This window comes from Marmota monax, unplaced genomic scaffold (genome assembly GCF_021218885.2).
Source record: "Marmota monax isolate L192 unplaced genomic scaffold, Marmota_monax_Labrador192_F-V1.1 WCK01_AAM20220418_F8-fsc00031, whole genome shotgun sequence".
Classification (NCBI taxonomy): domain Eukaryota; kingdom Metazoa; phylum Chordata; class Mammalia; order Rodentia; family Sciuridae; genus Marmota; species Marmota monax.
Window position 1 is genome coordinate 17,645,320 of NW_026695197.1, and position 144,179 is coordinate 17,789,498.

Genomic DNA, 144,179 nt, shown 5'->3' on the forward strand with positions numbered 1-144,179 from the left:
CTCCTGCCTCAGCCTCCTGAGCTGCTGGGATTACAGGCGTGCACCACCACGCCTGGCTATTTTAGACTTCTTACCAAAACACCAAGACCATCTTTGCAGAAAGTCACACACTGTGACAACCTAAAGCCAGGAAAAAATTCAGACATTACTGCCAGAGCCCTCCAAACCTCAGTCCCAGGCCTCAAAATTTTTATCCAAACATATTTGGCCTCTCGGCTCTGTCACAGTCAGGTAGGATGGCAATGCTGGCATCATGGGGCTCCCAGAAGCTCCCAGGTGGTCTGTTGATGGCAAGAGAGAGGAGAGTCACAGGTAGAGTCATAGAGACCCTTGCTCAGAACTTAAGGCTCTGTCCACCTTCCTGGGGCAAGGGGACATTAGTGGACACCAGGAAACAGACACTAGGTGGTACCTTTCACAGGTGCAGAAGTTCACTCATCTCCTCCTTAGTTCACATGTCCCTTCATCCGGTCACTCTACAGGTACATGCCAATTGCCTCTGGTGTCCAGTGTGTCGCCGGCAACAGAAGTTGTCAGTCACTGTCACATACTATTAGTGCTGTCTTTTACCCAATCTCTCATTCGATATTTGTTGGACACTCTGTCCAGGCCAAACACCATGCCAAGATGGGGATCCAAAGGCAAAGGAGACATGGCCCTGTTCTCGAAGTGCTCCTGTCGTGGGTTACTGATCTCCATCCTTTGAGTTTGAATGGATTGAGTTTGGCGAAATATTACAGGTTTTCTTGAATGAACAAGACACATCCATTCATTCGATACGTATTTCTGGAGAGCCAGCACTGTGGTAAGCACAGTGTATTAGTCGGCTTCTCCTTGCTGTGATGACATGCCCCAGGCAGGTCAACTTTATAATAAAGAAAGGAGCTTTATTTAGTTCACAGCTTGCGGGGAGGCCGGGGGGGGGGGGTGGTTCAAGGATGCAGGGTGGCATTGCCCAGCTCTGGGGAGGGCCCTCCTTGGCTGTATCACCTCAAGGGCAGGAACAGGTCTGCGAGAAAATGTTCACATCTCCAAACAGGAAGCCAGAGAGACAGGAGTCCCACAATCCCTGCTGAGGACACACCCCAATAACCTAAGGACCTCTTTCCAGGCCACTTCTCTTCAAGGTCCCCAGCACCTCCTGATACTGCCACCCAGGGGAATAACTCCCAACACATGACACTCTGGGGAGACATCAAACACCCAAACCATAGCATAGGGAAAGGCCCCTGACCTCTGGAAGTTTGTCCCCACAGCAGGGAGAGAGATGGCAAAAACAGGCTTGTCCCAGTAGGCTTATCTGCTACATGTGAGCGGATTTAAAGAGACAGAGACACAAAGAGAATTCCTTTTCATGGTGCTCACTAGAAAAATAAAAGCTGCTGGGAGGGACAGTCCCTGCTGGGTGCATGGTGACACCACCCATGAGGAGAGCCAGGTTGGGGCTAAAGCAAAGCAGGCGGGATTGCAGCAGGTGGGGCCTGGGACAGAGGAGTGTTCTGGAGTATTCTTGGAGTAAATGAAAGGGGTCTGAGGGGCTGGGCTGGGCTTGAGCCTCACCCCAGATGAAAGGTGGAATTACCTGATTCTAAGACACCCCCTAAGGAAGCACCTGGGTGATCCAAACTCAGGCTTTTTAGAGTGTCACTTTATGTGCACGGACACCTCTGCTGGCATCATGGGGATCCCAGAAGCTGGGCAAAGGCTGGGCCTCTCCTCTCTCCTCCTGCCCGCTGCTCCTGTGCCCACTCCTCTCCCGTGGCACAGGCAGGTGCTGCCCACCCTGGGCTGCCTGCACCATGCTGGGCTCCAGCGCAGATCCAGGGGGTGATGGGACATGTCCTTATCCACAAGTGGCAGGAGAGGCTGTCCCTGCGCTGCCAGTGACACCCGGCCTCAGCTCTGTCCCTCACGTCCCTCAGTCTCTGCTCCAACTCCCCCCTCTCCCCACACCCTGCTTGATGTTTCTTCTGCCCCATCTCCATTCGGCAGCGCCCTGAGTCCCTGTCTTGGCGGTTCCAGAAGGCGGAGGCCTCGTCCTGCCCACTGCAGAGTTCTCAGCTCCCTTACAGTGCTTGGCCTGAATGGTGCTGGGGACCTGGCATCGCAAGAGGGAAGGAAGGGAACGAAGGCTGGAGGCAGGCATCAGGCCAGGAGGCCAGGGCAGGGGGAGGGCCAGGGTGCTGCGGCCCACCAACCTGGGCAGACTTGAGAAGGGCTTCCTGGCCGAGGCTGCCTTAGGGCTGGTCCACTGGACTCCCTGGGTGGAGCAAATGGTTCCGATGAATGGAAGCTACAAGTCCGGGTGACTTGGGGCGGTCACAGTGCTGAGTAGGAGGCTTAGAGCAGAGACGCAGGAGGGGAGACCAGAGAGGCTGGTGGAGGCCATTTTTCGAGGGCCTTCAGGCCAGCACAGGTGTCAGGGCTTTGTCCTTGGCTGTGGGGAATTGTCAAGAGCAGTTGAGTGGGGAGATGGAGAAGGGGCTGCCGGGCAGGGGGCCATGTGATTTAGCAGGTTTCAGACAGTGCCAGCAGCACAGGGAGGCGAGGTGGGAGGCCAAGGGTCCCTGAGCACACGAGGGCAGCCCAGGGTGTGGCCTGAGAGGCTCTGTGGACAAGGTGACCCCTGTGCACTCACACAAGAAGGAGGGTGAGCTGGAGCTCAGGTGGGCCCTGGTGCTCTCCATCAGCAGGGGAGGGAGAGGTGACCAGCGGGCCAGCTCCTCCATCTACACCTCCCCACCCCATGGGGAAACTTGTGTTCAGACAGGGCCCCATCTCCCCCAGGTTACGACCAGAATGGCCTCCCAGCCACCCCGCCCCCATCAGCCTTGAGGGTTCTCCAACCCTCTGCCACTGCCTGGTACCATCCCAAGAACAGAGCATGCCCCAGACATGATCCAGTCCCGGCCCCCACCCAGGCTGGGCCCTGCTCCTGTTAATTGAGGAGCACCAGGTTTGCTCTCTGGCTTAGCAGGGCCTGGTGGAGAGGAGGGTGCAGGGGCTGGGCCTCCTCCCATCTTCTGCAGCCCTGCCCCCCAGGTGGCATGGCCTTCTCCATTCCACCCCACACAGGAGACTCACCCCAATACTGGGACCACCCGACCCATCTTTTAGGGGGTAGGAGAGGTACGTTATACCTCCACAGCGGTATAATGCTCTTTATAGCCCCAAAGTCACTTTTTGGTGCCAAAACCTAAAATATTTATGTAAGACTTGGTAGCACATTGGACATATTTAGATAATGTTTCAAAAAAGCAAATCAGCCAAACCTTTCCTCCAAATTTCCCAGTTGTTTTCTGTGCCTTCGCGGACCCCGCCCCGCTCTGGGGAGAGGCTGGGTGCGCTCTCCCGCCCGCCCCACTGTGGGATGTCAAATTGATTAACTTCATCATGGTCATGAGCTCCCTAATGTTTTTCTTTGAAATGTCTCGGCTCTAAACGATCGTGACCCAAGGCAATTTACAGTTACTTCCATTTTTTTTAATGAAGTCTGATTTAATAGTCGGAATGGTTAATGGCCTCGTCTGTCACACGTAATAAAACAGAGCCTAATTGTGTTTTAAAAAGGCCCTTTTGGTATGAACAGAGGCAACAACTTGATTGAATTGTGAGAGGGCTTTGGTGTGTGCTAAGATGGCTCCCCCAGGGTACCAGGCGCTCTCCCCCCAAGTCACCATCCTGCACCCCCTCACCCCCAGAGTCCTTTCTTCTAAAGAAATTTCATAACTCCCCGAGCCAGTTAAAGCCCATGATGCTGTGCCAGCTCCTGAGATGCCCCATCCACGGCTCCCAGGGCTCCACACGCCCTCCTGTAATTACAGGCCTCTCGGCCCTCCCACGGCCGCAGAAAGCCCAGATCCATTTCACATCTGGGAAAACTGAGGCTGGCCTGCCCCCAAGTCCCCAGGGCAGTGAGTCAGTGGCTCCGTAGACACTGTTGCCAGCTGACTCTTCCCACTCAGTCAGACGCCCTGCCACCCTCCTCCCTGGGACGGGAGGAGGCTCATGAACCAGGCCAGGCATCCGCGGGCTCCTGTCCTCTCAGAATCACTGTGGTCACTCACTGAATCCAAGTCCAGGGGGAGACTGAGGCACAGAGGAGCAACTCACTCAAGGTCCCAGAGCTCCTTCAGAGGGAACTGAGGTTCAGTCTGGGGTCATTGAGCAGATGCGACATTTGGCTTCCGTCAAATCTCAAAGCAGGTGCCCCCTGTAAGATAACCTGGGAAACCCCACAAAAGCTGAGCAGGGTCCCTGCCTGTCCCCATGGTCTGCTGACCCTGGCTTCCCAGCTCTCCCTGAGTAAGCCCAGCGTGGAGCCTTGGTGAGCTTTGCCGTAAGCCAGGGCGTGTGACACAGGTGAGGGCCTGAGGCTCTGCTGCAGCTTGGTGAGGTGGCCTGGCTGGCATCAGAGTGAAGGCCTACGTGGCTCTGCCTAGGAGTGAGACTCGGGGCTTGGTGTCACGAGGCCCCTGTATGGCCCCTTCCACCAGCCATGTGCCCTTGGTGGGCACTGCCATCTCCAGGGGCCAGCTCTCTGCTGTAAGCACATCCTGGCCTTTCCTGCCACACTGGGCCTTTGTGATGGTCACTTAGCTCAACACTGGAGGAGTCACATCATCGGATCATGGCGTCTCAGGGGATTGGCCCGCCCCTGCACACCCCCTGGCTGTGGTCACCTCATACATTTGGCTTCAGGAGTCTGACTGGGGGTGGTGGGGGGCGGGCAGGAAAAGCACAGAGCCGGCCTGCAGTGAATCAGGCTCCTGTGGAAGAGAGGCCCAGGACACGGTGGCTCAGGCCCGGCTGGACACCCACTCTGCATTTTGCAGTCTTGGGAACACGGGCCTATCTGGACTTCTCTAAGCACAAGTGCCCTAAGTGGCAAAGGATGAAGGGGCATGAGGGCTGCCATCCAGTGTCTTTGGTCAGAGGCAAGGGTGACTGGGAGAGGCACCACCCCTGAGCCTGGCTGCGCATGAGGCCCACAGGCCTGGCCAGAACCTGCAGATAGTCTCACGGGCAGGGCCCACAGCTGTGCAGGGCTGTCTGGCTTCTCTAATAAGGGGGATGGTCACGAGGAAGGGATCCTTCCAGCCCAGGCAGTAAGGTACATGGGAAGAATCAGACAGAGGTCCCGTAGTACGTGAACTGAACCCTGTCCCTGTGTGGGTGGACATGGAGGATATGGGCAGACCACACAGACCATCCATACCCAAGCAGGTGGGGGTTCTATAAGGAACAGAAATTCTGCCCCACATCTCTCTCCAAGATGCCTTGGCTGGGCTAGAGGCTTTCCTGATAAAGCAATTACATCATAGCCACGTGACCCACACCTGTAGTCCCAGCTTCTCAGGAGGCCCAGGCAGGAGGATTGTTTGAGCCCAGCCTGAGCAGCATAGAGGGATCCCATCTGAAAAACAAAAACAAGAAAAGTCCTTTTAAATAGAAACTTGGTAACTCTCTTTGTCACTAGAAGTTTCAACTGAACTCAGGAACACACTCTCCTCAGGGCTACAAGCAAGGAAATACTGCTCTTGATTGTCTCTGGCAGCCGTCTTACAACCATAAGGCAACTGAACCTCAGGATGAATCTAGTATTTCCTTCTTCTCTTCTCCCCTAGATCAGCCTCCAGTAAATATACTCCCAATTCCCACCCACCCCCGCCAACCCTGTCCTTCAAAACTCCAGAACTGGTTAAATCAAGAGTTCATCCTAATGGCCAAACTCCAAAACTCTTCATGCTATCTCAAAGTCCTCAACTTCCACTATTTCTTGGCTTAAATAATTCAGGATTTTTGTATCCATCGCCCACAGAAACTATCAATGATCTTCATATTGTTAACCTAATGGAACATCAGTTCTCATCTTTCCTACCCATCAATAGCACCTGACAGACCATCAGTCTGTCCTCCCTGAAACCAGTCTTAGAGACATCTCTCTCCCTTTGCTCTCTCATATTTCACTGCTCATTTCCACTCAGTCTCCTTACTAGTTTCAACTCATCTTTCCAATCCTCTCTTTGGAGAATCCAAGGCTTAGAGTTTAGATCTCTTTCTATCCAAACTCACTTCTCACTTGGTGCCTCAGTCATGGCATTGACCATTTCTTACCTGTTGATTCCAAACTTCTGTGTCTAACACCATTGTCTCCCTTGCACTTCCGATTTGTATATCTAATTGCTGAATCAACAGTTCCACTAAACACATTTAAAATCAAACTTGATTTTAACCCAAACCTACTAACATCCATTCTCTGTCCTCCACCCCCAGTCTCCTGACTCAGTTATTGAGTCCGAAGTTCAAGTCATTCAGGGCAAAAAACCTTGCATTTCCAATTTGTCGAATGCATCAGCAAGCCCCGTGTGTCCATCTTCAAAGTATATCCCAAATCCAACTACTTCTCACTACTTCACCCTGGTGCAAGATCCCCCTTATTCTTTACCTTCCATTATCATCAGCCTTCTAGGATTGCCAGAACCTTTCAACTGAGCTCCCTGCTTCTGTCCTTGCCCTCCCCAAGGATGGAGTGATTCTTTAAAATTCATGTTAAACCAAAGTACTCCTCTTCTCCAATGTCCTCCAAGGGCTGGCCATTGCCCAGTAAGATCTCATGTGCTCACGACAGCCCACAAGTCCATGTGATCTGGACCACGGCTGCTATTTCTATGAAAGAACACACCAGAATGCTAGTTCTTCTTCTCTGGACTCCTAAGAGCAGCACCCCGATCCCTGGCTCATTCTGTTCCAGGGATCAGGTCAATGTCAGCCTCCCTCTGGAGAAAAATGGGGAAAGAATAGTAACAGCCATTTCCAGAAGCCCAGCATTTTACCACTGAATCCCCATGTAGGAGAGTGGAGTTTATCTATTGTTCTTTTTTCCAATTTTGAACTTCTCTTATATTCATTCTGATTGGGCTTTCTCCCCCAGCCCTCCACCAGCTAAGGTTCTGTTGTGGTTAAGACCTCCATGTTGCTAAACCCAGTGATGACGTCTCAGTGGTCATCTAACATGACCTATCAGCATCAACGGTATTCAACAGGTTGAACATTTGTTTACCCAAAACACCACACTTGACTGGTCCTCCTACCTTGATGACAGTCAGTCTCCTTGACGGGTTCCTCCTCACCTTCCCAACCTTTTGCTACAGGGAGATCCCAAGGCTCAGGCCCGTACCACTTCTCTTTCTACCCATAAGCACTTCCTTGAAGACCTCATCCCTCCTGGGACTTTATGTTTACCCACTTACCAGTTCCAGTGTGTTCCCTATGGACCAGGTATTTCCTTTCAACCCGTGAAACTTCCCTGACCATCTTTTGTTGTGTGGGTCTGCAGGCAACAGGCTCTCAGCCAGATTTTGTGCATCTGAAAATGTCTTCACTTCACCTTCATTTTTGAAAGACATTTTTGCAGAATATGGAATTCTAAGTTGACAGAGTTTTTTTCTTTTTCTCTTCCTTTCTTTCAGCATTTCAAAGATCCATGTTCATCGTCTAGTAACTTTCATTGTTCTGATGAGGAGTTAGCTATCATTCTCACTGGCATGCCCCGCCCCTGCCCTACCCCCAATGTAACTTGCCCTTTTTTCCCTCTTGTTTTAAAGATTTTTTCCTTTATCTTTGGTGTAACAATTTGACTAGGTGTATAAGATTTTCTTTGCATTTATCCTGCCTAGGGTTCAGTTATCACTTTATATTTACCCACTTATCTTGGATCTGTGAGTTGCTATTTTTTGAGGTAAGTTGGAAATTTTTGACTATTCCTTCAAAGACTTTTTTCTGTCTGATTTACTCTCTCCTCTTTCTGTAATTCCAGTTACACATGGGTCATACTTCTTGGTGTAAGTCATCGAGGCTCTATTCATTTCTTTCAGTGTTTTTTCCTCTGTGTTCTTCATTTGGATGATGACTTCAAGTTCACTGATCCTTTCTTTGATTTGTATCCAACCTATGAATTTTTTAATGGAATATATTGCCTACTCCAATTCTAGAGTTCCCATTGGGTTCTTTTTTATAGTTTCCACATTTCTCCTGAAATTTTTTTATATTTTCATTCATTAATAGACCATTCCTATTGATTCTTCAAAATATTTATCAAATATGTTTTAAAACCTAAAATCAAGCCTTCTTGTCTGCTAATCCCAACATTTGCATTACTTCTGTGTCTGATTTTGTGGAGACTGATTTTTCTTTGGCAGTGGGTCACATATTCCCCGTAGTTTGCATTTCTTGTAATTCTAGATTGTACATTAGACATTCTGGAGGATCTGTTGTAAAGGCTCCAGATTCTGTTATCTACCTCTCAGGAGGATTATTGGAATAAGCTGTTAGATACTGGCAGACCATCTTGACCTTGAGATGGCTTGATTTTTGGTTCTATTATGATGATTATGATTATGATTATGTCTTTTTCAATTTGGTCCTTAATCCTGGGGGTGTGTTCTTACCTTCTCAAGTTTCAGTGGAAAGTCTGAAGTCCTTATTAAGTCCTTCTACCTTGGAACGGTTTCGACTGCGGAGGGAACTATATATAATCTCTGCTCAGCTTTTTCAGCCTATTCCAATTGTTGATTTACCATGGGCCACTTGGAGTTTGACCCCTGTGTGCACATTTTTATATTTTATTTTTTATATTTTTATATAATATAAGGGCCAGGCGGGGGATACAAGGAGAATTTAGGCAGATTTCATGACTCTATGTTCCTTTCTTCCTCAATTTCCAGCTTCTCCTGAGGACTCAGCACAATAGTGCTCCACTTTCTGCTTGAGTCACTGTATTGCAGGGGCTGTGAGAATGCCCTTGGGGAAAAGTCTGCATAAACCTGGATCTCACCCAGGGTGGCTCCTTCCTCTGAGGGGTTGAGCCTCCTCTTGGATGTCTGCTTGAGCCTCCAGAGTTTGCAATTATTAGCGGAAGAATTCGTCTGCTATACACTATGATTACCAGAAACTCGAGTTTAATCTTTTGGCTGTAGATACTATCTATAATCTCACAGCTCCCAAATGTATATCAGCCCCAATTTCCCTGACATCCAGACTTGTCTACTCAGCAATTCTGGGATTTCAAACAAGGATTTCAGACTAGGTATCAACAGAAATAATGTCTTAATTATTTCTCTTACAAAATTATTCCACTTAAAGTCTTTCCCATCCTCATGAATTATACCTCCACCCTTCACAGCAAATTTGGAGGACATCCTTGATTTCTTCCTTTCTTCCCATCCTACATTCAACCAGCAAATCCTTAAAGATATTTGCATAAAATAAAATGGCAGAAGAAAAAAGGCAGCCACAGAAATGAGACAAAACCAGCCCTGAGCTCACCGCTGTTGCCGCTGGATGATGACTACATGGCTACATGTGTGTTATTCTGTGCTCTCTGTTTTGATGTTTGAAATAAATTTCATGTATGTCACGTATCCCCACCCTAGTCCAAATCAACGCCATCTTACCTCTATTATTGCCATGGTCCTTCTTATTGGTCACATGACTTCTAACTTTGTTCCTCATAGGATGTTCTCAATCTGGGTGTCAGGTTAAAGCAGTCATTTAAAAAACTAAGTTCCCTGGTGTGATTCTCAGCTCAAAACCCATGAATGGCTTCCCTGCTTATTTACTTAAAAAAGACCTTGGTGGTGCAGCCCTGTAATCTCAGGGTCTCGGGAGACTGAGGCAGGAGGATTGTGAGTTCAGAGCCAACCTTGGCAATTTAGCAAGGCCCTAAACAACTTAGTGACACCCTGTCGCTATATAAAAAATATTTTTTAAAAAAGGGCTGAGGATGTGGCTCAGTGGTTAAGTGCCCCTGGGTTCAATCCCTGATACAACAACAACAACAATAAAAAAAATCCTATGATAATCTATAAGACTTCTTTCACATCTTTGCTTTTATCTTACTTATTATGTATTCCATTATTCATAATAATTCTGTAGTGTAGGATTTCCCAGAATTTGGGTGTTTCTGATGTTTTATCAGAATTGGATTGAGGTCACGCATTTTGGCGGAAAACTCACTGAAGTGATTGATATGTGCCGGGATTTCACTTCGGGAGGCACGTGATGTCTACTCATCTCATTGCTGGTGACATTAAATTTGATCACTTTGTGAGGAGGTTTTCAGTATGACTCTCTACTGTTAAAATCCCCTTTCTCTTCTTAGTCATTGATAAATAATCTGTGTGATATCTTGATCCCCGACTACTTTCACCCACTGCTTTTAGTACCTGGTGATGATTGTTGCCTGAGTTGGTTGTCACCATGGTGCTGCATAATGCTGATTTCCTCATATTTATTGGTTGGGATTGTCCATAAGGAAGTGTTCTTTTCTCTTCAGGTGGAAACTGTTCTGGGGATTGAGGTTAATGTAGGCTCCTATGAGGTCTGAGGTAAGGAGTTTGGGGCAGAGACTAAAGAAGATGATAGACAGAGGGACGGGCAGATACAAACCCCCAGAGATAGGACAAGACTGGTGTCTTCAAGGACAAACAAGAAGGTGAGGGAGAGTCGAGCACAGTGGACCCAAGGAGAAGAGTGGGAGGTAAAGTCAGAGATGGGGCTGGCCCACCTCTGATTTGCCTTTTTCAAAGGTTCAATTCTCTCACCATTCTTACCCTCTCAGATTAAATAGGTTGAACAAGTTTAGGAACAAAGAGGTACTTTTCCTAACTACGGGTAGTATACATTGACACAAACTTCATGGAAGGCAATTCTGTAAGAAGTGAAAATTGCAAACTTAATTAGGTTCAGCAATTCTACCCCTGAGAATTTGTCTCATCTGCCTATGTGCAAAATGACATAAGTCCAATATGACTCATTGCAACATTATTTATAGTAGTAAAATCCTAGCAGTAATACCAGAGCCTACCAGCAGGGGACTAATAGAATATGTTACAGCACATCCATACAGTGGAATAGTATATTGTTGGAAAAAGGAGAGTGTTCTTTACTTACTAACATAGAATAATTTTTAGCAAATAATAAATGAGAAAATTAAGTCATAGAACAATGGATTGAATACAGTACCATTTAAGGTGGGATAAATACACATAATTGCTTATATGGTCATGAACTATATCCTGGGAGGATATAAGGGAAACCAGTAATATCAATTTTCTCTGAAAAGAAAGACATATACTCTAATAGCCTATGTTTTGAACTTGAAAATTTTCAATTTTATACCAAATCAATTTATTTCCTATTCAAAAGTAGGATGAAAATGAAGAGACTTCTTGGCATCTATGTGGAAAGGGGGCTTTTGGGGGCACACACAGCTGGTGGTGGCAGAGGGAGAGGTGCTGTGTCCTCCAGGACTATCCAAGTCCTTTCCACCCTCGCCCCCCTCAGTGTTACCTTCTGAAGAAGAAACCATCTCGAGGAAATCGCTGGGCAGCCCAGAGGGAAGGTGTGGTGATGAGTGGGCAGGAGACCCAGGCTTCTGAGTCCCTACTTGATGCAGGCCTAGTGCTACCAAGTCCCCTCCACCTGCTGCCCCTCTTTCCAAGCTGCCTCTGTCCCCTCCTGTGAGTCCACAGGCAGCAGCTGCGGCACAGGGTCTGCAGCCTGGGTTCTTTCCTCTCTGCAGCCATCCTGCTGGCCCGCTCTGCCCAGGAACACAGAGATCCCATGTCTCCCAATCTGAGGTCTCTTCCACGCATGCCCACACACGCCTGGGCACACACAGCTAAGCTCTCTCAAGGATCTCCACCATAGTGTCTTGACCAACTGACCCCCAGAGGGACCCTTCAGACCCCAGCCTCTCTCTCATATAGCCACTAACATCCTGTCCCACAAATCAGGCTCAAAGCATGCCCACGCGCTACCTCCGTTCCCTGAGTCCTGTTGCCAACTGACACATTATTCACATCAGTCCTACCCTCCGGTCTGCAGCAGCCCACTGTGCCACCACTCTGGGGAGCAGCAGCGAGGCACGGACATCAGGGCACAGCATAGGTGTTCTACACTCCTGCCACCGCGGCCCTCCAGACATCAGAGCAGGGCCCAGGTCCTCTGTGCATGGGCTGGTCATGCTCCCCATTCTTTATTCATATCCAACATTCAAACTAAGAGATCAATGAGCTGCTCCTGCTCTGCCTACGGATATTTGTTTGTGACCCAGAGATTTTGCAGGCACTGAAGAGAACAACTAATTGTAGAAATGACTGTCCCTTGGCAGGTAGTCTGGAGCATTTTTTTTTTCCTCCTGGGACAGCTTTTGCCTAACTCCAAGGTTACTGAATTCAACCTCTCTCCACTCTGTGCCTGGAATGTTACAGGGCCAGAGAGTGGCTCCGGGGTTTGTACTCTGGGACTTCCTTAGGCTGGCTCATGCACTGACCCCAGGGACAGCACACACAATGGTGAAGAAGTCAAGTGGACAGGCTCAGCGTCAGCAAGGAAGAAACCACAGACCTCAAGCTGGAAACGACTCCCTGTGTGCTCACGGGGGTGGGCCAGGCCCAATGTTTAGTCCTTCATAGAGGAGGGCGGGCCATAAAGTAACATAGGCCAACACACGTGATAAATACTTTATTGATAACTCATCGTGTGTTAATGATATTCCATCATGTGCTTACTGTTTTGTTCTTCATCAGCAATGCATAGTTCAGTGTTCTGTGCCAAGAGGCACCAAACATGGCTCCCTCCCTAAGGGACCTTATCCACCCGTCCCTCACCACGCCTCTGGGATGCATTGCCTCAAATATCGTGCATTACTGTGCATTTCTGATTTTTACTGAATACACCTGTCCTACAGCATGTCACAGAGGACATACTCTCAAGGGGGCTCAATCTGAAAAAAATGAATGAATAAATAAACATTATCCACACTTTTAAACTTCAAGTCACTCTTGAGTGTGAGAAGTTCATTTGTAATCATTATCCATTGCTCCTCGTGTTCACCTCTTATCACCTACAGCCCAGGCAGAGAACCCAGGATTTACTACCAAGTGCCCTGAAGACATCAGGACAAACTAAGAACCATACAGACATTACTTCTTCCTCCTCTGTACAAAATCATGGCCAGCCGCTATCATCTCTCACCCGATTTCTTAAAAGGCCCACTAAACAACTCAGTGTTGGTTTGGTGATGTGGGTCCTTAGCATGAGTAATTCCACTTTGGTTTGGTCTACTGGGCCTAGAGTGGGAGCTCAGTCCAAAGCAATGGCCTCCCATCAATTTTATTTAACAGGTTTTAACATGGTACCTGGCACACTGGCTACACACTTAAGACTACCTACATAGCTTTCTGTGCTCAAAATATTGCTAGACTTCTTCATAAAGACTGATACCAGAGTTAATTTATGAATCATGTAAGAAAAACAATCTCATTGCTTCATTTCCACCTTTATTGCCAACATCAAATAGCACTGGATATGATAATTAATTGAATAAGGTTGTTTCTAACAATCTACTCACTGGTCAAGTAAGGGACCAAAGGTGCCCACCTTGGGGCTCCATTAACATTGTTGACAGCATCACCAGAGCAAGCCCAGTGCTCGGCGGGCATCTGTGTCAGGATGGAGGTCAACTGGGCTGTTATGGAAAGAGGCCGTCCCTGTACTTTGGGGTCAGACTGTCAGCCTCTAGTTTCTCCAGTTTGTTCCCCCTCCCCCACTCTTTAAGAAGTTCTTTACGTGGCAGACGGCAGGTGGAGGTAAAGAAATGTCAGTTGTCCAGGCCAGAAGCAGGCAGGGTGAGGCAGGAGGTGGGTGGTATTCTATGTCCCTCCATTCTGGAAAGGGAGCCAGATGGAGGTTAAGGAAACCCTCAAGGGGATTGGAAAGTGGACTGGCTGGTAAACATGTGCACACTCAGGAGGAATGGCCTCTCCACCCCCACCCCACCTTCTGCACGGCCACCTAAGGAGCACCCAGAACTGGAAAGAATGAAGCACTCTTGAGTTGGTGCCAGGTCTCCCAGACTCCTCTTCCCTCCAGGTCAGAGCCCAAGAACAGGGCAGTGACTCCAATCTTTTGAGAGCTTTGCTGGATGATAGCCAATGCTCAGCCTTATCTGTAATTCTCTTTCAGTCTTCCAAGGTTTCCCCATCCCTGAGCTCACCTGCCCTCTCCTTCCATGATGATTAAGCTTGTAGGAAGATGTCACTTTTTTCTTACCACATACCTGTTTCTTGGGTGGAGATCGCTTTTTAATTCTCCAAACAAAAAGAACAAACTACCCACTTCCTTGACTCACGGTCTGGGACACACTTGGATATGAAGTTGGGTGGACTTGCTAAGGAAACCTTCTAAAGAGAAGGTAGAGTATGATTTGAATGTATAATAAGTATCTACCCCATTTGAAAAGCCATCCCAAAGAGGGCTGATGTGATCTGTTTGCAAATGCTGATAATTATAGAGCGGAAACACATATTCTTTCAGACATGAAGTCAGAGGGTTCTGCCATCCTGCTGCCCAGACTGGCTGACCTGAGCATGATCACAGAAGAGCCCTGGAAAATACTCCAGCCCAGGTAAACAGAGTCTGTGAAATGGCGTCACATCCTGGAAAGAAATCTCCTGACTCAGGAATACTAAGAACCAAGACGATTCTAAACCGTACAAATGTGAAAATAGGTGTTCACCAACCAAGTCATTTTCCCATTCCAGAACCTTCTGGGCTTTTCTCTTGCCCCTCTGAACTCTTTCCTACTCTTAACTCTTCCTCCTCCTCCTCCTCCCTCCCCACTGTGCTCCTTCTGCTCAGGCTAAGCTCTCAAAGTCAAATGCTGCCCACCCTCCCTGCCCACTGCAACTGCTTCCCTTAGGAGACTGTTTTGAACCCTATAATTCCACATGGCCTTGTAATCTGCGTTGGTGGCACCCATGAAGCAAATCAAGATCCTCCCAGAGAGAAGGCCTTTCTCTTACAGCACACACAGTGCTCAACACTGCTTAAAAAGGCTGACAGACCGACTGCCATATTTGGTCTAGAAATGTAATCTTCGTGCATCAGCAAGTATAGCTAGGATCAAACACTCACTCTTGCTCCACCTCGGAACTCATCATCCTTCTCCTTCCACTGTGGGGTGCAAACCCTGCTCTCCTCAGACCCAAACACTTCTGTGTTTATCTTGATGTCTGAGGACAGTAATTATTGACCTACAGGTTTTTCTGTTGGAGTGAGCACTACCGTGTCCCAGGGGAGGAGCACCGTGGGGCATCCTCAGTACCACACTGTAGTGTCTACAGCTTCTACTGAGATGTTCAGACCTCCAGCCTCCAGCCCTGATGCGCAATGAAGGAGGCAAGAACTAGTTGCTGTCTACTTGGTTTCCAGGGACAGGGTGAGAGTCTCAGAGGTCATGGCCTCCCACATCGAAGGCCAATGCTGCCTTAAAGAAGCTGACTCTGAAATCCAGAACAGCACCTTCGGGCTCCTCAGCAACTGCTGGACATCTGCGCACTGGATTGGGTGGATTGGTTCCCAACCCCACCTACCCATCCCACCTCTGCTCCAAACACACACACACACATTTCTTTATTTAAAAAAAAATTTAAATTTTTAGATGGACACAATACCTTTATTTTATTTATTTATGTGGTGCTGAGGATGGAATCCAGCACGCCACGCATGGAAGGCAAGTGTTTTACCAATGAGCCACAACTCCAGCCCCACGTACACACATTGCAAAGTTCAAAGCTCATCAGAACCTTCAATCACAAAAGACAAAAGAGAAAAACGACAGCCATAGATCAAGATGGAATCTTGCAGAAAGGGAAAAAAAAAAAAAAGCAGAGTGAGGTCAGGGGAGAATGCTCTAAGTATTCCAAGCATTTTGAGATTCTGAGGAAAACAAATGAAAAATCAGTAACAAATGAAAAATAAATCCTTTCTCAGGAAAGGAAGGCATTCCAAGAGAATCAATCAATCAGGTCTTTAGAGCACCTGTCAATGGATCAAGAAGCATTTCCGGCATGCCTACTGTGTGTAGGGCCCTGGTGGAGATGGTTTGAAGGAGACCCAAAAATGTAAAAAGAAACGGGGTTGGGGGTGTAACTCAGTGGTAGAGCACATGCTTACCATGAATCAGGCCCCCAAAAAAGCTTGAGAAAAAATGATTTTAGTATCTGACCATCTGACCTTAAGGGGCTTGTTGCCGATGTGGTGCTACTCCAACCTAAAGCCCTCTCCTGAAGGTGCCACACTTAGGAAACCATGGTGCGGCAATGAACTCACTGCATCAAGCCTTCTTTCATGTGCCCATCACTTCTCCCAGAACGTCTTGCGCGTGTATCCCATGAATATCTGAGAGCTGCCCTCAGCCTTTGTTACAGAAAGAGGTGGCATTTTCAGCAGTTGACTACAGAAGGCTTCACAGAGATCAAATTTAAACTGGGACTTGAACGTGGGGGAATTTGAAATGCAGAGCAAAGAGCTTCCCAAGGCTTGAAGGAGCTCTGGATTTAGCAAGGGACTTACAGGTACAATATCCGATTATAATGTGATGGATGCTCTCACCAGCATGAGCAAGTGACGGTGCTGAGAAGGGGCAGGGAGTCTGGGCAGAATGGGAACAGTTCTTGACAAAGGGCATCACTGAACTGGGTTTTGGGGGGTGAAATTTTCTCTCAGGCCCTGAGAAAAAAGGACACTCAAGGTACTTAACAACCAGGAGAGGCAAAGGCCCTGGATCCAGCCCTTATTTGTATTTTATTTAGAGATAAGATCTCACTGAGTTGCTTAGGACTTCACTAGAAGTCTGGAACAAGGCTGTCTAGGTTGGGTCAGTACTTTGACAATATTGAAGATTTCATTTTCCTTGTATATGTTCCCACGAGAGCTTTCCAAAAAAAAAAAAAAAAAAAGAACCATACTATGAGTCTTCACAGGGAAGGATAGGAGTAATAACATTACTTCCCTGTGACCTTCAGAGACTTTTATTATTTTGTGCAATCAGCTTTTGGCATCTCTAGGAAAAATAGTAGTTTTGTTTTTGCCGGGTTGGCAGGCGTGCCAGGGCCTCAGGTGTGCTAGGCAAGCGTCCTACTGCTGAGCTACACCCCCAGCTCATAAGTAGTTTTTCAAGTCAGGCTTTGTTGAGAAGGAGAAAGGGATTTCTAAATTCTAAGAGCTCTATCACATGCCAAAAGCCAAGTTTGGGTGATTGAAAATGAGTTTTACTCTAAGCTATAGAGAGGAGAAGCTCAGGATGCGGTGTGAAAGGAGCCCCTTCATTAGGGAGATGGAGTGATCCCCAGTAATGAGAAGAGAGGCTCGGAGAAAAAGTCTAGGTTGTAAACAACTGCAGTGGTCAAGTCTCAATTATATGTGCACGTGTGTACACGGGGAGCCGGGTGGGAAGGAGGCAGAACTTGCAGGACAGGAATGTGAGTCTTAGCATCAGGGTTAGTGAACTTCTTGCCTACGTACAACCCAGGGAAGGCCACAAGATGCGCAGAGAGAGCCTGCTTCTGATTTAGAGGCATCCTGGATAGTTCAGTGCTAGTGAGGGGAGGTGTACCCTAGTCTGAGAAAGCACTGTTGGCTTCTCAAAGCTTGAGGAAGATGTTAAGGACATCGCAAAGTTCCAACATCCTTCTTGCCCCATCCCCAATGCCAAGCGTTTTCAAGGCCCTTATAGAATAACAGAGGCTGCTCAAGTTGGACCAAAGGCAGTGACAGAGTTGTGGACAATAGGGCATGCCGACATGTGAACAAGGGCCAGGGATCCACTTATATCCATGAGCAGATGCAGCAAGAACTGGGGTGCCCAATGGGATCAGCAGGAGGAACACCAGCTACAGAACTGCCAAGAACCGGATTACAGGCAACCTGCTTACCATGCCCCTCCCCCAAGGTGACCTCTACCTCCCTTCTCAAGCCACTAAATACCATCTCAGATAGGAAAATAAGAAGAGCCTTTTAAAAAGCTGAACGTTTATTCAAAGATGCAGTTTTGAAGCCTGAATCACAAACATGTTAGCGAGTTTAAAGCCACGCACCTCCTCCAACACAGAGATAGGGTTCATGAGGCATTTCAAATCATTAATATGAAAGCAAGATAACTAACATTCTTTGCATTGTCTGAGTTTTGATGGAGGAGAGGTGGCAAGAGGGAAGAACACTGGTGGGTGTGTCAGGGAGGCCCACGGAGAATATTGTCCTCAATAGTGGTTTAAGTTCTGGCTGGTCATCACCCTGGTTTCTGAAAATGCAGATCCCTGAGCTCCCATTCCAGGTCAGAGGGTCTGCATTTTAAAAGCTCTCCTTATGACTCCAATTAGACTTGGACATGACTTTCTCCAAGTTGGAGGAAAGGACAAGGGCAACAGTAGCAACCGGAGAGGTAACAGCAGTAAGGAGGGGTGGACAGAGCGTCCACATGGTTGGTATCAAGCAGTCTTAACATGCTTAGCTTGAACAGCGGCGATGGTCATAGTTATCTGAACTTTGCTGTTGTTCTTATAAAGGGGAATTAGTGAGCCCAGGGAGAAGGTTGGAAGATGCCTACAGAGGGAGGATGTAGTGACAGAATTGAAAATCTCTGTGAAACTGACGGAGTTCTAAAGCTTCGCTGAACTAGCTAGGGTTGGGAGCACATGACTGAATGGCAGGAGACTCTGTCACAAGGCTATGGTGACGGAGGGGCTGGAGGGTGGAGGTGTTTGCAGAGGAGTCACCTAAGGGAGAGTAAAGGCACACTGCACCACGGATTTCTTAGGGCCTGGAGAGCAGATCAGCTTTCCTTGAAAAATTTCAGGTCCCATTCCACATGTAGACAATACTACCAAAAGGCTTTCTTCAGGGAGAACAGTGGAAGGGGGCTGAGATGGAAGGAAAAAAAATTTTTTTAAACAACTGTTCTTATATATTGTTCAGAAGTTTTTTTTTTTTTTAAATGAGAGAATGCTGCTCTTATGTAATCATGTAGCTTTAAAAAATGTATAGTGACTTCTCTAAAAATACTTTTGGATATTTATAAATGGAAAATCTTAGAAGAGCCACATTATGGCCCAATAGCTGTCTAAACAATATATTGAAATATGAACAAGGACATGATCAAAAATGTTTTAATGTAATATCACTAATAGATTAACTTGAGATGTTGAAATATATACATATCCAAAGAATTTTCTGTTTATTACATCTGAACACTTATTGCTAGTTGATCAATAAAATTCTTTGGTTCATTGTACACTTTTATTTTGGGGTACTTGCAATAGACAAGATGTTTGGTCACATACATACTAATTAAAAATACTCAATTTAGGGCATCTAAAAAATCACACATGAAATTCTTATATTTAATTTCAAACACCAAATTTAAATAGATCAGCACAGATCTTTTGTGGTCTTCAACACAAATTAATTACATTTCCACATATCCATTATGGCCAACTGAATGGCCTACTGCATTTTGGATTTTTATTTGTAGTAACTTTTTTTTTATAAGATTGTGTATATGTCATGTAATTTTTTTAATGTATTTGTTTATTTTTATGTGGTGCTAAGAATGGAACCCAGTGCCTCACATGTGCAAGGAAAGCGCTCTATCTTTGAGCCACAACTCCAGCCCCGATTTGTAAAACTTTGTCTGATTGTGCTGGAAGGGAAGCCTCAAACATTTTCAATTGGATATACAGATATATTTAAAGTAAAGACTTTAAAAACAAACAGTGATTTTCTCTGGCTGTTGGAATCTAGGTGATTTTTTTTTTTTTTGGTGCTTTTACATTTCACAAAAATAATGGGTGTATTAGAAAGTTCGGAACCATAAAAAAAGTTTATAAAAAATGTCCCATCCAATGGCTGCTGGTGAAACACCACAGAATATTTTTGTGTATTTACAGGAATGTGATTATCAGAATTTGTACCTCCATGCAAGATGAGTAGGGGAGCAGGGAAGCCCATTTAAACCTACACCCAAGAATGGTGCTCAGTCCTCTGAAGTCTGCTAAAGGATGCGGGGTGATTCCACACCATAGCTCCACCAAGCGTCTGAAAAGTCTCACCAGAGTGAGTTCTTATATATCTGTACCTCCTCAGAAGCACTGCTTTGACTCTCTAGGCATTTTTGATACTGGTAACACAGAAACAGGATACAGATAATTGTGGACTTAAAAAAAAATTCAATGTCAGAGTCAGAATATATCTAGATCAGTCAAATTATTGGCCAAAACATTGTGGGTCGAGCTGCCTAAAGCACACCTCGCTTCTCAAAGGGGCTAGTGAAGTAAAGCAGGGAGACAGCATCTTGCATTTAAGAAATCCCAGAAAGGTTTTGGAAGGGGTAAAAATGTGTTTATCGTGAAGAAGTTTCTATGAATGACTCATTCTTCCTACCTTGGTTATGAGGCATAACCTAATTCTGTAGAGGCCAGGCTTAGAACTCAGAGGTCATCAACACCCATCGATAACATTACAGGGACCTTTCAACAGAAAACATACTGCTTTGGTTTTATCTCCTTTGCTGGATATGTTAAAATACGCATCTACTCAATGCTCTATGAGGTAAATACACTGAATCAAGTGGCCACTCTATATAGATCCAGCTTGCAATCTCTTGGGTCGCTCCCCATCTTCTTCTTTGCTGGTAAAGAGTTACCTCTCAACACAAAGCAAGGGCATGGCAGGTGGATTCACCCAAGGTGCCAACATTTCATCCTCCTGGTGTCCTCCCCATCTGCTTAACTCCGGGGCTCTCCACTGTGCCTAGCCATGTGGCTCTGCTTCTGGTGCATGCTGGTCAGCATGAAGCAAGCAGATTTGAAAGGAACTGTGGGACCAGGCATGGTTGTTGCTCGTTGCCACCTTCATGAAAATACTGGGTTAGTGTGATGCAGGGAAAAAAGTCCCTGGAAAAATGTTCTCTCTCCAGTGTAGGCCAACTCCCCAGAGAGCCAGGCAAGACTAGAACCGCCCTGGATACACCCAGCTGCAATCAGTGGTTGACCTTGGAAACTAAACATTATTGCTCAATAAACATTGTCCCTTTGTGTTTTTTGTGGTTTTTCTGCATTACTTTTGTGGCATTAGACAACTGCCCTATTAGGTCTTAATTTGACATCTCTGAGTTTGAAATCTATTTTGCAACTTTTCTGAGAGCATTTGTTAGTAAAGAAGGTGGTCATCTCCTATTATTTTGTAGACTGCAGCCATCTAATACTGAGCATCTCCTTTGTGCTGAAGGCTCTCAAGTACTCTGATTCTATCTTCTTAACCACCCTGAAAATTAATTTCCTCATTTTGGAGAATTTGAGAAAATGAGGCACTTTGAAGCTGACTGATGAAATGATTTATCCAAAGTCACACAAATGGGCATAATCAGGGTCCAAGCCCCTAGACCTCTGAGTCCAATTGTATTTTCCATTACATCAGAAATGATAACCAAAGCTTAAAGCTAGTAGGATGTTATTCTGTCCACATCACTGAATAGTGAAAAAAGTTTGTTTAAAGAAGGCAATTGAGTTACAGTGCTGTTTTAGTCAAGCTTTCTATCCTTATCACTCTTGGTTAAATAGCTTTTAAGGTATTTTTTCCTGTTGAGAAACACGTCACAAAACCAAGTCCTCCTCCACTTCCAAGTTTAAATGATTTTAAGTTCGAAACTCCTTCTAGCCAATCACAGATTATATATAAATTGTGAATCTAAAGACTATTCCTTGGTGGCAATACAGGTTAGAAAAGAAAGCATACTGTATAACAGATATAAAATGGAAGATGATGGATACATCATTCTTGTTTAAGAATAATCTTTAAAAAATGATGGGGCTGGGGATGTGGCTCAAGCGGTAGCACGCTCGCCTGGCATGCGTGCGGCCCGGGTTCGATCCTCAGCACCACATACAAAGATGTTGTGTCCGCCGATAACTAAAAAATAAATACTAAAATTCTTTCTCTCTCTTTAAAAAAAATAAAAAAATAAATAAAAAATGAAAGCAAGGGGCTGGGGCTGAGGTAGAGCACTCGCCTAGCATGTGTGAGGCACTGGGTTTGATCCTCAGAACCACACAAAAAAATAAAAGATCGTGTCCACCTATAACTAAAAAAATGAAAGCAAGGCAGATTCTTGGGTATTGAATTTCACTGCATAATCCAGGTTTTATGCCAAATTCACTTATTTATTTTGGGCAAAAAAGTGGGGTACTACTCATTATGTGAAGCTTTTATTTAAAAATGTGTTGATATTACTTAAAATCATTTATTACTTAACTGTCTTTGGTGCCATACTAGGATGCATGCTAGTGAATGGATGTTAATGCTGTGGCAAGGGTTATGTGGTGAAATACCGGCTCTCTTTGAAAGTTCAGTTCTTAAAAATATAGAAACAAATCAATTCAGTATCCTAAGATAAGGGAGTTTTCTAAAGGTTTAATTGCAGGAGGTTAGGAGTAGACTAGAAAACAGGGGAGAGACATAAGTTGACATTTTGGCAAATAAAAATTGTGCCATATCTTACAAAGAAACTGTTAGAAACTCTGAACAACAAAATCTGCCAAATCTAGCTATACTTTATTAAGTACATTTGATTTTAAGTATCTGATTATTGGAATAAAAATCAGGAAATTAATGCTTTAGTAAAAAGGTTAAACTTTTACAGTGTCACACTTACCTGGGGTTTTCATTTTAGAATTAAAAAAAAAAATGTCCCCTTTGCCTCTTACTTCCTTTATGCGTGTAGCTTTTTGCAGAAAATACTTCCTTTAACAACTTCAGGGCAGAGCAAGAAACCACAGTGCTTTGCAGGCCACTAATTCTGTTACAGATGAAAGCATTCAATTATCTCTATAAAATTCAGTTCCTTAGAAAATGTGTTTGTGATTGACTAAGTATGTTCTTAAAATGCGGGTATACCACATTATTCAAGATCTTAATTTAAAAGTTGGAATGAAGTAGTTTGTGGTTCTTGGGTAAAACAAAGACACTAATCTGCTTTTTTAATATAAAAGGGCAACCTAGACATTCCTATAAAATACTTTATTCCAGATGGTAAACGAGGCTTGTTTAAATCTACATTTGTACCACCGCAACCAAACAATATTTTAAAAATACAACCATTTAAAAGTGAGCAATCACTTATATTAAAATGTTATTTACATGGCACTGATGTGATCAAATACTGCCAATAACAAGAGTCAATATAGATCTCTCATGCAAAGAACCTTAAGATTTAAAATCAGAGTAAGTGAATTGCCAGTGTAGTTCAAGATGGGTGGTCTCAATACAGAATCCCTATTGGGCAGCTGCTGCAGCCTCTGAAGATTTGCTACTATCAGAATGACCACTCTGCTTAAAATTTCAGGAGGTTCTTTAGATGAACAAACTTCAGCTGTTATATAGAGTCCAGTATGCTGCAGGTCACACCTTCCCTACCCTCCCCGCCATCCTCGCCTAGGTCATGGCTGGCACTCTCACCATTGCTGCCAACTGAATGTTCAGGAGACCAATCTCACTGTAGATTGCAAAACCCAAGGTACAACAATCTACAGCATTTACCTCCCACTTTCTAGCTTTACTCTAAGTGGGTTTAACAGTAGCATCTGCTTGGCTTGTGGTAGTCAGTTTTCTGTTCACCATAGTTCAGTTATGTCTGTTTTTCATGCACCTTCATTCCTAAAATCAAGAGTTGCTCCAAAATCTTTTTGACCACTTCAGAAAGTCCTCTCCATACCTCCAAACTAAATGCATCCTTGTATACTTAACTTACTTTGTCCATGTTCTTCCTGGACTACATTGTTCAGAAGCACCTTCTCCTTCCTCTAATCACATCTCTTCCCTAAACTACTTAAATTTTACAGTAGTCTTATTACCACATAGCATTAAGAAAGGCAGAGACAGCCAATATTAACCACTGAAGACACATTGTAAAAACTGGCAAACAACTTTGTCAAATTCCATTTATGCTATAACCAGTAAGATAATGCAGCTTAACCCGGAGCAGAGTAAGAGTCTACTTTTGGGAAACTCTCCAAGAAGCACACTTGGCCCATTGCTGACTTCTCCTTGAACTTGTTCCTCTGATTCAGTGTTCTTGCCTTCTATTAATGTGGTTGATTTTATGAATAAAACTATCAGTTTAAACTGATTCTCCAAGTGTTTAAATACCTACTCATTGCAGCTGCAGAATTTTCATTGTGTGTGACATCTCCATTTTTATTCCGTGTCTTATACTGTTTCTAGTTTTTAGATCGGTCTCATTGGATATTGTGATGAAAAGGACAAGTAGCTCAAAAAGAAAAGTGAACAAGTATGTGGTGAAAACATGCTTTTGAATAGTAGATGAACAGTCTTTAGCTCCTGGACATACCTGGTGTTAAAATGATACTGGATTCCATCAATTTGAAATTATGCTTGCTTCCCACACCAAAGGCTTTCAAACTATTGGGAAGCAAATAGGGGGAAAAAGACATACCAAGTAGGGAAACTGCCGAAGAAAGACCTTAGTTGTCGTCCCCTACTCTTTAGCCACTTGATGAGCATGTGGGATGGTAAGACACCAGGGTCATTCGTCTCCCACTGCAGGTAACCAGTGTCCCCAAAGAAGGACACCTAGCAGACGCGCTTCCAGAATAAGGAAACAGTAAAGAAGGATCTCCAGTTGTCTGTTAACTGAAGGGATGTTGTAGCTCAATGTTGAAAAGTGCCTTTTTGGACTGTTAACAGTGACCTATTGCAGCAATTTTAGAACTCAGCCTGCTTAGGTTTTTTTTTTTTTTTTTTTGCAAATAAAAAACTGATGAAACTATGCTGATCTCTGGGCTGCTCAATGCCAAACAGGACAATGTGCTTTAGTTTTCTGAGGTCCCCTTTTCATTGTACCCTAAAGCAAGTTTTGTCTAAAATTATTTGAAGGAGCAGCCTGCTAACCGGAAAAACACTCATCTACTTACAACCTGAGCTCTTGTAAAGTACCGAGAGATTCTAGCTGATCTAAAAAGTTCCCTGAGTTTTTCAATTATCTTATTACTAGTTATGAGATTATGTCCACTATTTTTCAATGGGGCCTTTGAAAAACAGGATTTGCGCTTTTTTTCTTGTGCTGAGTGTATTTTGACAGTAAACTTAAAGTTCACCCTCTAATTTGTGTACAACTAGATCTTGTCTATTAGAACACTCATTTGGCACAAGCAAGCTATGAAATAAGCTAAAATGCATAACTAGGGCTGTGTGGCGTGTGCGGTGTTTGTTTATATAAAGCAGTACCTACCTGAGAGAGAGAAGGGACAGTCTTTTTGTGTTAACACTGAATTTAAAAAACAAAAAAGATCCACCCTTAAGAGCATACATATACGAAGTACATACAACAATTTTGTATTCATATAGTTTAGGCAGTGGATACGAAAATGTAATCCCCTTTGTAAAAAGATCATTTTAAACCAAAATCAATTAAAACATTACAAATCAGTCCCATAACATGATCAACAACTCAAATGGCTTTCTTTTTAATGCTAGGATAACCGTCCATCTTTCAATGGCAACAGTACTGTTAACACAGGTAAAAGTAAACAACATAAAAAGTGAAAGCACACACAGTTGCACACAAATATATATATAAAAATTGACCAGAAATCACAGGACATTTAAGCAATGTTTTCTTAAGCAGAACTATTTAATACTTTAAATAGACTAAAATATTTGGTGTGGGCGGGGGAAGGAAATCAGTATGTCACAATTTCAACTTGAAAACCAGATGTAATAAAGCCTCAGCTCACTGTTCAATTAAAAAAAAAAAAAGGAACCACATCAATTTTCTGACAACCATAGGAGAAAAGCTTACAAAGAACACACTTAAGTCTCCATTGCGGTGCACGGAGGATGCAGCCAAAGGACTAGTAGAGAGGAGCAAGAGGAGTCCACATCCATCGTACTGCAGCACGGTGATGCTGCCTCAGAAAATCTCAGCTCACACGCTCAGAGTTCAGCTGGGAAGCACCTAAGGAGTAGGAGGACTTATGATTGGAGAGCAGATGGGTCAGTCTATAACCAGGACACCCAATCCTTCACCTGTTATTTGCTGATGGTGTTTAATAATTTCAATACACAACATTCACCAAAAATAAAATACCACATTCTGGTTTCGTGAGAGGAGACTACAAGATGTAAGAGAGGTCAGAGCATCAAAGGCCATATATTCCCTCTGAGAGAAATCCACAACCACACGCAAGTTTTTGTTTACTGTGAAAAATTTAAATTTCACATTAAATTTAACCCCCGAAAGAAACGTGATTTGTACTGAATATACACATATTCTCAAGAACTTGGCTGTCTAGTTGTCCCCTCTATATACCACTTTTCACCCAGTTACCATTCCTGGGTCACCCTTATCTCATCATTTTGGTGCTTTTAGCTATTATTCCATTCACAATAAGTGCCTAGAGGATACATACCTTAGAATTAGAAACATTGACAACCATAGTAGCAACCATAACTAGGTCAGGGAGTAAGGGTTCATCACGGGAACACCTGAGGTAGTCACCTCTTTCTGGGTCTTGCCTAGTTCTTGTACTGAGAGTCCTGCATCCAGGAAACCCCTCAGTCCAGGCACATGAGGGCAGCTGGTCACCCTAAGGACACCTCCCTTAACATCACTAACAAAAAGTTAAGAATTTCTCAAAGTATAAGGCTACTTTTAAGGACATCAGCCCCCCAAATGTTTTTAGCTCACTTGCTAAAATGGCTAGTTCCTCAAACTTACTAAAAGGTTATTAGTTCAGAATTGCCTTACTTAATGATGTGAAATATAAAAACATTTGTGAGTACCCAATTTAGTGAGCAGTTTAATCAAAATTCACCCATGAAAACTGTTTCCAGACAAACCTTCCAAAGGTTCTTCTGGCTTTGTCCAGTTACATAGTATTTGACTGTATGTTTTCTAGATTTTTCAGAGCTAAGTGCATAATCCAATTCTGTATGCCTTTTCTTACTCTTTAGGTGAAAACATTCAGTGCCAACTATTGCCCACATTCTTGCTTTACAGATTGAAAAGAAGACTGCCAACTGCAGGGTATTTCCAAAAACCCAGAATTATGTTACTTTTAACTGTGCTCTACCAGAAAATCTGGCCTCAGGGCGAAATTGCAAAAAATATACTCAGATATGAACATTTTTATTTTGTCTACAATGCTGTGACTGCAGTTCAAAGACTGCAGAAGTGCTTTCAACTTAATCTCTGCAGTTTTTCTTGTATTAACCTCTTACACAAAATGTTTAGTGTCACAGCATCACTATCACCAATAAAGACACATAAATATTTATGCCTTAAAGTCAGGGTCAAAAAAGCAAACATGAAGCCTGAGGTAATGTGGCCTAAAAAAAAATGCCCAATCAGAATTCTGCATTTTGCCAAGAAATATTGGATTAAAAATGCATGCATGTTACTTAATTGCTACATATAATTATTTCTCCTGATTTAAAGTAGTCTGTGAGCATATGAGTTATATAAAGCAACAAAATGACTACATTCTTAAGGCAATGACATAAATTTACAAGGAAAGAACCCTATCCTTTCTCCCCAAATTTCTTTTCAGCTTGAACAATCCAATATGAATAAGAAAGACAAACGGCTATTTTCTGAGGAAAATGAAAATTTCACTGGAAGAAGTAAGACTCTTCTTCCTATAGACAAACGGTAAGAACCAACTTTTTGCTACAACACTGTGAAGGGCAGAATTTAATATAGAACTAGAAATATGGCAAGTTACCTAGTGACTAACATTGTAAAATAGCCAAAAATGTAAAAGCCACAGGGAGAAAGAATAGTCAATTGTGAAATGGAAAATACATAATATTTAAGTATTTTTATAATTCTAAAACTTTACTTTTGTCCTTAAAAATCAATATATTATGAATTTTGTTGTTTAATAACTTATCTTTAATTACAAATAAAAGCAAATCCCTGTTTCCTATCCCAAAAGAGCAAACTGGGAAGTTTGGAAAAGAATTCTAATTTTTCTGAAAGATAATAAAATTTCAATAGGACATTATTCTAAAAAAAAAAACAAAAAACTCAAAGCCCTCCGTGTGGAGTTAATGAATCCTTGTCACCTCTATCATCAGCTGCATTATTTTTCCAAGGAATCTTTTACATCTCAATAGTGAAATTTTGGTACTATTCTGGACCTCATGGCAGCAAGCCAACTGATATTGATGTTAATGTGGGTTAATACACCCTGGCCAGGTCTTCTCTGGTCAGGAACAGTCCCAAGAAACATCCAAAAATCCATTTCTGTGAATACAGCTAAGAAAATAGGCCAGAACCACCTTCAAGCTATCAGTAGATACGGAAGGTCTTTACCTTGTGGTGGTACCTTCCAGGCATCTCAGGCAGCAATCTTTTGATTGCTGAGCCATATCCCTAGCCCTATTTTGTATTTTATTTAGACACAGGGTCTCTCACTGAGTTGCTCAGAGCGTTGCTTTGCTGAGGCTGGCTTTGAACTCGCCATCCTCCTGCCTTAGCCTCCCGAGCCACTGGGATTACAGGTGTGCGCCACCATGCCCGGTTCAAGCAGCAATTTAAAGGGGACAGAAAGGAACTAAGTGGGGAGCAACTTAACAAAAAAGTTCATACTAGGTCTGTACATTCCAGAGACTACTGGATGTATAATAACTTGGTGAAGGGGTATATGACAAAGCTTTATTTGACATTAATGAATTCCATTTATTACTGTTGTCAAGCTGCCTAAAAAATGACGTGCTAAGCTGCCAAATTAGGACTTTGGAAGGTATGGTGGTATGGGCCTGCAATGCCAGCACCTCAGGAGGCTAAGGCAGCAGGATTTCAAGTTCAAGGTCAGCTTCAGCAAGTTAGCAAGACTCGGTGTCAATAAAAGAGCTGGGAACATCTCTCAGTGGTACAACACTCCGGGGTTCAATCCTCAGTATGGCCTGACTCCCACCTCTAATTATGCTAATGAAAATTACACTGATGGTTCATCCATGGAACAAAAATGTCTACAAGCAAGTGAAGAACTTTTTCCTGGGATCTGAGATTTAAACAGTGAATCACACATCATTGTTAAAATGACCCCAACTGATAATTTTTCTATGAGTGTATGTGTATTTAAATTTGTATGCTTTACTTCCTACTAAAAAGTGTGAGGCAGTTCTGCTATAATGCAAAGGTAGCTATAATATCCAAGATAGAACACTCTCCTACTCAAGAAATTACATGAACACTTGAGAGAAGTTCTTATTATAAAGGCAGTCACAAGACTAGTATAGCTCACATTTCCCAGCTGTTGAGGCTCAAAACTCAGCAATTGTACTCCCAAAAGATAATTTGCCCCTTAATCCCAGCACACAAAAGGTAGTCCAAACAGAATATTCATGAAAACTTGAATAGGAAGGTAGAGATGGAACTCAATAGCAGGATTCTGACTCTCTGGAGACCACACACCATTGTCTTCCTGATCCGTACTAAATAACAACAATCCAGTGCTCTGAGATAGAAGAAGGCTGGTATGAAAGGGAAATTACTGGCTGCAAGTGGCAGAAAAGTCCATAATCTTAAATATAACTTAAAATAGAATCTGATAATTTGCTACTTGACAGTCACAAAGGCATTTAACTGGACAGAATTTCAGAGTCATTTATAAGATTAAAGCAGTGTACCAATTTTAGTACTAACATTCTTGGTTTAAAAAAAAAATGAAGACAGAATATGAAAGCACCCTCCTTTTCTGGATTACAGTAAAATTCAAAGGAGAGAGACATTCTGATTCTGCAGATAAAATACAAATTGACAGGGGAAAGAACAATCAGCAAGTACCACTTGGATACATGTTGTCAGAGGGTAAGAAAAATAAAATTCAGTTGAGGAATATAAAGGATTTAGCAAAGTAAAGCATATGAAGAAAATGGGCAATAATTTGATTGATTCAAACATCAATGCCTTAGATCAGAGTTAAGAGGAAAGATCCCTGGTTGCTTATACCCATGGATTAGTGAGTTATCTAGAGATACTCTGGAGGCTGGGGCTCAGTGGTAGAGTGCTTACCTAGTGTGCAAAAGGCCCTGGGTCTCTCCCCAGCACTGGGGTGGCAGGGGGGGATACTTGGGGAGATGGCCAGAAGGGGACAAATAGGAATGTTCATCTTTAAACCAAAGACTGTACATAAAGATAAATTTTAAGTACAGTGAAGATTGTCTTGTGTTACTTTATATCTATAAGATCAAAAGGATGCCTAACACAGAATAAATGCTCAAACTATTTAGTAATTTTTTAAAATGATAGATTTTCAAGGTCTATATGGGCAGTTTTTGGAAGAGGTAGAAAATCAACTGGGTATATACTTTCTTTTATTTGATTTCAACCAGCAAGAGACTAGACTGATTGTTTTTCACTTTCAAAGTCTTAGTCTTAACCAAAACTTACAACAAAGGTATAAATAAAGTGAAATTAAAATAATTTTAACAAAGGAGAAAATTTGAAGATGTTCAAAGATGGATCAAATAAAATAGCATATGGTTTAAGGTAAAAAATATAACTAGATATTAAATAATTTGCAAATATGGACTCAGAATACAGAGTAAGAGTACATAAATGGAATACTTAGCATTTAAGAAAAATCAGGCAGATTTTTTTCTGGCAAAGTGACAGGTCTGAGAGCAACTAAGCCCCACACATTAAGCCCCATTGGAGGCCAGAACCATATCCTAGTCATCTTTTTATTATTCAATATCTGTCACAGTGGCTGGATAAACATAGGTATCAATAAGTGTTCACTGACTGAATGTATACTATAATTGGCATAGTTCAGACCTTACCAGGAAAGCTTCTTTAAACAGGATGAAAGAGCACAATTCAGTGGTATTCCAAAAGACTGGCCCAAATCCAGATTTATTTTCTAACTTGGGTATAAAGACTTTTCAAATTTTATTCTTAAAAAAGCAATCAAACTCTTTTTTGAAATATCAGACAGAACTCCAATATAAAATAAGCTGCCACTGATTGAACCAAAGTCAGTGGGAACAGCATTAGCCTCTACACCCTAAGCCAGCCTCACAGCGTCTTTGTGGAGCTGCTGGGAAAATCCCAACTCATTTTAGAACTGGGTTAGCAGCATGGCGATCTAGTTCCCAGGGTGTTACAGTGCAGATACCACCAGTACCATGGAGAATAAATTCTAAATAATATTGCTGATTAAATAAGGACAATTCAAAAGAGAGGAGACCCTATCATTTGGAATAAAAACCATCTCTATAAAGGAAAAAAAAAAGGAACAAAAATTAGGCCACAGTAGAAAAAATATAATGCAAAAATCAGTATCTCATTAAAAAGCAAATATGATCATTAAACATTCATACAAAAGAAAGCACTGTGCTTAAGTTGAATGCTCAATAGTATAACTGCTCAATACAATAGGTGTCTCCAGAGTTCAGTCCCAGTTCCATGCTGTACAGAAAAAAATCCCACCTGAAATATGGAGACGTGCCCCACTATTGAAATGCCATAGTTGGCACTACTTCATTTTACTACACATCAATGCAAGATCAACTGCCAGGACCTTCTACCACATTCAAAGTTGTTCTCAGCTTCCAGATCTGTTGCCTAACATTAGTCTTCCTGCATGTAAAAACTTCCCAAAAGGATAGACGCTCCACAGATTACCTCCAGCAGGCCTGACAGTGGTTAATAACTGGGACATTTACTCTAATCACAAGATAGGCCAAAGTAATAATTAGCTGGCAGTTGGAAGTCTGGAAACAAGCAGCAGGTCACTATGTTGGTGAAAAATTGCAAAGAAAGCATTGGTGGATTAAGTGGTATTGACCTGGTGCAAACAAGATTTTTATAGCAAGATTTGAGAAAGAAGATGTAAGTGATAATGACACAAAGCAGTCGATCACAAAATAAGGCCACCTTCACCATATTATAAACTGTAGAACCATTCTGATCTTCAAGTTTGGATTTGTGTAGAGGTTTCTGTATAAAGAATTAACACCTAAGAGTGAGTCTCCTTTAGAATGAGCCTTTGCACTTGATGGTATTCTCTTCACCAGGAGTGCTTATCTCCCTTGATTCTTCACATGGTTTGGTCCTTCTAGGTCAGGTGTTAGCTTGAACATCACTTCCTTAGAGGCCTTCCCGATGTCCTACCTGAAGCATCCCATCTGTTATTCTCTAGCACAGTACCCTGTTTATCTCCTTCACAGGATGATTACAGGTTAGAATAACTGCTGTCTCAGCAAAGGCAGGAACTGTAGCTGTCTTGTTCACCTTTACTCAAAGGCTAAGAAAGTTCCTGGCACATAACAGGTGAACAATAAATATTTGTTGAATGAGTAAAAAAATTACTATAGCAAATTTTACATGAACACATACATATACACAAATATATAGGAAAATGGGGGAGTATCCAATAGAAAACAACCAAATGCTGAAAGTATCGAAAACGATACCTGTACATACAGGTGAATATGGTCTCAAAGAACAAGTACCAAAGGTATCTATCTTCAAAAATATGAAAATTTACGAAAAAAGGATCAGGAGTGGTATTTTCCATTTCTATTAAGATGCAAACAAGAAGAAATGTCTACATTGCAATGAGTCAACATTAGACATAATAATAACTTGCTGCAGAATGGACTCCCAACAGAGCTGCTGGAATCTCCTCTCACTGTAGAGCATAAAATATGGTCAACCACATACCCAGGATTAGTTAAGATCAGCTCAGACTGCAGGTAATTATAAGCTAAAAAACTTGCTAAACAGTTTCTCCCCCAATTTTAAAAATTCTGAATTCTTAATTATGTAAAATAACATTCAATTTATAAATTGAATACAACATACTTTAAAAACAGATGGCCCTTAACTGCTGATCATACCTCAGCATCACTTTTCTAGGTATTTTTGCAGAAGCAATTACATTTATAAAAGGTCCATTTCATAATACAATCTGGTAAGTAAGTCAAATGAAGCTACTTAAATCAAAGAGCAGAAGGCCTGCTGCTGAAATATTTTAAAATACCTTTTAAAAAATGGTATTTATATTTATAGATTGGCTTTAAAAAGGATAAATATACTGAAGTAATTCTAGCATATCCCTGAAAACAATTATACTGCCACTTGTGCATTCGTTATGAGAATACGGAAGGTTAAATCAATACACTGATAGGTTACACAAGTCAATTATTATCTGTTGAAATCTGGTTCTAAGACAAGGGAACTTACTCTGCATGAACTTTTACTGGACCCAGAATTAACTGGTGCCAGCAGTGTCAGCACAATTGGCAATGATGTCACGCTGCACTGTTTTGGTATCAGAACAAAAGTGGGATGAAGAAAAGAGGCTTGGAAAGGTTTTCAGTATGGTTTCCTTATAATGAGATTTAGCAGAAAATAAACAAACATAAAAAGAATGACTGTTAAGCCCGACTGAACACATTAAAATCATAGATTTCAAAAGTTAATCCACTTTTCTTCCCCCAAGAGTTTATTTTTGGTAAAAGGCAGAAAAATTAGTTTTTCCACAAGGAAAATCTGCTTCTAGATGATAATTTGAAAATCTTGATATATATTATATATTAAAAAAGACACAAAAATAACGGAGAAGTGGGAATAACAGATTAGGTACTGTAACTTTATAAAGGCTTGCCTAGATCATGAAGCAGTACACACACACACCTCATTTATGCAAACTAAAATGTATATAAACGGCACAATACTGCGATACTGGGTCATGATACATTACCTGTACACATAACTACTACTGTTATTAATAAACCTTTGGGACACTCAGTCTTATGCCCAACAAGATACCATTAAGTCTTTAAATCTTCTTTTCCCCCTTAATGGGAAGACACTTCTAGACACTAATTTTCCCATCTAATATTCAAATATAGGAAACAGATTTCCACAAGGTGCTTTAACTGATGAGACCTCAAGTGCTGTTTTCTCTCTGGAATTTTTGGATAGCAAACAGTCCATCGAGACCATACACAAATACTATGACAGAAGAGTTGTTACATTAAGTCTTTTGATGGGACTCAGTTGGTGATGAGCTTTATGACATGCTTGAGCAACGCACTGAAGGGGATCCCATCTGAGTTAATACTTTGTCCAACCACTGTAGAGGTCCATTCAGATGAAGTTCAATCCAGCAAGGAGTACTTGTTACCGTCTGTCTTCTGTTTGAAAGAATACAAGAAAATAATCATGAAATTAAGAGAACAACATGGCTTTATTTAGGAATCTGCATTAAGAATTCAGAGAAATTTAAATGCTGTATTAGCCAGGTATGGTGGTACACACTTATAGTCCCAGAAAGCTGAAGTGGGTGTGGTCACTTAAACCCAGGACTTAAGACCAACCTGGGCAACATAATGAGACCCTGTCCCCACCCATGACATGTCCGTGCCCCCCCCAAAATAAAAATATCCCTCTATATACTAAAATCTAACTCCTTTTTTGGATGATTTTGAATATGATTATTATTTGGAAAAATGGATGATTTTCAAAGTATTGCAATGATTTTTTTTCTTCTTGAGAGATTTTTAAAAACATTCTTTTCTGAAATTAAAATTAGTATGTTGTTTGCAGGCACCTGGATGAAGCTGGAGAATATCATGCTAAGCAAAATAAGCCAATCTCCCAAATCCAAAGGCCAAATGTTTTCTCTGATATGTGGATGCTAATTCACAATAAGGGGAGGGTAGAGGAAAACAGAGGTACTTTGTATTGGGCAGAGGGGAGTGAAGGGAGGGGAGGAAGTGTGGGGTAATAAAGGATAGTAGAATGAATCAGACATTACTACCTTATTTACATAAATGATGGCACAACTGATGTGATTCTACATCATGTACAATCAGAAAAATGAAAAATTATACTCCATGTTAGAACAACAACAAAAAATTTAGCATAGTGACTTCCCAAGAGGAGAGATATGAACTAGGAAAGACTTCCCCAAACTGAGAAATGTGGAAACCTTACACATTAAATCAATCAGACTAGTAGACACTCAAAATATTGAATGGAGTTTAAATGAAACAGGGTTCAAATTTAAAATATATCAAAACAAAACAGATTTCCCCTTTGGTATCAGGGATTGAACCCAGGGTGCTTACTCACTGAGCCACATCCCCAGCCCTTTTTATTTTGAGATAGGATCTTACTAAGTTGCTGAGGCTGGCTTTGAATTCTCAATCCTCCTGCCTCATTTCAAGTCACTGGGATTATAGGCATGAACCACCACGCCCAGTATCAAAATAGAATTTTGACCCAAACAAAATTCTCACCACAGAAGACTAAGTTCAACTTTCTCTGAAAGAGCCAGTGAACAACATCCCTTTGGCAACATCACTGAGGCTTTTGCTTAAACACCACCTCTAGTACTTCAACAAAAAGGGCTACTCCCTGGGAATCACAAATTATTCAATGACATCCTGTCTCTTCTAAAGAACTCATTTTAGTTCTTTCTTATTCACTATATAGAATAAGTCAACAAATCTACTTTTGCTTTTTTAACATAATGGCCCTTTAAACATGACACAAGTCCATTATCAACTCTTCATCTCCAAACTTTAAAATCAGATTCACTCAACATTGATTTGGTATTCTCATTCTGGTACATATGCTGGTGGGAAAAGTATACAAACTATGCCTTTAAGCTTTCCAAAGTGGAATTTGAAAAAATTTTTAAATGTTTAAATTTTAATGAGTTCATTCATAGAAAGACGAAGGCAGTGCTTCTAGGCACCAGAGTAAACACATTGTCAATCTGTCATTCTGAAAAAGAAATATGCCTAACATTGTTGAAAACTATTTCCAAGGATGTGACTTTCTGTAGCAGATGGCATCAGTGCCCCACTCTACCTTCAGATTTCCAGTGTGCTCTAGCCAATTTCCAACTGCAGGTTTCTGAATTTCTATGCTTGAGAACTTCCATGCTATGCCTGTAGTGCCAAGAAACTGGCATCAGCTGACATGGGTAACTAATGAGAACTACTTATTCAAATGGTCTCAACTAATTTGTCCAGTTTTATTTTTCTCTATTCTCTAAACTCCACACCAAACTGCTACTGCTACTCTGTTGTCAGGATTACAGATTTCCACACCACCCATCCCCATCTACTGAAATCTTATGCACCTTTATCTCTACCAGAAAGCCTTCTATGAGCCCCACAATTCTCCTTTTATGAACTGAAACAATCCTTCAGGTATACCCCTTTTATAATATTTAACTTTCTGCATTATGTTAAAATGCATGTCTGCATATTTTAATCATATCTTCTCTATAATGCCAGCATACTAATTTACAACAGTTTTGATCTAGAAGCCCTCAACTTTCACTGTTTTACAAAAAGATCTGATGACTCCACACCTCAATGAAAATAGATATAATGAAGATCCAAAATAATGGAATAAAAAATAATTACATTATAGAAATGTAGGAAACAAATATGTATTTCTTACCGATATTCTGCTCCCCATCCTTTCACAAAACTCATTCTTATGGTGCACATTCTAGTTAATTGGTACACGGCTTCAAAACCCTGATTAACAGACTGAGCCAGAAGAGCAGCAAATTCCTGGTTGTTGAAGATCTTCAGGTTACAGCCTAGGATTGAGAAAAAGTATGACTGTAAAAGCTGTATTGTTCTTAGAAAACAATTTTAAAAGGACAATAAGGTTTTATTTAGAACATGAGCATGCAAAGCATCACCTGAGTCCTAAAATTATTAGCAACTACAAAAACTAAGCAAGTTGATGTGACAGGTTTATTTACATTGTTGAGTCCATACCTGGTGGAATTTTACACACTGTTGCAGGGTGCCAGCCGTATCTCTGATTACAATTGGGGCTCTGCACAAAGATTGCACTATCACTTAGGCACTCAGCAAAAACTTCCCCACCTATGTAATATAAGCGCACTCCTCTTCCTAAAACAAAATACATATGGGGTTAGTCTTATAACACTTAACTATTTCAGTGTGATTTTGGGAGAGTCTTCTTGGAAAAATTCTGAAATGATATAAGGTATTGCATGACTTTTTTTTCACAGCCATGTTTTTCTGAATTCTAACTTTGAAATATACCACTGTATATTTTTTAAGTATTTTTTTAACAATGTTTTTAAAATATGTATTTATAAAAAATACATAAACTATGTAAAAAAGGTACAAGGATAATTCAATAGTTTCATACAAATTATGCATTATTTTGAAATCAGTAAAAGTAACTGAGTTAACTTCAAAGGAATTAACATACTTGGACAAATATTTCTTTATTAGTAGTAGTATTTCCTTATAGATCCCACTAAGGTTTAAAAAAAAGATTTAAAAAAAAAATCAAAGTTAAAAATATATATATTTATGGTGGCAACCAAATCTCTAAATATATAAGCAGAATTAGGTAAGAAAAATTATATTGGCTATTTTAATAATTCATTCTGAATTTGACCAAAGTCACGGCTGCTACTGAGAGATTTTGTCAGATATAATTAAGGCAGAAATCAACTGACTTTAAGAAATGGAGATTATCTTTGTTATACAGCAAGAAAACTAATAAGATAACCAACAAACCAGATTTAACAGACAAATGCAAAAATTAGTATTTATTCCATTAAGAGACTATTCTATTATTAATAAGACTATGGAATATTTGTGAAGCAGTCAATCATGTTTTCAGGAAACATTAAATCTCCAAAGTGGATTTTTCAGGCTATATTCTCCAATATATATGCATTCTCTGGTCATATGATAAGTTAGAAATCAAAAGTAAAAAGATGATCTGAAATTGAAGCAAAAATTTTATTTGGAGAAAAGAAAAGAGTAGATGCAAATAAAAGTATAGGTGGGAACTAAGGGTTCCTCACTTGCAATGACACCTGGATACTTTAACAAGAATATCCAAATTTATATGTCAAGCAAGATTTGCCACGTTAAGTCAAGTAACAGAACCCCTAGGCACTACCATTTTACAGTTATCAATCACTATGGTAAATCAGCATTATTTCTTTAAGGATGTGATTTAATTCAAACAAAACAAAAATAAACTGCCTTTTGTCAAAAGAAGCTACCTTAAGGTAATAAGAATACTTCTCAATTATTAGTGGCTTTCAATTTTTTTGACCTTATTATTAAAAAAAAAAAAAATACTGAGGACCCCAAAGGGTTTTTGTACGTGTGGATTATATTTGTAGAAACTTATCACATTATATGTTAAAATAAGATTTTTTTAAGTACTCATTTAAAAATCAATCTTATAACTTATTAATGTAAATAATAAGTATATAAAAAAGAACTATATTTCCCAAACCGCAAAACAAATATGAAGAGCAGCAATGTTTCACAGTTCTGCAAATTTCTTTAATGTTTGACTTAACAGAAGAGATGAATTCTCATAACATATCTCATATCTTGCAAAACTGTATACCTTGAAGCCTCTGCGACAATTCAGTGTACATTTCTGAGAGGATGAGAGTGAAAAATGGCAAGTAACATCTCAGCACCATTATGAAACACTTGTTACCTCACAAACTTACTGAAAGAGTATCTGGTACTGCTAGACCCCCAGACCACATTTTAAGACACTCTGAATAATATTTTGAACCATATTAAATGTCAGTTCTTGTCTTAGAGATCTAGCCTCAGATTAATAGTGAGAAAGATCTGGTTTGATATATGAAGTCATAGAAGGAGCAAAACCAAAACAAGATATCAACAATGAAAACCCAGGAGATATAAATTGGAGGGAAAAAATCATGATTTATAAAAATCAGAACCCAAAAATCTAAACATAACAATTTCATGACTGGCGAAGATTCAGAAAGTTACAATTATTTTAACACATGTTTAATGAAGGACTTCCTCATATCAAGGTTGCCAAATAAAGAGAAAGTCAAAGCAGAGTTTGTAGAATGAAGTCTCAACCAAGACTAATAGAAGTGAGGCATATGAACTTAAAGAGTGGAGAGAAGGATGGCATTTTCACACTCAGGTTCTTGATGTTGTAACCACATAAGGTCCATATGAACATACAGCACTGTTTTTTCACATAAGGAAAATAAAACATACCTATATGCCTTCTTGTCATTTCTACTGTAGCATTTCGGTTAACATTAGAGAGCAAACCTAAGCAGAACCTCTCTGAATTTGATGGGTCTGTAAAGCCATCTACAGTGAGCGAGGGCTGTGATGCATGGAAAGTCTCTCCAACCCTCTGGTTTAATTCATAATATGCTATTGAACACCAAAACGCAGGTTCTGAGTAAGTAACTGGCTGCAAATCTGGGGAAAAAAAGAAATAAGCAAAAGGAAGAAATGTTGTACCAACAATTCAAACACAAACTTCATCATCATCTTCATATGCTCTATGACAACATCAACTCTATGCCAGTTCAAGAGGTAGAAGTGCTATCTCTATTGGTTTCCATACCAGATTTTCCATTTTTCAAATTTCCCCATCTCATGAGGTCACTTATGTTAGATTATTTATTAGTAGTTTTAGCCTATTTCCTATTCAAACATAAAACAGCCACAGTCAAAAGTAAGTCAACTCACCATACTTGGTGCATTTCTGATAATGCACAATGAAGGTAATTTTTGGTAGACTAAGTAGAATAAAGCTGGTGCAACATTAATGAATCAAGAGCCACAAGAAAATGTGTCATAACAAAAGGATACAAAGTATGACATTTTTAGACATTTGTCTATTTTCACACAAAGTTCTTGACAAGTTATCTTTGTAGATAGAAAACTACAATAGAAAACTCATGTAGCACATATAAGAATAAGAAAGTAATAAAACAGTATTCAAGTGGAAACAGAATATGCCTGCAAGAGACTTTTCACAAGAAAATAAGGATCACATGTACTTCTGTAATTTTGACTAAAACATATCACAAGAAATACTATGAAAAAAATTGACAATTTTGTAGAATAAATTCCAAACATGTAGCAGCTGAAGAGGAACTGTCAAGTGGCAAGGCAAAGTGGAGGCAAAAAAATAAAGACATGTATACACACTCTCACTCATATATACCCTTCCATATGTTTTATGTACTCATCACACACACTCTTATATTAGTTGCTGCTACAAGATATATCATAAACATATCCATAGAAATATATCCATAACAGGCTAAAAATTTTTCCATAAAGAACATTTCCATGAATAAAAGAATATTTGATATATTCTTATACATTTTCAGTAATATTGAGACCCATTATCAATTTTTTAAAGCAGTCTTTAAAACCATTTGCCTAATTATTTTATTCATTGGTATTCTTATACATGAAAAATAATTTTCAGAGTGAACTTTTCTTAAGTGATAAAACAGAGGGGGAAAGAACTGGTAACTTACCCAGGCTATGATTGACAGGGGAGAGAGTAGTAGGAGACAGTTCTGCTGGAGAGCCTAAAACAAAAGGAGTCAATTTAAAAATAGATATTTAAGTGTTCCTAGAACTGTTGATTCTGATCAAGTACAAAAACCCCAGTTGTATCTGGCTGTAATTATCACCAATAATACACAGATAATTAAATCCCCAGAATTCAAAATACATTAACGATTTTATTTTAGTTTAATTTGGGAGCTTCAATATATAAAAGACACAAAATCATATAAACACTATTGGCTTATTATCTGGTTTCCCCTTCCAGAAGAATCCACTATTAATGATTTGTGTACTTTGCAAAAATAGTCTGTGAGTCATAAGTAAATTTATTTTTCTTCTGTGCCTCCTCTTTTCATACACAAATAGCTCAGTTCTAAACTTCTAGACTACTCTCAGAAACTTCATATTAGTGTTTCCTTGTCATTTACTTGTCTATTTACCTATGCATCAGCACTATAAAATTACATCATGATCCTATATTTAGAGATATTCAGGCTACTCTTGATTTTTCGAACATTTTGTGTACTACCAATCACATCTGAAGTATACTCTGGTTTAAACATTTTTGTCTTTGATAATATTTTGTAAAATTATCATTCACAGAATTTATACCAAATTACATTTCCAGTAAAAATACAAATGGTGAGGAGATATCATGATGATACTGTTGATACATGAAAACATGGTTTTTAACTACAATTTTAATTCACACTGAGGAGCGTTATGCTTATTTATATTGTATTTCCTTTCTGTGAACAGTCTTTTTTCTTAGCTCATTTTTCTGTAGATATTGGTCATTTTTCTTACTTATTGAACAGGCTCTTCAAGTATTAGAGAACTAGTCTCTTCATGGTAAGGTTTGCAAATATTTGGTCACCTGTTTCATGACTCAATTCTAATTTTGAGCATGCAGCATTAAAAAAGTCCTTTTACATATGATTTGCCAATCATCTGGGTGTTTGTCTTACTTTTGACTTTAAGGTACTGCTTTTAGTATTTTCCTACTAAGCATGATACAAGACTTGATGCTAAGAAAGATAATTACTCAGGATTTTGGTATCAATAGCCTCAAGCAATACAGGTGTAGATTGCCATATCTGTAAGGTTTTGTAATCATTATTTTGACAATCTACAAGTTTTGTCTTTTTCTATGCTCTGCAACAGTTTAAAAATTGTGTTATAAAATCACATTCTTTAAAAGTTTGGTAAATTCCCTCATGAAACTGTTTGCAGTTAACGATTTTCTGGAAATTACTCTGAGACATTTCTCTATTTCTCCCATGGACGTTGGTTTAAGATAGGTGTTTCTTGGAATTAGTTTTGTTAAATTACATTTTCTGAGGAAATTATCTGATTCTTTGTGTTTTAACAAGTTAGATCTAATCAAAAAGAGGGCACAAATACACAAAATAAGAAAAAAAGAATGAACAAACTCTAGATAAGAAAGAAAAAAAATCACTGAAATGACATTACTCAATTTCATGTGACTTTTAAGACATATTTGTTGAAAATGCTAAATAATGCTATTATGATTATAAATATAGAATCAATTTCATTTATGATCATCATTCTCTATATTTAGGCAAAGTTACCTTGAAGAACATGAGATCTCCCAAGCTTAAAATGCATGTGGGAGATGGTAGCTTCAAGCAGTCCACTCCACCACACACCACCATAACCACAACACAAAGGGCAGGCCACAAAGGAGAAATGGCAGCCCCAAAATAAAGAGACACATCAGAAGAACAGATGATGACAGTATTTTAGAACCCAGAATAGCCTTCCTCCATAAGTTACATTCTTTATTATTCCTCAGCCTGAAAAATCTTCTGGCAAGTCACAACAGGTACAACTAAGAAAGGTCAAAATATATTTAGAACAATGAATTTAAATTCAGTGCTATTTCCTGAAGCAGACATAAGATAAACAAACTATCAGAAATGGAGGAAATTGCCCATTATTCGTATTTCTTAACTGTTTACTCTTCTATTAAATACTTATTTGAAATGACCAGTAGCGTCACTGTTCATTAATTTGGACTAATTAAGAGTTTAGTCAGATTCTTTACAGAACTAGGAAAAGTGGTCCTAAAATTCAGATAGAAAAAAACTGGATATACATACGTAGAAGAATAAAACTAGATCCCAACTTTCACCCAGCACAAAAGACTCAAATCAAAGACCTAAAAATTTGTAACTGCTAGAAGAAAACATAGGCTCAACAGTAACTACAGTTTCCTCTAATAGTTCCTTCCATTTCTAATAGTTAGGGAACCTCTTTAAGACCTCTAAAGCTTAAGAAATAAAACTAAGGCTCAATAAGTGGGACAACATCAAATTAAAAAGCTTTTGCACAGCAAAGACATTAAGAGTATGAAGAAAGAGCCCATAGAATGGGAAGAAATTTTTGACAGCTAAACAAAGAAATTTTTGACAGCTGACTCCTCTAACAGGGAATTAACACCCAGAATATATCAAAAATTCAAAAAACACCAGAGCAGCAAATAATCCAATCAATAAACAGGCAAAAGAACTAAACATGCATTTCTCAAAGGACTAAATACAAATGGCCAACGAATAAATGAAAAAATGTTCAACATTCCTAACAATCAGGGAAATACAAATCAAAACTAGACTGAGATTTCATCTCATTCCAGTTAGAATAACCATCATCAAGAATACAATTAATAATAAATGCTGGTGAGGATGTGAGGAAAAGGTACATTCATACATTGTTGGTAAGACTGCAAATTTATACAACCACTTTGGAAAGCAGTATGAAGAGTCCTCAAAAGACCAGAACTGCCACCATCTGTCCCACTCCTTAATATTTACCCAAAAGAACTAAAATCAGCATACCATAGTGATACAACCACATCAATGTTTATAGCAGTGCAATACAGCAGACAAATTATGGAACCAGCCCACCAACAGATGAATGGATAAGAAAATATGGTACATGTACACAGTGCAATTTAACACAGCCATGAAGAAGAATGAAATTATGGCATTTTCTGGTAAATGGATGGAACTGGAGAACATCATACTAAATAAAATAGGCCAGACTCAGAAAGTCAGAGACTGAATGTTTTCTCTCATACGCAGAATTTAGATGAGAGGAAAAAAAAAAAAAAAAAACCACAAGGGGGGTATGGGTCCCATGAAAATAGAAGGTAGATTAGTGGAGTAGAGAAAAGAACTGAGATAAAGGAAGGAGTGATGGGAAATAAAGGGAAGAAGTGTGCAATGAAATTCACCAAATTATGCTATACACATAAACGAATATACTACAGTGATTCCACCTTTATGTGTATCTATAAAGCACCAATTAAAAATAATAAACAGAAGGAAGACCAGCAAAGGAAGGTGAACAGGAGGAGGGAAGAGAAGAAGGAAAGAGGAAGCACTAGGGATTTAAATGAAGCAAATGATATTCCATGTGTGTATGAACTGTCAAAATGAACCCACTATTATATATGTAACTACGACGCACTATCATAAAAGAGTTCAGTCAGATGTGACAAGTTAGTTTCACATATTTTATAAAAAGAATCGCTCATTATAAAAATTTAAATAGCTTCTAACAGAAGCTATCAAAAAAACTTAAAGACAAATAATAATTAGCCTATGGATGATTCATACATACATGTTGCTACTTAATTCTGGCCTACCAACAGACTTTCTAGGTATGCAAGTACTATGTAGTCTATTTTAGCCAGTTTGAATCAGCAGTGCCTATGATTTGCAGCTAAAACATCTAGCAAAATCCTTGTGTACGCTTTGGATACAAGTTCACATATATTTTGAAGGATACATTCTTCAGAGAGAAATGTTAAAGATATTAATATAAGTAAGTGCCCAAAGAGGTAGTCCTCATGTGACTTACCCCCTAAATTTTTTCTTCTGTCTCCCCAGTCACAGTGCAGGATCTTTCATGGTCATCTTCACCTTCAAGCAAACTTAGTACTGATGCTGCCTCAGTGACATAAGCCCCCCCCCACTCCCCGCCACCGCCACCACTACTAAGGCCTTTGCATGTAAGGTCATGTATGTAGTATGCTTGCATACAAGTTCATATATATTTGTAGGGCACATTTTCAAAGAGGGAATGTTAGATAGTTTCTTAAGTGCTAAAGTAATCTCTTGGTGTTTAGTTTCCCCAAGAATTTCTGAGCTAGTGTTTCATTGCACTGTCACTCCATATTGACATCTACCAATTTAACAAGTTTGAAGGAGGAACTCTTAACAAAAAATTTTGCGGAGACACTGGGGATTTAACCTAGGGGTGCTTTACCATTGAGCTACACCCCCAGTCCTTTTATTTTTTTTTATTTTGAGATAGAGTGTTGCTAAGTTGCTTATGTATGGCCTCCCGAAGTTGCTGAGGCTAGCTAGCCTCCTGAGTTGCAGGAATTGCAGGAATGTTCCACCAAACCCAGCATGTATCAATTTCTGATTTTTGTTGTAAATATCACACATTCTTTTTTGTCCATTTTTCTATTAACTACTATATTTTCCCTCTTGATTTGCAAATTTTTAAAATTCAGAATCAGTTCATAGAACTGCCTTTATAAATGTTTCCCCCAGTCTTTGGATCTGGTTTGGTGGTTTTGTTGTTGTTGTTGTGCTGGGGATTGAACCCAAGGCCTTGTGCATGTGAGGCAAGCACTCTACCAACTGAGCTATTTCCCCAGCCTTGAATTGGTGTTTCTTTCAAAGTGACATTGTTTTTTTTTTTTTTTTCTTACTCTTAAAAACAAAAACAAAAAGAAAACACACACACACAAAAAAAAAAAAAATGGGTATTTTTGTTTTGTGTTTAACTAGGGACCGAAAGCAGGGAGCTTTATCACTGAGCTACATTTCTAGCCTTTTTTTAAGACAGGGTCTTGCTAAATTGAGTCTAGTCTCAAACTTACAATTCTGCTTCAACCTTCAGAGTTGCTGGGATTACAAGCATGTGCCACCACACCTGTCAATACTTTATTTTTTACAGTAATTTGAGGTTCACAGCAAAACTGAGTGAAAATACAAAAAGATCCCATATACCCCTACAACCACCATTCCCACAATCTTTCTACCAATATTCTCACACAGTGGTACATTTATTACAATCAGTGATCCTACACTGATACATCATTACTATCAAGATTCCCAGTTTTCATCAGGGTTCAATCTTTGTGTTACTCTGCCCATGGGTTTTGATATGTATCTACCATCTGTATGTAGTATCACATGAAATAGCTTCACTTTACTAAAAATATCTTATATTTCATATATTTAATACTTCCTTCTCTGTAACTCCTGACCTTTTAACTGCCTCCAAAGTTTTGCCTTTCCCAGAACATCATATAGTTGGAATCATATACTATGTAGCCTTTGAGACTGACCATTCTCACGTAACTATGCATTTAATGTTCCTCCATGTCTTTTCATGACTTGATAGCTCCTTTCTTTTTCACTGAATAATACCACTTATCTGGATGTGCCACAGATGGTTTACCCATTCATTTATTAAGAACACCTTGGTTGCAAATTATGAATAAAGTTGCCATAAAGATCCATGTTCAGATTTTTGTGTGGCCTATGTGTTCAATTCACATGGGCAAATACCAAGAAGCAAAACTGCAAGATTATATGTTAAGAATATGGTTAGTTTTGTAAGAAATTGCCATGCTGTCTTCCAAAGTGGCAATATATCAAGTCAGGACATAGGCAGATGCAAAATGGGGCCTGCTAAAAGGGAAACCAACTAAAACTTTAATGGCCCTCATGGGTAATTGGAATTAAGAAGGCCAAAGAACAAAGCCAGTTCAATTCATCAGCCTGTTCTAAGGTGTCATTAGCTGAGTACATGCAGCAAAGAGAAATTCTGGGCAAGGCCAGAAAGCAAAAAGATAATCCTGTAGTCTTGCCATTCTCTTATCCAAAAGCCCTGCCAAGGAAGGGCACTGACCTTCTCTGAAACCTGAGATAATCTGCTAATAACTGAAGCACCAAATCATCACCCATCCAACTCAACCTCTAATTAGAGGGGAGGGATCAGCTTCTCAACTTAGCAACGAGAAAGAGAAAGGGATGGAAGTGAAAACATGTACCTATAATACTCCAGAATTATTTTATATACAACACCAATTATCCAATTAAAAATCATCAAACATACAAAGTAGGAAAATCTGATCCATAGTCAAAAGATGCACCAGATAAATGAGCAGACCTATATATTAACCAGACACTGGAATTATCAAATAAAGACCAAAGTGGAAACTGCAAAACTGGAAGAGTATATGAAATGAAGACTTAATTGGCTTAAAAGCAGGTCAAATATTGGACCCAGGTGTATATGATCATTTGTTTGTCATATGACCACTAGATAAAGAAGCCAAACCAAATCAATGAAGAAAGGGAAGAATGAAGAGCAGGAATAAAAAGCAAAAAAGGTAAATATAAAGTATTACTTATTTTCATTTAAAAATGTTCTAAGGCAACAGTAACATTGTATTTTGTGGTTTAAATATATTTATTAGGTAAAATATATGACATAGCACAAACAATGGGAGTGATAAATAGATTTAGTGTTATAAAGTTCTTATATTTTACACGAAGCTGTAAAACCTTACAAGTAAAGTAACCTTCTAGGTAAAAGGCGGTAAACACAATGTAATCACTAGAATACCTATAGAGAAAATAATACTAAGTGCTGGCCAGGTATAGTGGTGCACGCCTGTAATCCCAGAAATTTAGGAGGCCAAGGGAGGAGGACTGCAAGTTCAAAACTAGCCTCAGCGACTGAGCAAAGCCCTAAACAACTTGAGGAGACCCTATCTCAAAAAAATAAAAAGAGCTAGGGATGTGGCTCAATGGTAAAGTGCCCCTGGGTTAAATCCCCAGTACCAAAGAAAAAAGAATGCTGAGGTGCTGTTGCTAAAAAGCTGAAAGAGAATTAACAGAATGGAATAAATATATTGTATTAGTCTATAAAATGAGAAAACAGGAACAGAGCAACAAAAACTATATAAGACAAAGTTAAAAAAAAAGTAAAATAGTGTCATAAATTCCCATCATAACCATAATCACTTGAAATATAAATGGCTTAATTTTCCCAATTTAAAGACATAGATTCTTAGGTTGACTAAGGGACAAAATGATAACCACAATAAACCATCATAAATATAAAGATGTAGGTAGACTGAAAGTAAAAGGATAAAAAATATACCATGCAACCCCTAAGAAAAAAGATATAGTGATGCTAATGAGGCAGATTTTATAATTTGTTTCAATTAATCAGGAAGATATAGTAACTCTAAATGTGTACCACCCAATTACAGATATTAAAAATACATGAAGCAAAATAGAAATACAGGAAGCAAAACCTGACAGGACTAAGGTTTGAAACAACAAATACAAAATTAGAGTTGAAGTACACTCCTTTTCACGACTGACAGAAGAAGTTAAATCAGAAAGCATTAAGAGGATTTAACCCAGGCATGGTGGCAAACACCTGTAATTCCAGCAGCTTGGGAGGCTGAGGATTCTGAGTTCAAAGCAGCCTCAGCAAAAGAGGGGCTCTAAGTAACTCAGTGAGACCCTGTCTTGAAATAAAATACAAAATAGGGCTGGGGATGTAGCTTGGTGGTTGAGTGCCCCTGAGTTCAATCCCTCCTACCTACCACCCCCCACCTCCAAAAAGAAGATTTAAAACACCATCAACCACCCTGATCTAAAAGACATTCAGAGAACACTATAACTGCAAAATACACATTCTTTCCAATTTCAAAAGGCTGATGTTATATGGCATATATTGGACCATAACAAAACTAAATCAGAAATCAATGAATCAAACTTTTAAATAACTAATGTCAAAGAAAAATTTAAAAAAGGATCTATTAAAAATGATTACATGATAATGAAAAACAACATGAAGATTTGTAGTATTAAGCTAAAATAAGGCTTAGAAGGAAACACAGCTTTAAAAGCTTTTTTAGGAAAGAATCGACACTCTCAATGTATGCCACAACAAGCAAGAAAGGAGATTAACTGCAATGCAGCTAGAAAAAAATAATGAAATAGGCAACAGAAAATATTAACAAAAACTGGTTCTTTGAAACAATCAATTGATAAATCCCTTGTGAGACTTTAAGAGAAAAGCAAATTACCAATATTGCAATTTAAAATAGGACATTACTACAAATCTCACAAACATTAATGGAATAATGAACATTAGAAAAACTTTATTATAAATAATCAATTTTACAGCTGAGATGAAATTAACAAATTTATTACAAAAGACAAAGTACTAAACACAACAAGCCGAACATTCAAATAATCCTTGATTTAAATAACCAACCTTATATATTCTCTTTAATAAAACAAGAGAACACCCTTTCCAATGTATTTTATATTAAAACTAATAGAAGCAATACAAGAAAACCAAAAACCAATCTCTCACAACAGATGAAACAAATCCTTAAAATTAGCAATATTAAATCCATAAACAGGGCTGGGGCTCAGCGGTAGAGCACTTGCCCAGCACGTGCCAGGCCCTGGGTTTGATCCTCAGCACCACATAAAAATAAATAAATAAAATAAAGGTATTGTGTCCAATTACCACTTAAAAAAAATAATAATAATAAATATTAAAAAATCCATAAACATTTTAAAGGGTTAATTCATCATAACCTAATAAAGTCAAGGTTGGCTTGTCATTAGAAAACTCACTTTGTAAAATTCACCTAATAAAGAATTAAGGAGTTGGGGATTGGGCTGGAGCTCACGTGGTGGAGTGCTTGCCTAGAGTATTCGAGATTTGGCCCCACCACGATGAATGTAATTAAGTAAAAGAATGAATAGGAGTAATTCTGTTTAATCCTGTTAATGGCTACAGAAAAAGCAATGGAGAAAACTTAACAGCCATTAATAAAACATACACAAAACATTAAGAACAGAAGGGAACGTCTCAATTAGATTTAAAAAAAATCTATAAAATATCCATAATTAACATCCTACTTAATAAAGAATTATAGAAGGTATTTCAGCAACAATGAAAAATGTCCATTCTTACCACTTCTATTCAACATATTACTAGATCTTAGATCTTAAATATTGGAAAAAAAAGAAGGAAAACTGTCCTTATGACATGGATGTACATGTAGAAAACCTCAAGAATCTACAGAATTCTAGAACCAAAAGGTGAATTTAGCAAGGATTTGGGAAAAGAAATCAATATACAAAACCCAAATATCTTTTTTTATCCTAGGAATAACTGGAGATTTTTAATAATTAAAAAACGATATATTCATAATAGCCCTCCAGTGTAGGAAGGAACATATCTAATGAAAGACACTAATCTCCACTAAAATCTATAAAACATGGCAGAAAAATGGCATAGCCAATAAGACCATTATCCTCAAGTTCTTAAACTTGACCCCTCATTCTTCACTAATAGTCTTATTTTCCAATTTCATAGAGAAGATCTTAACCATGAACATGAACTGCTTGTGTCTCTGGATCTCAATTCCTTATTTTTCTTCAAATCTTTGAACAACCAACTTGCATCCTTTTTCTTAAAGATTAATTCCTCCTTTAATATTTTCTTTAAATACACTTACATAGTGCTTACCATGCACTAGTAACACTGTAACTGCTTTACAAATATTAACCCTATAAGTTAGGTCAAATATTCCTTTTTTTTTAAGTGATTCAGAAAGATTTATTCATAACTGATTAAGTGAATAACGTAACTATTTTTCCATATCTCAGCATATATCAGGCAGTAGTACATTTTTCAACAATGGTTTTAAAATATAAAAAGAAATACTAGGACAGTAGAAATATACAATCAACTCATTGTGAGAATAATTTCACCATCTTATAAATTGATACAAAGAAAAGAGAAAACAAAGACAAGGTATATTTAGTTTTTCAACAATAAGCTAGACTTTAATTAGACCTTAAGATACAGAAATTTGCTAAAAGTGTCATTCCCCAACTAATAGTGAAAACAAGTAAGATAGCATAAAAACTTGTAATTAAGGAACTGAGAGAAAAGAAATGTAAATGAAATCAAATCCACAAAGGTATGCTCTAACTTTTGGGAATCACCTAAAAGAATCTATTATCTTCATGGTGCATGGAATAGGGACGAAGAGAAAACTGCCACCGATAATGGCAAGAGGTATGAATAATCTTGAAAGGACAAGCATAACATTTGAAAATTGTAAACAACATCAGCTTCAAAGATTGTCTACACTGACTTTCAACTCTTCCCCAATAGGTTGTCACCATGCTTTTTTGCAGAAGACCTTAGGCAGAACAAGAGGGTTGAGAGATAGACCACCTGACCAAGGCAGAGATATTCAGGATGGCAGAGGATTAAGAACATGACAAGGGGCTGGGGATGTGGCTCAAGCGGTAGCGCGCTTGCCTGGCATGCTTGCGGCCCAGGTTCAATCACCACATACAAACAAAGAGGTTGTGTCTGCTGAAAACTAAACAAATATTTTTTTTAAAAAATTATCTCTCTCTCTTTAAAAAAAAAGAACATGGCAAAAAAATTCAGGCTTAACTCTCTGAAGTTTTCAACCTCTCACTGAAGCCTTTTCAGTCTTTATACCTTGGGATATAAGCAAACAGAACTTGAAAACTGTGGACAAATTGAAATAAAATTTAAAAAAAGAAGAAGAAGTAGGAACATCTTCCTGTTACACTGAGGCCTTTACTGGATGCCCTGCTACAGCCTTTCTGCACTCTCAGCCTGGAAAGGGTATCAGAGCTGAAAAGATCTCCTGAGGGACAGACCTCCAAGGAAGGGGAGAACTCCCCAAACCCCACAGACTGCCAACCAGACTGTAGGGCAGAGAGAGGATTTTATCTCTGGATCAGAATTTCCCTCTCAGCAGGACTTAGGATCTGACTCTGGAATCTCTAAGGATCTTTTTCTGCTTCATGGTCCATCAAGCTTTCAAACTATGGGACAATATCAAATGGTTGAATACACATGTAAATTTACTTACAAAAGGAGTGAGAAAAGGATGAGGTACAGAACAATTAAAAGGCAAAATGGGAGAGAATTGTCTAAAATTGAAGAACATCATCTCACCTGTCTAAGAATTTCATGAAGCCAAAGCAGAGAGATGCAAAGGAAATCACATCCATGCATAGGACTTGCAGACTACTGAAATCAAGCTTAAAGAAGCACTTTAAAAGCAAATGTGGGGTCTGGGGATGTGGCTCAAGTGGTATCGCGCTCGCCTAGCATGCGTGCGGCCCGGGTTCGATCCTCAGCACCACATACAAACAAAGATGTTGTGCCCGCCGAAAACTAAAAAATAAATATAAAAAAAAAATTCTCTCTCACTATCTCTCGCTGTCTCTCACTCTCTCTTTAAAAAAAAAAAAAAAAAAAAAAAAAAAAACCTGGGCAAATATTCCTTAGGATACAATATCCTTATTTATTTATTTTTTTAAGGTGGTGCTGAGGATCGAACCCAGTGCCTCACATGTGTGAGGCGGGCACTCTATCACTGAGTTACAGCCCCAGCCCTGAACAAATAAAGTTTTAAAAATTCATTTTGACTTGGAAAGAGACTTATTTCAGAATACAACAAAATGTAATCAAACTTTGAGATTTCTTGTGATATCTGATGTAATCTTTAAAATCCACAGACACTAATGGAGGAATAAAGGCTTGACCAGAGAAATTTTTTTAAAGATTGGGGGGGGGGGGACCATGCAAAAAAGTTATTCATATAGCTCCTGATTATTATTATTATTAGTGCTGGGAATTGAACTCAGGGCCTTGTGCATGCGAGACAAGCACTCTACCAACTGAGCTACATCCCCAGCCCTATAGCTCCTTATTCTCGTTTTCTGTTTGCCCTTTTAAAAATATTAATTTATTCTATCCCAGAAGGGTATGAAAATGAATTTAATTATGTCCTTCTATGAAAGGTATGAACCAGAGTTGAGGTGGGGTCAAATTTTATCTAAATTGAGACTTGTCATTTGCAGGTAAATGGATGGAGTTAGAGAAGAATGCTAAGTGAAGTTAGCCAATCCCAAAAAATCAAATGCTGAATGTTTTCTCTGATATAAAAAGGCTAATTCATAGTGGGATAGGGAGAGGGAGCATGGGAGGAGTAGATGAACTCAGGAAGGGAGGGGGCATAGGGTTAGAAATGATGGTGGAATGTGATGGTCATCATTATCCAAAGTACATGTATGAAGACACGAATTGGTGTGAATACACTTGGTATACAACCAGAGATATGAAAAATTGTGCTCTATATGTGTAATAAGAATTATAATGCATTCCACTGTCATATATAAATAAAAAAGAAAAAGATTGTTATGTTTTCTCTCATATATGGAAGATAAAGGGAGAAAAGACATCATAAAAGTAGAAAGGTGACTGTATTATAGAGGAAGGGAGTCATGGGGAGGAAGGAGGGAAGAGTGGGGGCAAAACTGATCAAGTTGTATTTTTATATATGCGGGAATATGTCACAATGAAAACCACCTTTCTGAAGAGTTGAGATGAGCTAATGGAAACAATAATTTTTAAATGTTTAAAGATGAAATAAAATAATAAAAATAAAAACAGTCAAACTATTAAAAAATAAAATAAATAAATTGAGACTTGTCTATTTCTTTTTTTCTTTCTTTCTTTTTCCCCAGTGGGATCTCATTATGTTGCCAGGCTGGCCTTCAACTCCTGTGCTCAGTCTCTCTAGTAGCTGGGACTACAGGCATGCACTACACCCTGCTGGAACAGTGCTGTGGCACTGACAGAAATTGATGGTGGCCAAAAGACTTAAGTGAAATGATCTTTGTCAATCTCATGAATGAGATATTCACATCGTCATTATTATAGGAAGTAATTTTAAATGTGTCATTCCTTAAGTCAATAACAGTGCCCCAATGAAACAGATTAGAACTATTAAGTGAGGTTCAGAGCTAGCTCCAACGTTGAATTCACTTGAGATGAGTGAGTTACTCTCCATTTTAATTTATTTATGTTTTTTTGGGTACCAGAGATTGAACCCTGGGGTACTTAACCACCAAGCCACATCCCCAGCCCTTTTTTAAATATTTTATTTGAAAACTGAGCCTCATTGGTGAGGCTAGCTTTGAACCTAGGATACTCCTGCCTCAGCCTCTCAAGCAGCCAGGATGATAGGCATGCACCATGCCTGGTTCATTTTAAAATTTTGACTCATTCACCACAGGCAGTTATTATATTCATCTAATTGTTCCTTCTGTGTTTCAGTTGTACTGTCAAACATATTTATGCACCAACAGAGTACCTGTGGCCTTTTTCATAAACATGATGCTTTCAGGGTACATACATACATGTTGTAGCACTTCATGCTGTACTAGCATTCTTATAGTTGAATAATAGTCTATTGTAGAGAGACACACCTCATTTATTTACCCATTCATCATCTGATGGATATGTGGGTTATTTATACTTCTGGAATGTTATAAACAATGCTTATATGAATATTTATGTACAAGTTTGTTTAAATTTTCTTGGATATAGACCTAGGAGTGAAATTGCTGGGCTATACAGTAACTGATTTTATCTTTTAGAATAGCAAAATATTCCCAAGTGGTTGAACCACTTTTTATTTCTAGCAGTTTATGAAGATTCTAGTTTTTCTATATCCTCACCAACACTTGTTAAGTGTTCTTATCAGGGGCAAAAAAGAATACTGCTGATTGAAAAATAGAAGTCACTGGCATCCAGACATGTTACAACATTTGGAAAGCCAAGTATCATAACATTAAGATGTGTAATGTGTTATTTCCAGTGATAATGAGATTATTTCTTTCTACTATCCTAACAGTCATAAAAATGATAGCAATTTCACTGGTAATGTACTAGATCATATAAGTAATTATGTAACAACTGGTTTAAAACTTTGATGTGTATAATATTTATTATATGTTAAAAATTTTTGTTTATCCTTGTTTGGGCATGATAGCTAAATACCAGAAATTTATCAAATTAGGTCAGCTAGAAGGTATTCTGTGTAAATAATGGACTGTACTTCAGAACTATTAAGTTAAAAAAGAGCCCTGAAAAGCTGATCCTTATCCCTTACACCCCAAATCCCTCTGAAAATTTTATACTAATCAAAACAGAAGCATAGAATTCTTAAAAAGAATATTCTCAAATTTTCATCCTACCAAGAGAATTTGTGCAAATAGTTTGTTAAATTTTTAGTAAGAACATGGACATCTTTGATGTTTCAGATACAGTTAAATCAATATAGAAGATTCCCGTTTTTTGACATATTTCTCAACTTCTCTAAATTTGAGAGGGATGTGTCTGTCGTCTTTTGAGTTTCAGACAATGCAAGAAATGTATAGTTATCCCTCCGTATCTTTAGGAAACAGGTTTTAGGAACCCCTGTAGACACCAAAAAAAGTGCAGATTTTAAAGTCCCTTATACACAATGACATGGTAAATGCTATATAGGTAGTTTTTACACTGTACTGTTTAGGGAATAATGGCAAAGTAAAGTCAAGTCTGTATATATTCAGTACAGATATAACTGACCCCTTGCCCATCCATATTTTTAATCCATGGTTGGCTTAATTCAGGGATGTGAAACCTGTGGATTCAGAGCACTAACTGCGTATCTGATAATTTTGCAATTTTGAAAGACATTTTTTACCTGTGTCCATACTTTGGTTCAATTGTTGATCACTTGTTTCTCCATCTTCACTGATATATCCAGGAGGTGGTGTTTCTACAAAATTTAGAACAAATCAAGTATAGTTGCAATTTAATTTCACCACTTTCTACCATCTACCAAATTTAACCAAAGAATCACTCCAAAGAACAAATAATAAATGTATATAACATTATTACAAAAACCAACATTGGATACTAAGGACTTATGATTCAGGTTTTGATCCAAATCTTGCAGATGAATCCTTAAAACCTAGTTTTAATACAATCTAGCTCTCTTGGCATATTTGCTTTGACATTATTGTCTGGCCTCGCTTTCATATGTACATAATCTGGGGCAAGAAGCAGATGCCTCAATTCTAACTCAGTAGGGATCAAAGACATTAGTACCTGCAATTTTTTGTTTTTACACTAATACACATCACTGATGGATACTTATAGGTCACTGCATAAACAGAGGCAAAATGCTTCCTGAAAATAAATATTAGGATTCTACTGTGTCGTATCCAACATGTTTTCTGAACAATATGTTTATGTTCAGGATAACATTTATTCAGCATAACATAACATTTATTCAGTATCTGAATAGCTGAATAAGCTTCAAAGAAAATAAAAACATTTACACGACTTTTTACTTTATAATGTTAAATAGGAAAAACAAATTCATAAGATTTTCAAAAATTTAACCTTTGTGTTGGTGAACAGTGAATCAAATGGAGAAAATGCAAACACATACCTAAAAAGGATTTTGTGATTATCCAAAGGAGAAGTAAGATATGGTTAAGGGTCTTCACTTCACTAACCCTTAATAATGTGGCTCAATAAGCAACCATATAAGTTTAACAGAAATAGTAAATTTTTCATTTAAGAATAAGCATCCCAAAATCTTTAATATTGAAATTTTAAGAATAAAATATCTTCATATACTCAATAAAGAACATGAAAATAAGAATACTGCATTAAGATTATGCACTATTTAAAGGTTAAAACTAATCAAATCTTTGCCAGTTTAACCACCAGTGTCTCAAAGATCTAAGTAGGAAGTAAAACTGAACCTTAAGATACTTCATCTTAGGGGGGTGACTCAAAATGGGATAGGGAGGAAGAGCATGAGAAGAAGACTACTACTAAATAGGGAAGAGAGGTGGGAGGGAAAAAGAGGGAGAAGCGGAGTTGCACAGAAGATGGAAGGAGAACCTCACTGTTATACAGAATACATATATGATGTTGTGATAAGAAAAAAAAAGTGTGTCACATTAGATTGGATAGAGAGAAAGGATGGGAGAGGAGGGGAGGAGTAGAAGGGATAGGAAGGGCAGCAGAATAGAACAGACAATATGATTGATGAATGTACATTCCATGTATATATTATATGTCAAAATATATTCTGCTGTCATATATGACAAAAAAAATAAAAATAAACCGTATGGTTAAAAAGAAATTAAAAAAGATACTTCATCTTCCTGTATTTCTTTACCTTTTTCCTTTATTATTTATCTAATAACTGATATTAAAGCTAGAAGCATTTAAGAGAAAATGTCAAAATTTCTTTAAAAATGAGATAAACAGTAATTCTTTAGCTTTGCTATCACTTCGAGCCAGACAAAGTATCACTGTCTGGAAAATTGAATAGGTATAAATCACTTTTGATTTTCTATTAACACCTGAAGAATTAAAGTAATAAAGAAGAACAAAAATAAAAAATAGATAAGGTCAAACATCTTCACATGTGAAGACCACTTTATGTTTTGATTAACATCCTTGGAAATAATTACTCGGTACGTATCTTATAAAACTGTATGCTTTCAACTTAATTGCCAAATCAAAGACTTAAAATGCCTCCCTTCCTCCTATCACTTGCACATGCCAAATTTATGAAAGACTGAATTTTTCTACCTAGGAGAAGTCCTGCTTTATAGTTCTGCTATTCCCTTCCTACCCTACTCTATCGTACTGTGCCCCACCCTTTGCTCTTACCTCCCAATTTCTCAGAAAGCAGACTTGCCAGCAATAAAAAAAGCAGTGTTAAATCCTCTTTTGGAATGTAAAGAAATGTACATTAAAACAAACTACGTCCCATGTGTAAAACTACCTTTTTAAAAATTTTTTTAACAAAAGTTTTGGGTTTTTTTTTTTTGATTTTTAGAAGTCTTCAACGAACAAGGACTGTTCCTATGATAAAATATGTTAAAGAAACATTTTTACTATATTTGGGTTAAGTTTATTATATATTTTCAGTTGTATAAAATGAAAATAAAGGATGGAATAGAGGAATATTTTTAAAAGAAGGAAAAACTGAAGAGACTAAAATTCCAGTATGTAGTATAATTCTCATTCTAATATCTTCAGTTTCTGCTAGGGAAAAAACAAAGGGAAACACGAGAAAAGAAATAAGGTAGTAGTTTTCTCCTTAAAAACAAATAAAAAAAACAGTAAAAACTAAAAGGGCAACTACTGTACTGTGAAATATTAAGAGATCACACAAGAAATTTAACCAGAGTTAGAATAGAATTTGAGGACTATGTAAATTTTTTCATTTCATCACTACTGAGGTCCATGAAAAATAACCCAAATAGGAGGTTGGAAGTTACATTTACATAAAAAATTATCAAATTATTTAAGAAAAAGTGATTATTTGGTAAATTTTTTTAGTTATATTTGTTCAGGAGTACTCTTTTCTTATACCACTTATTTTGTTTACAATCTGCATTTCTCTCAGCTTCAACAACTAAGAAAAACTTACTAAGATCTTTGCTTTGATTAAAGTCCCCTCAAAAGAAAATTAAATATAAAGTAAAACTTTTCTCCAAACAAAACTAGCTTATACATTCTGCAAAACAATCACTGTCAAATCAAACTTTAATATCCCAAACCCTAGACAATTTTTAAAGTGAAACCACAATTTATTAATACCTGAATGCTTATGACAAAATGTTTATCTAAGTTTAAAGAGATTCGGAAGGTAAAAATACCTGGAATATAATTACTCTGTGGCTCAATTCCCGCTGGGAAGTTAGTGTTTTCTGGAATGGAGTGGGTATAATCATCCAGAGGCGGTAATTCTGTTAGAATTTCAGTGTGTCGTGGCACTAACACCGGAGGCAAAACTGCAAAAGTTAAAGAAATCTAAGTTAATGGCAAGAAGCAAAAGCATGGAGATGGATGGCTTTATTAAAAGGTTTCACAAGGAAGGATAAGGAGGCAGTCTTATTTTTAAAAGTTAGGATCTACCTACTTAGTATTAGTGACTAAGAAATTGATAAATCTAAGTGTGGCTTTAACTTATCATTTAGGCCACTATTTAAATTTCTAAGTTTACATTTATTTCATACTTTGGGGCCAAATATAAATCAGCAGAAAAAGTTCACAAACCTCCACTGAAAAAGGTGAGGAAAGATCTGCTTGGATATATAAAGTCAGATTTAAGAAATTTCCTTAAAAAAAAAAAAAAAACAAAAAAAAACACAACTTTTTTTTTAAGTAAGTTTCAAGCACATAGCCAATGAAATAAAAAGTCTTACTACAAACTTCATTCAACAAGTTTTATAAAAATATTGCCATTAAAGTACTTCCAAAAGTAGAGTAAAATGCTTGAAGCACAGAATGCAGAGGTAAGTCAGTTCTAACGGCAAATCTGTGGGATTTCCTGAATAGGTACTTTGATGTCAAAGAGTATAACAGTCCAAGAAACTGGCAGACCTAACATGTTTTTCTATAAAAACTGGGGGAAAAAAAAATTTAACTACTGATATATAACATGCTGAATTTAGGATAAATTATTAGACTTTTTACCCTAAAATGTCCCTGGGTCACAAGAATACCTAAATAAACTTAAGTTTAGGCACTTAATTCAAAGCCAGGAAAACCCTGTAATTTTCCTACCTGGTGTCTCGACTCTCTGATAGTGGTAAGGATTTACACATACTTCATCCTTTTTTAAATTAAACGCATATTCGCAGTTTTCAATTGCCTTGAGTTCATGATGACTGTGAAGATCAGGCCAGCGCCATAACCGGCAATAGATAACATGTGGTAACCCTTTTCGATGAGAAACTTGAAGGCGACCATCAAGAGATCTGTTGGGAAGCAAGGGGGAAAAGGAGGAGGAAACTTTAAAAAACAAATTAACAAAAACAAAACATAGGTGTAGGCAAATGCGCTAATTAATACACTAAGAGCATAAAGAAAGGAACGACAGCCACTTAGTTAGTTTTAGTGAGAACCAGGAAGAAAAGTGTACTCTGTGATGGATCTGACAAAGTAAGCAGCAGCACTAGCAGATGTTTCCTAACAATATGCCACGCCAATGACTCAAATGCCAAAGAAAGGCTAACAATTTGGGGGATACTGATCTTTTAAAAGAATATCATGTAGTTATACTTGAAAATCTTTTCATCAACATCTACCTTTAATAAGTCAAACTCTATTTAATGATGCTTCAAGGGCATTAATTCTGTATGTAACTGAATAGTCACAAAAAAGAATGATAATACCAACAATGATGTGACAGCAACTTACTCAGACTAATATAACTCATTATTCAGTTGTGACTGCTTTAATAACTGAGGCATATTTATATAGCTCACACATAAATGCAGATGGTGATGAATATGAGATGAAATGGAAAATATCAATATACTTAAAAAAAGAGAATGAGGCGATTTTAAAAAGATAACATAAAAACAAGTTAGCCTACTGTTAATTGTGATGTAAGGGGTTCATTAAATAACTATGTATTAGTATAAAGATGAGATTTAGATGGTAACAAGAAATTTAGCAAAAACTGATCATGTATATGCTTAAAAATTAGGCCAACAACAGATCAATTTAATCTTGAACTAAAATGAGTATATGGCTATCAAAATTCTTATTCTTTAGGGGATACAATAATTTAAAGAAGATTCAAAACCAGAATTGCATCGATCAAAACATTAGCTGAAACATTTAATATCTTTTTAATACTGGCAAGCAGATAATACTTTAAATGCTATGCCTTATTTTACATGAAGGAAACATCCTAAGCAAAATTATACTAAGCAACCCAAACAGGTCTTCCAAAACACCCCCCCTCCCACAAGATGTCTAAGATTCCATAGAGGGCAGAATATTCACCTGGTTTGTTCAGAGAAGCTGTAAAGGCCTGTTGTATCCCACTGATCTATCGTATTTGGTGTACTCAGTCCCCAAATTTCAGAGCAAGTGCTGTGCATAAATTGAAAAACAAAAAATTGATGTGAACATGGAAGCATGGTTATTCAAAATACCATGATGTAAAACATGGAGAATGTACAGAATACTTCCTTCACCCAGAAAATATACATTGCTTCACTTTTTCACAGACATGTAGTAGTGTTCATTACTATATTTTCTATATGAAGGAAGCCAATAAAATGGAACATGTGACTCCAGATAAGTTATGATTATGTTTTTAAAATGTGAACACCAATGCTCTCTAGTTTAATGACATCACACCTATAACACATCCTTTCCAATTTCCTTTACTCAAAATAAAAGATCTAATACCTATGCATTGGCCTTACTAACAGTGCTTCATTTTATCAGACCTTTTGGAAAAAAGTTTACCAAAAAATAGATGTTAATTATTTTTTAATTTACTGATATTGGCAAAACACTGGTATTTTTAAAATAGAAAATAACTCCAATTAAAAGATATTAGCCACAGTTAAGATTTTTCAGGTTATTTGATTGCAATAATTATAAACAGTATAACTGAACATTATTACTGCTCTATCACTATTTAAAACGGATAAGGTAGATTTTGAAGTTATTCTAACACAGCATACAACTTTAAAATTTTTTTCGACATTTCTTTCTAAAGAAAGAAATAACACAAGCAGCCCAGAGATAATTCTTAATATTTTCCCTGCCACCACTGAGCTGTGGGAGAAGGGAAGTTTAAAAGTAAGTTTTGCCATGAAACATTTGACTGCTGTCTCTCTCAGGTTATGTACTTTTTAAATTAATCACAAGGTAAATTTCTAAAATTTAGTTCCATTTCTCAAATACTACAAAGTCTTCAAAATTTCAAGGAAGCAGAAGGTATATTTCAGAGCACTTAAAAGTAAATCAAACAACTGATTAAATCCCAAATTTATACACTGCTAGTAAGCTAACTGGATCAACATTTCAAAGTACATCAACAGTGAGATGTGCTGATATTCTGTGCCAACACACACGAGCTGTCATGCCCTCCCTTCCTATAATGTAGCCCCTATACTACTCAACAGTTTATTAAGGGATGTTCAGAAACTTTTCTGCACTGCCTTGAGACATTTTTGATTCTCTCTCTCTCCTTTTTTTTAAGGATACAAAATTTACCAGACTTAAAAAAGACATTTCCTTTCCACCTAAAGATATACTAATTTTAAAACCATGACATAAATGGTTTCTTTATTTAAAAGCTATTTATCAAATATATACTAAAAATATACAGCCCAGTGCAGTTTAAGTCACATCCAAATCACCTAAATTCTAATAATTTGACTGAGTTTAAGGAAGGAATAGTAGTATACAGCTGAAAATAATTCAAGGAAAATGATTAACAGTGTAGATCAGAGGCTATTCTGCTATTATGGAGCTAAAAAGACTATTTCACTCAAGTTACTCCGGAATTGACATGAGAACAAGAATCTTAAAAGAGAGCACGAAGAACTTAAGTTGTGCTTTATTTAAGCCTTGAAAAAAATCAAAAAATAATAGTCGTTAAGAACATGCACTCAATCTAAAAGCTGACAGACTCAGACCCCAGGTCTAACTCAGCCACGTTCAGTCTGCCATCAGAGGGTATATTTAAATGTTTTAACATGTATTACATTACTTCCTTCATAAAATTGGAAGACATTTCTAAGAATATTAAATTTGCATTTAGCTAGTTGGTAAAAATCTGTTTATTTGTATCAGGTAAAGTATTTTCAAAAAGAATCCAACTTATAACAAAACATTTATAAAGCATATAAAATAAATTATGAAACTGTCAAAATTATGTAAAGGAACATTTTAAACACAAAAGTACACTGAGAAAAGACAAAAATACACACATCCCTAGATAAGATAGTAGTATAGGGTTATCAAGTCTAACAAACTTATATATTTGATGCAAACTCAATGAAAATAACAATTCAAGATCCAGACAATATCATTCCAAATATAACACACCAAAATAAACAAAACTAACCAGGAACACTCTCAGAAAAAAGAGAGAATGGCCCTCCCAGATTCTAAAAATTCTCAATAATGAAAGAAGTATCAATCAGCAAAAGTATATACAAATAAAACAATAGAGGTTTTCCTTCCAATAATGGTAGAGTAGCCTCAATTAGGCTAACTTTTCTTCAGATAATAATAATAAACTCCAAACCAAATAATCAACTATTTGAAAACTATTTCTCTTTTTTGGAGAAAGACAAGAAACAGACAAAATCTGGAGAGATAAGACATCAACTTATGGAATACAAAAACTGCGATAAATGAGAACTGTGCTCCTGTGGCTTTGTACCCAAGGGAACTTTCCAGCCGGAGTTAAGACAGGGCAGCTAGAACATCAGAAAAACCTGGAGTTTTTCTGTTAAGAACGCACAGGGAGAAAAACATCAAACTGTGAATTGCCCTACACTATACATACAGATAGTTTATGGGGCTGTGCTGAAGCCAGCACTTGGAAGGCTGAAAGAATGGAAATTTTAGCTGTGGCCTACATCAGAGGAAAACCATTTGGATTTTGAGATCATTTCAAACAACTTGTGAGAACAAGAGAGAAGAGAATTCAGAGTCAACAATGTTTCACTCAAATATCCAGTATTGATTGTCAGAGTTTGGATCTAGAATATCCCCCAGTCTCATGAGTTCAGAGGTGGAAAAGTAATTGGATCATGAGAACTCTGACCTCATCAATGAATTAATCCGTTAATGGCTGAATGGACTATTGGGGGGGGGGGGCTACTTGGAAGGAGGAGGTCACTGGGGCATGCCCTGGGAGAGTTTCTCACCTTACCCCAATCCTTCTCTCCCTATCTGCCTCTACTGTGCCCTTCTGCCTTGATGTTACACCTCACTTCTGACCCACAATGCTGGAGCAGGCTGACCACAGACTAAAATCTTGAGCTAAAATAAATCTTTTCTCTGCTTGTGGTTCTTATTGGGTATTTTGATCACAACAATGAAAAACTAACAACAACAACCAAGAATAACTAAACATGAAGAAATAGAAGAATGTTACCCCTAATCAAAATTTAAAAGTCGACAGAAGCAGATCCCAAGATGAACAAGAATTTTTCAGAAATTATAATAAATATGTGCAGGGACTCCCTAACTCCCTTGTTCTCCCTTTAATGCCTAGTCACCTCGATGTAAATCAGATTGTGAATCTTTGCATAATAAAAATAGAAAAATAAATCAAATAGAAATATTAAAACTGGGTATTATAAAATGGGAAATTAAAAAAATCAACCTGATGATTAGGAGACAAATAAGTAAATCTTAAGTTAGATTATTAGAAATTACCTAAAAAGAACTAAAATAAGACTGATAAGCAAAACAGAATTTCAGTAATACAGCTTCAGAAAAAGAATAAGTCAGAAAAAAATATACGAAAAAAAATAGCCAGAAAAAAATTTTCACTGTTAGTAAAAACACTAAATTTATACACCCAAGAAGCTCAATGAACACCAAGGAGTTTAAAAAGAAGAATTATATAGTCAGGTACATCATTTATCAAATTCCTAAATACAAAACTGTTGAAGCAGTGAGAAATGCAAAAATTCTTGGCAAAAATAACTCTATTCAAACCCTCCAACTAAGAGATTTGACCAATTTTTAGCATGGTTTCTAGCAGCCTAAGACGTCCTTGGAGCAATCCAATCCCTCTTAGAGTTCCTGTCAGTAAAGGATCAAGGCTGTCAAGAAAACGTATCACTTATTCCACCTAACACTTGATGACAGGCAAACAGTTTCCCCTCCTTAAGAATATTTATACTGTAAATCCTTCTCATCTCTTTGAGAGAGATTTTATTTCCAACAAATCACTAGAATTATTCCTCATGGACCTGAAAGCCATTTTTCTGATATGTGATGATCAGGAATTCCTCTATGAATTTAAATTCAATAAATGTTAGTTAGAAATTACCTAATCAGAAAAAAAAATGTCTGATTAGCAAAATGAATAATCTTTGTAACAGATAAGTCTAATCATATTCTCATTAAATAGCCCTCTTATTGCCTTTTATAATTTTCACTTCCCTAACTGTGCCTGAGTAACAACAGCTCACTGCCCCTTCCCCACTCCCTCCTTTTCGCTACACTGCCTAGTCAACTCTATGTAAATCGGCACTGGACTCAACTCTTCCCCCACTGTAGTAGTTACCAAATAAAATCCATCTTACTCTCTTTAAATCATGTCTGCTTTATCTTTAGCAAGAGCCAGGAGAGAACAATGCATTACATGTAGAGGCATAAACATCAACTATTTATCATCAGAAACAATGGAAGTTAGGAGACAATGGAACACCCACAAAAAACTGAAAGAAAAAAAAAAACTATCAACCTAAAAGTTCATAACTGACAAGAGTATCCTTAAAATAAGTCAAAGTGGGGCTGAAGTTGTGGCTCAGTGGAAGAGCACTTGCCTAGCATGTGTGAGGTACTGGGTTCGATTCTCAGCACACTATATAAAATAAATGTCCACCAACAACTAAAATAAATAAATTTTTTTAAAAAGTCAAAGCAAGAAGTGTTGAGATGAACAAAACCTGAGAAAAACTTGTTTCTATCAGTCTGTGCACAACAGAAATGCTAAAGGAAAATTCTTCAGCATGAAAAGAAATGACAACTGATGGAAACTCAAAATCATGGGGAAAAAATTAGAAGAATTGGAAACTATTAAGAATATGGGTATGGGGCTGGGGCTATGGCTCAGAGGTAGCACACTTGCCTGGCATGTGTAGGGCAATGGGTTCGATTCTCAGCACCGTATATAAATAAATAAAATAAAAGTCTATCAACATCTAAAAAATACATATATTAAAAAAAGAATACAGGTAATATAAAAGGTGATGTCCTTTTCTCTTTATTTCTATAAACGGGTGATGACAGCTTATAGCAAAATAATAAATCAAAAAGTATGTTTTCTAACAGTATAGTTACTTTTAATACCTCCTGTTGCTTAAGCGCAATCAACAGATGGTGTTAAATGTAACTATATTGTTACAAAACTAAGGACTCATACTGTGATCAAAAAACCCCCAATATTTAAAAGCCAGAGACATTAATTAAAAGCCACATTAGAAATAAAAAATGAAATATTAAAAAATAACTCACAAAAAGGAAGGAAAAAAAAGGGAAAACAACAAACAGATGGTAATAGAAAACAAACAGTAAAATGATAGAATTAAATCCAATCACAGCAATAGTAACATTAAATACACCACATGCTCCAATAAAAGAAATGTCAGAATGAACACAAGATGCAAAATGTCCACAAAATATGCAATTTAAATAAAGACAGAAACCAAATATATAAGAAATCATCCATAAAAGCATTAAGTTTAATAAAGCAGATGATCTTCTACTATCAGAAATAATAACAATTCAAGATATTACAAGAGATAAAAATACATTTCATAAAAGAGTCAATTCATCAGATGACATTAACTATCTTGCATGTATCTAAAAACAAAGTTTCAAAGTAGATGAAGGCTGGATCAGGAGGATCACAAGTTCAAAGCCAGCCTCAGCAACAGTGAGGTGCTAAGCAACTCAGGGAGACCTTTCTCTAAATAAAATACAAAATGGCTGGGGAAATGGCTCAGTGGTCGAGTACCCCTGAGTTCAATCCCTGATACCAAAAAAAAAAAAAGGAACTATTGATACACTGATGAATCTCAGAAACATTCTGTTGATCAAAAGAATCTGAAAACAGACTAAATAATGAGTGATTCTTTGACATGAAACTCTACAAGGGGTAAAACATTGAAAATGAAGATAAGAAAAGAAACATTGGTTGCAATCAGAACCACTGAGAAGAATATGAAAGAATTTTCTAGATAACTGAAAAGTTCTATTATATACTGGCATATGCAATATCAAATCTAATTCAATTGAACACCTGATCTGTGTACTTTATCATATGAAGATTTTACCACCACAGGGAGATGAGCACAAAAGAACTCAAAGAACGGGAAAAAAAAAATAGAATAGAAAGTACCAACATTAAATAAATTTCATGGTAATGTAACATATGATAAAGAAGGTTCTCTATGAATTGATACAGAAAGGTTTCTAAAATATCGTATTAATTCCTAGTCACACTAAAATCATAACATTTGAAATTCATTGTTGGGTGGGGAATGGATCTCTCAGCTTTCCAGTTTGTTAATAGTTGTAAATTCTGTTATGGCTAATTCCTAAAATATACATAAATATATATATATATATATATATATATATATATATATATATAAAGAAAAAAGTGCAGGAAAATTTTAGAGAAGTAGCACTGATTAAACAACTATATAAAAAGTCTTTTACACATTCAATAACTCTTAAGCTGTTGTCTATTTTAAAACACATTATTTTTTATTAACACTTAAAAAGAAAAGTCATTTCCAATTTTATTTATATGCAGTATCTCAAAAATGAAAAATGCACATCTAAGAATCAATGAAACATATAATAACAATTACCTTTATAAGTTAGTTATTACATATCAAGCTATGTTTAAGACTTTAAATACATGATAGGTCTCACTCCTGCAAGCTATGTAAGCAGTACATATCATTCAGCAAATTGTTAGAATTTTGGTGGCTACATAACTGAGTATAAATTAGTCTTTTAATATGCATAAGTTCCTACTACATTATGTTTTTATACATTTAAACAATAGTAAGGGAAGTCCACAAGAAACGTCTTTACAGTACTCAAACTGTGAAAAGCATAAACCTGTACAACAGCAAGCTACTTACAAGTACTACAGAGAGAGAAGAGTAGATCTAAATGTTAAACTAATAAAACTACTTGCTATGTGAAATCAACACTATATCCAAAAAAAAAGTTAAATGTTTGTTTTATGATGATGGTGATTGGAAAGATGATTAGCAATATACCAAATATATCAGTTCAATATTTCCTAAGTTTATTTAACTAACCTCAGGACACAGGTAAAACTCCTCAAGTACTAATAAGTCTGCAAAAATTGACCTCATAAATTTTGCCTGATCAAAATTTTATGTTTACCAATACAATTAACAGACTATTACAATGTCAAAATAGGATGTAATATACCATAAACCATTACAATGATGTCCCTGCTTCGATATGTAGACAAATAACCAAGCATCCCTATGTCAGTATCCCACACAAAGTTAAAGTTCTTTGTAGACAATACAATTTCTCAAAGGCAGATTATCCCCTATTAATTACGTAACTTTCTTGCTTACATACGCAGACCAAGTAAAAAAAGATGTGAAGAAGAAAGCTGGGACAGCTATAAATAGTCCAAAGATACCAATTACCAATGATAATTTGGCACACAAAATATTAGTTGAGTACTGGATTAAACCAATCACTTGGCTATAAACCTAGAGGAAGTGCTTATCAAATTTCCCTAGTAATCACACTTATATAAGTATCAGTAAAATTAACACATTAAATATTTCATTTAAATTAAAATCTTTGAACACTGAAGTTAAAACAAAATCTATGTACAATATTCAAAGTACATCCTAACAAACACACTTTATACATTAACATTTTGCACTTTGGTCAATCAGCCAGAGATTATGGCTGTGTTAATTAATATACTTTTTACATTAAGGATATGTATACTTATTCACATACTTGTTATTGGGAAATAAAAGAGAAGCAATAAGAACTAAATTCAAGAAAACCCTGACTTTGGGCAAAAGAAGGTACATTTCACAGAATCTGATAAACATTCATAGTTTTATTACTCTTGTCACGTGTGTATCATTTACTGCAATAACTAACCAAACTCAAAAGTAATAAACCTCACTGTTTAACTAATTTATTATTTTTCATGACCCTCTTGCCCAAAAATGTTTCTTCTACAAACCAAAAGGGGTTAAGAATCTAGGCTGCCCCTGTGGAAAAATTAAAGCATATTAAACACCGAGACAAACTAAAGGGTATAAATCAGCAGAATGCCATCAATAATAGAAGCTTCACTTGAGGCTCCAGCTCTTGAAATCTGATACACTATCTATAACCAAATACATATCATAATTAATCCTACTTGAATATCCTTTATTTTTATATATTATTAGCAAGGTTAAAGTTTATATTTTAAATAGCTCAGGAATGAAAAGATGATCATTATAATAAAGAGAAGTCTTCACATCTGCACACATTGTGTCTGTGTGTACGCCATCATCACTGCAGACTGGGATGGTGAATGGAAAACAAGAAAACCTACCTCCACTGCTTTTTACCTTTCCCTCCACCACCAAGAAAGTTGTCTCAGGAGCAACCTTGTTCTTGTTGAAGTAGCAAAGAATACATGTGAACAATTAAATATTCATTCACTGCAGAAAACCTGCCCAAAGTTGCTGATATTTAAGCATTTGATAAGTACTAGCATTACTCAAGTACTTTACACAATCTATCTAATTTATAGTCATTATCAACCCTGTAACATGAATTAACATTATAACAGATTTTCAAAAAGGGGAAAGAAACCCGAGCAGTTAAATAACTCAAATATCACAGAGCTAATGTGGTAAGAGCCAGGATTGTTCTATTTTTCCCTGGCTTAAAAGTCTTAAGTTCTTTACGGCACACTCGTACAGAATTAAGGTTTAAATCATGGTATCAAATTTCTACAAGAGTGAAAATATTTTCTTAAGAAATGTAAATATTATTGAAAGATATAAAATATATTAAAGTATCTAACTATAAATGTTTCAGTATTATTTACTTATTATCTTATCATTGAAAACGTGATTGTTTTGATTAAACCAATAATTTTAATTGATAATTAATAGCAAATAGCCTGTTACTTGCTTCAGAATTCACTTTTCCCCCTCTGTTTTGTTTGCAAGATGTAGACAATTCTGATTAAGAAAAAAATACCTGCAAATACTATTTTAAAATGCAACTTAAAAGATGCTGTTTGGGGTTGGGAATATAGCTTAGTTGGTAGAGTGCTTGTCTTGCATGCACAAGGCCCTGGGTTCAATCGCCAGCACCACCAAAAAAAAAAAAAAAAAAGGTTGCTGTTTTGCTCATACTAATAACTATTTTTTGAAAACTTGGGATATTACTGAATAAAAATAACATAAATATAAAAGCAAGGTGATAGGAAATTTGTTTCAAAAAGGTGAATTACCACCAACAGCTAGCATGCTTTACATTCCTTCATAATTAAGGCATAATTTAGCAGTAATTAAATCTGGAGACAGTTTAATAGGGTCCTTAACTGGCTTCAACCTTCACCCTTTCTAGAAAGTTTTCCATGTTTATCCTGCAGCCTTATTAAACAGTCATTCAAAAACAAACTCAGTCACCAAATGTGCATCCTAGGATGCCGGAGTTTCACAACACGTTTCAAAATAGAACAGAGAAAGCCTAGATTCCAAGTACTTGAGCTATACCTGGCTTTTGACAGAGCTCACCACATGGTGCTATAGCACTCTTCTTACATAATTTTACAAGAAAACACACAAAATGGAATTTTAAAGAATATGCAAAGCTGAATCTCCCTAATCAATAATAACTCAATGAAAAAAGTTCAAATCTATGTCCAGATGTGTCAGGAATACCTTTATTCCAATGTCTTCAATATTCATGAAAAAAAAAAGAGACCTATGTAAGAATTTTAACAACCCATTCTATCATAAAACACCAAGTAAAGCCTCACAGAGTTTATTTCTAAGAATCAAGCAAACATTTTTTTTTAAGGGGGGGGGCTCAAAAAAAGTCCCAACCATCTCAAAATATTTATGTCAACTTCCTGGATGGCTAGAGAAATAAGTATCTTGTGCCCATTTTTGCAATTCAAAACTTTTCAAACATCTGTAAAAAGTTGTAAAAGATGTAAAAGCACACATTCATCAGCAAGATTCTATAATTAATATTTGTTTTATTTGCTCTACTGTACATCTAACTTTCCCTCTATGTATCCAACAATCTTAGTTTTGATACATTAAAAATAACATGTAGACACTTCAAAGTGCCTATTAATTGGAGTTCATTGTTCTCTTGAGGTATGTTTTACAATATGAAACATAAATCTTACCTTTTAAAATTATATCAAGTGTATAAACTGTGTAACTATCAATCCTGTTAAGATCATCACCACCCATGCCCTTTTCGGTCATCCTGCCATCTATCCGCAAAAGTAACCACTGGCCTGATTTTTTTTTTTTTACTATAGATTTAGCATCTTGTAGAATGTCACATAAATGGAATTATGTACTATATATTCTTTGGAGTCTGTTTGACTCGGCATGGTGTTTGAGATTCATCCATGCTAATGTATATCACAGTAGTTCATTCCTTTTAGTGCACGGTTATCCATTACATGAACAGACCACAATTTGTTTAGTCATTCTTTAATTGATGTATGTCTAACCTGTTACCAGGCTATAACTATAGTGAATAAATTTGTTATAAATATTCAAGTAAATACATGTCTTCTTGTGGACATATGCTTTCATTTCTCTTGGGTAAATATCTGTATTCTAAGTAAAACTCTTGAGACTTCGGGTAGAAGCCTGTTTTGTGTTAAAATAAGCAACCAGATCTTTCTCCAGAGTGGAAACACTTTTTATATTCCCTCCCTCACTATGCAAGAACTCCTACTTTGTCAACATCTTACCAACATTTGATGTAATCAGTCCATTTAACTAGATTCTAGGGGTTATGCAGTGCTATTTCCATGTGGTTTCAATTTGCATTTTCCTGATGGCTAATACTACTGCACGCCTCTCCATTTCCTTACTGTATTTTCTTACACAAGCTTTATAGTTCTAGTTTCTGCATGAGAACTGATCCATCTGGAATGAATTCTTTGGACTGGTGGGGACAGGATCATTCCTTACAGATATCCAACTATTCTAGTACTCTTTGTTTAAACCTTTCCCTACATCTCTGTTGAAAAAAATTAAATACCCATATAAGTTTTGTCTATTTTATGTCATATATCTACTTGTTTTAATGCCAGTATCACACTGATGTCTTGAAGTCAGGTATTTAACGCTCTAACCTACTGAGTTTCCCAATTCACAAAAATTATGTATCGTTTTGCCATAAATAATCATGCCATCACAAACAGAATTTTGGCTTTGTTAATTATTCTGTCTCTCATCTGTTCACTATTTTTGCTATTACTTTTGTTTTTTCTGCCTTCTACTTTTCACTTCTTTTCCCCAAGTTACTTACATGAAATCTTAGGTAAACTTTTTTTCTTTTCTAGTAAAATTTTTAAAGGTGTAAATTTCTTGTTCATCACTGTTTTAGTTGCATTGCACATGTTTGATATGTTTTATTTTCATTATCACTTAGTTTGAAATGTACTCTAATTTCCTTCGTGATTTTCTTCCTAAATACCATGAGTCAAACAACTGTGTTAATTTCCAACTCTTTACCGATGTCTTATTGACATTAATTTCTAATTTCACTCTATTGTTGGCAGAGAACATACTCAGTGCACTTGGATCTAAAACTTAAGATTTGTGCCTCATCAAGTCTTTCTTGGTGAGTTTACCATGAACACTTAAAAAGACTGTGTCTGCTTAGTATTCCATAAATATCAAATGAACGGTTAATAATGTTAACTTAGAACTTCTATGTCTGTATTAATTTTTTTTTTTTTGAGGGGAGGTCTAACTGAACTCTCTAACTTGAACATGAATTTGAGATTGTATCCCATTAACTGTACCAAGTTTCACTGCATGTATTTTGAAGGTCTAATTAAGTAGATACACATTTATTGTGATGACTTTTCCAAGTCAGCATTTTAGAGATGTCATTCTACAATCTTCTGGCTTCACTTCTTTTGATGAAGCCACAAGTCAATCATTTCTTTATTCTTCTGTAGGTTACATGTCATTTTGTACTGGCTGCTCTAAGATTTTCTCTTCATTAACTAAGTAAGTGTGGTTTTCTTTCTATTTATCCTGCTTCAATTTAACAAGAAATCTCACTGTATTTTTGATATATGATTGCTGATAGCTTTCAAATTAAACCATTTCCTCTTCTGCTTCAAATTTGGGTAAGTTAATAAGAAAAGGAAGGCATTACCTCTGGTCCTGGTAAGCCTTGGCACATGTACAAGTGCAATAACAGTAACCCCGGCCTCCAACTCCATTCCCTAATTAACATCCAACCCAAGCCACTGTCCTATTACTGATCCCTCAATTCATATTTGGAACAACTTGGGAGCCTGTCCTGCTCTTCCCAGAGCCTTATTATGTGATCAATGAACCTTTTCTGAACTCTCAGTGCATGTGTGGATGGCAACTTCAGTCTCCCATCAAAATTAAATCTTGAGGGTAGGAGGAGTCCTTCCCACATACAGTTCAAAATTACTAAATACTTATAATGTCCGAAGCACACATTTCAAATCATTTCATCTACCAACAATCCCATGAATCAGGCATTATAATCCTCATCTGATACATGAGGTACTAGAAGCACGGAGATGAAGTAACATGTTTAAGGTCATACAGCTAGCAACAGGCAGGAACAATGGGTGCATTCTTAAGTACTAATACTGTTCTATCCGTTGTGTAGCTTCTAAAAAGAAAAAGCAAACATAAACACAGAAAGTCAAAACTAAAACAATGATATTGGTCTAGTATACCAGATATGTAAAACATTTATGAAATATGCTTAATTATAAAAACTAAAGATTTCACTATAAGAGGTATTGTCTCATAAAAGAATATTTCTTTGCATAAGTTAGTGGGTGGCACCTATTCCAAATTAAAACAGGGGAGAAAACTTCCAGTCACAGTCCTCTCACACTCCTCATTGGTTTGGACACAGCCCTTCACAGAAGGAGAATGGGTACATGAGGGATGATTGCAAAAACCTTTCCTGGTAATTTTCACCTCTACCTTCACATGTTACATTGAAAACACTACCTGAGATCCTGCTAAATATTTTTATCAGCTCAACAAATATATTCCATGAACATAAAACACTCCCTGCATTGAAAAGATTAAAATATCAATTCTAAAAGTGGTAAGACTTGCGAAAAAACAGTAATTTTTACTTTAAAAAAAAAAAAAGCTAACACTGAAAAAGAATCAAAGACATTTATTTAATAATATATCTTGTGGAATTCTAAACTTATTTTCATATATATATTTTAACAATTAAAAAATAGCATCCTAAATGACAAAAATCCTGATAGAAATGCATAAAAATCTGGAATATACATAAAATACAAGATGAGGATTGTAATATAGAATGGGATCCCATAAAATTCAAGGGTTTATTTATTTTTTTCTTTAAGTGCTATGATGTGAACCCAAGGCCTCATATATGCTAAGCAAGTGCTCTACCAATGAACTACATCACCAGTCCTTCAACATTTTAAGTTATACACTTTTGTAATGCTTGAATTTGGTTGTAAAGAAATGGTTTTATAATATGAAAATAATTTTTTTAATTTAGCACCCCACAAAATAAAAACTAACTTGTATAGTGCCTTGAAATACACAAAATGCTTTTACAAATAGAAATTTCATAAATTACATATGTAATGTACATACACTAACATATTACATGAGTAAAACCCCTTTTTAAATTACTTATTTTTCATTATAAATTTCTGTTCAGTATACAACTCCAGACTTTCATATCATCAACAGAAAAATAACCTTCCTTCACAACCCCTGCTCCCTACAGGCCTAGCAAACTAGAGAAATTTTATTCTCTTACATACATATAAAGCCATAAAGATAAAAAAAAAAAAAAAAAAGGTTCTTAAAAAAGACTAGGTGGGGAATTTAATCAGAAACCTTACCTTTTTCAGATCTAATTTAAGCATTATTAATGAGCAAAGCTTCCTAAGAACCTCAAGATAACCATTTCACAGTGCTTCCTGTAATAACCCAAAGGCAGAGCTAAAAGTCAGGCTGGATTGAGAATAAAGACTAACCTAACACTTTCAGGAGGGAAAATGATAGCAATGGAAGAAAATTCTAGTTTAAAATAGTCTTTTTGAAAATACTCCACCACTGGATAATAGGTTATCGAAGTCAAATATTCTGGGTTAAGGAAAAAACGGTTTTGTTTTATAAAACAGCATAGATTTCAGGCAGGTGCACACCACATCCCTCCATTCCCCTAATACATTCTCCTTGTCTCTAGTAGTCACTAAATTTGAAATCCTAAATTTTCAAAAGGAGTACGTAGACAACACATGAAGCAAGCTGGGCCCAAAGCATTCTCTCCCTCTGCTGTCCCATATCACTGCTTTCCAACAAGCTCTCAAGAAACTGCTTTCCTCCTTTCTGCATAAAAATCTCAAAAAGATCACAAAGGTTTTTCCAGTCATGTCCAGATATATGTATTTACAATAAATCTCCCTTCAGAAATTAAAAATTCATCTTAATCTGAGTCAAAACTTTATTGTCTCATTTAATTTCACTCATTCCACTCTACCCCTCTAGGTGTTAAAAAAAAAAAAAAAAAAAAACCAACTAGGTTCCTGCGTAGCAGGAAGAGGGGGTTTGATATGACAAGAACATAGGGATGGAGTACCGCGGAGGTCAAAGGCCCAGATGTCGATTCCTTCCAGTTCACTCCAGATGCAGTAACTTCTTAGGCTGCTCTGTATGGATCAATATGACCTGCAAACCAGATTCAGCCTCTTGTTCCTCTCAAGACAACTATCATACTAACATGGGATAATTCATCTTTGATCCATAAACTCTGATAAGGCAAACCTTCCCCATTATGCCTTTTTTTTCACTCTACTGATACTGGGCTCCAGGTGGTCTTTTGCTTTTTAAGACAGAATTCAGTTCGTCTATGTAAAATCTCTCAAACCTCATAAAATACATGTCAAACCTGAGACGTTTTCCCAAAGACCTTCCACTTGGATGAAGGAAAAGGGAAATGGCATGAATATACACTACTCTCTTCAAGGAAGTTCTCACTATAGGGTTCTCCTCATATCTTGATTTCATATTTTATTTATACAGTCTAAATATGATGGATTTAAATGCAGCAATGCTTGTCTCAGAAAATCCTTTCTCCAAGTCCTGAGGAATCACCATTCCTTTTTTAGGGGGGCAGGGGGCAGGGATTGAACTCAGGGGCACTCAACCACTGAGCCATATCCTCAGCCCTATTTTGTATTTTATTTAGAGACAGGGTCTCATCTCACTGAGTTGCTTAGCACCTTGCTTTTTTGCTGAAGCTGGCTTTGAACCCTTGATGCTCCTGTCTCAGCCTCCCAAGCCACTAGGATTACAGGCGTGCACCACCGCACCTGGCTCACCATTCCTTTTAAAAGTAGGTTACAAGTAACCAACTGTTCTCGGATTTGGGGTCTCTGAGTAAATACCAAGAGGACTTCCCATTTTAATATTGTTACAGTTCTATTTCCAGGTAAGACACAGCAGGTCACAACAGGCCAACACAGATGGAAAAGAAGAAGAAAACTGTATGAAGATAACAGTAAACAATCCAAGTTTAGTTCAGATGAACTATAACTGAAATGAAAGAAGAGTTTCTTGGGCTAGGATGTGGATCAAGCGGTAGCGCACTTGCCTGGCATGCATGCGGCCCGGGTTCGATCCTCAGCACCACATACAAAGATGTTGTGTCCGCCGATAACTAAAAAATAAATATTAAAATTCTTTCTCTCTCTCTCTCTCTTTAAAAAAAAAAAAAAAGAAGAGTTTCTGGATGAACGAACAACCGCCTACCATTTCCTCCCCTGTGGTCATTTGCAGATTTTAGGTTCAGGCTAAGAATCACAAGAGGTCTGGAAGGAAAAAACCCACTGAGGAAAAGAACACAATAGAACCACTGACAATCACATGAGTCTCTCCCTCTTCAAGATGTTTATCAGATTTCAAAGGTAAGGCTATAGAGTCAAACTCAAACTATGAAAAGGGTAATAGTATATTTCCCCAGTGTTTGAGAGATTAGGTGTTAATCTGCCAGGTTTTCAACCAAAATCCAATAAGAGCACTGTTTGCAGAAGAGGCATAAGCCAGTGTTAGACTCAGTCAAATTAAAATGGTAACCCAGCCTCACCCCAATTCAATCCCTGATTAGATTAAGGTGACCAAAGACTCTTGCAAAACCATCATTCGCAGCATTTATCATTCCTTTATATGTGAGCTTTATATACTGTATGCAATATACAGCATTCACTCAAACGACATATGAAGAGGAAGGAAAATATAACTGATAATCAAAAGAAGGAACCAATAATAATAGAAGTAGACCAAAAATAATCCAGATTATTAGAGTTGACACACAGACTAAACAGTAATTACCACAAATATACTAAAGAAAATTCAGGAAAGTAGACAAAATGGACAGAGAATTAAGAGAGATCTAGAATCTGTATCAGAGAAACAAACTAAAATTGAAAAAAAAAATCTGAATTTAAGGACTTACTAAGTGGATTTGACAGCAGACTGGATAAAGTACAAAGAATCAATACATTCAAAGACAGGTCAACAAATATATGAACCATAAACTTAAAGGTAGGTCAACAGAAAATACCCATATGTAAAGAGGGGGGAAAAAAGGAATTCATAGAACAGAGCAAAAGAGACATTTTAATTTTAAGCCAAGAACACGAGGAAATTTAAAGACTGTAGGATATCCTAAATTAATATTTTACTACTACGTCACCTCTCTACAGTCCACGTATGGTACTACTTCAGGGGCTGTGAATGCTGGTACAATTACTGGTGTTGTCAGTGGCTCACGTCAGACCACAAGGGCCTGGAAATACTTCATTATGAGATGGGAAGGAGTAACAGCATGGTTAAATGTTGTCCAGAATACAGTAACATAGGAATGGTGTGGGCAAGTTGTAATGGTCCCAGTCAAAGATGGAAACAGACTGAAGATACTGAGAAAACAAAAACTGGTTGTGACTCTTATTTTACGTAGGTTGAGTTATCTTCCCCAAAGCCAGGGCATTAAATTAATGGAACAAGAAAAGTAAAGATGTAACATTTTGCATCAGGTGTTCAAAATTAAAATTAGAGAGATTGTATAATTTGGGTATAAATCAGTAATTTTATAAAGAAACAAAGATCCTAGGCAGGTAGGTATTTTTACCAACAAGGTGAGTGAGAAAAATGTTCCTTGTAAGAATGTAACATATACACAAAATAGGTTTGAATACCAGGCTCCTGGAGCAGGACCCACCTCAAAGAGCCTAATAACTATAAATGTAGATACCACATAAAGGTCAAGGGTCTCAAAGTGCCTTTCAAAGGACTCCTGACCTAATCAGATGTGTTCTCACCACTTACAAAGCATACAGAACATGACAAATTGGATGCCAAGGTAATAAAAGGTACCCATTACTCAAACCTCAAAGTTCTGATCTGCATTTATGAAGTTTCATTGCTGACTTTGTAAGTAAATGTTCTATATCTGAATAAACCCAATTATGCATAACACAATGTTGCTTGGCAGAAACTTGTTCTACAGCAAGGTAGACAATACAATTTAATGCCTACAAGTTAACATGCATTCTCTTGGGAAAAATGAAAGGAAAATGAAGACATGAATTATCTATGAATATTTCAAATAGTCTATTCATGGTGACACTGCTTTATAGCTATAAATGTGATTTGCATTATTTCAATGGACCTAAAAGTAGTACTGTGCAAGTACTCATATAACACTGCCTTGTACATATGAGGAAATGGTAAGTAATTCAGTCACATCCCTAGGATCTACTCATCAGTACTGAGGAAGCTGACTCAAAGCAGATTTTCAAATTTCAGATTCCAAGCTTCCTCCATCATAACTCTCCATATATGTATATTCATTCTCTCTCTCTCTCTCTCTCTCTTCCCAAACCCCCCCACACACACACACACACCCCACATCTATGCATGAAAGACAGGGAGACAGAATGAACCTCTTTTCAAAATGAAAACTAGCTTCTCAAGTTCAAAAAAAATTCTCTGTAACTATTTCTTTTTATCTTGCTAAGCAAAAGGATAAAAATATAAAGTCAGAAATAAAAAAGTTGACTATCTGCATAAACTTACTATAATCATGCAGTTTTGAAGTTTAGGAGACACAAAACAACATCCAAATGTCAACGACAGCATTAAAAAGAATCATCCTGGGGGCTGGGGCTGTGGCTCAGTGGTAGCGCACGTTCCTAGTTTGTGTGAGCACTGGGTTTGATTCTCAGCACCATGTATTAAAAACATAAAGATCTATTAGCAACTAAAAAATATTTTTAAAAAAATCATCCTGGAAGGGCACATGAGACATCAGTAATACTACAAGCTAGCTATGACTGAGAAGAAAAAACTGGGTGACAAGAGAACAGGGATAAGAACAATACTTATTTTCCTACTATATCTTCTGTGGCTGATTTTCCCATCATGTACACACACTATTTTATGTTTTTAAGTAAATAATTTTTGAAGGCAAAAATACTCAAACGTATTTTTTAAAATGACACTAAGAAAATGGAAACAGAATTGTCCTTTAACAGAAAAACTGACTTCAAAGAATACAAAAAGTAATAAGCTTTATCTTAAGTTGACAAAAATCAAAATGCCCCTAATTCTATATAAAAATTTAATTGTGCTGGAATTAAAACAAGACATGCTTTTACATATACATATTAGGGGAAAACTACAGGTTATCACTTTTTGAGGTCATCCATAAATAACCACTATTAACAATTTGGCATATTTCTCACTCAAGTTCCATGATTAAGAGTAATATTTTTAGATGTATCTTTATCAAACTAAGAAAATTCCTATTTCTGATTTTTAATATGAATAATGAATTAAAACCTTCTAGATTCAAGATCATTATGTTCTAAAATATGAATACAGCACCTTATATTAATAGATTTCTTGCAGTTGAATCAACTTTGAAAGCTGGCAATAAACTTCACCTAGTTATGTTTTTGGTTTTTTCATAAACCACTAAATCACAGCTTCTGACAGTTATAACTTTTGCATCTATTTATACAAGTGAGATTGGTAGAAATTTTTCTTTTACTATTCTTGTTTAACCGTGGTATAAAATGAAATGGGCTAAATTTTCCTTATTATTAGTTAAGAAAACTAAGGGTCAGGATTGGGTGAAGAGTTTGTTTGGTAATAATTTGCTATTGTATACAATACTGAAAGAATATCAGAAATCGTTGACCAATATGTCTGATTCCTTAAGATAAAAGATAAAAAGTGTGACTACATGCTCAAAGCATCACCTTAGGAAAGCCCCTGTAATAGTTTATGAAAATGATAAATTCTATGTTTCTATAATGTACAGTAATTATAAAACTGTATATAGGCCCCAGAGTAACATGCTTTAAATTTTTATACAACTCCATCCCTAACAAGTTTCGATTTTACATTATTGTAACTAATATGCTTTGAAAGCCATTTTTTTCTTATGTCTGATTCTTTATTAAATATCAATTACCATTCTGATTTTATAACTAAGTTGTCTCCCTTTTCCTCAGTCTTAAAAATACTGAAATGGAAAAGCTTCATGAAACCTTATGTTATTGAGCCCATTGCACCTTACACAGGCTAAGTTCTACCACTGAAATGCTTTGTGTCACCAAACACAATGGCAGGAAGGAAGCAGTAGTGATATATATCTAACTACAGCTTCCAAACCTCCAGAGGCAGCAGAGTAATTAGGTGAGGGGAATGGGAGGAGCTTAAAGTTAATAGCAAGATCTTTGGGCTCTAACTTTAATCCCACCCTAATATTAGTGGGGCAGAGGACACAAGGGAGGAAACCACTAAAAGACAACAAAACAAGTATTTTAGCTGAAAACACTTGTTATTTTTTAAATCCATTAATTGATTTCTTGTGTTCTTCATCAACTGAATATATTTTTAGATTTATACAATTTTAATGAATTTTATTATCACCTTGTAATTTTAAGTAAATGAGCTTCACCAAATCCATTTTTGTAATCCATTTTAAATAGTTTTGTTTAAACTAAGGTTTGGACTTACCCATAAAAAAAAAAAATTTTTCCCCCTCCCACTACCCATCTTTTTTATATTCTACATATATAAGAGTTGCCTGAATGTCATCTAAAATGTATGATGTTTAAGAATATTCTTTAGTGGTTAAGGAATAAATAATAACTGTTCTATTAAAAAGTTGTAAGACACAGCAATTAACGGGGTGGAAAGGAGGAAAAGCAGTTCAATCACCAGAATGCAAGGCCTCCCACATGCCAGGCAAGTGCTCTACCACTGAGTTCCATCCTCAGCCTATTTATTTTGACACAAGGTCTAAGTTGCCTAGGCTGGCTTTGAACTTGTGATTCTCTTGCCTTGGCATCCCAAGAAGCTGGAATTATAGACGTGAATGACTACACCTTAGGGCAAGCTAACAGTTTTTGACAGACAGACTACAATTAACTCTAACATCTACATTTTAAAAAACACCAACACACATCAAAGGAGATAAACAAGCTTCTAAATTTAAAAAAAAAAAACAAAAAACCTTTTGTTAATGAACAGCCATCACTTCACTTTCATTTATCAGATAAAAGGCTAGAGGGAAAAAAATGTCTAATGATAAAGAAGCTATAAAAATATGAATAGATGGGCTTGGGGCTGAAGCTCAGTGGTAGAGCACTTCCCTTGCACGTGTGAGGCACTGGGTTCAATCCTCAGCACCACATAAAAATAAAGAAAGCTACTGGGTCCATCTACAACTAAAAACTTTTTTAAATATGAAAAGAAATCCCCAGAGCTATAAAAAGAACAGAAAATAAGAAAACTTAATGAAACTAGAGTGATTTCCATAGCATATATATACCTATAGTCACTTGTAACCGTCAGGCCACTCACTACCTGCTGTATCTCCTTGAAAATAGCTCTACCCTCGAGCTCCTCTGTGAAACTCATCACGCAATGGCAATACAAGCCTTGGATGAAGATGTGCAAAACCACACTCCATCTCCTTTTGATGCGGTGACAATCCACTTACTGGGCTCCTATCACTTCCCCTTGTGACTGTCTCAGAATCCATTTTTTCACTACAGTCTGATGCTGTATTAATCTGACTTCTGGACTTTCTCGACCTAAGATTCCAATGACTCCACCCTCACCAATCCCATTCAGGTTGAGTGTAAACTTCCTAGCACAGCCTGCTGGGATTCCTAACTATCTTTTAGAGTCATCTCTGCCATCTGCTGCTCCTCACTGACATTCTAAGGACACCTGTTTGCTGAGAAACTTTCACCAACTCCCCCTACTTCCACAATTACACAGTGATGCACTTGAGCCAACAGGCTTCTCCTGACTAATTCTGCCTCTACACCATCCAGATTCAACTCAGGCACAATATTCTCCCAGAAGGCAGCTTCCCAAGCCTCCTCTGTACATAACTCCCTGAGCATTTTTCTTTTATGACACCTACCAAAACTCAGAAGATTTCTTTTTTAAAGTTTATTTCCCTTACTAGAAGGCAAGCAATTCAAGAGCAAATTTGAGTTTGGTGAGGAAAATCATATCAGCCATGCAGTGGGCATTTAATATGTGAATGGTGAATGACCATCACCTACGCAATGAACACTCAGCAAATACAACCAAATTCATTCTTAGGCAATTCACCATCAAGTCCTGTCAGCTCGGCTTCCAAATTACCTGCCAAATCCATTCATTTACTGGTAGTACAGTCATGCCAGTCCAGCCTCCACCATCATCCTAATTGCCTGCTTCCATCCACCTCACTACACACATCCCACCCCCAGCATTTATCTCCAGGGATCAGTGATTTTGGTTAAAAAGGAACTGCTGAAATTCTTTAAAAAAAGGTTAAAATCTATTAAGAAATTTTTAGTTGCCTTCTCTATTTAGACCAACATCTGAACTCCCTATATGATCAAACTCTTTCCAAATTTTACACTCCACTTCCTTTTAAAATCTTTAATACAAAAAGCTATTTCCCACCAGAGGGTCTTTACTCAGGCTCTTTCCTCTGCTTAGAAGACTTCCTCAAGGAGCGGCTGCTCCTCAGAGCTCAGCTTATGCACCACCATCCAGCCAAGGCAGCTTTACCATCCCTTAGGCATTCTCTATCGTATCACATTGCACATACTGTCTTCTTTGCCCTCATTACCATGTCAAATTATATTAATTTGTTCATTTGTTTAGTGTGTGTATCTGTCCCCTAGGAGGGAAGGGATGTGTTTTGTTCATTACTGTATCCCCAGTGACTGGAAACAGTGCCTTGCATTCAGCAGACTATCCATAAGCATTTGTAAAACAGAAGAATAAACCAAGACCAATGACTTATATAAGATATACATGAAACAAGTAAAGCAGCAGCAATGGACAGTTAGTCAACCAAACAAGGCAGGAAAATAGTCTACCATGAGCATCTGCAAGCAGACAGGCTGGTGTTACTGGGATTTATTATCTACAAGCATCAGGAGTATATTTCTCAAAGCTCACTGGAAGCAAGTCAAGTAGAACAGTTTCACACACTATATGCTCACACACGACACTGAAAACAATCATTTTAGAAAATTTTATATTTTTGACACACACAAAAAAACTATATAAAGTATTGAAACATTTTTAAAATACCTGCCACTTAATTAAAAAAAAAAAAAAAAACAACTTCTAACAGTGGTACTTATTTGTAAATGATTAAATTTACATTCAAAACCTCAACCTTTTAAGTAATAGGTTTTTCCAATATAAAAGACTTCAAGACGAAGTCTCATTATTACATACAACATTTAAGGAGCTGCCTCATATACTGTTCTTTCTTGGCAGGAATGTTGCAACTCAAGCAAAAACTATATAAAATTCATTTTAAAAATCAGCAGCCTCCTTTAACTCTTTACTGACTGAAGTTTTGACCAAGGGAGGAGAAAACTATCAGTTATCATTTGCTAGAAATAGAAAGAGCTTTGAATCTTTATTCAAATATCCAACCACAGAAATGAGGATAAATTTAGGCAATGAAAATTTACTACATATATCTTAAGTCTTGTATGACTAAACCTCACTGTTCAAGAAAATGATTTGTAAAATAAAGAGACTTCACAAGTAAAATAAAATATGACAGGTTAAAAACAGTCATATTTTAATAATCACTGTTGAGGTGACTTGACAAAAATTCAGTAACTTGAACGAAAATTCAATAACTTTCCTTCAGGTTCCCAAAAGCAATTTTCAACAAGAGACCATCAAACTTCAGATCTACAACACTTACCTTGGTATGGTAACACATTTAGTATTACAATTTTGAGTGGTGATAGCTTTCTCAAGCTCATCTAATCGTCCTGTTTTCTTTAGCTTCTTCACCAGACTTTTCACTGCTTTCTCACACCACTTTTCTTCCTGTCCATTCTGCTCTCCTCCTCCTGCTCCTCCAGACCCACCAGCAGATTTCTTCCATCCCAGCAGTCTCTTCACCACTGGCGGAGTGAAAGGCAAGATGGACGACATACTCTTACCCAAGGAGCTCCACACTAGGGAAATAGTCTTGTGAATCTATCCTAGAAAAAGACATTGAAAGGACAATTTCAAGATCAACTTTAAAATCAAGAAATGATTACAATGTATTTTAGCAAACTACAAAGAGATACAAATTCAGATTATTACTTTCCACACAGATTTCCTTAAGTTTTCTTCACTGTCCATGAAAATGTTGTCTTTACTAATTTAAATGAATTGTGGTGACAAACAAGACAATATTACAAGGACTCAAGTCTCAGGCAAATGTAATTTTGCAAGTAAAACCAATCAGTGCTTTGAACAATTTTATCATTATTATCACTACTTTACTCATAACTCTTAATAATGTCAATTATTAAAAGATGTTCAACAAAAACAAGCCTTTTCACTTTTAGGATTTCAATCTGTTTTTGTTTTTTTAAAATGTTTTTTTAGTTGTCAATGGACCTTTATTTTACTTAACAACATACATTAAAAATGTACAACCCCACTTTCCCCAAAGCTTTAAATTTTCATAAATATTATAAAGAAACCCCTAAAAGTATAAGAAAAAAAATTCATCATGTAATGCATGTGAAATAAATCAAAAGAAGAAAGGTAGTCTATGAAGAAAAAAAATCCCTTGATAGGACCTTTAATTCAGTCTCAGTCTTTTCTAATTGGATTTTTTTATGAATGACAGTAGAATCTATTTTGATAAATTCTACTGTCATTCATAAAAAAATATATTTTGATATATTTACACAAGTGTGGAATATATCTTATTCTAATTAAGATTCCCAGTCTTGTAGATATACACAATGGTGAGATTCACCATAGTACATTCATGAGTTATGTCAGATTCATTCCAGAGGGAAGATTTCCAACTTCCTTCTCTTCCCTTCATTCCCCTTGGCCTGATTCACTGAATTTCTATTCTCTCCCTACCCCCTTATTGTGGGTTAGCATCCACGTATCAGAGAAAACATTCAACCTTTTATTTGTGGGGATTGGCTTTTTTCACTTAGCATGATAGTCTCCAGATCCATCCATTAACTGGCATTTGTCATGAAGTCATTCTTCTTTAGGTGTAATATTCCATTGTGTATATATACCACATTTTTTTTTATCCATTCATCTGTTGATGGGCAACTAGGCTGGTTCCATAACTTAGTTACTGTGAACTGTGCTGCTATGAACATTGATGTGGCTGCATCACTGTAGGATGCTGATTTTAACTCCTTTGGATAGACACTGAGGAGTGGTATAACTGGATCAAATGGTGGTTTCATTCCTAGTTTTTTTGAGGCATCTCCATCATACTGCTTTCCAGAGTGACTGCATTAATTTACAGTCCCACCAACAATGTATGAGTATACCCTTCCCCCTACAACCTCACCAACATTTGTTACTTGTATATAACCGACTTCCTTAACAAGACCCCTAAAGTGCAAGAAGTAAAATCAAAAATCAATAAAAGGGATGGTATCAAACTAAAAAGCTTCATAATAGCAAAGAAACAATCAAGAGCATGAACAAAAGCCTACAAGATGGGCGAAAATCCTTGCTACCTGTACCTCAGTCTTTTTATAACATATATTTTCATTTTCATCTAAGTAACAATGTACAAAGTGATTAAAGTCAAATATAGTTTGACATCACAAATATAGTTTCTCTTTACATCAAAATGAATTCTTTAAAATCTTTCAGCTTTCACTCTACTTTTGATATTTACACTTAAGTAACAGTCTTAAAATATCAAGTTTAGGTATTATCTAGTGATTTTCCTATAAAAAATAACTTAGCTCCCTTATACCACTTTCCTTTCTCCTACCATGAAAACAATTATCTTACAAATGTAATTATATAATCATGTATATAATATTGTAACTTGATAAGACATCATATAACTTTTTTCTCCATAATTAACTCATTTTGTTTTCTATACACCTACCACAAATTCTTCCCACACTCTTCCAGTCCCTCAAATTTTCCAGTCATAATGCACCAAAAATTGACTAGCTTTCTTATATTCACATAGCCCTCCCTCACACTTAGAGTCCTATATTCTCCCACTGCAAACTGAACTGACAGTCCTCTGACCTGTGGTATTACTGTTGTTCTAGGACCTTCCTTCACCTCTCTCAGGGCTGAAATCCCCCTCCCCTCTTTCTTTGGGATTGAAAACAAGGGCACTTAACTATGAGCCACTCCCCAGCCCTTTTTAATTATTTTTTTTTATTTTGAGACAGGGTCTTATTAAGTTGCTTAGGGCCTAAGTTGCTGAGGATGGCTTTGAACTGTGATCCTCCTGCCTCAGCCTCCCAAGCCACTGGGATTACAGACATGGGCCACCACAATAGTCTTGAAGCTTCTATTTATTTTCTTTTATTGGGGGGGGGGCAGGAGGGGCGGGGGGGGAGTAGGGGAGGCAGTGATTGAACTCAGGGATACTTGACCATGGAGCCACATCCCCAGCCCTATTTTGTATTTTATTTAGAGACAGGGTCTTACTGAGTTGCTTAGCACCTCACTTTTGCTTTGCGGAGGATGGCTGTGAATTCTCGATCCTCCTGCCTCAAGCCTCTCCAGCCTCTGGGATTACAGGCATGCGCCACGACACCTGGAAAAGCTCCTATTTCTTAATACCACATCTTCATCTTTCTTGGTTCACAGACTATACTTTTTCAACTGAGTATGTCATTCCTGAAAAAGATGTATGAAAGTTAAAATAATGTAGAAGTCTTTAAAAAGACTATGCTGGGGGCTGTGGCTCAGTAGTAGAGTGCTTGCCTAGCATGTGTGAGGCACTGGGTTCAATTCTCAGAACAACATGTGAAAAACTAAAATAAAGGTCCATCAATAACTAAAAAATTTATTTTAAAAAAGAGACTATGTTGGAAATCATTTTTACACATAATATTATTTACTTTTTCAAACAGCACTGCTTCTCCCTCTTATTAAAATGGTTAAAATGTGGTTCTATCATAATTTTATTAAATAAAGCAAATCCCAGATACCGTCATTTTACCTCTGTATAAATAGTACCCATCTACTAAGAATTTCTTCCCTAATCATTCATAGCCTGGAATCATCTGTAACCCCAAATTTGCCTGTTTCAAAAACTTTTATTTTACAATTGGTTGGAGTCAGAATCCAAAATGAAACCCACGAAGTACTAAACCATAGGGAATGAATAATAATAACCCCTCTGCAAGGGATGGTCAAGAACAGTGAAGAAGATTACCGTGATTAAAGTACACATGATAACCTAAGAGAAACTGTAATGCCAATTACAGGTACACAAAGAAACAACTCAACTTTTTGTTTCTTTTCTGAAACAGCGTCTCAATATTTCCCAGACTGGCCTCAAACCTCCTGGGCCCAAATAGTCCTCCTGCCTCAGACTCCCAAGCTGCTGGAACAAAAGACATGAAAACCACACCTGGTAAATACCTAACTTTTGCCACAGGCATCAGAAAACATTTCCCAGATGACTGATGAAACACCTGAGCTTCCTTTAAGTCTGCTTGCCATTCATTCATTCCTTTTTAAACTCAACAATTTTTATTTTGCACATTTATTATGCCTGTATTTACCTATTTGTTCCCAAACCTGCTCTGTGTTTTTTACCTATACTTTTGTACTACAGGCTGGGAAGAACGCAAGGAAGAGAAGTCCTTTATGGCAAAAAACTGGCCCAGCAAGGATGGGGGAGAAAGGGCAGAAGAGATCAACCTTCAGAGAATGATAATAAACAAAAGGAAAGAACAGATACTGGGAAAATAAAATTTACCTAATGTGGAAGAAAAAGTTAAAAACTGCAGATTCTTGCTTGAACAAAAGGTTAAATGAAAATACAACTGAGGGACTCGGGTTGTGGCTCAGAGGTAGAGTGCCCAACTAGTATGCATGAGGTGCTGGGTTCGATCCTCAGCACCACATAAATATAGATATCGTGTCAACCTAAAACCAAGAAATAAATTTTTTTAAAAAAAGAAAATACAACTGAACAAAATACAAATGCTAGAAGAACATTAAATTTAATTTTAGTTAAACTAAGTTTGGTGTACCAATGAAACTTCCTGATAGTTATGCCCAATAAGCAAGTAGAAACAAAGATCTCAAGATCTAACAGCTAAGTGGTAACACAGAGAGAGTGTTCAGGGAAAGTTACACTCAGGAAAAAATAATATGTATGAAGGAGTTATCGACCAGATGGTAGAAGCTGTAAGTGATTAGAGAGAAACAAAGGTGTCAGAAGTTCAATGGACAATTTGGCTAACATATCAGGATCACACAACTCTTCAGTACCAATGCTAGGATTTGAATCAAACAGTATGATGTCAGAGGAATAAGTTCTTAATCACGATGATATTTTGCACTGCTCATTATATGTAGATAATGTAGAGACCTAAAAATAACCACCATGAAAGCTTAAGGTCCTTACAAAGTTAACAAGGCCAGTTGCACCTGACAATAAGTCTATTAGACAGGATCAAAATGATGCACTAGCTCTAACCCCGTTTTCGGCTAAATTATCTACAAATTTAAAATCTGCTCAGTACTTACCACCTATAAGACAACTCAACTCACAGTAGCCACCTTTCAAAGGACTCAACAAACCTTAAGGACAGTGTCTCTTACTATTGATTGGTTAAGACTTGACTACTCAATACTCCTGCTTTACTCTCCCTATCCCATATTACTGATATAAAATTGTTCATAAATTCCTTGCATTAATTAATGACTACAGGATCTATACACATGTATCCTTTTTCATTCCTAATATTTGGAAATTTTATTCTATCCCCCGATTTCTTCCCTTCTCCTTCCCTTTTAATCAGTATTGCTAATTTATTATCAATTACACTAATATAATACTTTTTTTAGCTTTGTTGTTTTTTTATGGTAGGATTATTTTCTATTCATTAATTTCTGCTTATCTTCATTATTCCCTTACTTCTACTGTCTTTAAGTTTGTTGTGCTATTCTTTTTCTATAAGCTTTAAGAAAGCGTTTTCTTTTCTACTGCATAAATTTAAGGCTACATATTTTTCTAGTATTATATACTTTCTTCAAAGAACACAATTATTAAAATCCAATGAAACTTGTTGAGGCTTTGTTTATGATCCATGATATGGTAAATTCTGGTACAATGTCCACTACAAGAGTAAAAAGTATTAATTCATCATTAACTGTTCTAGTGTTCTACATTACGATTACATCAAGTCTATCGACCACAATGTATATATCTTCTATGTACCTGCTTCTTGTATCAACTTTTGAGAAATATACTCAAAATTCTCACAAATACATCATTGTGTACTTGTCTGTTTCTCCTTCTAATGCAGTCAAAAAAATTACTTCGGTTTATAGATGTTCAAACTGTTATTGGATACAGATTTAGGATTGTGGTAACTCTCTGGTAAATCAACACCCTAATATTATAAAATGTGATTCTCTTTAATGACTACTGCTTATAGTATTAGATCTTGCCTAATTTGTATAACTACAACTTCTTTCCTTCAGTTAGCATTTCAATGGTTTATCTTTTCCTACTATTTTCTCTTAACCTTTCCGAGTACTTAAAAGATGTGCCTCTCATAAAAAGCAACAGTTGGTGTGTTGCTATTTGTTAAGTCTGGTAATTTTTGCCATTTACTTGGAATATTTAGCCTATTTGCATTTTATTTAAGTTCTAATTTGATTGTATGTTTAATGATGCATTTTCTAGTCTTCTTTTGAATTTATCAAAATTAGTCATATTATTCAATCTCTCTATTCTCTCATTACACATTCTTCTTTTAGTGGTTACTTTTGATTAATTTCTTTATTCATCCTTCACTTTTTGCAATCTCACGCATATATTTTTATTATTTCCTCTATAATGCTAGAATCATAGAATACTGCTAGGTTATATTATTGTTATGAACACCACCTCTGGTTGGCTTCTGTTATTGGGTGAGGTTCTGCAGAACTTTCATCTCAAAGAATAGCAGGTCCTTATCTTCTTACCACCTAGATACAAGACTTTTGGTTTAGATGTTCAGTCTCTTAGTCTAAGCAGTTTCAGAATTTGACAGGGATTTTGAGGGGGAAGAAAGTAGTGGGTAAGATGAAAATCATTAGGGTGTATTTACCTCTTTCTCAAGGGTTTCCAATTCTCACCTATTGCTCTCAAGGTCCCTCCCATAGTGAATCTTTATCTCAAAGTCAAAGGACTAAAAGAAATCTCAATTTTCTTTTCTGAGATTTGATTCATCTTTTCTGCACAGTTGAACTATTGAATTCAGCAACTATATTGCGGGGTTTTCCCTTTTTTTAAAGGTCCGTCACATTTCAATTTACTACTTAAGCCCCAGGTTCCAGCCCAAAGGCCCCCTTCATCCTGTGTCCATAAAAAAAGAATGCAGAATTTTACTTACTTTAATCATTTTTATTTTGAGTTTTCTATCTTTAAATGCTTACTTTTTGTAAATTACATGGCTTTTCTAGCTGTTTTTTTAAGAATCTTGAACTACAAAGAATTACTGCAACCTATCTAGAAAAATTCCTTAATTTTATTTCAATAGTAAATATTCCACATGAGGAATCTACAAGTTCAAATAATTTAACGTGCATGAGTTCAATTTTGAAGTTAAAGATAAAACCACTTACTACTTGAAGACAATACTGGAGAATTAAGATTTAAAAATCTAACTCTTGAGAAATACTATAGAAAACGACTAGAGTGAAAAAACAAAAATTGTATCAGTTACATATTATCAGAGTATATATTTTAAAATATTCCAAAGAGTGGAGTTTCACTTCTCTGATCAGGATGTAAAGAAAATTACAACAGATTGTCACTTTCATTCTAACAACCAAAACCAGCCTGATATGTTATAAAATCTTGGTTTCTTTGAACCATCAAACAGCTAAGGAGGCAAAGTAACCTGAATGGAACTAAATTCTATGACACCTCGACAGAAGAGAGGCCCATGAATGGTCTCTTTCCTGGTGAACTGACTAAAAAGAGGAATAACCTTGCCACAGACGAGAGCAAGGAACAACCAGTCTACACTGTAATGAATTTTAGCGGCAACATGTACACTGACAAATTAGAATTCCAAGATCTCAAAGAGCGAACTTCATCCACCCCTTCACTCCCACAGGCCGTCACTAAGTGCTTGCCAAAGTATGCCAAAGGTTGAAGAACAGGGCTAGAAAGCTGCAGGAGCTCCTTTTAAAAGCTTAAGGTCCCCCCCCAAAATGTAAGGAATCTGCCCTCTGGAGAAGAAAGAGAGAAATCAATCCAATAAACTCCTCACATTCAACTGCCAAAGGTTGAGGTAGGACAGTACAGAAAGGAGAAAAACCTCACCCAGATACCCTGGATTTTGAACTGCCAAACCCTTGGGAAGGTATTACTTGTAGAAAAATACCTCACTAGTCATGATAGCTTGCCTGAAAAAGACCAAGTAACAGACAGCTGGAATACAAAAACAAGCAATTCTCCCATAGTCCAGAAAGCTGGTGGCTCAGAAACTGAGTAACCAAACCAAAAAAAAAAAAGGTTTTAAAAATCACACACAGACAGCAAACCTTGCAGAAAATAAAGTCTTCTCAAAATAAATTTAACTAAAGTTGCAACAAAGGCCAAAACGAGTTCAACTACACACCTTATCCACTTAGCCCATGTTCTATCAGACTAACCTGAGAAACACAGGGCTATTTTCTAGAGGTAATATTTACTTTAATCTCTGCTGTTTTTATATAAATGTTCAACATTCAATGAAAAATTATAACATAGGAAGTAATAAACATAGTCAAAAATGAAATTATTAATACACTCAGATCAGAGAAGGCACAGATGTGGGAATTATCAGACACAGACTTTAAGATAACTATAATAAAAGCACTAAAAGATTCGAAGAAAGTGATAGACAACATGCACAGCGAAAGAGAATTTCATCACAGACAGTAAAGCTTTAATATAAGTCCACAGGGAAATGCTAGAAATGAAAAATATAGTATAAGAAATTAAAGATTTCATTAAGTAGGTTTAACTACTGAAAGAAATGAGCAGTGAACTTGAAAATAGAACAAATTAAGGTATTTAAGTTGAAGCACAAAGAGGAAAAAAAAATGACTGGGAAAAATTCAGAATATCCAGGATCAAATGTCAACTGGGTTTATGTGACCATTTGTCTCAATTTGAGATATGGATTTAATGTAATCCTTATCAAAATCCCAACAAAGGTTTTTCTTTTTTTAAGGGAAAAAATACAGAAGTTAAAAAACAATCTAGAATAAATAACTAAACCCATCTTGAAAAAGGAAAAGGAAACTGGAAGACCTATACACCATATTCTCAAGACTTACTATAAAGCCTTAGTAATAAGAAGTATAAGTGACATAAGAAAAAAGGACATTATAAGAACAGAAGTCCAATAACAGACATTTTATATATTTTTTTTCAACCATTCTCCATTAAGAAAATAAGTCAGTCTGTTCTTCAACAACTTTTCAATAATACGTAAAATCATAAGCCTTAACCACTCTCTCATGCCATCATCAGAAAAAGGAAATTTTTTAATTTTATTTATTTATTTATAGTATTGGAGATTGAACTCATAAGTGCTCTACCACCAAGCTATATCCCCAGTCTTTTTTTGGGGGGGGGGAGGCGGAGGGGGGGACAAGGTCTCATTTAGTTGCTCAGGGTCTCACTAAATTGCTAAGGCAGGCCTCAAATTTACAATCCTCCAGCCTCAACCTCCTAAGCCGCTGCCATTACAGGCATGCACCAGCATGCCCAGCTAGGAAAATGCAAATTAAAACCACAATGCAGGTCTGGGGTTGTGGCTCAGTGGTAGAGCACTTGCCTAGCATGCATGAGGCACTGGGTTTGATCACCAGCACCACATTTAAAAAAAAAAAAAAAAAAAAAAAAACTAAACAAACCGCAATGCAATACTATTTCACACAATCTAGATTAGTTTAAAAATTTTATGATACTGTCTAATATCAATAAGGATGTGGACTTTATTACTATCCTACTACTATAACAAATTAACAAAAACTTGGTACCTTAAAACAACACATAGACTGGGGCTGTACATATCTCAATGGTAGAGCGCTTGCCTCATACATGTGAGGTACTGGGTTCGATCCTCAGCCCCACATAAAAATAAATACATAAAAAGATACTGTGTCCATTTACAACTAAATACACACACACACACAACACAAATTTACCAAAATTAGTCTCAATGGACTAAAATCAAGGTGTCAGCAGGGCCAGTTCCTTCTGGAAGGTCCGAGGGGAATGTTCACTTAGTTTATTCCTGCCCTCTTTACCTTTAAGTGGCTGCCTGCTTTCCTTGACCTGTGTTCCATTCCATATCCTCTTCTGTCCTCAAATTTCCCTCCACTCCCTTCTAATAAGGACACTTGTGATTACACTTAGGGCCTGTCCAGTTGATCTCCAGATCTCAAGATCCTTAATAAGATTCAGTTTCTGGTAACTAGGACCGGGATATCTTTGGGCACTATTATTTAGCCTACCACATGGAACAACTAGAAAACTGATAGAAATTAAATAATATAATGCCTTTAATGGGAAACTGACAAGTTCCTAAAATACTGAACATACATCTACCTATATCACAATTTCACTGCTAGATACATGTTCAAGAAAAAATTAAAACATGTTCACAACAAGAGACCTATACAAAATGTTCAAAGTGGGCCCCGTACACCTTTAATCCCAACAGCTCAGGAGGGTAAGGGAGGCTGAGGAAGGAGGATCCCCAGGTTCAAAGCCAGCCTCAGCACCTTTTATCTCAAAATAAAAAATAAATCAGCACCTTTTATCTCAAAATAAAAAATAAAAAGGGCTGGGGACGTGGCTCAGAGTTAAGCACCTCTGGGTTCAATCCCTGGTACCTCCAAAAAAAACAGAATGTTCAAACTGGCCACAATCATAATAGTCCCAAACTAGAAATGTGCAAAACAGCAAGAAAACAAAACAAAACAAAAAAAGGTATATTTGTACAAAGGAATACTACTTAGAAACAAAATGAAAGAGCTACTTATATACTGTACAACATTAATGAATCTCACAAATATCATGCTAGCCATGATTTTTTTATATATATATATATATATATATATATATATATATACACACACACATACACACACATACACACACACACACACACACACATACGGTCCAATTACATTCATGACTTAATGGGCAAAACTATTCCAATGAAGTCAAAATGACTGTCTCACAGGGACTGGGAAAGGTATTGGAAATGTGTGAACACAGGCAGAAGTACTTTTCTGATGGAACCTTTCTGGAGTGTTAACACTGTCCTCTACCCTGCTTTGAGAGGTAGTCATAAGTGAGTTATTAAAATTCATAGAAGTCAATATTTAAAGTTTGTGCATTTCATCAGATATAAATTACAATTTAAAAAATGAAAAAAATATCTGAAAAAATAAATGAAAAAGTTCCTAAATAAAGTTAAATAGATTACTTAACAATTTCTCAAAACCTTCAATATGCCAATGCATACTAAAAACTTCAAAGGGAAGGAGGCTGAAATTTTCTCAAAGATGTAAACCTGGCCAGGCACAATAGTGCACACCTGTAATCCCAGTGCCTCAGGAGGCTGGGAGAGGAGGACTGCAAGTTCAAAGCCAGCCTCAGCAACTTAGTAAGACCCTGTCTCTAAATAAAATATAAAAAATGGGGGGATGTAGCTCAGTAGTTAAGTGCCCCTAGGCTCAATCCCCAGTGTGAAAAACAAAATTTAAAACCCCAAACATGTAAGCCTAGAGGCATCTGCCCACAACATGTAGGTAGGCTCTGCAAACACATGGAAGCAAAATTTTGCTGGGAGAGAGGTACTGATTTGAAGACAAAATCTGAGAACCCAAATGACAACCAATAATAAACTTAACTGAACCATGACAGTGTAGTTGCTGTTAACAGTTATGCATTTATTTTAAAAAGTGTTAAGTATGCTATCAAAAAAAAAAGGACTGAACTCTCAAAGACCATTCTTAAAGTCTTACAACTGAAGATACTCAGTCCTTGGAGTAATTTGCTAGAAAACAATGGTCAGTATCTAATTAATAATCATACTCACTCCCCTCCAAAGGGAAAAATAATCAATGGATCCTCCAACTCAATTCAGGAGACAATCCCCAAAGGTTTCCCAAAAGAGGTAATATTATGCCCAGTTTCATCAACTTGGCTGAAGGCCCCATTTTCAAGACATAAGAAATACATATAACAATCCTGTACTGGCAGCACTGAGTATCCTGCTATAGTCAGACACTGAAAATATGGAAGAACTTTAAGAAATACAGCAGAAATGGTGAGAAAGTAAGGTTCGCTCAGTTAGGGAATGTTAAGTCAATTAAAGGAGCAATAATGAGAAACTGACAGGAGTCTCTCACAGCAGTCTAATGGTAGACTCTATTATAAAGCACACAAATAAGCACTTAAGTATATAAAGCTTCAACTTGACAAAACAAAGCCACACACAACTCCATCAGACACATGTGATAATCTACTAGCAGGCAGCTAAAGGTACACCTAGATACCTTTGGCCCCTGATGAATTTCTACTCAATGCCACAAAGTATGCTCTAAGGAAGCCAACAATACAACACCATGTGATAGTCCTATCCTAGTACAGAGAACATGACTAATTCAACCTTTGGAAGAGAGAAGTATCACAAAAGTCGCAGTAGAGCAGAAGTCTGAAGAGAAAGATAACACAGGAGGCAAAAAGTTCGGCATATTTTCTAAAGACAGGAAACATTTTAGGAGCTACAAAAATGTTCAGATTGTCACTAGAACAGAATACAGGAAGCACTGTGGTAGAGATGAGGGGGAAATAAGGCCAGCACAGATTTAAATGCCAAAAACAGAAGTTAGTGCTCTTGATAGGAATATTGTTATTTCAGAGATAATTCACACATCTTATTGACCAAATGGATGTGGCAGTTTAGGGAGAAGAACTCAGGCATCTGATGCAGCTACCTACTGTAACTGAGCAATATAGAATGGGTCATTAGTCACCATGTAGACCATGGACAGAGGAACAAAACTAAAGGCGAAGGCTCTAGGATTAGTTTTGTACAAGCTTTTATCTAGGGGGCTGTGTCCATCCCATGGCTAGAAGGCATGAACTACAATAGACTCAGGAAAAGATGCTAGTCAGTGCAAAGAGTGTGCCCAAGTCAGACAGAGGCAACTGAATCTTGAAGAAAAGCAGAGCAGCCAGTCTGGGCTTTGTTTCTCAGACTGTTCTGGCCTGTTCCCTGCTCCATGTCAACTTTATCCTTAGAATTGATACTCTTGGGGAGCTAGTGTGAGGGATCTCTGCTTCTTGTGAAAAACTGATAGAAAGCAAAATATAAAAAGAATCCACCTAAAAGTGCCTATATTTTTGGTTCAATTATTCCAGCCACAAGAATTTAGCCTAACAAAATGAATGAAAATTAAATTTTTGTATCATCAATAAAAATAAAAGGACTCCCAGCATCAGAAAGAATTTAATTTCTGATACACTTTTGTTTGAAGAAATGGTTCTTAGAAGTCGAGTCACATTTTTAGGGATCTAAAACTTTTCTATTAAACCTTTAAAAATTTTCTTCATGGAAATGAAAACAGTTTAAGCTTACACTAGATCATCTGAATGACCACATGACCCACCACACCATGTGATTTCAATGTACTATGTCTTAACATCAGTTTTAACCAATTTGGAACTAAGTAAACACATAGTTTAGATTCTTAAATTTTCCTATCTTAGTAATCATGGCTGCTTTACATCTAATTATCTCCAGACAATTTATAAATTATCATAAAATAACTTGTCAATAAAGCTAATACATTTCAACTGCTATGAACATTTATTTTAAATAAGTATTATATTTAGCCAATGTTTAAAATGTAAATAGACTGGATGTATGTTGACAAGGAAGAGCAAACAATATGTTGAAGACAAATGGAATAAGAAAATTAGATTTATATTAAGTAAATCATTACAAAAATGTGAATGAGTCATTAATAGAAGATACAGTTTTCCTGCAATAGTGTGGCAGCAAACTCACTTTATAGTTATTTTTTTTTCAACTTCTGCAGTAACGAAGTTCAGATGCTAATTGTTTCTACTTCCAGCAATAAATGACTTATATAATGCAGGTTTCAAAAGAACAGGAAGACTTTAATCTTTACTGCTGAATCAGAAAGCTTATCAAACACCACCTTAGTAAAACTGGGATACTCAGATTACTCACTGGAAAGTTTCAATTAGGTAAGAGGTCTGACTATCCTGATTTTCTAAAGCCTTCAAGTTATTAACAACTTTTAACAGTTTCATATATAGTATTCTCTTCATGTTTTATTAAACAGTTTTGTACATGCTTTTATCCAGGAGGATAAAACAGTTTTTTAAACAGTTCATATTCTTTGCAGTCTTCAACTGTGGTACTTTTGATACCACAACACTGAATATGTTATAAAAACTCTTCAAATTCTTAGAATGATTTTCCATTTTCTGGTGTTTTTTGTAATACTGAAATTTATATTTTAATTTAAATGTTTTATGATACCACTTTGATTTTAAATAGGAACAAAATCCCATTTTGACCCCCAATGTAGCAATAAACATTTATTCCTCTAGTATAAAGGTCCAGTAAACAAACTCACTGCAATGTCCCAAGCACCAAGGGGGGTAGGTTACTATTCTTTTTTTTTTTTTTAATATTTATTTTTTAGTTGTAGTTGTCAATACCTTTATTTATTTATTTGTTTTTATGTGGTGCTGAGGATCAAACCCAGGGCCTTGCAGTGTGCTAGGTGAGCGCTCTACCACTGAGCCACAAACCCAGTCCAGGTTACTATTCTTGACAAATAAGAACTTTGAGGCACAAAGGATACTTTGACTTTATAAAGAGAATTCACTCTAGATATTATTGTTCACATGTAGATTTCTTGTATGAAATTTGGTTTTCAGAAATAAACGGTGATCTAATCAAATCCCATAAGAATAGCCTATTTTACTAGCACTGTTAATAAAGGTTACTTGCAATAATGAATAGTCATTCCTGTCACTTATCAAATCCCTATTAAATAAAGGTCTGATTGTGGGCTTTCTGTTCTGTTCATTGATGTACTCACACTTAACACCAGTATCACAGAATTTTAATTAGTACTGCTTTCTAGTTAGCCTTAATATATGTCAGGGTGAGCCCCTCCCCCCCAGTTTTCAAAATATGTATTATTGGTTAAGTTTAGCAAGTTAAGTGCCCCCCCCCAAAAAAATCTATAGAACTTTCATTGGAAATGCCATTAATTTACATTAATTTGTAGAGAACTAAATATTTGTGACATCTAACATTTATATTACAAAAAAGTGATGTGTCGATTTATTTTGGACTTAATATTAATTAGTTATATAACTTTTCCATGAAGTTCTCACACACCTGGTTAAATCTATTTCTCCAGGAACCTTTGTACTATGAATGAGAGGTTTATTAAAACAAACTAAGGGGTTGGAGGCATAGCTCAGTGGGTTCAATCCCCAGCACCCAAAATAAATAAATATTAGGTATTTCAATAATAATTATGTTGAATATACATGATGTTCCACCCAGCTATCAAATCTTAGTATTTTGTGGTATTTGATCAGATGTCAGAAGTAAAGACACAGCTAAAGTCCCCTATGTATGTATACTTTTCTGATCCCATTTCCCTCTGGCTTACTTCCCAGAGATAACCACTATCCTGATGTTTTGCCATGGTTAGCATTTTGTACATGGTATATCCAAATATTAAAGTTTTGCACACTTTGTAAATTTAAATGAACATTTAATAATGTTGTTTGTGCTCTCTTCACTCAACAATCCATGCTGATATCTATATGATCCTAAATCCTGGTCATACATATTAGCTAACATACAGCATTCCATCATAAGACTATGTCATAGCCCACTGTCCCTTCTCCTCTTGATGACTATTAGATTTCCAGTTTTCCACTTTCACAAGCTGTCATGAACAGTCTTGTATATAGTTTTAAACACTGTGTGAAAGCTGTTCTAATGCAGAAACTTTCCAATTTCTTATCCGAAAGAGCCCCATAATGAGAAATATGTTTTAGATGGCAACCTAGTACACACATACACACCCTTTAAAAAAGACATTTACCCAAATGTAGTACACTATTTCTCTAAACTAAGGATCTTGAACCATTAGTGAGCACGAAATCAATGTAGTTGACCCTGAGACATATCTGTAAAAGATAAAATAAAATAAAGCAAAATATAGAAAGTAGGGCCTTTTTTTTTTTTGGGGGGGGGGCATGGGAGGGGGGGCATGGGAGTTGGGACACGGTCTTTGTTGCCCAGGCTGCTGCACTTGAAACTTCTGAGCTCAAATGATACTCCCACTTCAACCTAACTACAGGCATGTGCCACCATACCCAGTTAGAAAAGAGAACACTTTAATTAATTCAGTTTTTGTCACATGTCAGTTATACATGCTACATATAGTTTCAGTCAGCAAGTGACTTTTGATGGCCTTTTATATATTTAGTATTTCCTCTTAATGCTGAAATTATTTTAATCTTATTATGAACATTTGCATCTTCATAAAAAATCCTTTTATATGCTGTGATATTCTACAAGTCACAGGCTAACATTTTGCTTTTTTACCTTTAGTAATCTAACCTACTTGGGAATTTTTTTTTTCATGTATAGTGTGAGGTTATCTTTCTTCTCCCCAACACCTATATCAAAGTGCATCAGCACCATGTATTGAAACTTTCCCCTATTAATTTATGATACTACTTGTGTTTTAAGTTCATTTTACTCTATTCATATATCTGAGGCAGATACATACCATCATGTCTTTTTTTTTTTTTGAGTTGTAGATGGACATGATACCTTTATTTAATTTATTTTTATGTAGTGCTGAGGGTCAAACCCAGGGCTTCAAACATTCGAGGCGAGTACTCTACCACTGAGCAACAACGCCAGCCTACCATCAGGTCTTCACCACTAAAGCTATATACTATGACTGACATCTAACAAAGTGAATTCCCTTTCACCTGCTTGCATTTTAATTGGAATGACAATGAATTTATAAATAAATAGAGGAAAACAGACATCTTTATGATATAGTCTTCCCATGAACACAAGCGTCTCTTCTTATGAATTATATGAGTCTGAAAATTTTCTCCATTAAGGTCCCATGCATGTTTTGGTTTTCTTCCAAATATTTTCTAGTTTGAATTGTCACTTTAAATCGCTTACATTTTAAATTTAAATTTTATTAGTTGCATGCACACAGATGCATTGATTCATACACTGGCTTTTTAAAAATTAATTTTATTGTGGTATAACTTACATACTGTAAAATGCAAAGATGTTAAGTCTGCAGTTTGATGAATTCTGACAAATATTTCTATCCATATAACCAGCATTCCAATCAAGAGAGAGAACATTCCCATCATCCTACAAAGTTCCCTTGCATCTTTTTTCAACCAAACTTTCCTATCCTATATACTACTGATACCATTTTTAACACATCTTAATTTTACCTGTCATAGAAATTCATAAGTGGAATTCCATTTGTAATCTTCTGTTTTCTTAACTTTCTTTCATACTTTTATATTTCTAGTTTAACAAGAATTTCTGTCATCAACAAATTCTGTTTTATCATATGCTTTTCTTCCATCAAGATTATCAAATGGATTTTCTTATGTGTTAATGTGATAAATTTCATTTACAGGTTTTCTGTTTAATCATCCTTACCTTCCTAAAACAAAACCTAATTAGTCATAATACTTGTGTTAGCAGTTACATACAATTTTCATTAGTGAGATGTGACCTCTATGTACCTGAAACCTATGTACCCTCTGTGACTATCTAGTTGGAGAATCAAGATTATTGTAGCCTGGAAAAATGACTTTTTTCTATTATTTTCTATAACATTTTATATAAGATTGGAATGACTAAATCCTGCTTGACAGTTCTTACCCATCTGGAGTTTTCAATTAGTGTTTGGTGTTTTGTTTTGAGATATTTTAGAATATTTCTAACAAAGAATTTAAGTTCTTAAACCACACAAATTTCTAATTCTTATTAAAATATTATTTTGCTAGAAATTGTTTCCAAATTGAAAGGAATTTAAAGCTGTACTCAGTATTCTTTATTTGTCTGCAAGAATACCTCTTTTCATTTCTAACAATTTGTACCTTCTTCTCTATCAACCTTGGAAAATTAAGTCTTTTAAATTTAGCACTTTTGGTCTAGTTGATCTATTGTCTGTTTTATTAACTGCTTTCAACATTATTATTTCCTTTCTTTTCCTAACTCATTACATTCTAAATTTTTTTCTAATTCATCATATGGTCAGTCATTAATTTTCAGTTACTTACTTACAAAATACTTCAGGTCCTAAGTTTCTCATACAGGCAACTGCACTGTTGCCACATCCCAAAGTCCTTTCTTTTTGTTTTTTTGTTTTTGTAGTGCTGGGGATTGAACTCAAGGCCTTATGTACAGTAGGCAAGCACTCAACCATTCAGCTTCATCTCCAGCCCTATTCCAACTTTGATGGGGATAACATTTTCATCATTCTATTCTAAGTATTTATTTTATTTTCACTGAGTTGCTCCTCATCCCATAAATATACATAGCATATGTATTTACTACAACTAGAAATTTGGAGATTTCATTGCTAGCCTCCGATTATGTTACTTAACTTTTCTGCACTGGGATCCAAGGAAATAATTTGTAAGGTATTTTCAAATGTCAGCACTTGAAGTGTCTAGAACATAATCAATTTTTGTAAAATTCTATGAGTACTTCAAAGAATACATCTTCTCAATTACTGGGTGCCTGCTAACTGTACAATCTTGTACACCTTGTTGTGTTTTTGTTTTGTTTTGGATGATGAGGATTGAATCCAGAACTTCAGAAACACTGAGCTATACTCCCAGTTCTCATGTAATTTTTCTAACCTATTTTAATTTACTTGGAGGTACATTAAAATTTCCTACTATGATTTGTATATTTATCCTTAAAATTCTGTCAATTTGAACTTATGATCACACCTAGTATATCTTTTCTATTCCTCTACTCTTTGGGGTGTCTTTACAAATAGAGTATCTTTGATCCAAAAATCCAAAATGCTCCAATCTTCTGGCCAATGTGATGCCACAAAAAAAGTTTCACACCTGACCTCATATTTTGTCATAATCAAAATGCAAGCACACTGAAAACAGTGTATAACATTAACTTCAGGCTATGTGTATAGGGCATATATGAAAAAGAAATGAATTTTGTATTTAGATCTGGGTTTCATTCCCCCAAGAAATCTACATATATAAAAACATTCCAAACTCTGTAAAAAATTCTTATATACTATGGTTCCAACCATTTCAGATAAGGCATATCCAACCTGTACTAATAAAAAGCATTTAGTTGAATTTTGAAATTTTTTTAATTTAATAAATGTAATCTAAGTTATTTACATATAATTTTTGTAATTACAGAATTATATATGGGGCATATGGATATACCTGCTTATTTTCTATCTTATTTTGTGTTTTCTAATTCTTATGCATCTTTTTTCTCCTTCCCTACCTAATAATCAAAATTTTCCTCCTTTCCATCCCCTCACCCTCAATGATGTGGAATTATACATTCTATTTCAATTCTTCAGAAGGTTACTCATAATTTTCCTAATGGAAAACCTGAACTTAACAGTGGGTTGTAGGTGAAGATATGAGCCTATTTAAAAATCATAATAAATAAAATAAAAGTCATAATAAAGGAACCAGGCAGAAGGTACAACAGTATCCCTGGAATGGCAGGTTATCTGGCTATCATCAATTCCAGCTACTCCAGAGCCTGAGGTGGGAGGACAACTTTAGTCCACAAACTCAAGACCAGCCTGGACAGTCCAGCAAGAACCACACAGTAAAGAAACTTTAAAAGAAAACAATCTCCTGAAGATAAGAAAAAGAGGTAAGGAAAAAACTAAAATAAAATTCAGATAGCTGGAAAAATGAATAAACAGTAACTGCAAACAAATCAGAGAATATTAACTCCTCTAGGCTAGCTGTTGGGAAAGCTGAGAAACATCCTGATTAACAGAATCCTCAAAATGTTTGAACTGAAAAAACCAGTTATAACAGAACTAGGAGTCAAGAGGCAGGAGGAGATAAAATGGGCAGAACTGATTAAGAGCTATTTGAAAAGGAATTATATCTTTGGATCCACTCCCCCACCCTCCCACTCTCTCTGGGTGACCGCCCCTAGCCTAATGTTTATTCCCTGCAGAAGGAACAAACAGTATCCCTGGACTAGAAGGTTGCCTCACCATCATTAGGAAGAGAAACAAGAGTAAAAGAATATAAGCATACGGTATACAATGCAGATTCCCAACCCCCTTCTCCTGCTGGGTTCTATTTCCCAAATACCAGTAGCCTAGTCAGACCAAGACTAGGGTACCTGAGTAACCCAGGAGAAATAATACAGATACTAATATTGAGAGTTTACCAACAAACAGCCCACTAAGATCCTGCTACAATGAAAATGAAAGGAGACAGCCTCACCCACATCTCCAGTTCCTGCTTAGTTTAACTCCTAATTAAAGATTCAGTTATCTTGAGGAAAAATCACAAACAAAAACAGAAAAACCAATTTCAAGAAATGAGACTACAGAAAGGAGGTACTTTTTTTTTTATCATCAATACAGTCAGTATAATAAGAAAAAGAAAGCAACATTGAAACAAGAGCAGTATGCTCCAAGAAGCATCATAGACTAAAGAACAGCTTCTTAGGAAGCCAGATAGCTCATGACAGCAAAAATAGTACTTTAAAAAAAAAAAAAAAAAAAGGCAATAGTAGAGGCAAAAAATTAAGTATAGAAAACCTCCCAGAAAGTAGAAAAGAAAAAAGAAAAACAGTAAAGAAAGGTGAAGAAAACTGGAGGATCAGTTTGAGCTATCAAGTGCTCAGATAGGAGTACCAAAAAGACATCAAGAGATAAAGAAGAGTAGGGGAGTCTAATTGAGAAAAACATCCTGAATTTAAAGACATAAGTTTCCAAAAGAAAAGGGCCCATCAAACCCCTGGTACAAGGGAAGAAAGCCCACCTGTATCAAGGCAAGTAGCAGTGAAACCTCAGAAAGCTGAGGACAAAGGCAGAACCTGAAGTTTTCAGGGAGAAAAAATAGGTCATATAGAAAAGAATCAGAATGGCTTTGGTTTTTCTCAACAGTAACACTGTAAGTGAAGTCAATACAGCAATGTCTTCATAATCCTGAGAAGAAAAAAAGAAGTTACTTCTAAACTCCTATGACCCAGTTAGGGTAGAATAAGTCATTTTCAACCATGTGATATCTCCAAATATTTAACCCCACACTCTCTAGAAAGGAAAAGTCCTGAAAAAATGTGTTTCGTGGGGGAAAAAAAAGGAGTAAACCAAGAAGAATTACGAGGTTTAACAAAGGTGAAAACTGAAGAAAATCTATGCTACAAAGCGAAGGGTTCCCAGGATGACTGCTGTCTATCAGATGCACAGGCAACCAGTAAAATCTCTCTCAGACGAAAGAGAAGACTTTACATATATTTTATCTAATATTTATATGTATATGCAGAAAGAGGAATGGGCCTAATCTATGTCTGTTCTAGCATATTTGTTTGTGTCACTAGAAATTTAGTCAATGCTAGATATGGTGATGTAGGCCTATAATCCAGCCAAGAGGATCACAAGTTCAAGGCCAGCCTCAACACCTCAGTGATGCCCTAAGCAACTTGGTGAGAGCCTGTCTCAAAAAATAAAAAGGACTGGGGATGAGACTCAGTGGTAAAGCACTCCTGGGTTAAATCCCCAATACAAAAAAAAAAAGAAAAAAAATTTAGTCAATAATGACAAACACTGATCCAAGTAGTACTGTCATTGAGAAAAGACTGCTAAACCTGGCAGCTGATCTGGAACAGCAGTGGGAAGAGGAGCACGAAAAAGACTAGCAAAAATGCCTCACAAAGTTGAAATTACAAACAGAAAATACAGAAAGCAAATACCTTTGAAAAGGGACAGAGGGAAAAGAAGTTTCAAATATATTCAAGTTGTACAAAAATAACAAAATATTCCCCAAATAACTACGGGAATTTTCGTTTCAGGGGAAAAAAATTAAATAATTCATAGTCAACATAAAATACTTGAAAATATGATGGTACTGCCTCACAGAACATCTAGTTTCCCTGGAAAGACTATAAAGTTACTATATTAGATTATTGACAATCTATGTCCAAACACACAGAGATAAAACGCATCAGTAAATACCTGAAATTTCACAACTACTAGTCAAAAAATCATAGGTAATCGGGACAAAAAGCAGCATTAAAAAAAAAAATCACAACACATAAAGTCTAATTGAAAAAAAAAAAAAAAAAACAGATTTCTCAATTCTCACTGTAACTATGTTCTTTCCAAAGTTGTAAGCTAGTAAGGAAAGACACTGCCAACTGGAAAACTAAGTTGGCCCCATGGTGAACAATGGATAATGTGTGCCTTTTAAACAAAAGCAAACAGAAAACATTCATGTGCTCAACTCTATGAACTGTCAAAATCTAATGTGAGTTTGTACTTAACCATAGAAGCAAGTAGTTCAGACTACCTGTTCTATGCTCAAGTTATACGTCTTTCACCTTTAATGAGCTCAGCGGCATCTGTAGCTCTATGATCAGCTTGTAAACACACAACTTACATATTGATTTATCATTCCCAGATTATAAATAATCATCCATCACAAGACTACCCAGGTCCAGACTCAAATCAACCGGAGTATTAAGCACCCCAATGGCCCTTTGAACTCCCAGTCATCTTGCCTCTCTAAACAGATCTGGCACCCGCATCAAGTCATGTGAGTTAGGTCCTCGGGCTGTAAAAGTTTCATTAAGTCTAGAGTAGCACTGTCCAACAGAACTTTCTATGATGATGGAAATGTCCTTTAACTGTGCTGTTACAGCACCCATTTGCCACATATGGCTCTCCAAACTTAGATTAAAATGAATTAAAACTTAATAAAATTTAACATCAGTTCCTGAGTCACAGTAGCTGCATGTCAAGTGTGAAATAGCCACATTTGGCCAGCAGCCCCGGTTAGATACAGCAGACTTCTCTAAGGCCTAATAATGCTCCCCAGTGGTGCTTCAAAGACTTCCTAGGTGCTAGAATGAGAAAACTATCACGATCACCCAGTGCTACTGCAACGGCCCATTTCCCCTCCCAAAAAAGCTTTATATCCTCCCACAAAAAAAGTTTTATTTTTTATCTTTTTTATATTTTGCAGTTCTGCATAACATTTCTCTTAAAGCTTTCTGGTTGCTGCTATATGCACAGATGTGCATGTGCTTAAAAATATGAAAATTATTACTTTAGAGCAGAAGTAACCAATGCACAAACCTCAAGCCACAGACGGACCCTGCTGATACTAAAACATTTTTTTAAAAGAAAGTTGAGGGGCTGGGATTGTGGCTCAGCGGTACAGCGCTCGCCTAGAACGAGGCCATGGGCCCTGGGTTCGATCCTCAGCATCACATAAATAGATAAAATAAAAAATAAAGATACTTTAAAAAAATAAAAAGAAAAAAGAAAATTGGTCAATTAACCAACTAACATGAACAAGGGAAAAGGCGTGGGCACAGCTTCCACTGTACATTCATAAGCCTGATATAGTGGACTGCACATCAGATTCACCACCCCACATCCTGAAATGAAAGATGTTATTAAGATGGAACACTTTCTTAATACTTACAAGACCTTAAACATTATCTCTTTAGAGAATTTTAGGAAGTAGCTGCACATGAAAAATGAAGTTCACTTTTAAGCAAACTATGAGATCACAGACTTACTATGCTACTTCTTCCAATCAAGTCCTCTTTGACTTAAGAGACTCAAGGTAATGAACACATGGACTTCCAATGGTTCACTCAAAATTATTCTTCCTTACTAAATAAATATCTTAAACCTGACACTATCCTCTTTTCCCCAAAAAGGAAGGATTTTGAGCATTGTAGATTATTCGAAGAAATCCCAAGTTTTCAGATGCAAACTAGACAAAAGTCTATACTCACTCTCCACTGCTCCACAGTGCGGAGGCCAATATAATCTTAGATTTTGAAAAATTACAGATGGGGAAGAATTAGTGACAATTTCACAGTAAATTCACAAATTTTAGTAATAATAAAACATGTCAGGATTTAAGAGTACAAACATAGATACATATCTAAATTACCAAGCACCTGTCTTAACAGTGTGGCTCAGTTTCAACTAAACAGAATCACTCACACTCCAGAATGTGAGCCAAGCAGGGAAGTCACAGAATTACCCTAATAATGTCTAGCTAATGTGATCAAACTAGAGACATTGTCTAAATCCACCTGGTTTGGAAAAATTATATTCTCTCTACATCAAATTGCTAAATAGATGTTGAAAGCTACCTTTGAGATGTAAATCTAGAATCAGCACTGAAATATATCCTAACTGAATGCCTCATAATTATACCAAAATCATGTACAACCACAAGAATGGGAAGTTATACTCCATGTATGTATAATACATCAAAATACACTCTGTCATGTATACCTAAAAAGAATTTAAAATTTTAGAGAGTTCTTCATATTAAAAAAAAGTAACTATACCAATCTTTAGAAATAATCGAAATTGATCAGTGATAAGCAATAAGCCTCTGTGCATTCTTCAATGGAATAGGTTGTCTGCTTCTGTACTACTGCTAAAAATGAATATTTTTTTTTTTTTTTTTACTAACCAAGACTACCTATTTCAAGGTCACTAGTAATTATTTGATTAAATTATCAAAACTACTAATGGGCAAAAGACACAACACAGACTATGGCCAACTGTCCCCACTTACTCTACCCTGGAAATCTCTAGCACATTCTGTCTAAATGTGCAAGTGACACTGCTGCACACTGACAAAAAGAATGATTTACTCTGAAGAAAAGTTATGGCACAGGGTGTTGTACCACTAAGGTCATCCTTCTACTAGAGGCTAGCATGAGAATTTTCAGTCTGGAACCATGGTTCTCTGAATGGCAAAACAAAGGTGAAACATCTTGGTCACAGTATACTGTGGATCTTTCATGAAATAAGGCCTTTGCTATAGTACAATGCTCTAACCCCTTAAGAACTTCGGTTAATCATCCTGAATAACAACCTGAAGTATGTTGCGTAGATTACTGCACTCTTAAAAAGGTTTTCCCAAACATGACTTAAGCTAATTGATGAACATTCATTACTAGATTTTCAGGTCTGGTCCTGCACTGCATGGCCCCAGACATGCTAGTCAAGCTTTGAATATTTTTGTCTTGTAGATTACCTCTATTATCCTTACCAGGCTGTTATTTGTTTTTGTTGTTTTTGTTTTTTTTTTTCCTTACACGAAGCAGTAAGCTAACAGTTCCCCATTCTCCTATATACTCCCCACCACACCTCTGTTAAAACTTCCCACACTACCCATAATCTACTAGTTTCTAATCTACTGTGGGTTTAGAAGCCAGATAAACTTTGCTTGTTGGGAACATTTTAATAAATGCCAACAAGTTCTAACTAAGGATCTCAAGGACTCTCCTATAATTTAAGGTAAGACTGGGACAGTCTAGCTACCCCAGGCCTTTGCTGCTTAGTGTCTGCTTCTCAACAGCCTTTTACAATAGGTCAAGGATAAGAGTGTAGGCAAATCATTTAGATCAGAAAGAGTCTAAATTACAAAAACCCACAACTAGAAGAGAGGAAGAGATTATTTGGGAAGGCCCTATGTCTCAGGCAATGTTCTAGGTACTTTAACCACGAATACTGAACCTCCATAATAACCATAAGAAAAAGACATCATTACCTCCATTTTCAGTCAGAAAATCCAGACTCTGGAGTTAAGTAATTTACCCATTATTGTAACCAAGAAGCCACATATTAGCCTAAGATTCAAAATCCAAGGCATTTCCCCTACATCAGATCCCCAATTATTCTTGATTTAATTATTTTTACGTATTACTCCTCATCCTTTCACTGGAACCTGACTAACTGAAGTTTGCTTTCTTTCCTTTACCATTTTCTATAACTAAAGGGCAATGGTTAACCAAACGGAGGCTTTATCAAACTTAGCTCCACCGCTGTACATCTGTTCACCAACAAACACCTTTCTGAAAAACTGGCCCTATCTTCAGTATATAGACTGCAAAAATGGTGACAGGTGTAACACAAATTGTTCCCAGTGATACTGTTAACATTTCAAATCTTCCCCACTTCTGTACATTTGACAGAAAGCAGTACATTTTAGGAATTGGCCCAATAATGAATTCACTGCATGCTTCTCCAATCTGTACACTAATACAATTAATTTTCTTATGCTAACCACTGGGGATTAAAGCAAGAGACGTGAGAAGTTACTACTTTCCTAATTCCATTAAGAACAGAGGTGTACTTGTTTACTGTCAGAAGCTTTATTACTTAGACCAGGGCCTGACACAGAAAAAGCTGTTTCATTGAATAAATGCTATTTGTCCAATAACTACAAATTAATTGTTAAATAAATGTGTAACCTCTCCTGAACTTGTTTTGAAATCCTTAAATTTCACATCTTCTGATATACCTTTGTAATACTTAGTGGAAAGCATCTTTCCCCTTACAGAAATAAAGGGCCTTAACAAAACAACAACAACAAAAAACCTCTCCTACCAAAAGGCAAAGAATCTAAAAACACATGCCCCTTTCCACCCTCTAAAAATGATTCTTGTCCCAAGAGTATGAACAAACCTCCATCTGCCAGACTCCACTATATACAGCCTTTATATACATTATACAAAAATGCTGCTACAAAACAGTTTCTGGAGTTCTAAAGCACAATACCAACAAAATCAAAAGCAAACAATAAGGAAAACTTTTACACCTAAAATTTAAAATTGACAATATTTACAAAACATAAAAATTCAAAAGGTCCTTAACCAGCAGTTTATGCAGCTAAATTGTTTTACTTACAATGTAAAAGCTTCAATCTCAATTCGAAGTAATAAGACTATGACATTATTCTAATATTTACAATATGAAAATATAAAAGGCACCTATTGCTCTTTTGAGTAGAAACAACCTTTGTTTCTGTTAAGGAGAACTGTTGAAATACACTAAACCATCCCCACTCTTCTAACTCCAGAGTTAAAATACCTACCACACCTGACAAACCACAATCAGGAAATTACCCAGCAGTTTCTTATGAGACTATTACTTCACAAATCTTACAGGTTGTATAGAGTTAGATACAGGTAAGTTACAACCTTGATAAAACAAATTTTGTTGAAGAACTATACTGTTAAATCACAGGTGTAGCTACAAAGTACAAAAAACACACTGTACTAGCAATTTCTTACAAAAAAAAAAAAAAAGAGAGAGATATAAAGTGGGTGTTTGCAACCACACTACATCAATTAAACCTAGCCAATGGATTTCCCTAAACTCAAATAAATCCACAAGATTTTAACATGAAGACTTTAAGTTGGCACCTTAGAAAAGCCCAAGTAAGCGAACTATTTATATTTACCACTACCACAGCTAAATTATAGCAAAAACTAAGGAACTTTAAAAATAAAATCAGTGTTATTTTCTGAATTTAATGTGAACATTTGCTAAATGATCTTTTGAGAGAAAATTATTTAAATATTCTATATCATTTCTTAAAGCAAATGAAAAAATTCTCAAACTGATACTTTCATGAAATCCATTTTACATTCCTCCCATCTCTGCTACTTTTGCTGTACTGACTCTCACATCAAAAACCTTCACACTTCATTTAACTGTTGGCCAACACGTCTCTTTAAGAAGGAAACTTCTAAAACAAAGGGATCAAAAGTTAAATAACAGCAAATACATGTTTAACATAACAGCAAATTTATGCTCCTATTAAATGGCTTTCTTTGAGCTTATCAGTGGTATACATTCAATTCATATGAAATCATGTGAGAAAATTAAAAGGAATTTTGGAAATCAATTCATATTTCAGGAACCATTTTTGAAAATTACTCCACGTAAGTTTACACTGTTTTACACACGTAGTTTTAAAATTTTTAAATGCCACAATTTAGGATGATCCAAACTGTTTAGCAAGCAATTTTTTTACATTACTGACCAAAAAAAAAAAAAAAATGCTGCTTCCAAATTCGTTTTACCCGGATTTTTAAAATAAAGCTTTGATTGACAACCAAATGAGTAGCAGTTAGCTTTTATGTCAAAAGGAATAACAAAACCAACCTAGGTGTTGTTTTCCTTTTGTCTAAGGATCAGAAGGAAACCATAACCATGAAAGGGTAAGTAAAAGACAAAAGTACCTGACCTAAGGGCAGTGTTCCTCAGAAGAAAACAAAGTAATTCAAGCTGCAATTCTGAAAACCAAGTTTGAAATTGGTGAAATCAATCAGCGTGCTTTCTAAAGGCATGTGATTTAAAAAAAAAAAAAAAAAAACTAATAGGCTGCACCCACCGAGCAACTTTCACAAGTGCTTTAAGGATGGTCCCCGCAGAGTATCAGCGTGAGCGCGTCTGTGTGAGTGTACACAAACTATTCAGCACCCACGACTATTATGGTTAACAAAGGTTACAGGACGGGGAAAAGTGGAAGCAAAGTAGCACACGCTCCAAACTCGGCTTCCCAACTCCTGCAACAAGAGTTCTGGCCCTTCGGCTTTGGAAATCAGAACCAGAAAGTGCCGAGCGTGAGAGCCGCGCAAGGGAAGGGAAGAGGGGGTCCGCCCGACCGGGCTAGGCTGGGGCGCAAAGCCCCTTCCCCCGGCGCCGACCCCGGCCCGCGCGCCCACGGCCCCGCCACACCCAGCCCCCACCCGCCGTGACCATGTGACACGCCGGCCGCGGCCGCACACAAACACACCCCTGCGAGGCCAGTGGGCGCCCAGGCTTTACCTGCACCGAGGCGCCAGGTCCCGCCCTGTCAGATCCGGGGGGCCCGGGACCTTTTGTTCCTTCCTCTTCCGATGGGATGGAGGGGGCTGGGAGGGGAAGAGGGGAATGGGCGATTGAAGGCGGAACTGACAACACTCTCGGCCGCAGAGCCCCCGCCCCCCGGCCCGTGCCCGGCTGGGGGCCCCGGCGCACAGGGAAAGGAGGACGGGCGGGCGCGCGGGGAAGGGGCCCGGCCGCCGCCCGCGGAGGAGGGGGTGGGGACGCCCGCCGCCCCTCCTCCCCTCAGGCGCGCGCCCGCCGCCCCTCCTGGCGCCCGCACGGCCGCGCCCTCGCCCGCCGGCCCACCTCCGCTTCCGCTCTCCGCCTCGCCCGCCGGCCGCAGCGCACCCACCTCCGGGCGGCTCGCTCGGCGCTCGCGGGCTGCAAGCTCGCTGCTCCTCCGCCGCCGCTGCCGCGCGGTAGACCCGCCTCCCACCCCGGGCCGCGAGCCCCGCCGATTCGCCGGCGCAGCCCCGGGGCTGGCACCCTGCCGCCCGCTGATTGGCGCCCCCAGCCGCCCGTTAGGGCGCGAGGCACGCCGGCCGAGCGCTGCGCGGAGCGCGCACGGAAGACGGAGGGAGCGGAGGAGGGAAGGAAGGAGGCCGGGCGCCGCGGGAAGGGCCGGGGGCCGAGCGGTGCGCGGGGAGTCGCGGGCCACCGCCTCCCCACCTCCCTTTGCCTTCGGCCCGCTCCGCCTCCCAGCCGGACCGGCGGCGCGCGCAGCCAATCGGCGCGCGGGGGAGCTCGGGGTGTGAGCCGCGCGTCGGGGGCCTCGAATCGGAAGGGAGACGTAGCTCGCTGATTGGTCCCGCCTCCCCCGTCGAACGTGAGGCGAGGCGCGGCCGCGCGGGGTGGGACGCCCGCGGTTTCGCTTGAGTTGGTCTTCGGCGCGCTCCCATAGGGGTTGGGGAGAGAAGCGGGGATTTAGGAGGACCGAGAGCACGACGCCTCTTCACCACCTGACCCCGAACCCCCTATGGCTATCAGCGCCATTGGGTGGGGCCTTCCCGGGACAGCCGCTTCGTCTGTTATCCGTCGTGAAGCCGGGAGTGAACACGTGCTTAGTCCCCGGGGAGACCTCGCGCCCACTCGAGAACTAGACGCGCCTGGAGCAGAAAGGGTTCTGGAGAAGCCCGGTGCCGGGCGCGTGCAGGGCGAGCCCTTCGCAAATGAGTGGGCGGGACCCTCGTGCTGGAGACGGGGGCGGGGCCAGGTTGTAAATAAGCCAGGACCCGGGGTCTTTCCTGCGCGTTCTGAGACTAGTGTACGGGAGATGCCAGGGAATTTTCCTCAACCTGAATCTTGGTCGCCGCACAAGTAAAAGTACTATTAACAGTGCATGCTCCAGGTGGTCATCGTGAAGTCTAAAAGATGAGCGCTTTGCTGTATTGCCTTAATTGCTTATCTTCCCTAACGTTTCTACTGTTCAGAGGATGTTCCCAGGCCCCAACTTCGTATGTTTGCCCTACAGGAGGCAGGCAGCAAGGCCCGAAAATTACAGCTGCGCCAGGGAGGTTGTTGGTTTTTAAAAAGTTAGAGACACCCAAGCCCCTGCTGACAGAACATTAAGCCCAACTAATCATATCAGGTATTAAGCACCTACTGTGTCAGGCAGAACTAAGGAGGTCTCATACAGGTAGTTGGTGACAAGGACGGGCCTAGAGTACAGTTTTCTTAGCTGCCCATTCAGCACTTATTCCTAGGTACTTGATAAATTGCCTAGGAGAGTCTAATTAAGCCGGAAAGCAGCATGGGCAATACAAGTCTGTAATCAGGAAGTACCGAATGAGTATTCATAGCAGTAAGAGTTTTTGAAGTCTATTCCTTCTCCTCAGATATGAAGATATTCCAGAGGAGGGCGTCTTCAAATGGACCTTGAAAAATATTTGGCTATTCCCTGAGTTACAGATTTTCCAGGTGTTCTTTCAAAATCTTCATTTCTACTGTGTGTCTTCAAACACAGAAGTACTACTTGGGGAGGTTGTGATAAAGAGCACCAACCCTGGACCTAAGCCAATTGTAGTTTTGAATGGAGCTCTGTTTCAGATCTTTAGCCAAGTGGAGCTCACTTGAAGTGATAACTACTTAAATATAGTTGTGTGATGATGAAATAATGTGAAAATGCATAGCACAGGACTTTGAAATTAAAGGAACATCAACATCATTAACTTTCCTCCATTTCTGTTGCATACAGACTTGCGGAGATGAATCCACTCAGCAGAAATTTTCCTTGAAAAGTTTTCTTCCAGGGTATTTTCCTCTCTTGTCACTTTAGAGGCAGGCCTAATAATCCTTTCTAAAAAATAGTTTGTGACAGGGTCCCAGGAAGCTAAAGGGTGCAGCTGAGTCACCTCCAGTCACCACCTTCCAAAGCCACTGAGGAGAACAGGACCAAGTCTGTTCAAGTCTGTTCCTTGAAGTAGGAAACTGGTTCAGGCTTTAGGTCCTTTTTCATACTGATGATAAGTCGTCAGGTTCAATATGAAATGGACTATTAAAAGCTACCTTGAGTCACAAATATTTTCCACTGTGTGGATTGGTGTGTAGGAATAGAAACAAAAGCAGGGTTAGATGAAATTTCAGAAGTATCTGCTCCTAGAATGAGAATTAGTTACTTTGGGGTATATTAATTCAGTGTGTAATATGCCTGAGGTCTTTCTTAGACCATCCCTCAAAAGTTTCAGATTTTGAGTCTAACTTCCAGGTAGGAAACCTTCCAAGATCTAGAAGATTGAAGAAGAGGGGCAGTCTGGCTACTAATACACTCCCCCAAAGGGCATAGAAATGGGAACATGCCTACTGTCCCTCAGCTGGAATGCATCTAGCCCAAAGTGGGTCAAGACAGAAACTGAAGGCACATAGAGCAGGGATTGCCATGGCAACAATCAGCTTGGAAATCCACCAGGGTACCTGAAGATCCATCAGTAGGTCCCTATTGTATAAATTATATTGAGTGAGTCTGGTTTTTGTATAGATAAACAACAAATTTAACCCTTTATTACTCTTGCCACTGAAAAATCAGTTAAGCCTGAATCAAGTCAGAATCATTTAAAGGTACTTAAATGCACTAGAAAGACATAAGAAAAATGATAATCCTGATTACTTCTGGAAAGAGCCTGAGGATCATGAGTATAAAACTTAAAATTTATAATTAGCTCTCCTGTTGTTTGGTGGGTTTTTTTTAATTTTTTTTCAATATTTATTTTTTAGTTTTAGCTGGACACGATATCTATATTTTATTTTTATGTGGTGCTTAGAATCGATACCCATGTCTCACGCATGCTAGGCGAGCACGCTACCACTTGAGCCACATCCCCAGCCCCTGTAGTTTGGTTTTTAAAAAATATTCATATGTTGATTTTTCAAAAGGCAACTCATCTTCTATCTCCTGGTAAAACTGTAAATCCCTTCCTGGCTACCCCATCCCAAATCTATATCACTTTATCTATGCCTTTTTTTCTAAAATATACTTTTGCAATGACTTCGCTTTGATAATTTTTTGACCCATTAGTTTAGTCCTGAGCAGTTTCTTAGCTTCTCATGTGTATAGTTTGTCTCCACATCTAGATTGTAAGTTCCTGAAGGCCAAAAACACCTTATTCTCGGTTGCCTTTTTACACCCTTACCAAAATATTAAGGAACTGAAGAAAGGTAAAATACAGCATTTGTACTGTGGGGAGAGGGAGGGCGGGGATATGGTATGTGCAAGTATTCTGCACCTCATCCTTCCAGTTTGTAATTAATACAGCTCCTGGGTCTCCGTGCTCTGTTTGCTCATCCTGGTGGAACTAAGTTGCAGTGAGCATTATTACTTCTTACAGGAAAATTCAGTTATTTCCAACTGAAAGGACAACCATTACATGAGATAACCTGAGTAAACAGAGAACAACTTAGGTAATTACTTTTATTGTAAATGATAATGAAGAAATCCAGCACCAGCTGGATTTATTCATCAATACAATGAAATTTCATATTTGTATGAATTTATGTAGAGAATGTGGGCAAAGGCCTCTCTCTACACAGCACACACACTCCTTATATGCAAGCTTCTGCTAAAAATAGTATTTAACATCTGATGGGAATGCTGGAGACAAGAACAAGGCATGTCCAAGAAGAAACATTAAATTCAACAGGTATTCATTTGGTATCTGTAATGTGCCTACCACAAAAGTATTGGTTGATCATAGTGTAAAACTCATTCTTTGGCCAAAGTCAATGAAGAAAATGAGACATACTAGTAGAGTTTTGTTTTGTTATTTTTTTAGAATTAAAAAGGAAAGAGAAGTTACTCCGGGTGAAATAAAAATATATGACAAAGCAAGTTTTTTATATCTCATTATTCTCCAAGTGTCTGTTGATGTGTTTCTTGTCTGTACATTTAAATGATCATTGGTAAATTTCTTGTCTATGCATAAATGATCATTGGTAAATTGATCATTGGATAACTAATCCAATGATTATTGATATATTACTTAGAAAATGTACAATTCCAATGTAACGAGCACTCCCAAGATGACATCTAAATATTATCTGAGATCTACATATTTTGGAAAAAGACTAAACTAGGTTCAATATCTAAATCCTTAAAGAACAGTATACAAACTATTAAAAGTTCTGTTGTGAGGGAAGATAATATGGTAGTCATATGTCAACAAAAGGGTCTTAATGCCTTGATAATAATCGCCTGTGTGTGATAATATTGACTGAGCTAGGCTGCTGCCAGGCAGAATAAGTGTATGAAGGTCTAATACTCTTGGAAAATTTTAAGCATATTAGCATAATTGCTCTGATGAAGACTGAAGAGCTTATTTAACATAGCTGATTACAGTAGACAATAGATGCATAATAAGTGCCCTAATAATTGAATTAATGAGCCCCAATTGTTTATCCTTACTATAAACAGTCCTTAGCTATGAAAAAGACCTTGCTGAAGTAGTCTGACAATTGCGTTAGCTGAGGAGTGGCCAGAATATAATTAATAGTGGGAGAGAGCCAATTACTATTGGGTCTTAAAGATTTCAATGGTGGGTTTCAAGGGACAAATTGTTTCCCGACACAGAGGTTTCTTATCAGCTCCTTTTGCCTTCATATAATCATGGAGCCTGATTCAGTATTGTTTTACAGTTACGGAAACAGAAGCTGGGGCTTCCCCAAAGTCCTATGACCACATAGTGCCTGGGATTATGAACATAATATCTTCTTTATCTGCTCTGGCAGTGTTCACTAACTCGTCTCCCTATCACTTGTCTACACTCAACTGTTCTGAATCTTTGCCACTTTTCAGTATCCCAGTTCCTTTTACTTTTATGTCTGTGTCCTCACCAGCTATTTCACAGTGAAAATAGAGGCAGATTTCCTCCTCTAATGATAACCCTCTAGTGATAGAGAAATGGATCTGTTTCCAGATATATCCTTCCAGCCACTTCTGTGAAGCCTTCTGGAGACAGCTTTTTCCTCTGTTCCTTTGACCCTCCCCCTAGTGTATATTAGCATCCCCCCAACACACACATGTAATTTGAAATTTTTTCATCATATATAGACATATATGTATACAAATAATTTTTCATTCCTCCCCACTAAATGTAAGCTTTGCAAGAGCAGGAAGCACGTCTGCTTTGTTCCCCACAGTATCCCTAACAAGCACCTCTGGTTGGTTCACCACAGTATCCTTAATTCAAACATACGTGGTGTGATGGAATTCAATACTTTTTTTTTTTTAATGAATGGGTAATTTTTACTCAAATTCACTCAGATTCAGCTTGGGAAGACTGAACTAATCATTTTCTTCTGTTTTCCTATCTGGGTGTGTCTTAGCCTGTATCCCAGAGCCTGGGGCAAGGATTGATTGCTGGTGTCTTATTGGGACACCAAGGCAGCAGTAATAAGAGTAAAGAAGGAAGAATGGGGGACCATGCATAGTGGTATACTGTTTCAGGACAGGCCTTGGAAGAAATATGGCCTGCCTCTTGGCAGATACACACACTTGGCCATTCGGGACATCTCGGGGTAGGCAGTATGGAGAAATCATGCCTTGGAACAATCTACAGAGGAAAAAATGTTATCACCATGTCTGCAATCTCCTTTCGGTTAAAGTTCATCTTCAGAGTTAAGTTTCCCTCATTTTCCATTGTGTTATCCATATTCTTTCATAGCCACTCAAAAAGCCAGGTTCTATGTCCTAGAGTCCAGAATGGGCAAAAGAGGAAAATTGTGGGCATGTGAATGGTTGGTCTCAGGCAGTCAAAACAGAAGGGACTTAAAATTAAGTCCCATGGTAGCAGGTGACACAGAGCAGTAGGACAAGGTCCCAGAAAATCTGCAAAGACACATAAACTGAGCCTGATATAATGGCACTGTTTTCATAGCAAAGTTAGGAACAGATTTGTTTTGTTCACTGCATGATACCCAGCATTCACCACAATAAGCACTAATCAATTTTTTTTGTTAAATTCCTGCATGCATACATAAAGGACATTACCACTTACCCAATCTACCTAAACAGAAACCTTGGAATCATCATCTTTCTTTGTCCTTAATTCCTATATAGTAAAATAAGGGCAAAATTCCTTTTGGCTCTACCTCCCCAGCATATATCAGATTCAATGGCTCCTTGCTAAGCTCACTGAACTGATTTAGACAATCATCTTTCATTGGAATTATTACTATATCTCCTTAACCTATCTTCCTAGCAGTTCTTGCTCCCCTCCAATTTATTCTTCCAATTGCCAGAATTTTCTTTTCATAATAGCATATTATCTAAATACAAATCTGATATCACTACCTTAAGTTAATCAATTTCCTTTTTTGTCCCAGGATAGAACCCAGAACCTTTAGCATAATCTAAAAGATTTGTCTCAGGCCACTCTCTGTAGATTCACATCTCAATATCTTCCACCTTGCTCTTCATACCCCAGCCAGACTGAACTCTGAACAATTCCCCCCAAAAAAGCCATGATTTGTTTCCCTAGGGTCTATTCTATGCTCTTGGTTCAGCTGGAATGTACTGCCCCTTAATACCTGAACAACCTCTTCTAATCATGCAAAACCATGTTTCCATGTTGCACCATTCATCTCTTGATCTCACACACATTCACACACACACACACGTTCAGTATTCATTATAAGAGGCAATGTTCTCCCTTCGGAGCAACAGAGGAAACTGATGTTGCCTGACTTCAGGAGAAAGAGAATTTGTAGAAAGGGTATTGAACACTTGACACAATTTGCTGGGAAGGCTGTAGAAACAGACTTGGTAACAAGCAAGAGGGCTGGGAAGCCCCCCAGGAACAGCCAAAATGCATCACAGCCTGTGGGGAGAGAGAGTCACCCCCAATCCACACAGACACCTCAGTTTTCACTTCTGATTCTGTGGCACTGGACACACACCACCCATCTCTCGCATTACCATCTGGGACCCAGCTCCTAGAATCCAGATGTCACTGCAGTGCCTACTATTGCCTCCAGAATGGATTCTCCACCAAACCTACTTTACATTCCTCGAGCTCCCACTTTGGAACCTGGGGCAGATCCATTACATTGACCAAGTTTAGCATATGCCCCCGGTTCTTCTTTGCAAGCAGGGCTGGGAAAGTAAGCAGCTGATATTTTTGGCTTCCATATTACAACTGGGATCTGCTTCTCTCCAGTAGCCATTAGGGAACTCTCCAAAGGAAGAAGTTGGGTGCTAGAGAACCCCCAAGTGATAAATGTCCACCATGTTCTCAAATGTATTCAATAAATAAATTGGGCTTTGACCTATGCAATGTTGTCTTTGGGGCACTAGGGATACAAAACTGAACAAAATGACGGCTTCATTCTCACTGGGATTGGTGTGGTCAAAAAGGTAGAAAATATCATCAAAAAGATGGAGAAATTGGAACCATCATATGCTACTGATGGGAATGTAAAATGGAGCAGTCATTTTGATAAAAAAATTTCATCAGTTCCTCAAAAGATGAAGCAGAGTGACCATATAACCTAGCAATTAACTCCTAGTTATATACCCAAGAGAAATGGACATGCACGTCCATGCAAACACTTGCACACATGAGCTAGGGTTGTGCTCAGTGGTAGAGCACTTTGCCTGGATGCGTGAGGCCCTGGGTTCAATCCTTAGTGCCACATAAAAATAAATAAATAAATAAAGGTCCATCAACTAAAAACAACAACAACAACCAAAAAAAAAAAATAACTTGCACACAAATGTTCACTGCCCAAAAATGGAAACAACCAAATATGTACCGTGAATGAATGCGTAAGCAGAAGTGGCAATCTATAGGATGGAATGTGAACCACCCGGGAGAAGGAATGAGGTACTGAGACATGCTCCCATATGGATACATCCAGAAATACTCTGCTAAGAGGAGGAAGCCAGTCACACAAGGTCACACGCCATTGTCACACAAGGCCACACACCATAAAACTCGATGAACATGAAACAGACAAATCAGTAACAACAGGAAGTGGATGAGTAGTTGGCAAGGGGTGCAGGATGGGGGGCAACTGCTCACAGGTACAGTTTTTCTTTCTGGGATAATGAAAGCCTTTTAAAATTAGATGGTGGCAATGACTTCACAGCTTTGTGAACGTGGTAGAAACCACTAAATTGTACACTTAAAATGAATGAGTTGTGTGGTATATGAATTATGTCTCAATAAAGCCATTTATTTGAAAAAATGAATATTTTGCAGTACTAGGTAAATATGATTTTTTGAAATGGTTTCATTTCTTCACAGAGCTGACATGCTTGCGGGAAAGCAAAGAGATAACAAGGAAACAATGTGACTTCATGACTTTTCATGGTGGCAAACCCTGCCTCCCTCCTATCCTCAAGATGGAAGAGGTCCCTTTACTTCTCTCTCTCTCTCTCTCTCTCTCTCTCTCTCTCTCTCTCTCTCTCTCTCTCTTTAAATTCTTGCCCTGAACACTGAGATCTTGAGGTGGGATCTCTCTCTACCTTTGAACTTTGGGTCACCAGAGACAGTGCAGTGCCTGGCATACAGAAGGCTAACAATTGTTGGTTTGTTGAAAGGTGACTAAATGAGAGAGCCAGAACTGAATGCTGGTGTCCTAAACCCCATTTCAGATTCTGTCCAGCCACACCCACCTGCACTGGTGCTGCAAACAGATTCCCCCTGTGAGACAGTAGCCAGAGAGATGTCTACGCTAAACAGCATCGTTTTTTCTATCAGCTGTCAGATTCCAGGTACAGGTTGACGTTTTACACCGTAAATGTGAAATTGTTTCCATCTTAATTGTGTCATAATTAATCTTTCCACTGGCCTCATGTACAGCCTTCTCCCTTGAGTTCATCTGCTTTACTGGCCTCTTTAGCATCTTGTAATGGTGACTTGTCAGCCATTGGTGGCCAGTACTAACCAGGGCTTCTTGGTCTATGCACATACAATTTCAAAGGCCCATATTGTAGAGATTGTGGTTTTTCATTGATTGGGAAGCACATTATGAATAAAAATTATATACAAAATTATTTTTCTCACAGCCTACTCAGGTTTAACTTTGCAACAAATGTTCTCTACAACTTTTAAAAAATAGCTTTATTGAGAGATAATTTATATATTATAAAATTTAATCGTTAAAATTGTATAAGTCAATGATTTTGAGTATATTTACACAGCTGTAGGACCACAGTCTAGTCTCAGAACATTTTCATCACCCCAAAAGTAACTCCATACTGTTAGCATTTCTTCCTCTGCCTTAGTCAATGACTGATCTACTTCTCTATTTTTATAAAGTTGCCCACTCTGAATGTTTTATATAGGTGAAAACATATAGTTTGTGGTCTTTTGTGAAAGGCTTTTTTTGCTTAGCATATTTTCAAAGCTCATCCATTTTGTAACATGTGTCAGTACTTCATTACTTTTGCTAGCTGAATAATATTTGCTTATATGGACATACCACATTGTGCTTATCCACTCGTCAGTCAATGGGCATTTGAGTTGTTTCCACTCTTTGCCTCTGATGAAAAATGCTACTCTGAGCATTCGTGTTTTTTCTCTTTTGCTTTTAAAGTCATAATTTTGTTCTAAAATTTCCTCTATCTTGATGATCTAGGTATGCAGCTCAATTGTTTATAAAATTCTGCCAGGCTTTTTATAACAGATTATTAGTGGATATTGACATCATAAGGTTTACCTGGCAAATATACAGCCTTACTGCTATTGTGATTGCTTGTCAACATATAAAATATTTCACTGAATTAATGAAACAGTTGTCTCCCAAATGACATTTTGTGACGTTAGTCCTCTATTCTGACAGAGGAGACAGCTTACCTGGTCTTGGTGGTCCAGCAAGCGACTATAGTTAAGAGGATACTGCTAGGAGTAGCTGGGCAAAAAGCCAAGAAAGCAAAGGAAAACACATGTGCAAAGGCCGGGCTGAGATGTCTGGATGGGAGGAGGGAGAAAGGAAAGGAGAGAGGAGGGGTCTGAGGGCGCTGGACACAGAGCAGCCATATTGTTAGGGGCTTTGAATGCTAAGCTGAGGGAAGGACCCTCTCCTGAAGGGAAAGGATGCAAACTTCCCCAAAATTAAACATTCACTGAATGCACCACCCTCTAAAAACAAAACAAACACAAAAGCTTGTTGAAAATGGACAATTTGAAAGGAACTCATGAATTATTCCTTTGCAGTCTTTGCTTTAGGAGCAAAGATGTTTCTCTTTTCATCAAAATCTTCAAAATTTGATATTGACTTGTAATGATCATGTTTTAAATAATTTAATTTTTTTTACTTAACAAATATATGTTTAGCCCCTTCTATGTGTAACAGATCACTCTGATATCTGAGACTATCAGGTGAGATGAGAAGAAAGAAAAAAAATATTTTAGATATTATACATATTTACTGAATTATTTCTTTTGAAGAATGGATACTACAAATTCAGAGTAGCAGCACTAGCGTGTCTCATTAGTACAATTATAGTTAATACCATGCATACATATATTTATATACACACACACATATATGTTCACTTTGATGTGTGTGTGTATGTATGTGTGTGTATGTGTGGGTGTGTGTGTGTGATGCTGGGGATCAAAGCCAGGGCCTTGCATATGCTAGGCAAACACTCTACCACTGAGGTACACCACCAGCTCTTAATATTACGTTTTTTAAAAGCCTTATACCAAAGGGTCTTTGACTAAGAAGGCTTTTAATTATTTTTTACCTTGGAAATTTCTGGTTTAATTCAGGGCAAAACATTGAGTATAAAAATAATCATTTATTTAAAGTACCATCCTGTTGGGCAAGAAGAACATAAAGGAGTGGTAGGTATTGCTCTTCCTCTAGATGAAATTCAAGTGCAACTGGGAACATGAGGTGAGGTGGAGGAGGTTCAGGAGAGGAAGACCAACAACATATATTGCCTCTTGTTATTGTTTGAGGTTCTTAGGGCTCACTCTATCTCATTTAATCTTCCTATAATCCCATAAATAAGATATATTTTTCATAAACAAAACAAGTCCCAACAGAGGTCAAATAAACCTGCCCAAGATCAACAAGCCATAGCAAACATTTCTAATTGAAGTGAAAACAAGGAAATAGACATCAACTGTTGACACACTGGCCACCACCCAGTTCAGCTGAGCAGGCAGGGGTTGAATTCTCCTACAACTGATCTTCAGAGGTCGTTCTTATATAACCCTTCTTTGGCTCTGGGGAAGGTAACCTGGGGCATCTAAAAACTGGGGCATCTTCACTCACGTGTCTGGTGAGGGTGATGATGGCTGTTGTGAAGTTTTTATAAAGGGGAACAGAAATTGAGAAATAGGACAGACCAGTTAAGAGAGATGAAGGTGTAAGGGAGGATTTTAACAAGATGGAACATACGCACTCCTATCCTATGTGATCTACTAGGAAGGGGGAAATGACAGTATAGGAGAAAGAGTAGATCATGGTGAGAATGATGTCCTTGAGACAGTGAAAGGAGAGGGGACAGTGGAGGGGCTAGCCTAAGATGGGGACACGCATGGTTCACCTACTGCAAGCATTCTCAATGAGGGCAAAAACTGGCTTTTACTCTTCTGATGTATAGAGCACAGAGACACACGCTATACATGAACGGGTATTCAGTGTATCTATGGCATTCAATTTTCAGTGGAGGGGAGCAATTAGGAAAAAGATATCTAACAAGTCTCTTTAAGGGACAGTAATAAAAAAAAGTTTGCAAAACACTGATCTATATTCATTGAAGAGAGGCAGAGAGTGACTGAGTAAATGTCAACAGGTATTTGGACTGTAGTCAGAAATAAGCAGAAGCTGTCTTTTTTCCCCACTGTTTTATTGCATTATGGTTGTACATAATGATGGGATCTGTCATTACATATTTCTACATGCACACAATATAACAAGACAATTTGGCCAATATCACTCCCCAGTACTTCCCCCTTCCTCCCTGCCTCCCACCTCTGGAAACTATCTTCTGGTAGCATCTATTTCCTTAGGGAAATAAAGAGGAAGAGGAATCAAATACAGAAGGAGAAAGGGAATTTTGCAGGTTTCACAAGAGGTAAGCAAAGTTTAGAATTGATGTCTTGCAGGGTAAGGTAGGGAATTAACTGAAGACTCACTTGATGTTGATGGACATTTTAATCCCAGATGACCAATGTGTGTGCATGCATGCACCTTCCTCCAACCACATTCAGCTGCTCAGGTTAGGCAGAGATTGGGTTCAACAGGATTAGGACTTTACTAGGGAGTAGAGTGGATGGAGATATGGGTAGGGGTGAATCCAGAAGAGTACCTATAATAGTCATCAGTGCCCCATGCTGTCCCAGTGTCCTCCATACCAGTACAGGTGGCCACTTTCTTACACCCAGCACCTGCAAGTTCCATTTGTGGGTCTTCTGTTGGCCTGTGTTCAGAACAGGACCGAAGTGCTGGGAGGTTCATGCCCCCCGAAGTAGCCTTCAGCCAGCTATAGATGGGATACCCTGAGAGGTGTTCTATACATCTGATCAACTCAATGCCCTGCTCCCACCTCCTTCCCTTACCTGTGGGACTCCCCCATGCCCCACCAATACTTCCTGGGATCATCTCGTGGATGATCAATTGCATTCAAATCTTTGTCTCAGGGTCAGCTTCGGAGGGACTCAAACTAGGACAATAAAGATCTAGAGTTTAAAGCCAGGTTTGGAGAGAATTAAGAGCATGACAAGTTAATAGTGAAAAGTGGTAGAATCAATGCTTCAGAGGCCCAGCCCAGTAAGGTCAAAGAAGGCACTGGAAATTGTTATCAGAGTGGAACATTTGAAATTGGGATTATGAAGGTATTGTTGAAGACAAAGGTTAGGGGATGGCTGTAGGTGTGTGTGACTTGGAAAAGTGGAGGGTGAGATCATTGCAGGCAAAGATCTAGGGGCTGAGAGGCCAAGGCCAGAGCAAAACCACCTTTAGAAGCATAACCAATACCCACCCCCAAGCGTTGTTGTAACTCCATCCACTGAAGAAGTGCTCTTTTTTTCCTTGGTTGTGAGATTATAAAGCCATAGGTACTTATGGCCAGCTGTCCCACTGAGAGCAAGAAGAAGTTGGAACAACACAAAGACAGAAGCTGACGTAGGACAGACGGAGGATACCATTGGTGTTAGCAGCCCTTGAGTCAAGATCTCAACTTCCAAATCTCTCCCTTCTCCATAAATTACTCAGGTGGTTTCAAACTCAATAACTTCAGTGAAATTTTTAATTTTGTTTTGCTTAAGCTGGTTTAAGTTGATTTCCTGTCATTTAGAGCAACAATTAAAAAAAAATGATTGAACCCAGGGCCTCACTCATGCTAGGCAAGTGCTCTACCACTGAGCTACAGCCCCAGACCTCAAAGTGTTCTAATACAAGGTTCTGATGTGGACCCACAGAGAGGAAGGAGAACTGTGAGGTTTAAAGAACATCCGGCTGAGACTCAGCAGCTGAGTTTGTCTCAATTCTGCCGTTTGCTCATTTGCTAGTGGAGTGGGCATTGTGTCTTGGGGCATCGTTAGGAGAACCTGTAAGAGTCAGTCTTGCTAACTTATCCTGTAGCAGAGTTAGGGAAGGCATCCTCTACCTAACCTCCCAGCATCCTCCACTGAGGACATGCTATTGATGCACCTAGGAGAAATTTACTTCAGGATTTGTTGCCAGAAACACTTTATTTCTCTCAAGGAAGTAGGAAGGGTTTTCTTTATGGAATGAGAGAACTAAATACTAAATTGTGTTTATTCTCTTTGGCTATCTGGAAATTAGGAGGCAAAAATATAACCCAACCCATGGAACCTTATAATTTGCATATGTGAATATGGAAGTTTATGTTTCTCTCCAGATCTTAGTATTTTAATATCTTGTTTATATTTGGCTACATTATGATGTATTATATAAAAACCCCTCAAATCGCTTATAAAATAAAGCAAATATAAATAAACAAATATATAACACTGGTATTCAACCTGAGGAATATCCCTTCTCCTCTCTGGGTGATTCATTACTGTAATAATGATGGAGATAAATTTTCCAGGGGACATGGATTGTGAAGCATTCTCTTTATTCCAAACCATGGCAATGATAGGAGATGATAAAAAGAAAACAAAAATAATACAACTGGGTTCAGAAACAAGATAAAAAAAAAAAAAAAAACAGACAACTCCATGACCTAAAACAAAATAGAAACATCAAGAAGAAAATTGGGCTGAAGTCCTGGCTGGCTGGGCTTCTGGTCTACAGGCAGCAACTGCCATTAGGAGTTTGGCTCCTGCAGAATAATGGGGACAACTGGATCCCAGGTTAAGTGAGGTTTTGAAGCCAGGAACACTTACCTGAGCATGAAAGGAATCTGAAAAAAATGTTGACTTGTGTGCAAGTGTACAGCTTGGATAAAGGCAGAAGGGCCCGGAGGCTGGAACAGGCGCATTCCAACCAGGAATTGCAACACAGTGCCCACCGGGCTGGTGCTGGCGCCTGCATCTGAAGCACCCTAAGCATCTTTCAAGGCATAACCACACCCCGACAAATAGAAGACCTGGTTCCAGACGGAGAAACTTGGGCGAGGTTGGGGAGAGCTAACAAGAAACTCTCACAACCCTATTACACAGGGGAGAGAGGCAGAAACAAACTCTCTCTCAAAACGTGCTTACAAATTAAAATTATTACAAGACATTTGAAGAAAGATAGTGCTAACATAGACCCCAATCCAATTATTAAAATAGGAATTTTCTCCATTGGAAAAAAAATCTTAGAGATTGTGCTGAAAAAGAATAAAATGTAAGTAAGTTTAATGTGCTAAAATTCACTTAAGAGAGACATAAAAAGCACACAAGCAGAAATAAGAACTATACGTACAACAGAATTTTTTATTAGAATTTTTTACATAAACACGTAAGTTTTGAAATTCACCACTGAACTCCAACTCCAGTTGACAGGGTCTCCCTGAATTGCCGAGGCTGGCCTCAAATTTACGATCCTCGTAACTCAGCCTCCTGAGTTCCTGGGATTACAGGTGTGCACCACCAAGCCTAGCTGGAATTAAATTCTTAATAGGTCAGAACTAGACACCTTTAAAGAGTATATTAGTGAACTGGATCATAGTATCACCCAATTCACTCAGGATGCAGCACAAAGCACATTAGAAGTTTTAAAGAATAATTAAGAAACATGAAGATAGATTAATTTGAGAAACTTTATATTTAGTAAGAGTTCCAGAAGAAAATAATTTTAAAAAATAAAGGAAAAGTAATAATTACAGGGGTTATAGTTGCAAATTTGCCAAAAGTAAGCAACGAGGCAGGAAGACCACAAGTTCAAGGCCTGCTTGGACCATTCAGGGAGACTCAAAAAATTAAAATAAAAAATAAAAAGTGCTGGGGGTATAACTCAGTGGTGAAATGCCCCTGGATTCAAGCCCCAGTACCATAAAAAAGAAAACAAATCAATAGAAAGCATCTGTAATTGTTGGGTTTGTTTGTATGTTAGTTTTGTTTTGTTTTGCTTTGCTTTGTTTTGTTTATTTTTGTTTTTGTTTTTGGCACTGGGGATTGAACCCAGGGGTGCTTTACCACTGAGTTACACCCACAGTCCTTTTTATTTTTTATGTATTTTAATTTAGAGACAGGGTCTTGCAAAGTTGCTGAGGCTGGCCTCAAACTTGTAATTCTCCTGACTCAGCCTCCCATGTTGCTGGAATTACACCACATGCAGCTGCCTGGGAGTCATGTTATTAAACTATGCCTGAAAATCAGCCCTGATTTTCTAATGCAGATGATTCCATTTCCTGTGTTACCAACACATTCATTAATTTTGCTCTTTAGTATTTCACAATACCCTTCTGAGATAGGTCCGGTGACAGATGATTTCTCCACATTTCAGAAGAGTGAACAGAAATACAGAGCTGAAGTACCCAACCTAAGGTAGCTGTCTAATTAGAAATGGAACTAGGACTAGAATTCAACTGCCTGCCCAAGTCCCTTAACTAAGGTGTGTTTCCAAAAGAAACCACTTGGGTCAGAGAACCTTGCATGGATACCATAGAAGTCAAGGAAAATAGGCCCATCAGTTCAGCAAAGATGAACTCAGACCAACCACCTAATGAATGAATTGATGGATCCTGTTAACTATTTGTTACCAATACAAACACTATTTGTATGTGCCCTGGTTCTGGGAACATGGGGATTCACAGTCATCCTTCTACTCAAGTTTAAATGGAGCAAAGAAGAGCAAAAGCAAGACATTTTTTCAAAGAAAATGTACAACTGACTCCCTAATCAGCTAGAGTGGATGAGTGGACCGTGGTATTTTGTCTATCATGTCCCGCTATCCCTTGTCTTCAAACTGCTCTTTCACATATAAGGATCCCATAGGGACTCCCAAATGCTTAGATCACCTCAACCCCATGGGTCCCTGACCCAACCTGTGGCAATCAGAAAGCTCCTACTTGGGGCCATCACAAGCCCATAGGGCACCTTTGTACAGATTAGAAAAAGTGACCCTTCCTTGAGACCCCTTATACCCATCTAGAAGGGAGTTGTTGAAATCTGCATTGTTTATGGTGTCAAGGACACTCTGGAGCTTGTGCATGACGCTGGCAGCAGGATTTTTGAAGTTTGGATTAGAAAAATATGATAGGGGGGTTCTCTCCAGTCCAGAGATCATAAAATTCAGGAACTTCGAAAAGACGCCCACTCCGACATGGCAAAGGCTGGTCTGCAGAGAGACAGGATGAAGTCAACGTGTGGAAAGAAGCTAAAATACAAACAGAGGAAGATGGTTCAGTTCCAATTGTCCTGGAGAGTCAACGACACCCCTGCCTCTCCCATCTTTGGGTGCTCAACCCTTTCCTTTTCTCCCACAAGCCAAAACATTCCTCATTTTTGCTTGCGCAAAATCAAGTAGAAAATTTTGTTGTTGTTATTTATAACTAATGCAAATTAATTTCACTAATTTCCGCATCCCTCAATTTTAAAAGCAACTAGAGGGGGGCACATTAGCTTTAATCTCAACTTGGTCAAGTATGATTTTTACACAAAGGGAAACAGCTCTGTTCCTATCTATTCCAACCCAGTAAGTGGTTTCTTATTCTAAGTCCATGCCTAAAAAGAAAATTACATGTTGGCTGCCCACTTTAATTGTTTGTAATCACTGAAATTTGCAATCCTCTCCTGGGGTGTGTTCTGAGACCTCGCCCCATGGGGCATTCTTTCAGTGTGCTTTGTTGGCAGTAGCTGTAGCAATTAGAAAATTGGGAAATGTATAAAATCCAGAGGGATATCAATTTTGGCATTTTATTTGCTTTAGTCAGTGTTGTTGTTAGAAATGTGTTAGGACCTTGGAAAAAATTAAACCATCCTAAGGACTCTAGTTCTGAAATATAGAAATCATCACTATCCTTATTGGTGAATCCAGCTGTCAGATCACCAGGGTCCAATGAGTATCTTCCTGGAGGCAGAGGGAAGGAGTCCCCCCCCCCACCCATGGTTTAGAGGCTAATATTTTTAGAAAACCATCTTCCTTCAGAACATGACTTTTTTTTTTTAATGCTTGTATTTGCCATGTTGGACTTTTAATTTGTAGTTACAGTCATATACATAGATCAGGAAGACTGGGCCTTATTTGGGTGTGTACACACACACACACACACACACACACGTACAAACACCTCTGATCAAATGCAGCTATAAAGTCATAAGACTGGTTTTTACACACGCACAGAAGAATGGAGGTCCAGCCTACTTCTCATCTTTAATGCACTTTGAAAGTGAATTTTCTCTTTGGAAACAGGAAGGAATTGTTTGAGCCACATTACCTGGTAAAGTGGGTATAATCAGGCTGCAGGATGTAATTTTGGGTCTAAAAATGTACTATTAACTTACAAGGCTGGTTTTGTATATGGCTCAAAAGCTGCTTCCAAAGACAATTTCCAAAGGAAATCAGCAAATAACTTTCCAACAATGGAAGCATCCTTAGAATAACTGCATAGCCTTTAAAGAGATTGCCCAGAAGGGAAAGCACTCCTTTGGATATAAGAGGTTGTATAGGCTTGGGATTCAAAAAATTGAGACAAAAAGCACAAACTAATTCATTTGCACCAGATACAGCCACATAAAGATTATGTTTCTAAAAAAAAATTATGTTTCTAGAATTTTCATCAAATGATACAGGGAAAATTGGCAGTTTGGAAGTAATCAAGCTAGATCCTAAAACAAATTCCCAGTATATAAAAGGAAAAAATAAATTCATGAAATTTTACTGATTAACAAAATATGAAAGAAAATAAGAACAAATATATATGTCAAATGGTCTTGGAATAGAGTTTCTAAATATAAAAATTATGAAAGAAATAGAAATGTAAGAATGAGATGTCTATCTATTTAATATATGTTACAAAGAACAAAACATTATATACTATGCATTAAATAAGGCAAATAGTTAATAGCCTTACTATCAATAGAGCTATTATAAAGTAATAAGAGAATGTTATATATTTACATAAACATGAGTCATGTCTTTAGAATTGTTTAATCTTATTAGTTGCCCCCCCCAAAATTTGCACATATAAAATTGTTCTAACTACCTGGGTGAGGTGGGGCAGCCATGCTTGTAATCCCAACAACTCAGGAGGCTGAGGCAGGAGGATCTCAAGTTCAAAGCCAGCCTCAGCAAATTAGCAAGGTCCTAAGCAACTCAGCAAGACCCTATTTCTAATAAAATATAAAAAAGGGCTGGGGATGTGGCTCGGTGTTTAAGTGCCCCCAGGTTTCTATCCCTGGTACTAAAAAAAAAAAAAAAAAGAAAAAGTTCTAACTAGAGAAATACTTCTAAGCATATTAATGTGTTCTTTTGCTTAATAATTCTGTGCATTTGACCTTATATTAATCTACCTATGAAATTGTGAAAGGGAAAAAGAGGAGTTGATGGAATGGGGAGGGGAAACAGGTGGAGCAGACAGAGTTCTTACTATAGCAAAAGCATTTGATAATTTGCTTCTGGTATCCAGAATGTAGTTTTTTTTTAAAGCAAATCTCTCTTTCTTTCATGACTTTTATTTTTCTATCAATATATTTCTGTATTTTTCAAATGTTTTCTATAAAAAGCATATAAACTAAGATTATCTTTTTATAAAAGCATGCAATACCTTTGAAATAAAAAATAAATACATTTTTTTTAAAAAAAATGTCTGTTTATTAAACAAAACCATAATCTGGGATGGTATTTTAGTTGAAAATATTTTCTGGCCAGGCTTGGTGGCGTATGCCTATAATCCCAGCGACTCCGTAGGCTGAGACAAGACAATTGCAAATTTGAGGTCAGCTTCAGCAATTTAGGGAAGCCCTAAGCAACTTGGCCAGTCCCTGTCTCAAAATAAAAAGGGCTGAGAATGTGGCTCCGTGGTAGAGCACCCATCTCCAAACCAAAAAATAAATGAAAATTAAAGTATAAAAAAAAAAAAAAACCCAAACACTATTTTCTCTAAAGTTCAGCATATCATAAAAAATCCAAAGGTTAACGAAGTTGGGTGCCTGAACTCCATCGCTTACGCAGACATGCATATTTCGCATTTTTTTTAGGTGAAAACCAGTCATCCCTTGCACTGATTTCAATTATCTGTACTGTGAAAGTCCACCACACTCTTGCCTAATTAAGCATATGCTTACTGAGATTAGCGCGCGAGAAGAGATTTACCGCCGAGCGAGGCTCTCCAGCCCCCAGCGCCATCTGTGCAGCGAGCTGTGCTGGGAGCGATTTGGTGATTCACTGGAACCTGGTGAAGAGCCTGGCGAGACTCCCATAGCAAACAGGATATGGTAATTCTCTCGGGGCTTCGCCCAACTGCTGTGGTTTCCTTGATATGCTCTGGTTCCCCCAGAACAGCCTTCAATTTTTATTACTTTACAGTGGTTTTTACACACACACACACCCTGGTTCAGGCAGAATGAATGACACAATGAATTTGTGAGTTTGGTACTTCTCTGTGAGACCCAGAGGAACTGAGGCTGTTGCCCAAGGTCACAGGTGAGCTACTGGAAGAATGACAGGACCCAGCGGGCCTACTCACCCAGAAGTCCTGGAGCCTTAGAGGAAAATACTCACAACTCAAGGATGGCTCTTGCTGCCAACCAACAGTCATGACCCCCCTTTCATCTTTATAATTCACTGGAGGGTGGCTCAAGGTCAAGCTAATCTAGTCTCCTATGGCATTCACTCTACAGGATTTCTAAACTTGGGCTGGCTGCATTGTGTTTAAATACAGGCATTCCCTTCCCTGAACCCCCAAAGGCTTTCCCTTCCCAGAGTGTTCCTGTACCTGCCTCTAACTGGAGTTTTCTCATAAAGCAGTTAGATTTGTTATTATTATCATTATCATTATCAATCATTATTATATCGATAGGTTAACAAGCACACTATACTGATGTCAGAAAGTATCACCAAAGTAACCAAAGGAAAGCAACTTTCTCTTTCATGCACATACTTAGCCATTCAGTTCTCATCCCAGACATAAGTACTGTTATCAGGTTTTTGGGTTTCCTTCCAGAGTCATTTCATGAATGCACAAGTATATATACAATTATATATATATATATATATATATATATCATTTTTTAAGAATGATGGACGTATTCTATTTATATTGTTACTCCTTGCTTTAAATGCCTTCTTTACATGTTCATTTAGGTACATAATGGAAATATGAAACATATTTGCCTTCATCCGTTTCATGTGACTCTAACAGAATAATCAAACTAAGTAATTTATAATTAATACAAACCTATTTGGTTCATGATTCTGGATGCTGGGAAGCCTATCAGCATGGTACCAGTGTCTACACAGCTTCTGGTAAGATCCGACTTGTCGCATCATAAGATGGCAGGAGGTATCCATGGGGGAAAGAAAGCAAAAGATTAAATCACAGCCTGAAGCCCTACCATAATTGGCATCCGCCTAAATGCTTCCTATTAAGCCACTCCTCCTAACATTGTTGCTTTGAAGATTGTTTCCAACACATGCTTTTTTTGGGGGGGGGCACATCAAACCATAGCAATAACACTTCTAAAATAGAACTCCTGACTTCCCTTGGTTGTCCCTCTTGTCCCATCCTAGTCTTTGCCATCACAGCAAATGGCACTACCCAGCTGGAGAGTCAAAACCTAGGAGTCAAATGACAGGAAGACTAAGGACCTCTCATAGATGGGAAATAAAGAAGAAATAACAAATGTAATGTGGGATCTTGGATAGCTCCTGGAACAGTGGTGACAAGGGACAGTGGTGCAAAAACTCTGGTGAAGGGCTGGGGTTGTAGCTCAGTGGTGGAGCACTTGCCTAACATGCATGAGGTATTGGGTTCAATTTTCAGCACCACTTATAAGTAACTAAAATAAGGGTCCCTTGACAACTAAAAAATATTTTTTAAAAAAGCACCTCTGGTGAAATTTTAATAAAGTGTGTAGTTTAGCACTAGTATTATACCAAGGTTAATCTCCTGGTTTTGAGCATCAAGCTGTGGTTATATAAGATGTGAACACTCAGGGAGGCTGGGGTGATAGGTCAAACTACTCATCTCTCACCTGGGAATGAGTAGTGTCTTCTTACCCTTGCTCTAGTGCAACCCACTGTCCACAGAGCAGCCAAGACATCTTTTAAGAATACATCAGAGGGGCTGGGAGGGTCATAGCTCAGTGGTAGAGCACCTGCCTCGCATGTGTGAGGCAGTAGGTTCGATCCTCAGCACCACATAAAAATAAATAAAGATATTGTGTCCAACTACAACTAAAAAGTAATTTTTGAAAAAGAGAATACATCAGAGAATGAGCATGGTGATGCATGCCCATAATCCCAGCAGCTCAAGAGGCTGAGGCAGGAGGATCTCAAGTTCAAAATCCAGCCTCAGCAATTTAGCAAAACTTTAAGCAACTTAGTGAGACCCTGTCTTTAAATAAAAAATAAAAAGAACTGGAGATGTACCTCACTGGTTAAGTGCTCCTGGGTTCAATCCCTGCTACCAAAATAAAAGAAGAAGACAGCAGATTGTGTCATTTCCTTGCTTAAAACATGCTGGTGGCTTTCCCTATTGCATTTCAAATGAAATCTGAAGTCCTGCCTGGAGTTCACAAGGCCTAGAAGACCCAGCCCCGCCTACTTTTCTGACCTTACGTTGTCCCACTAGACTGAGGTGCTGCTGCCACACTTGGCCTTATTGTTTCTCCAATTCTTCCTGCTTCTGGACATGCTCTGCATGGAGCATTCTTCTCCTGACTTTTCTCTTCCTTGAAGTTTGAATTCAAGTATTAGTTCTTCACAGAGGCCTTTCCCGAAACTCTAAAGTAATTGACAGCCCCACCAACACTCTTCATTCTTTCTGAAAAACAACTTTATTGAGCTATCACTCACATCCCGTGCAATTCTCCCATCAAAAGTGTGTGGTTCAATGGTTTTTAGTCCATTCACAGAGTTGTGCACACATGGCCACAATTTTATAAACCCCATGTCTACCCCAGCCCCCAGGTACAGAGAACCACTGATCTCCTTTCTTTATAGATTTGCCTGTTGTTCACAAAAATGGAATCTTACAAGACATAGTCTTCATTGGATGGCTCTTTCATTTAGGATAATGTTTTCAAGATCCGTCCATGCTGTAACTTGTGTCATTACTTCTTTCTTTTGGTGGTTGAATAATACTCCGTCATATGGACATACCACATTTTGTTTATCCATTTATCAATTGATGGGCATTTGGGTTTTCCCACTTTTGGACTCTTATGCTTAGTGCCTCTATGTATATTGTATTCAAAGGTTTGGGGTAGATGTCTATATTCATTTCTCTTGTGCCCTTCACTATTGATTTCTTTTAAGACAGCAAACTTTTCTAGAAAGGGACAGATGGTAAATATTCTAGGCTTTGTGGGACAATTGCTATAGAAATAACTTACAGCTGCCAAGGTGCTGCAAAAGCACCCAAACGACACGCAAACGAATGGCCATGGCTGCACCCCAATAAGGTCTTAGGTATGGACACCGAAGTTGAATTTTCATGTGTTTATTACATGCCATTAGACAATGGTTATCTTTTGTTTTTTCCCAACTATTTTTTAAAAGTGAAAGAATCAGGGCTGGGGATGTAACCCTGTGGTAGAGTGCTTACCTAGCGTGTGCAGAGCCTTGGGTTCCATCCCCAGTACCTCAAAAACAAACAAACAATAAAAAAAAATAAGGATCATTCTGAATTCACAAGCCATACAGAAACAAGCAGCAGGCAAGATTTGGTCCATTGTCTACATTTTTCCAATTCTTGCTCTAAAATACATCAGTTTATTTCCTTCAAAGCATTTATCACTGGAGGCTGGGGCTGGGGCTCAGAGGTAGAGCACTTGCCTGATGTGTGTGAGACCCTGGGTTCCATCCTCAGCACCACATAAGAATAAATAAATAAAATCAAGGTATTGTGTCCAACTACAACTAAAAGAAAAATAAATATATATATTTTTAAAAAGCATTTATCACCAATCTTGTATGGCTGGGTAGCTATTTCTCTGCTTTTCCTCCCACGGGAGTGCAAGCTTCGTCAGATGGTAGACAAACAACATTTGGTTGAATTAATAAATGTACCCTGATATGTCTCATTGATCCCCTCTCAATAAACCTTTGGGTTGCTTTCAATTTTGTGAAGCTACAAGTGCTGCTTCCAGGAATGATTCTGCCAATAGGTATAAATATTTTAAGTTCAATGGATTTGACAAATCCTCCTCCCGAAAAGTTACACTCACAAACATGAACGTGGCCACTTCCCCATACCTTGATTGACATGGGGTGTTAATCTAGGGGACAAAGCAACCAATGAACCAAGAATGAGATTCACACGTGTGAACTATCAGTGATGCTGTGGACTTTATCACAATTATTGGGCCCTGATTCGTAAGAGCTCTCATGACTTGTACAAAAGGGAAATTAGCCCCTTACATGTCACATGTATGGCGAATAAGCTTTTGAGTGCTTTTATGTTTTGATTTTTGACTTTTGCTTTTTTGTAGGATATTCTTTTTTCTACATGAAAAATTTATTTTTATAAGTTGTCAAACTTATCAAACTTCCTATAGTGCTTGCATTTTTTACATCATGCTTAGAAAGGTCTCTCTCATGCCAAGATTATAAAGATGATTCATCCTTGTTTTCTTCTAGTAATCTTATGTGTTCACACTCTCTCTCCTGTGTCTGTCTGTCTGTCTGTCTGTCTCTCTCTCTCTCTCTCTCTCTCTTTCTCTCTCTCTTTTCCTCTTTGAATTTTTGGTAATGGCCATTAGGATGGGTGAGGCAGGGATCAGCTGTATTTTATTCTAAATAATGAAACAGACCTCTCTATAAGCCATTATTTTTTTCCTGTAGATTTGAGGAGGCAATTTTAGAAGATACTACATTTCCAAAAATATTTGGTATATTCAGGGTGATATTCAAAATATTTTAAAGCAGATATAATATAGATTCCTGATCAACAAATCAGAACACAGGATAGGAGTGGGTAAGCAGGCACTTGGGCCTAGGTTGACTTCTGGATTTGACTTTTTCTCTATGATCCAACCAAAGTACTCCTCTCTTATTGTCTCTGAGAATAGGATTGCTGGGCTGTGCTCCCTGAGGGACTCTTTAAATGCCTGACCCAGCAATGAGAACACCTACCCCTAGACTTTTGTTAGCTTTGATAGTAAATGGCCTGACAATGAGCCACTTTTACTCCAAGATTCTTGTACCTGTCACTCAAAGCATCTTACCTGACACCTGGACTGTGTATATGCACAGGTGGACACAGTTACCTACCACGTCTGTCAGCTCTCAGCATCACTATAATACTGGCTTTGTGGGGAAAGGAGAAGAGCAAAAAGTGTTCCTTATTTTGTTATGGGCTGGATATTTGCAAAACATCAAAATAATGTTTTTTGAAATACCCCAAAATCTCTTTAGGCCTGGCACTCTGACAATTTTCTGTTTATCCCATTGTTTTAATGCTTATTGTTGCTAACTTGACTTTGCCTTCTCTTTAAAATTTCATTGAGTAATTTGTATTTTCTTAGAAAAATCGTCTATTTCATTCAGATTTTTAAATTAGGAGAGAGCTGTGAAAAAGCAATCTCCAACAATGTCTGTTTGTTAAAAGCTCTTCAGATGTCTCAGGCAGGATACATACAAGGTAGGAGGGTAACCAAATGGGGTTGAAGTCCAGCTCCGTTGCTTTCTGTCAACCTGGGAGAGTAGTTCTGTGTCCTCCTGTGTAATATGCAAATAGCAATAATACTGTGAGCTCCAAATGGTCAGTACATGCAAAACACTAAAAACAGTGTTGGTAAAAGTTCACTAGATGTTCAATTTTACCAATTTCCTCTGTGGTGCTCACTTTTTATTTTTCAGGCATATTTAATGGTCTAACACTACAGAGAAGTTTCTTGTTTCCTAGAGTAATTCTTCTCTTAGAGTATTCTTTAATTTGTACTTGATATCTACTATTTCCCATCATTTTCTCTTTTCTCTTTGTAATAGCAAAACAGAGGGAATGTGGGGTGGGGAGGATGAGGCCTGTGATTTGTCTTTGGTGAGTCATTCTCTTCCAACTGATTATTTGCCCAAGAATCCTGTTCATAGATTATTCTAAACTATTCTCCCTTTTTCCCTAAGCAGCGTTTCATATATGCACTTGAAATTTCAGTGGGAAGGCAGGGCACTGATGGCAGCCTCTGTGGTGTTGGGTGTCTGTGGGAGAGATGGAAGCGAGCAGCCACAAACGAGAGCCATTGTCTCTGGTCATCCCTCCCATGCTTACCTCTCATCCCATGAGAGAGAAACTTGCTTAGTTTGATGGTCCCTCACATTGGGACCAGCAGGACATCAAGTTAGACACATTCCCTTTCTCTTTGATGTCTTTCTCCCCATTCCTTATTCCACATCCAACAGAAAGGACCCAACTTCAGGAAGGAGTAGTCCACAAGGCCTCCCTCACTCTGACTGCAGTTGCAAGTTTGGGGGTCTCCCAGACCCCCAACCCGAGGTTTGATAATGCACTAGAAGGACTCAGAGCTCACCCTGATACTCAACACCCTGCTATGGTTCATCACAGTGAAAGGCTGCAGATGCCAATCAGCCAGGGAAGCAGCACATGGTCAGGGTGCAGGGAGGGGTCCAGCACAGCTTTCTGGTTGTCCTTTCTGGTGGGGTTAGGAACAGTGCTGCTTTTCCCAGTAGTGATGTGTGACAATACACACAAACCATTGCCATCCAGGGAGCTCAGGGTGTACAACTTTTATCAGGACTGTCGCTAGGCCAGGTTGACTACCCATGTGACAATCCTACTCTCCATCCCCTCTGAATGTGGGCTGATACCATGCGACCCAAAGTGGCCTCCTTAAATCACATTGTTAGACTATCCAGAGTGATCCAAAGCTCCCAGACAAACAAAAACATTCCTATCAGGCATGACATTCCAAGGGCTTTAGAGATTACCTCCCAGAAGTGGAGGGCAAAGACCAGATCTCTCTTAGGCAATGGTAAATTCTTTTGCCACAGCCTCTATGAATACTTATTTACATTTCTGAATCTGTACCTGATTTGAATTGGAGGGAAATGATAATGGACCCTGGTGATCCTTCTTTTGGCTCAGTTTTCTTTATATATCTGGCAGCTAGAGTTCCTGGCATCTAGAATAGGGCTGGCATCCAAGAGGCACTGAAGGTATTTGTTGAATGGATGAAGTATGTATGAATGAATGGATGCCTGTTTTTTGACTATATGGTGTGAGATTGTGGTCACTCTCTAACAATATGGTTGACATTTGTTTGGGTCTTTGTTCTGATGAATTTGCAGAGAGCATGGAGATGCCATCTCCCTGGAAGGCAACCTCTCAGTATATACAGATGAAGAAGAAAACATCCAGAAAGGCTGAGTCATCTGTCCACTGGGGAGGGACAGAGATGGGGTCAGAACATAGGTTTCTCAATTTTCAAAACTTCTATAAGTCACATGCTTATAGAAGGGAGTGTTTAAATGTAACAAAGCCACATGCTTTGGTTCCTCTTTTCCTTGTAAAAATGACAAGAGAACACTTCTTTCTAATGAGCTCATTGCTGAAGAGTGAAACTCCCTCATTGGGGACACATCATGAACCTGACAGGCTGGCCATGCGCTGATGGAATTTAGAAGCTGGGAGTTCATCAGTGCCAGGGCTGAGGACCTGGACATTGGTTCTGCTTTGGAACAACTGGGAATTCACAGTATTTGCATTTATTTTGAGAGTAGACTGTCTGGATTCCTCAAATGTTCCAATAGCATTATAGTTTAAAAGAAAAGCTCCTTCCCAGGGATGGACAGGGTCTGAATCAGTGGACAAATTCTTGGCGAGAGGTTTGTTATTCAAAAGCACTTTTAAAATATAATGTGTCATCTGATAGTTAAGATTATAATAAAAAGATAGAAACAGCCAGTTCAGGAGCCCAGAACAAAATGCAGTGTGTTGGATCTCATATGGGGTCTCTCTCCTGGCCACCCTCAGTGTCCTTTGAGGGTCCCACCACTTTTCTGCCCCAAGAGTAGCTGCAAGATTAACATTTACTCAGCGCTTGTCGAGTGCCAGGCATTTTCCAGGTGCCTATTAGATGTCAAACCATCTGTTCTTCACCATGACCTATGAGCTGCCAATACTGTCATCATCCCTTCTAGAGAAACGGAAGCACAGAGAGCTTAAGTAACTTGTCCACGCTCACCCAGCTGGTAAGTGGTTGTAGGGTTTGAACACCAGCAGTTCAGCTGAGTCCAATAGATTGCCTGTCTCTTCCACACCACGCCTGCACCACGATTGAAATACCAGTTAAATTAAAATGAACTCTAAAGATGTGTCTGTTTTCTTTCTCTTTTTCTGTGTGGTGCTGGGGATTGGACCCAAGGTGTCCCACATGTCAAGCCCTGTGGGTTTTTTTTTTTTTTTTTTCTGTTGCTGGGTAACATGTTACCACAAATGTAGCAGCTTTGTAGACTTGAACTGATTGGCTCCCAGCTTCCATGGTCAGGAGGCTGGGGACTGGAGGCTTAGGCCCTATTTTTGAGGCCTCACCAGGTAGAAATCAAGCAGCTTGGGGTCTCTCCCAAGCTCACTGGTTGCTGGCAGAATCCAGTTGTAGATCTTGTGGTTGTAGATCTAAGATCCTAGTAGTCCTAAGGGCTGTCCTCTGTCACATGGCCCTCTCCACAGCATGGCTGCTGCTTCTTAAGGCCAGCAGGTGAACCTTCCTGCTACGTCGATGTTCTCTGAGTTCTGTGTCTGACTTCAGACCCTCTGCAAGGGTTCACCTGATGAGGGCAGGCCCACTCAGGATGCTCTGGGTTTGATTCACTTGAAGGCAACCTTCATTACATTTAAACAATCCCTTCAGCTTTGCTGTGGACACCCCCACCCCTCGCAAGCTCTCCCCGCAAAAGGTGATGATACAAGGCACATGCACCTGGCAGGAATCTTGAGGGCCATTTCAGATTTCCATCAGTCACAAAGCATAACATTGAAGTGAAAAATGTCACAAAAAGGTAGGAGCAGAGGGAGGGAGGGAAGGCGAAGGAGCCTGTAGGGGCAGCAGCCTCAGCTCTAGAGCTGCAGGTGATAGAAGCTGTCCCTTTCCCACCCCGCCACCTCCCCATGACTACCAACCAGTCCTGTCACCGTCAGCATGCCCAGGGGCACCACATGCTGGCTTGTCTTGTCTTAGAAACCTTCATATAGTCCCCACCTCACCCCACCTTCCTCCAAATTATTGGCCTTCCCAGGCCATCTAGGCTGGGTGCCCGAGAGGCGGGTGTCACCAAGAGCTCTTTAAGAACAGTAAGTGGAGGATTAGCAGCGATATCATCCAGAGGAAGCTGGGAAAGAAAGAGCACAGCAGGGACCTGGTTTGTGTCACCTCCATCCTCTCCCAGGCGTCTCCAGTATCTCCAAAAGCAGCTGGTCTCTTAGACTGATTATTCCCCAGTGATGGAATCGCCATCCCGTACGCTCTCCCCCAAACTAGACTCATCTCACCATCTCCCTTGACCACTGCCCCTACTTCTCCTGTCTCCTCCTGGTGCCTGCCAGGCGTCGTTCCTGCGAAATCTAGAAGTAGAAAAAAAGTGACACAGCTCTGTCCAGGCCAGGGGAGAGTCACCAGTTAAGATCTCTCCAGAGACAAAGTCCCACAATAATGAGCGTTTGCTCCCCCACCATGGAGCCTGGGGCTGGGGGAAGAGCTGTGTATCTGTGTTTGTTTTAGATAAAGCCAGAGTGCTAAAAAGAAAGCCAGCGAGACACACCATTCCAGCAGTCAGAAATCTTTGTTGAAAAATACCCTACTAGTTTTGTACAGTGTAGGTAGAACTTGCAAATAATTGGGATTAGGACTGGCACCACTGACCTCAGTATCCACCTGCACCCTCTTGACCAGGCTTTCTGTCCATCTTTGTTTGCTCTGGCCAATCCTTCAAGCAGCAACCGCTCCTCCTTTAGGGAACTCTACTCTCTTTGGATCAAAATCAAAATCTTATCTCTCCCTGGAAATTCTGAAATAAAGTCCTTGGTGGGGCGTAACCCTCAAGAGAGAAATGTTGTATTTTCAGTGTGGAATCTAAAGAAAGATTTAACTTCCAACTGGAGTTTCTATTGCGTTTGGCTTCAGATGGCAGTTTGGGCCATGGGGGAAGAGGGGGACTTATGAATAAATTTTCTTCCTTTCTTTCTTCCATTTAACCCAAATTTACTTTGTCCTGGGAAAAGGATTATTTCAGTCTCAGGGACAGTAGACAAAGTTTTCACATTTATTATCTAGGGCAATAAAGCAAGTAAGCAATAATTATTCAGTGTAACAAAATACATGGTAGTGATAAGTGCCATGAAGTTTTCTTATGAAAACATGATAAAAAACAACAACAACAAAAAAAAAAAACTGTGGTTCTTTTCTTAAAAAGAACGAAAGAAAGAGAAAAGGAAGCAGTCAGATTCAATGTTGCCTATAATTTCCAGAAGTTCGTCTCCCCTCTGAATCCGGTCCCTAGCTCCTCTTAAAGTCTGATTTAGTGGGGCTCCTATGAGGTCTGAGTGTTTTTATCTTTTAAAGTTCCACTGGCGGGGGGGGCTGGGGTTGTGGCTCAGTGCTAGTGCACTTGCCTGGCATGTGTGAGGCACTGGGTTCGATTCTCAGCACCACATATAAGTAAATGAATAAAATAAAGGTCCATTAATAACTGGAATATACATTAAAAAATAAAGTTCAACTGGCAATTCTGCACAGATGGAGTTAAGAGACATTGTTTGAAAAACAATGATTTTTAACCAACATTATAAAAAAGGGAAACAATACACAAATGATAATTTACTGAAGGGCTGCCAAGAAAGACAGACACACCTGCCAGACACCTGGCCGCAGGTCTGTGCTAAAAGGCTTTCTGGCCTGGGGAGCCCAAGTCCAGCGTGCCTGAGGCCATCTTTGTTTGCTCTGGCCAATCTTTCAAGCAGCAACCGCTCCTCCTTTAGAGAACTCTGCTCTCTTTGGATCAAAATCAAAATCTTATCTCTCCCTGGAAATTCTGAAATAAAGTCCTTGGTGGGGCATAACCCTCAAGAGAGGGTTATGTGTTTGTATTTGTATTTTCAGTGTCATCTCATAAACCAAGACTTTGTTCTGCCCTGTTTTCTAAAATGTGTATTATAAAAATATCAAGATTAAGATTATATATTAAGACTCAATGCTTTTCAAATGCACACCATATAATTCATTCCCAGCTTACAACTCTGGCTATGCATTTCTCTGTTCTCTGTGCTTACTCTGATGATTTCCAGGTAGCAGAATAAATAGATGGGGAAAGAAAGGGAGAATTTGAACAGCAGGGAGTTTGTATAAAGATGGAAACATTTGATTTCATTGCTTACTGCACCCCATTAGGATGCCAGGAAAGGGATTTTTTAAGGCACAAACCCACATGAATGGGGAAAATTGGAGAGTAGAAAACAGCAATAAAATTGGAAACCCACAAAGCAACTAGATAAGGGGTAATTTACTTAGCAAACCCAAGAAAATGAAGAGAAAATTGAATTCTAAGCCAACAGCGCAGAATGTGGGAAATCAACCCAGTTTGTAAGCCAGAATCCACATAAGGCTGGAGCTTTGGCAGCATCAAGAACTTTCAGAAGTGGAGGTGAGGGTGAGGGGGACTGGAATCAGGAGGATTGGTTGAAGCTCTGTTTATGAAAGGTCCTCTATCATGTCCTTCCCCAAGTCCATGCCGCTGGACAACTGCCTAACCCACTTTGTGGGAAAAGAGGTGAGAAGACAACAGCCAGGGTCCCTGGTGAGGAAGGCAGGCACTGCAGGGGACAGAACTGACTCTCCAGGCACCACCCCCCCACTCCCAGAGGAGCAGCTGGCCTTCATTCACCCTTTGGACAGGAGCTTCACAGAGTTCCCTTTGACAACTTGATTAGCTCCAAAAGAAAGACCTAAAGAGACTGACGTGGGAGTTCCACAAGGAAAAAACCCAGACACACCAGGAGGAAGTCTACAGTGGACTAGTCCCCCTGTGGCCCAGAGTTTTGGCTGATTGTGTACTGTCTGGACTTAAATATATGAACATCAGCCCCGCGCCACCGCCCCGAAAATGGAGATAACAATCTCCCCAGCACACAGGCTTAGCACAGAATTGGATGAAATGGTACTTGTTTGTTTTTGTGGTGCTGGAGATTGAACCCAGCCTCCCACATCCAAAGCGAGTGAACTACCACTGAGCTACAGCCCCAGCCCCTAAAGGAAATGATACCTGTGCAGCACTTTAAGCCATGTTAGGCATAGAGTGGGATTTATAAAGGGTTTTTGCTATACATAAATGAATAGACAAAGGATTATTAGACATCTAGCAAAACCTTTTACTACAAACAATGAAGACCAAAGCAAATAGAAGATAAAGTTGTTTAGAGACTGCTATTTAGAACAAGAACCAATACTCTCTCAAAACCATCATTTATATAAGTAGAGCTATGTAAAA

At 38.1% G+C, this 144,179-nt stretch overlaps 1 protein-coding gene across 9 annotated transcripts; it reads right to left on the reverse strand.

The window, feature by feature from the left end:
• Positions 1 to 25,363: 25,363 nt before the first annotated feature.
• Positions 25,364 to 112,145, reverse strand: Smad2 (SMAD family member 2). Of its 9 annotated transcripts, none has more exons than XM_046428302.1 (12): positions 112,027 to 112,044; positions 111,636 to 111,721; positions 83,398 to 83,683; positions 60,094 to 60,183; positions 58,864 to 59,057; positions 57,954 to 58,088; positions 54,965 to 55,039; positions 40,251 to 40,304; positions 38,962 to 39,174; positions 36,688 to 36,825; positions 36,359 to 36,503; positions 25,364 to 34,074 (listed from the first exon to the last, which is right to left on the reverse strand). In XM_046428302.1, exons 3-12 carry the CDS (start codon positions 83,631 to 83,633, stop codon positions 33,951 to 33,953), a joined length of 1,404 nt encoding a protein of 467 aa, XP_046284258.1. In that variant the 5' UTR covers positions 83,634 to 83,683; positions 111,636 to 111,721; positions 112,027 to 112,044; the 3' UTR covers positions 25,364 to 33,950. The 9 variants fall into 9 exon arrangements, with proteins under 9 accessions (XP_046284258.1, XP_046284257.1, XP_046284260.1 ...); XM_046428301.2 differs by having other exon boundaries at positions 111,981 to 112,044; XM_046428304.2 differs by lacking the exon at positions 111,636 to 111,721 and having other exon boundaries at positions 112,027 to 112,145.
• Between the last annotated feature and the right edge of the window lie 32,034 nt (positions 112,146 to 144,179).

What these genes read in the sequence shown, in the direction of transcription:
- Smad2 (XM_046428304.2), bottom strand. Translation starts at nt 83,633, where the DNA reads ATGTCGTCCATCTTGCCTTTCACTCCGCCAGTGGTGAAGAGACTGCTG. An exon ending in AATGACAAGAAGGCATATAG is followed by an intron (nt 36,826 to 38,961) that starts GTATGTTTTATT and finishes ATTTTGTTTTAG; the next exon opens with GAAGAGGAGTGCGCTTATAT. An exon ending in GGATGGGGAGCAGAATATCG is followed by an intron (nt 34,075 to 36,358) that starts GTAAGAAATACA and finishes TCTTTCAAACAG; the next exon opens with AAGACAGACGGTAACAAGTA.